Genomic DNA, 144,179 nt, shown 5'->3' with positions numbered 1-144,179 from the left:
TTCTATTAGCAGACAGGAGGCACCTGAGCAAACCCAAACAATGTTCTATAGGGTACAAATTTACAGATTGCAACTGGCATTGAAAACCACTGACTGCTGACATGAGCCTACATGGTAACTGTTGGGTAAAAGCCCAATACAGCTGCTTTCATTATCTGTCTCCTTTATCTGCCTCAAATTTCTGCTAGACTCTTGGCTCTGTATAAGAATGATAACCACCAAGGAGTGAGTTCATGTAACCTATTATATTCACCTTCAAGGCTAGAGGCAAACAGACCATTATATTAAATCAGAAGTTTCTGAATTATAAGAATGAAAAATCCTGAATACAGACCATTTTTTAAGATAGAACAGTTACCTATTATAGAGAGGAATAATTTGTGTGGGAACTGTATTGATTCCCTTGGGCCACAATAATGATGAATGCAATAATAATTTATGTAAGTACCTCGAGGAACCAGACCTGATGCTACGATGGGCAGGGCCATAGATTATTTGTGCATAGATCTTTCGATATTGCTCTCTTTGCTCCAATTCTTCTATTTAAACATAAAGTTCACATTAATACCCCAAAGAGGGAGTTGGGGCAACTGAGCAACTCTCTCTTCCTCTTCTCAACACATTGGAAAGATACATTTTCTTCTCCAGTTTTACCATTATTCATTTCTATATCTTGTATATTAGCCAAGAGTGTAGCTTGTTGGGTCTGCTAGACATAAGCATAATCCAGATTCAGTCAGGAGATTTACAGACGTTATGAGAAGATGTGGTACTTGGATTAATTCATGTACTGGTGGAATATTTCCTCAGGGGAAGGGTGTATGCAGGAAGGTATAAGTTGGTTAAGTAGGAGGAAACAGCTCAGGCAAGGCTCTTTGTCTCTCTCTGTCTCTCTGTCTCTCTGTCTCTCTCTGTCTCTGTCTCTCTCTGTCTCTGTCTCTGTCTCTCTCTGTCTCTCTCTGTCTCTCTCTCTCTCTCTCTGTCTCTCTCTCTCTCTCTCTCTCTCTCTCTCCTTCCCTCCTCCTTCTCTCCTGCCCTCCTTTTCTTCTTCCCTTTCTCCCTCCCTCCATCTTTCCCCTTGGGAAAGGGGTGCTGAAGATCTCTCCCAAACTCATTGTTAATAATCTATAAGACATGCTTATAGTTTGAATGCTTGAGAATAACTTCTTTAAACTTTCATGTTTAAATTTGACCAAAGTACCAATTGTTTAAATTTAGCCGAAGTACCAATGGCTCCCAAATATTCTGTGTGCTTTAGAAACTTTAAGTCTGAGATGAGATACAAAAAATTTAAATAACATAAATAGAACTTGGGGTAGTTTTGGTAGAAGGTAATAATTGGAGAAGAAACTGGATTTTCTAGTTTTCAGAAATTTGAAATAAATTAACTTTTAGTAATCAATATAAGAAATGAAAAAACACGTTTAATAAAAGTTAATAAATCCCTAGACGGCAATATTAACAGATTTGATTTGGTACAATGAGAGTAAAATAAATGTACAATTTGCATGTACTTATTATTAAGTTAAAATATCAAATCTCATAAACTCATGGTGGAATATGATTATATTCAGGAGAATACTAAAAAGTTAAAACTCTGATAGAATTAGATGTGGGCCCTCGTCTAGAAACATTTTGTTCCACCACTGACTCCCAAAAGGGAAATAGGTTTTGCCTACAGCAGCACGGCAGACAAATATGTAATTTGAAGAATGTGCAGACATTGACACAGACACATAGACACACACACTCAGATATTCATACACACACAGACACACACACACATGCATACACAGACATACAAAGACACATAGACACACACACAGAAACACAGAGATACACCTACATACAGGCACATATGCACATGCACACATATACACAGACACACAGAGATACACATACACAGACACACACACAGAGCATGGAACTCTTGGTTCTTCAGAACTTTAGCTTCTTTAAGGAGATGAAATTAAGGAATGTTGCAAGAACTTTTAGCTTCCCACACAACTGTTTTTGAGGCAACTAGCAATCCCATTTGGTCTATTTTATTTTGGAGGCCATATTCTTTAGACAGACAATTTCACAAAGAATAAAATATTAAATATAAGATGTCACAGACTGCTTAAATATGCCCATGAGCCCAAAGTAATGAAAGAAATTTATTCTTGAGAAAGACATGCTTTAATTAGGGGCACAATCCTCCTTTTTTTATGCTACTGAGCTCAGATAATTTGAGTGTTAAGTACTTGAAGGTATTTATGAAGACATTGTGCAAACAGAGGGCTGTGATAGGGTACTCTATGGTGTCCCCTGAAACACTGTCTTGAAGGTTTTGTAGATAAAGCATAACATCAACGTTACTGACCTTAATCAACTGGTATATACCATTCAAGAACAGAAAGTAAAGTAAAAGTACTTCCACACGCATTTCATGGAAATCAAAATTTCAGTGTCAGTTTATGATATAAAGGCAGCATGGGTTTTGTTGTGAAAAACATCAAGTTTGTTTTGTTTGAAGTTAAGAAACCTTGTTGCAGCCAACATAGGCATACTGAAAAAATGATGAAAAATACTAAAATAATTTACATATTCTTTCTACTTGACCCAAAGTCTTCTTTCTTATTAAAAGTCTGCAAAGTTGAGGCCAATTTGTTAGAATTTAGGAACCAATATTAATATGTATAATTTTATTAATGTCTGTGCTCTATATTAGAGGTTATTGTATTTACCACCTATTTGGTGGCTGATACTGATGTATATCCATCATAATAATACAATGTAAAATAGTTCACTCCTCTTAGCAGTTGTTAGGCTTTACCCAGTCCTCTCTGCCTGGATGACTGGAAATGTTTCTGCTGTCTCCACACCATTTGCTTTTTTAAAACCTGAATTTTTAAAGTATGCAGTCTTTTCAGGGGGACTTCATTACCGTGAAGCAGAAGGATGGGGATATTCTTCAGTCACATTAATCTTATCCAGAATGATGACTGCAATGAAATAAATAGGAAATAAATACTGAAGTAAATAGGAGCATAAATCAGTTTCTTTTCCTAGTTCAGCTTGGGTATCTTGGTGGCTAATTTGGCCGATCTGGGACTCTTTCAGATAATACTGCCATTTAAGAAGTTGACATTAACCAACCACTTAATGTAAAGGAATTACCACCATGGTTAATTTATTCTTTAAATAATTTGATGACAAGGTAGGCACAACATACAACTAGTCAAAAAACATTTGACTTTCAAAACACCTTTTTCTACAGGATAAGTAGAATAAATAACCAGTGATAGTCATTAACACTAGAGAAAAATTTTAATACAAATATTATGTTAGAAAAACTTTATACATTTGTTTGCTACATTTAAAAGGAGATGTGTGTGGAAGTTAGTCATTCACATAAAATGCTATCTAAAATATTTCAATAATTTTTCTCTACTGAAAAATTAAGTACTGGTAGGAAACACTATAATTGGAATCAGTCTTTGAAATGGAAAATAATTAAGGATTTCCCAGATCTTCAGAATGACGCTTCAATTAAATATTTCTTGATAATTCCTCAGTTCCTTGGAGTACCTCCCGGAGCCTTCATGTGGCTTCTGGCCATGTACACAGTTTTGGACATACTTAACATATTGTTCCCAAATGATGCACAGTGTGTATATGAGCTGGGATCCTTGGTGCTTCTAGGTTTCCTTCTTCCAGATGTTTTTCAGATATCAACACAGCCAGAAATTGCAGACTTCTGTATTCAATACCTATATTTCTCATCAAAGAATGCTATATTTAACTGGATAGCTTAAAACAAGAACATTTTAATGTCTCTTATGTTTCTTGAGGTTAGCCCTCTGAAACACAGTCTTGCCTTCCATCAGGCCTGCAACGGAGGTCACTTCCTTGCCACTTCCTAGATTCTAAAGTTTTGTCAGTACAGTAGATATTGGCTTACAGCTTCCCTATTCCAATTTCTATCCATATTGGATTAGACAGTCACTCCACTCCATTGTGACCTATTTTCTTAGTTGTGTCTATATTCCTATTTTCAAACAAGGTCACATACTAAGGTACTGAGAAGTAAGATTTGAATGTGTCATTTTGTGTGGGATGCACAATTTAATCCCAAATGGTACTTTTTCTGGGTGTATCAGGCAACTTTCTTCTTGTAGAGGGTGGTTCTTATTCTGTCATTACATTAATTCCAGCATGGTTTTTGTGCCTATCTTAGACATCATATCACATACTCAATACTTGGCTGTAGCCAGCTTGTGTAGATGTTGAAGCCCAAGCAGATTTCTGTACAGACCCTCACTTACGATGTTAATGGTTACAGAAAAAAAACAGAAAGGGCTCTGTTCCATTGGTGATAGAAAGCACATATAATGTGGGAAATATTGGCATTCACTTTCAATATTCATAGAGGAAAACCCTTTACAGAGAAAACATTCAGCAAGTGTAAGCCATACAAAAGAGCCTCTTTCACTGCAGTTGTATAAAGCTGATTCTTGCCTCAGTTAGATTGAATAGTTCTTTTCTTTTATTTGCAAAAATAAAAACAAAACACAACCAATAAAATTATCAAGGGACCTCTAACTTCCAGAGTGGGACAGTTGCCAAGGTGAGGATGTTCTTTATGACACTGATCTAGGGAATTGTATGAGGAAAAACAAGTTTCACAGGGGATAAAATAAGATGGGCTGTCTGCATTTGTTCTCCATTCCCAAACTCTGGACCAGAGGCTCATGAACTCCAAATTAATGACTTTCAGTTACATGTTTCCATTTCTGCATTTGTGAAAACAAGTCCTCATCACATGCATTAAAAATGCATACTTCTTTTTGGTTTATATTTCCCTATGCAATGGTTTTATTTGATGAACTGAAGTTATTAGAAGTAGCCTAGTATAAGGTATATTCTTCTGGTTCTTTATAAACACACGAGGAGAATATGCTACATGTTATTCATGTTTAGACTCAGTCTGCTTTTTACTGTAGATTATCTCCTGAGAAATGCCATCCTTTACTTAGGACATAAAAGCTGCATTCATGAAATCTCAACAGTATTATTGCCTAAAGAAGATCTGAACAATGAGAAAATTTGCTGACAGGCCACTTCGGATGTGAGGCAATCTTACAAGGGTCTACTTCTAGATAAAGAGCTGTAAGCAATTATTGTAAATGAGGGAGAAAGTCACTATACCCCAGGTATGAGCCCTTAAATGGTTATCCAACAGCAAGTAGTCAGCCCTAAAAGATATATATATATATATATATATATATATATATATATATATATATATATATTGATGTGTTTCTGTATATATTCACACACTAAGGTAACCTGCAATGAGACTTTGAAAAGTATATTCAATGAAATTGAAATTGTAACTGGAAGCTTCCACAACAGGTTTGTAAATTTTTGTGTGTATGTGGATTGCGTTATTTAGTTGAGGTCAATCTAAGATTTGTACAGTGTGCTGACAGGTATGTATTATATAACATATAATATATTACATAGTATATAATATAATAGAAACAGACCAATGCATGCACACATACACACACAATTTAAAAAAAAGAATCCCTCAAATTTAAAGAGAGGGCATGAAGAAAGTTGCAGGAAAGAGGATGAAAATAATATAAATACTCATATTTAAATTTCTCAAAGAAGTAAAAATTTTAAAGAGAAAATCAGTTTTTAAATAGAAAATAAAATGCTGATATGTGAGACTATTGGGGTCCCAATTTTGAGTGGAAATCATGAGTCAAGAATTATACGTATTTAGGTATTAATTTTTTGTGGATGACACTCTGAAACATAAATGTTTAGGTGACTCCAGCTGCATATGTAGCAGAGGATGGCCTTGTTGGGCATCAATGGGAGAAGTGGCCCTTGGTCCTGTGAAGGCTTGATGTCTCAATGTAGGGGAATTCAAGAGCAGGGAGGTGGGAGTATGTGGGTGGGTGGGGGAACACCCTCACAGAAGCAGGGGGAGGGGGATGGGATGGGGTTTTGAGGGGACCGGGAAAGTGGATAACATTTGAAATGTAAATAAATAAAATACCCAATTAAAAAACGTAGAAAGTATCATGCTAAGGTAACCTGCAATGAGACTTTGAAAAGTATATTCAATGAAAGTGAAATTGTACCTGGAAGCTTCCACAGCAGGTTTGTAAATTTTTGTGTGTTATGTGGATTGTGTTATTTAGTTGAGGTCAATCTAAGATGTGTTGTACAGTGTGCTGACAGGTATACTGTGCATTCTGCTGTTGAACTGGATATTTTTTATTTCCTTCCGATGTTCTGTTCTGCTCACGTACCTTGGTAACAGCAGGCAACATATTTCTTGCTGTTTATCACACTGTTTAGAGAGAGTCAGGTAAGACCATCTTCCTGCCAGTCTCTACCTATCCTTCTTAATAGTTTAAAACTGGTTACATTGTTGGGATATTTAGGGTACAGAACTTTTGCTTTTGTTTGCAGTAGCAAAACTACTGTTAGTCTGTGGTGTGGTGGTGTGTTTGTGTGTGTGTGTTTGCCTGTGAATGCCAAACAACAAAATTGGGTATCATTTCTCAGGAACTTTGTTTATGCATGTATTAATTATAGACATTTTGAGCTGCCATGTAGTGTCGGCTCCTTAAAGCCAGCAGGTCCAAGCAAGAGGAGAGACAGGTGCCAGTGGTCCTGGAGGGTCTCTCTAAGAGCAAAGCAGGATGGTGAATGTCGGTGGCCCAAAGAAACATACCCAATTGGGAGTCTTATTGAAGCAGAAACTCAACTTTAATGTAACAACCTCTTGTTTATATAAACTTGGAGCATAGGGAGGAGGGGTTTTGGTGGGGTGAGATGGCGTAGGGGCCGGGGAAGGATGACAGACAGTATGAGGTGACTTTCAGGGCCAATTGCAAAGCTCTATATCTGCAACAGCTGAGCACAGATAGGGCCAGACAAGTCCTGTTGAGTCACCCCAACAGGTATGGAATGACTAAGTCAGGTCTCAAACTTGAGGTAGAATTGTCCACAAGGACCAAACCAGAGCCGAAATGGGGTGCAACAATGTAGATGCAAGGAATTGAACCTGGATCCTTTGGAAGAACAAAAAGTGCACTTAACCACTAAACAAAGTGTCCAGACCCACAACCGATGTTTTTCTCTCCTTTCATAAAATATTCTGAGATTATTTTAAAAAGTAATTCATTAAATTAAAAAGGCATCATCTGCAATCACCATATGCAAACACTGTTGTGGATGTCCAGAAGTGCATGCTGACAGGAGCCTGATATACCTGTCTCCTGAGAGGCACTGCCAGAGCCTGACATATACAGAGGCAGATGCTCACAGTTAACCATCAAACTGACCACAGGGTTCCCAGTGGAGGAGTTAGAGATAAAACTGATGGAGTTGAAGGGGCTTGTGGCCCTATGGGGAGAGTGACAACACCAACCAACCAGAGCTCCCTGGGTCTAAACAGCTAGCCTGGGAACACACATGGAGGGACCCATGTCTCTGGCTTTATTTGTAAAGAAGGATTGACTTGTCCATCATCAGTGGGAGAGGAGGGCCTTGGTTCCTTGAAGGCTGGATGCCCCAGTGATGGGAAATTTGAGAGAGAGGAGGTGGGAGTAGGTGGGTGGGGGCACACTTTCATAGAAATAGGAGGAGGGAGGATGGGTTAAGGGGTTTCTGGGGGTGGGGAATGGGGAAAGGGGATAACATCTGAAATGTAGATAAATAAAGTACCCAATAATTAAAAAAAAAAAAGAAAAACAAGCAAACAAACAAATAATGGAACTGGCGATGGTAGTTGAACATTTGAGACTCTTTAGCAACAATTTAACATTACCCATATTACAGGGATTCCTTATAATTGTCAAGGACAAGAGACTGTGGAACAGGCCCATGGAACTTTAAAAAAAATCATAAAATAAAAAAGGGGGAGATATACCCCTGTACACCACAAATTTATTTAAATATTATTCGTTTTATTTTTATTTTAAATTATTTTTATTTTTTTATTCTTTTTTTTGTTTGTGTGTTTTTGGTTTTCGGTTTTTCAAGACAGGGTTTCTCTGTGTAGCCCTGGCTGTTCTGGAACTCACTCTGTAGACCAGGCTGGCCTTGAACTCAGAAATCTGCCTGCCTCTGCTTCCCAAGTGCTGGGATTAAAGGTGTGCGCCACCACTGCCCAGCCTGTTTGTTTTTTTTTTTTTTTTTTTTTTAAATTTGGATGCCAAGGAACTTTCTGCTGAGTGTCCATGGCTCTCTACAACTAGGCATACTCATGCAGAGGTGAAAGGGAAGGATCCACTTACTGGCATAAGGCATGATCCCGATCAGTTATTAAATATGGGGAAGAGGTCATGTTTGTGTTTTTTTTTTTCCTGCAGAATGCTGAAGGAGCATGGTGGCCACCAGAGCAACGGGTGAGACATGCTGATGCCAGGACAAAGAATGAGCTTGCTGAGTGCCCTGACAATGGTAACTGGGAAGCTGTATTGGACAAGAGTTCCCGACTCACCATTGTTTACCTATACCCCTCTGGGACAAGCTGCCTTGCCTCAAGTTCTTAGACCTTGTGGAACAGAGAATCCAAAAGATAAGTTATAATGCCTCTTGTATTGTTATTAAATGTGACCAGTTATTCAGACTCAATCATGGACTGGTCTAGAAATCAATCAAATATTGGAAATAATAGTCTTCATTTGGAAGTCTGGTTCTGGACATTTTCAGAGATATATATGGAAATTAGCTGCAGTTCTCTATGATATTATGTTAGCAAGAGATAAAGTTGGGGCAGGATCTGAATTTCAAACAGCACATGTGTTAAGGCTCTTTGAATTGTCAAGTTAAAATTACTTTTGTTTCTTCTACAGTACTTAATGTAAGTTGTATTGATTGTATACCTTCTAATTGTGTTTGTGTTTTGAAATCTGGCATGTCAGTTACGAAGGTCTATCAACCAGTTTTTGTTTTAGTGACCTGAGTATCACAGAACCTTGGTATTCTAAAAATAGTTTGCAAGTACTGGAAGAAATGAGTCAGGCTTTAAGCAGAAGCAAGTGGGTAGTGGGCTTGATTATTGCTGGTAAAACAGCTTTAATTACATTAATTGCTAGCACCACTGCTTCTGTAATTGCTGTGACACAAGAAGTTAAGACACCTACTTTTGTTAATCATTTAGCAAAAATTGTTACTAATGTGTTGAATATGCAAGATGATTTAGATAGGCATTTGGAAGAACAGATTGATGGTCTTTATCCTATTCAAATTACTGGAAAGAGGTTCAGAATTTAAGGGTAAGAAGCCATCTTGAGTGTCATGCCAAAAACCATTGGATTCATGTTAGTTCTACAATTTACAGTGGTAGTCATTATAATTAGGAAGAAGTTTAATGACACGTGCAGTGTATTTGGCATAATTCTAATATTTCTTGGGATGTTTTAAGGATACCTAGGGAGCTTATGAATTTCAAGAATGCTGCTCTGCTGAGCATTGATGCAGTAGATACTAAAGATAAAATTACCCATGGCCTGAGGTCAGTATTCTTATTTTGTTCAAGCTTCAAAAATGGAATATATATAGCTTGATCATGCTAGCCCTTTTTTGTCCTAGGAATACTTTTATTCCTGCCCATTGTGTTGAAGCTTTTTTTCAACAACATCAACATGTTGGCAGCCAAGTACATGACTTGAACCTGAAAAAGGACCCCCAGACAGAGTTATTAAATTAACAGGTTGGCAAGCCAAGGACAGGTAAGATTCTGCACAGAACCTTACCAACCTAAGACAGAAATGCATTGCTTTTGATAATGCATATTCTATGATGGGTAAGGAAGGCATTCTTGACAGAATGACCTAAGACAGGTTCAGTCTTGTTAATGAAATTAAAAAGGGGGAGAGCCAGAAAGCCTTTGGGGCTGCTTGGCAAGAATCTGATATGGGGCAAGGACAAGGAAATGGGCTACTTGGCAGGAATATGACATTGGCTAAAGACAAGGAAGTAGGCTTCAGGTAAGAATCTGACATTATGCTAGAACAAAGAAATAATTTCCAGTAGAAATCTAAATCTTAGGCCATAACAAAGAAGTAATCTCAGGCAGGAACCTTAATATTAGGCTAGAACAAAGATGGAATTTCAGACAAGAATCCAAATTTTACGCTAGAACAAGGAAGTAGGCTTCAGACATGAAAATGACCTTGGTCTAGGACAGGGAAGTAGGCTCTGATACTTTGGTCATCCTAATAAGCTCTTAGAAACAGTGATCATGGGAGTGTTCACGTAATTGGCTGTAATGCCTTGCTTTTTCTTTGACTATTTGTGTTTATTGTATTGCATGTTCCTTGACTTTTCCCATCTATTGTATTGTTAGTCCCTCATTCTAGAACTGACCTTAATAGATGCATGTAATCAAAATGCAAAATGGTATAAAATCATGAAGGAGGAAGAGGGTGGGATAGAGGGTTCTAGGGAGGGGAAATGGGGAAAGGGGATGGCATATGTATTGTAAATAAATAAAATACCCAATAAAAATAAATAAAAATATAAAGCTAAAAAAATAAAAAAATAAAAAGTCATCATTCATGTTACTGTCATGATTATTGTTCTCTTACTCTAAGAGATTATATGCTCATTCATACAGATTAAGTATCAAAGAATATTGAATGATATTTTATGCTTTTTTATGTTTTCAATAAAACATATTTTATGTTTTATTTTATGTTTTCAATAAAACATGAAAACACCTTAACTTTTAATTTTCATAAAACTTCTGTAAATGCAATTTCATGAAACCTTTGGCTCACCAATATTTAATTTCAAATATTTTGTTCTTATTACATTGGGAAATATTTGATTTAAGTTTTTCAAGGCTTAGTTTTTTTGTCATTTAATATGAGAAATATTTCTGAAAAAAAACCACAAAATATGATTTGCTCTTTTTCTTGAGGTAAAACAATCTGATGATTCAGATTTTAAATTATGTTCAGTCGGCTGCATTTTAATTTGCATCTCAATGACACAGTCTTGTTTTGTGTAGTGAAGTGGTGAATTTGAGTCTTTGCTTTTTTTTGCCAAAAGTTTAATGTGAAATAAAAGCCAACTGGAGATTGTTCTTGTAGACCTACAAAATGTAATAGATACACACATTGCATATCCTCTCAATAATCTTAAGTATAAATAAATAATGTTCAGAGTGTCTTACTGAGAACAATGGAGCTTTTGGGTGTAACGCATGGTATAATGTGAACGTATATATCTCATAAAAAGCTTATGGGAACTCAAGTGGAGTCATAAAATACCTTCATAAATAAAAATGTAAAGTTGAGTACAAAGTTTTCTACATGTGTGCTTTTAAAATTTCCAATAGAGATGCACAAGTACGTAATTGAACCTGATTTTAAAAATGTAAAGTAGATGGGTTCTCTTCTGTGGTCTCAAGGCTCTTATGAGTTGCTCTCCTCTGGACACTCGTGGTACATTTCCAAGAGTCTGTTTTTCCTCTCTGGAAACTGGCTATTGACTACCTACAGTATAAAAACCTTACTCTGGTTTAAATAATTGATACTTGACAGATCAAATGTAGATGTCTGATCCATTGGTAATTTGGTAAGAGTTTGTGTGGTACATGAAAAATAATGGGTGGATCAGAAAAATTAAAGGAGCTTAAATTAAGAGAACTAGCCTTACATATTTTCAGCCTGTTAACTTTTTTTTTCTAGTTCTTACCTTCATCTAATGTAGATAATGAAGGCTACTCTATAGTATGTTCACATGAGCAACAAAATACACTGGTTTTCTCCCATAGAACCTGCTATTAAGTACTCACGGGTAGTCCTGCCCTTGCTATGGAGTCACTGAATATACAGACAAAGTTCTGGAGTAATAATTCTGACCATATTTGTAACCAGCAAAGGATAATAATTTATTTAACATGTCAGAAGTGATTGATCCCCATTGGTGAATAAGCAGGCTACAGAAGGCTCTTGAAGGGCTCTGTTCCATGAATCTATAGCTATGTTCATTTGAAAGGTTGAACAAATATAATCAGCTCAACAGTCTTTTGCATTTCACATTTATTTATGTTCTGATTTCTCTTGTGCATGGAAGACAGTTCTCCGGGGTGTGAGAACAGTGGAACAGCATTTACTCAAGATTGTTTATGGATAGTGACCCAGTTTAGCTGTTCCCAGGCTTGGTAATCTCTCACTGTATCACTGTGAGCACTGATGAGGGCTGGATTCTGTGGAACACAGTGGAGGATGACACACTTCCTAAGCCTCCCTCTTGCTGAACGCAGCCAAAACGCTGCACATGAATCTAAACAGATGTTTCTGTTGTTTAGGCCGATGAAGTTTATAGAGTGAATGTTTATCTTTTAAAAGAGAATGTGGAGAGTTCGTTCAGTCTTGAGATCCAATCTTTCCGGACATTGGACTGCCTAGTAAAGTTGGAACAGAGACTGGGAGAGCACATGAAGTCATTTGGGGGATGTCAGAAATGCTAGTCCTTTCCTCGTGGGTAGGAAAGAAATAAGACACATGGAAGTTGTTTTGGCTCAAAATAGTCGATATTTTAAAAGGTAGAATATGGAAAATAGTTTGCATTTTAATCAATTTAGTGAACCTTCAGTATACTGGGCATGCAGAAATCATTCCCCATGTTGATTCAGTGGATGCACAATAAAGGCATCAGCATTCCCAACACATACTTTTAAATGAAAATGTCCCATATCATTATATGAGTCATCTCTGATTTAAAGTGCTGGCCACAGGAAATGAAGCCTTCACTGGTCCAACTCAGCATTTGCTGTAACAGTTTTAGCAGAGAAGGCACAGTACCATGAATCATGTATACAGAATTTCTCCTAACAGATTTGTCTTTTCTTTACCACCTGTCAGATCACATTCAGATATTAGAAGAATTCAGGAAGAAGTGAGAGTGAGGATCTTTTTCTCTGGGGTAGAGACAGAAAGATAGACTGTCTCTGGGCCCTTCTAAATGTCTGTTTTGCATCTGTCATGGAACATGTCATGCTAGGCCAGCAGTGATCTGCACAGAAAGGGCCCTGCACTTGACCTAGTGCTCTGTACATGTTTTGAGTATTAATGCTCTTTGATAAAAAAGGCTTCATATTTGTTCACTCTCATTAGGATCCTCAAGTTATATTAGAGAAGAGGGCTATGTCATCCTCTTTTGAGAGGGTGGAAGGAACATTGTCATAGGACTATTTGAGAGGAGCTTGTGGTGTCTGGAGCTGAGGTCAGCTGCAGATGCTGCAATTTCTCTGGACTACCAAGGTTGCAGGCAAGCACCAAGACAGCTTACTTATCCCAAGAGCATGTCTTTGTCTTTGTCTTAATTCACCACCTACAGAATACAATTTAATGTTTCGATAGACAATGTAGGCTATGGTAGTCTTTCCAAGGCTTACTGTAATAATCATCACTCACAGAATCTTGAACCGCAGAAATAGATTATCTCATAGTTCTACAGGCCAGAGGTTCAAAGTCACAAGCTGCCAGAACTGACTTCTGGGGACTCTAGAGAATCCAACTCTGGCCTTTCTCTTGGCTTCCCATGCTCGCTGGCAGTGCTTTAGTCTGCAACTTGCAGATATATCACTCTAGTTCCTCCCTAACTGCACATGTACTGGGTGCTTCCCACTGTGCTCTCTGCTCCAAATGCTCTCCTTCTATGAAGATTCCAGTCAAGATAGGGAATATCTTCCCAAGCATGACCACACCTACAACAACCTTGTTTCAAAATAAAGTATTATTCAGGTTTTCATGGATACAATTTTTTAGGGAGACTATTTATCTCACTATACTTACTAATTTTCTTTTATGAAATTATTTTCCCATTTAATATATTTCACTCTTATTGTCCTATTACAACCATGAACCTTGAAGACATGAACTTTTTTTTTTTTTTTTTTTTTGCAGAGATTTGGATTGGCTGGGGTGAGAGGAGGTAATTTCAAAGTTAAATATGACTTGTGTGTTGAACAACATATTTTAATTTTTAAACCATATGTATTGTCTCTCTCTTGCTTGCTCTTCTCTCTCTTTCTCTGTATGTGTGTGTATGTGTTTGCATATATGAACACACATACATGTCATGGTACATAGAAGTTAGAGGGCAACTTGAAGCTGTAGGCTATATCATTCTATCATATGGGTTCTAAGAATTTAACTTAGGTCATCAGGCCAACCCAAATAACAAGCTTTTAATAAAAATAAAAAGGAAGAGTGAATTGATGGTGTCTACATGATGTGTAAAGTCACGGAAGCTGATGGGGGCTAGTGGGTAGCTAGACATTCTCTATATATTTGAGAATTAGCATATTGGGGAGGGTGGAGAAACTCAGGGTTGAAATTAAGGGTTTGAGACACAAAAGACAAAAAGGCTATAAATGGATTGCTAAGGTGGTTTAGTGGGTCACAGCACTTGTCATGAAGCCTGATATTCTGAGTCAGATTCCCCAGAACTCACATGGTAGTAGGAAAGAACTGATTTCCTATAGGTTTTCCTCTGACTTGGACACACATGCTTTGACCACACACACACACACACACACACACACACACTAAGTACTTATAATATTAAAGAATGAATATTTTCTTCCAGCAGTGGCAGTCTTTGGCGACCTTCACAAAAGTGCAACGTGAATACATTTACACTTTTGGATAATCTCTGTGCAAAGGTAAGAAGCTCAGTCCATGTGACGCAATGTTGCAGGAGAGATTAATCTGAGAAACTATGGTATGATCCAGGAGACCTTAAGCCCTTAGGTCACAGCAGTGGTGATGGCATTGCAGGGGTTGATTGGATATAGAATTGATGGGGCAGGTGAGCGTCTAAGAGCAGCAAGTAAGAAAGAGAAATAGGATGCTGTCAAGGTTGGATAGTAGTTCCTTTGTTCTCTGAGAATTAATCAATTAAGCATTGCATTAACCATTTCACAATCATTTCAGGAATTAGTCTTTCCACACAATTCATTCTGCTTGCATCTGGGAACAGAAAAGTCTTTGTTGTGTATATGAAAGGTAATTTCTTATAAATCCAAGTTTTTCAGTAGTTTCTCAGGATCCATGAACCACAACCAAGAATGCCACCCTGCCCCTAGTTGTGATCATTAAAAATAGCTCCAGATAATGCCAAATCTCATTTTCAGACAAAGTTGTCTTTGATTGAGAACAAGAGAGGAATGAAAGGCACAGTTAGTTTAAATATAAGAGAGGTCAGTCTATTACTATAGCATTTAAGCTGTATATTATTATGGTACCCAGAGTTTTAATGCTCAGAGATGTTCACAGAATGGTTGGAAGTAGAAACTGGAAGTTCTCGGAAATAATCTGGGATGGGAACCTTAACTGGAGATTACTGACCTTTTAAGTAATAAGGAGAACTTAAGTAAAAGCAGTCAGTGAAAAGATTCAAAGAAAGAGAAGATCAAGAAGAGACATTTGATACCCTGGACTCCAGTATTCACCATATAAACAGGAAGCAATGAGGTCACCATAGAGACTGACAGTCTTTCTCTTTTGTGACTATTAGTGGATTCATATTAGCATAATCCTTCCCTCAATTATTACACTATCACAGTGAAGAAACAGAATACTAGAGGAACAGCTCAGGGGTTGTTTTTACATTTTTGGTTGTATTTCTATGTTTCTCACAGATTTTGTGTATTAATGTTGAAAGTTAAGCATTCAAGTACATTTAAAAATATTTTTAACCATGTAATAGTAAACAATTGAAAAGAATTAAAATCTCTCAGGAAAATAAACCACATGACCTTAAAAACAATTGCCTGAGAAACTGAACAAGCAGACTCTCAAATGTGGCAAAAGCCCCACTTCTCATTGACTGAACTGGTTTTCATTTTTTATTGTCTTCAAAATCACACAAGTCACGCATGAATAAGTTTTTGTTGTAAAAGATTCAAAGCACACAGAAACATTTAGTGAAGAAAAAAAAATGCTCTCACTCTCTCAGCCACCACTTGCCTCACTTTCCTGTACCCAGACATAACAATTCTCAAATGTTTGGGGTGCAGCCAGTTGCTCCCCTGTGTTGGACACTGAGCAGCTACTCTGAATCTGAGACACAGGTCTACAGCTTTTCAGGACTTAGAAGTATGAAAGAATCATCAGCACCACAGAAACAAACAAACAAACAAACAAAAAATGGTTTCTTTAAATTAAAAGAAAGTGAGTTACTATAATTAAGCCAATCCAACATTTGTCACACAGAATGACAGGAACTGCATGCTGATCATTCAACAAACTGACATACAGTCTTTGAAACCCACCTGCCAGGTATGTTTGGTGACAAGCATGCTGTATTTTGTAGTCTCAGTAGTTACATTTGGTAGCTAGAGAGAAAAATGCTTTCTTTCATGATACAATAAGAGATCTGGAGAATGATAGTGTTCTAATTTGCTAGGATGTATGAAAATTTATCATCATCATCATCATCATCATCATCATCATCATCAAAGGATGTGTTTAGAGGTAGCATGAAATTTTCCTAGACAGAAAGATCTAGGTAGCAAGGGGGAATAATCATTTTCTTTGTAGTAAAACAAAGAATAGTATTTAGTAGAGTTTTTATTCTCATTATTTCTATGTCTTATCCTCTCCAGAAAGAGACTGGCCCATTACCTGCTCACAGACTGAGTTGGCTAAGGGGAAAACCTTGATATTGACCTGAAATTTTTCTTTATTTGCTCTATAATAATAAACTAATCTCTATGTGATAGATGGGTGCAGTGAAGAGCATCTACCAGAAGTAATTTTAGAAATTCCTTAGGTGTACCTCCTTCAGGAGTTTTAAAAGAGCCCTTCATTTTCACTACTGATTTTCACCCTTAAGCTAATGACATCTTAATAATATTGCTTATTATCTTGATATGAACATGGAGTGCTTTGTATTATCAGAGAAAATTTTTGTTTATAGCACAACAAGGAGTGATTCCTAAATTAGGCTTAAAGCTCTTTTACTGTTTACCCTGATTTATCATATAAATTCCAGTAATAAACGGGCTGCATCGTTCCACATTCACGTCTGCTTTTGTATCCTTCTCATCTTATAGCTGGTCAACTTTTTCATTCAGACCATATTACTCACCTCCTGGGACATTAGCATCCTTCTTCTCAGTGACATCAGCAGCTCTTACCTAGTATCTCTTCTTTTTCAAGTCAGTCCTCATCTATGATAGTCTGTGGATAGAAATTCAGGCAGAGTCTCAGTGCCATTCCCTTCTCCTAACACATGACTTCTAGGCCAGCCATTTGTCAGCCTGAGTTGCTTCATCTTTGGAGGCAGGTCAGTATACTGCCTCCTACACTATGTCCTTGTGGATTTTTTGAGGGAGAGAAAGGAGAAAAATCTACTTGAAAGTGTGATTGCCTATGGAAAAATCACAGTGCAGTAGTGTTAGACACAGTTTGCATGCTTGCGATGTGTTTATAAATCCCAACTGAACCTATAGCATCTAATCATTATCAGAATCCTCCAGAAGCTTTATTTTCTAAGACTGATGGGCTTTGGGAGAATTTCCTGACTTAAAATCATGTTCCTGCCCTCTGCTCTTCAATTCCTCTCATATCAGAGATCAGTCAGTACAAAGAGGTCAGGCTCCAGGGACTAATGGTGAACTTTGTGGTTCTTCCACTGTTAACAGAGGTGACAGATACATAGGACAGGAAATGTCCCTAATGAGAGCTAGTTGACCCCCCCCCCCCCAATTGGGACTTTGACTTTTGACACAAAGCAAAGTCTTTTGCTAATAAATCTCTCCTCTTAAAGAAGCCTTTAAGTCACAGCTGTGAAGACTCCCAGCTCACCTGGCTTTACATTCTTAGTTAAGCCAGTTGGGTTCTGTGAAATATATACATGAAAAATAATACTTGTCACATAGGATTTTTCTATATGTTTGCATTAAGTATTAGCTATTAATCTTAATATTGAGTAATACCAAATAGTCTCTAGCATATACAATGATTATTTGGAAATACCAGTTGTAATTTTAGGGGGTTCACTTCATAGAGCTGCAAGACAACAATTAGTCATAAATAGAACTTTCTTAATATAGAACTAACATGTTATAAGTGGTTCATAATTATTTAGTATTATTTGTACTGTTCAAATGTTATAAATGACAGACTGTATGCCCTAGTTTGCTTACTGTTACTGCGCTAAACATGAAGACCAAAAGCCACTGGGAAAGACAAGGGTTTATTTGGTTTATGTGTTCTCAGCCGTGTAGATCCTTGAGTGAAGTCAAGGCAGGAACTCAACTTTGTCAGGAAACTGGAGGCAGGAACTGGAGCAGAGACCAGGAAGGAATGCCACTTATTGGCTTGTTCTCTATGGTTCACATAGCCTGATTTCTTACACAACTCAGGATTATCTACTCAGGTGGGCTGAGTCCTCCCACACTATTCAGTAATCAAGAAAATCCCTTGTAAGCTTGTTTATAGCCCAATTTAATGCAGACATTTTCTTAACTGAGATTCTCTTTTCTCCAAATAACCTCAGCTTGTGTCAAACTGACAAAACACTGACCAGCATGTTATGTTTGTGTAGCAGCATATTTTCCCACAAGTTGGAAGAAGTAAGAAGAGAAAGAGGAGGAGTAAGGAGAGGAAGAGGAGAAGGAAGAGGAGGACCAGAGAGAGAGGGGGGAGCATGGCAGAGGACATGCATGTGTCTCTAGCAGTCTAAACTAGTTGAATTATCTAGCTTAGGTATTGGTTTACATCTCTAATTGTGTGGGCATCTTGTTACTGAGCATTACCAAACATATAAAGCCTTTGGATAATCTAAGCATTAGAGTCTCATTTCTACCAGGTACCATATGGATGGTGGGATGGTCTGGGCTAAGCTAGCCTTGTGCAGACAGATTGAAAGATTGGGTTTCAGGGTCAGTGTTCTGGCCTTCCTGAGCCAGTGGTCTGAGCCTCGGCAGCAGTGAGAACATACTGCTGTGCTTTGACCTCAGGCCTAGCATAGTTGGGAACATGGCGGTTCTGTTACACAAGACAGATAGGGTGCCGCCATTTTAAATATCTCCCTCAACATGTATGCACTATTTTATAGGAGAATTTTTAACATGCCATGTATCAAACATTTCTACTTTACTAAGCAGATGAAAAATGACTACATTTTACTTTGTTTTGTTTTTGCTTTTTGGAGATGAGTCTAATTTTGTGGCCTGAACTTGTGGTCTTTTGGCTTCCTGAGACCTGAGGTTAGACATGTGTACCATGACACCCAGTAAGAATGACTTCCTTTAGGGCAAATGTCTGAATACTATCAACTAATATTCTCTTTATTAATAGATGCTGAGGTTTGCTCAGTTTTTCAATGAGCTATAACGACTTTAGACTCTACTTTTGTGGATACCTTTTTGTCTGCTTATAGAGTGGAAATCTGCTATTGCAATAGTTTAACCATGAAGCATAGCTAACCTTAGTAAATGCTCCTGGAAAGAGAGGAGCTGAAGCTATCATATTTTAAGTCTCTGCCCCCTTGACAGAGTGTTATGTTACTGTTACCACGTGCTGAAATATTTGTCAATAAAATGTTATGAACTTATTTTAAGTTACATTTTATTGACTATTTTTTACTATGAAACATTTGCATATGTTTATTGAACATTTCTAGTTCCTCTTCAGTAAACGCTTGTTTTCTGTCTGCTCTTCTTGCATGTTATTTACATGGTCTGTTTAATGGAGGGTTCTTTTAGAGGCCCAAGAAATATATTCTTTATTTTCTTAGATCCACAATTTTCTGGTTCTGCATGAATGAAAATGAATTCTTCCAGAATAATCAAATAACAGTTATGGTGGGTTCTTAATTATAAACTTAAACAGTGCTTTTCAAAGTGGAATCAAAAGAATCAGCCTCATTGAGATGTTTTTTAAAAATATAACTGAATTAGGTCTAAGGCTATCTCTAAGCTACTTAGCCAGAAACTCAAGCCACAGGTTTAATTAACAAGCTGTGATTAGTTCAGCAAATCCCATGGTAATTAGGTAACTATATTGAACCATTCACAGAAGGAAAAGTTAGCAATTGGTTTGTATTCCTGCACAAAACATCATGACTAAGAATCAAATTGGGGAGGAAAGGGTTCATTCAGCTTACACTTCGATGTTGCTATTCATCACCAAAGGAACTCAGGACAGGAACTCACACAGAGCAGGGACTTGGAGACAGGGGGAGTTGATGCAAAGGTCATGGAGGGGTGATACTTAATAAATTACTTCCCCTGTCTTGCTCAGCTTGCATTGTTGTAGAACCCAGAACTACCAGCCAAGGGATGGCACCATCCACAGTGGGCTGGGCTTCCCCCCTCCCCCTATTTTTCACTAATTGAGAAAATGCCTTACAGCTAGATATCATAGAGGTATTTCCTCAACTGAAGCTCCGTTCTCTATGTGTCAAGTTGACACACAAAACCACCCAGTACACAATTCCAAAATTGTGTTCAGATTTCAGTTAGAAACTGTCTTCAGTTAGTAATTAACACTTACGATTGTATTGGTACATACATCTTGGTTACAAGGACGTTACAGTATGTGCAAAAGGCCATTGTCAAGCATACTCTATAATTTCATTTATGAAGATCTTTGAAATTTACTCAAGATCCTCATATAAGGGAAAACATTGTACTTTTGCGTTTTGGGGTCTGGGTTACTAAACTCATAATAATTTGTAGTTTTATCTATTTACCTGAAAAATTTACTTACTTGTATAGCTGAATAGAATTTTATTATGTGCAGGCTCCATATTTCCATTATTCAGTTTTCAGTAGAAGCACATCTAGACTGCTACCATTTACTACTTACTGTGAATAGAGCAAAAAGGAACATGGCCAAACAACTGTCCACATGAGAGGTCATTGTGTCCTTTGAGAACATGCTAAGGAGTAGTATAGCTGAGCCATTATGGTAAATTTATTTTTAGTTTTTGACCGTCCTCCACATTGGTTTCTATCTCGGTTGCATCAGTTTGCAATCTCAACAATAATGATTAGAAGTTCCACTTTCCCTGCATCCTCTTAAGCATTGGCTATCTATTGTTTTGTTGATCTTTGCTATTCTCACTAGAGTAAGATGAACAACAGAAAGTGAACTCAGATGTGCTACACATACACACATAGAGGCACACACACAGACACAGGCACATACACAGGGTGTTTGGGGACAGAGAGAGTCAGAGAGAGAGAGAGAGAAACTTTAATAATTGTATGTGAAAAAGACATCATTATGAACCCTCAATTATTCAGATTATTCAAACTAAAGGAAGTCAAGGGCGTTACAGGGCTAGAAGGTGAGTGTGGTAAGAAAGAGTTGGGTAGTGAATCCTGCTGCTGCTGGCATAGTTCTGCAATGTACATGATGCTGAGTGTGTTGAACTACACACCAGATAAAACTGCATAGAGCTGAACTTCCACCGGCGAATAAGCACAGGTAAATTGGAGTTTGATTAAAGGAATATATTTGTGCTGATGTTCTGGTTTCAACATTCTACTCTTTGAAAGAGCAATCATTAGGAGAAACCAGTAAGGTTTAAAAGAGAACTCTCTGTGTCACTTGTCGTAACTCAAAGTGAGTCACAAAATTAAAAGTAAAATTAAACAAAACTAGAAACCACGAAAGTTTTAGTAGACTTAGTTCCTCCAGATATTGATAGAAACCTTTTCTACCTGAAATTAGCAAAATGTTCTAGTTCTCTTTATGATAAGCTTAATGACTAGAAAACCATAACATCCAGTTGAAACAACTGGACAAAAGAAAACATTTTCAACTTCATTCTATTCTTTAAGCAGTACAACCTCCCAACCTTCAGCCTTATATCCTACAGTAATTTTTCCTAAGTAATTATATGAGAGAGCTGTAAAATGTTTAAAGAGGAAATCTCATGCATTTTAATTTTGAGAGTTGGGAGTTGAGTCCATTTTTCTTTGAATGCTGATCCTCTCTGGGAAAGTAAAGCTGCAACTGAAAACACACCAAGGTACATTTTTTTTTTTTTTTTCAGAACAAACAGTAGAAGAGTTATGGAACCTCCTGACTGCACAGAGGACTACAGCCTTTTAATAATTACAGAATACCATTGCTCAGTGCTCCCAGCATTAAAGACTTGTACATCTCTACTGGTTATTCCAATGTTCACACTCTAATACATTTTGCCCTATTACCAACCTAAACTGGCCAAGGCTGGAGGTTTTGTTTCATTTGTCCTTAGGGCTTCCCTGAAGGTGGCAGTTATGCTATGATTAGACAAATCTTTACTTCAACTTCTTCCTGGAACCTTGATCCTCAGGTCATCTTTTAACTTATCAGATATCTATTTTAGACACAGAACATCTCTTCCGGGTTTGTGTGGCCAGCATTGTCTAACACTTACCTTTCACATATAAAATATTAAACTTTATGTAAAAATTGACAAGTAAAAGAAAGATTGAACTTTTTATATTCTAGTTTTCTGTAATCCTATAATCTGTAACTCTGTAATTTCTATAATCTATTTCTGAGTTCGTCAGAGAACTTTTCTTTCTACTATATATTTTCTTCTAAGCCTTAAAACCTATCACAAACTCGAGCTATGTCAAACAGTAGAAATTACTATACTTATATTTTAATTATGTTTATTTACTTACCTGTGCGGCAAGGGTACAGTGTGCATGCAGCATTGTATGTGGAGGTCAGAGAGCAGCTCTTGGGAGTCACATCACATGATTCCCAGGGATCAAGAATGATCAGGCTTGGCAGCAAGCATTCTTAGCCACTGAGATATCTTGCTGTCTTCATATTTGTAATCCTTGAACTGTAGTTACTAATTTCAGAAATTGTCTTGTAGTTTATGAAAACTACATATATATATATTCAACATATTGTTTACTTTTGAAAATAGTTTATTCTGCATTGGTTTCATCCCCTCTTTCATGAAAGACGAGTTGGGGTACATTTCATAGATGCTGACGATAAGAGCTGGAGAAGTATATGACTGAATAGTGTTTCCTGTGATGAGTTTCCTTCTTGCTGGATTTTTTTTTTCTTTCACAGATAACTTCTAGAACTTTGTTTCTCTGATGTATAGTTTCTATAAAACTATACTGAAGTGGTCATTTAATAAAGTAATCCCTTATTCTACAAACTTGAAAATGACCTGTTTTTGTTAGTCTTTGTGTTGTCCACTGTGTATATTTTGGAAATCTCTGTTCCTCATAAGCTTAAGTTCCCCTCCATGTGGCTTTGAGCTACTTTTATGGAGATATTTATGTTTGCATAAGAAGGTTTTGCCTGTAGTCTGTGCAGTATATGTGAGCCTGCTGCCCTTAGAGGCCAGAAGAATATACTGGATACCTTGGAAACTTCGTTAGAGATGTTTCAAGTCACTAAGTGGCTGCTGGAAACCAAACCTCTGTCCTCTGTAAGGGCAACAAGTGTTTGTAGTCTCTGGGACTTGTTGAGATACTTTTAAAACCACAGGGAGTGAAGCTTTCTTTGAGTTTCTGTCTACTGAGTCTTGGCCCACCAGTTCACTGTTCAAATGCACACTAGCTCTGCTCTCTGGAAACAGCCTCTAAAAACAGGTCAGGGAAGGGCTCCCAGAACTTTAATTTATGGAGCCTCTGGCAGTGATAAGAAACTTTCTGGACTGAGTTCAGAAACAAGGGTCAGCTGGGATGATGAAGTGAAACAACTTCAGATTGTTTTAGCTGTGGAACTGCTAGGCTGCTGGGAAAGAAATATAAAGATCTACATGGGCATAACTAATCCAGCTTCCTTATTTTTATGTGTTTTTAACAGATAAAACTTCAGTCTTTAAGGAATATGCTTACATATTCACATGTTCTTTCTATATTGTTTAATGAGAGAAAATGATGATAGAAATCCCTCTTGTTGTATATTTGTAATATAAAATATTTTTATTTTTGGTACAACATAGGGGACCCTGACACTTCCTTCCTCTTCCTCTCAGTCAGCCCAGCAGTGGGGTTTCAGTTTCCTGCTCCCTAAATCATGCATTCTACCTGGGCATCAGCTTGCCACTCGGCCCTCTCCTTTGCTTGTTACTCCTTCCAGCCCTCCTTACTTTTCTGTTAATCTGGTCTGTATAATTACGTAAGCCAAAGTTAGACAACAAATTCAAAGGAGAACAGAAAGATAAGCACTTGTTTTAATCACCTAGGACGAGATCTAAGGTTATGTATTTTGAACACCTCTTATAACACTAATAATTAAGTTGAGCAAAAGAAAGAAAGAAGGAAGGAAGGAAGGAAGGAAGGAAGGAAGGAAGGAAGGAAGGAAGGAAGGAAGAAACAAGCAAAGAAGCATGTATTAGGGTTACACCTTCTGGGATGTAAATAAAGCAGGGACTAGACAAGCTGGGTCTTCCTCTGGCCTCTGCCCAGGACAAAGCTTGCTCTACTCCAGTGAGAAGGTACTTGTCCTACTTTAGGGACAGTTTTTCTTCACAGCCCCTTTTTCTTATCTAAACGTCTCTAGAGACTGTCCTTCTATTTCTGTTACTTTATCTAATTTGGAGATAAGCGGAGTCAAAAAAAAAAAAAAAAAAAAAAAAAAAAAAAAAAAAAAAAGAGCTGCCAAAGAAATAATGGGGCCTTTGCCTCTTGTCTGAATTCCTGTTCAGGAAAGTTGTCTCAATTAGAATAGTGAGTCATGCTTTTGTGTCTTTTTTCTAGGTGGCACCTGTTGTCCACCTTTGCAGGAGAAGGCACCTAGGGGAGCAGTGACTCATGCTGCCTGCCCTTAGCAAGGACTCTCTAGGAAGGTCTCTCTAGCTGCCTGTGATTACCAGTAGCAATCCATAGCACTAATTATTTTTTAAGAAAATCTTTACTTTTAATTATGTGTGTGAGTGTATGCACATTCATGTGAGTACCCACATAGGACAGGACCATCTGATCCATTTAGAACTGGAGTTACAAGAGGTTGTGAAGTACCTAATACTAGTACTGGGAAGTGAACTCAGGTCTCACTGAAGAGCATTGTACAGTCTTAGCGGGTTGGATTACCCATCTCTCTCCACCCCCCTGCCCAGACTTGTCTGGGTCCTAGAAGTTTGTAGGCTTCAATAGTCCCTGGGCAAGGAGCTCATCAGACTTGAAATCCTCTGAGTAACTCAGGTATAAGATGCCTACACTAAGTATCTGCAGGAAAAGCCTGGATTTCAGTACACATAAAGCAAATCCCTTTTGATTAGTCAGCAATGGAGAAGGCAGACTCACAAAGCATCATTCATTTCTGTCAGGATGACATTTATGAGCTGCTATTTGTCTTTATCACAGAAGTGTAATGTTATAAATTTATGATTCTATTTTATTTGTTAGAGAAACATCAAGTGCTCTTTGAGAAGACAGGAGTTACTGTTACCTACAGGACCAGGACTGATGTATTATTAACTTAACAATCGTATTTGATCCTTACCTGAGAAGATAGGTACTGTCTTCTCAGGTTTATTTCTCAGAAGAAACTGAGCTATGGGAAGACAAGGCAGTTTATCATCAAATAACTAGAAATAAAGGAATGACTTTATTGAACAAGTTTTCTGTGCTTTACAATACTACTCCAACATAGACACATTTTATTAACTCCAACTGAAATGTAGTGACTGAATGGCTAGAGCCAGCATGCACCCAGCTTTGCTCCTGTGGGTAAATTCATTAATTCATCAAGTATTTATTTACTGAGTGACAGTTTTGCCAGGTGATTTCTTATTTGTCTGAAACTTTCAAATATTTGTCAGTATTCATTATATGAATGCTGAGTTCAGAACATAGCCCTCATTTGCCAAACACAAATCAGCAATTTTATGTATTAGCGGCTGTCAAAACTTACCATAAATGTTTGATACACCTTCTTCTTTCTCACAGGCAGTTATGAAGCTAATGGATTATTTTGAAGAAGATTTCTTTTTAAATTCTTAAGTTCCTAGCTGGTAGTCGGTGCCACAAGACTATTAAATATTTTAAAACTTAACAAAATAGTTACATTCAGTTATGTCAGTTACAGCATGTTCCATTTGACAACTGACAGTTGACACCCCCAAATTAAAGTCTATTTTTTTCAGATTTGTGGAATTATTTTGACTCCTTCTGCCAGGAAAAAAAAAAAAACATTTCGTTACAGAGTTTCTTGGTCTTTGAAATACAATTAATGATATTAGAAAATTCAGATTAAAAACAATTTAATAAACAAAAAATTAAAGAACAAATAAAGGTGGACATAAATAGGTTGGTCAGTGAAACATCTCCCATGGCGAGTTCTTCCCATAGCAGGGATAAATGGGATATATCCATTGTTGCCTCAAAGGACTCACTCGCTTCCAGGTGACCATGAGCCAGCTTGGAGGATGGAATATGGAAAGTTGTAAACATCTCTTGGCTGTTTGGGAACCTCAGTACAATTGTTTACTTATTCATTTGTTGCGGTAAAACTTTTGCCCATAGGGAGTCCAGAGAATAACGACACAAGTCAATAAGTATCAAATGAATGCTGCATGCCTAGATTGGGCAGATTTACCATTAAACTACACTATTCCCCGTCTATGAGAGCTCTTAACAACTTGCGGTTTCCTAGGTCAAGGTCTTCTTAGTCTTCTCTCTCTCCACCAACTGCCCTCTAGCTTCAACCAACTGCCAACTCCCTCCGTGCCGCCTTCTCTCCTCTTTTCTTGGCTCTCCTCGTCTTCTCCTTTTCCTGCCTCTGGCTCCTCCCACTCCTCTTCTACTGCCCAATCACTGGCTGTAGCCTTTATTTAACAAATTTGATTGGACAGAAGGTTTACAAGATTCACTCCTCCTTCGCAGCCCCTCCCAGGAGTGGAGTTACCATGACAACAAGAGGCTAGGGCTATCCACCACATTCCCTAATTCATATTTGTTCGTTTATCTAAAATATACTTATTAAAAGATAAAGGTAATATACTTTTCAGTACAGGGAATTAAAAATAAAGCAATCACACATACCTTTGAATGTTTTATGGGATTTCCAACCTCTCAATAAACAAACAAATTAATTAATACCCAGCCTGCTTTTAAAAAACACTCTCCAACAACTACCTCTGCCTCCCCTAATCAAGTGTCATTTGGTCAGTAGTGAAGACAATGTATAATCCTTGTAATCTACATAAGCAGCCTTAAAGCCAGCAGTATATTGCTCTGTCAGCTCCCTCTTCTCCATCATCACTGTCCTTCAGCTCTGCATCTCATACTCTTCACCTCCTGGAGCTCAGGGGAGATAGGCTCCTGGTCGCTAGCTATCTTTCCCACACTCCTTTTTGCCATTCTGTATACAGTGTAGTCTAGATGATCCTGCTAAAATACAAATGATCACTGCATTGGTGACGATGACCAAATCTTGGGGGAGATGGGGGGGAGGAGAATACATGGAAGATGACATATGCATGGACCTGAACTGCTGTAATTGATCGTGTCTAGTTGATTTCCTGGCATAACAGCCATGAAGGACAGATGAAAGGGCAGAAAGAGCAAAACACTTGGTTTTCTTTTCTTTTTTTTTTAAGTTAGAATTTAGAGCTTAGGAAAGCATGAAAATGCAGCAGAAGGTTAATCTGGTAAATAAAAGTTTTCGTATGTAGTGTAAGTGGTACTTGAGAGCATGATTCTGCATCATTAGTGTATCTTTTGGTCATTAGGTATTTGAACTGTTTCCTTGATTCAATTTTACGGTATTAATTTCTTGGCGAATATTTTAGGACACTTTTAGAAAAGAGTAAAAGCTAAAGAAGCTTTCTTCTTCCACTTTGAAGATTTTATTCTCAGTGCTGTATGGAGCCTTGTGGGAGTAAAACACAAGATAATCCCTACCATGAAAGGAAATCACAAACCTGTTGAGGGTTTATAAGAAGCAAAACAAAAATTTAGAATTTAGTCAATTAAGTAGAAAATTTAGGCTCCAACTACTTCTCTCTTAAAGGTGTACAACCAAAGCATGAAGAACAGGATATTTAATTCGTTTTGCTTAATTTATTAGTTACCTGCTAGAACTGGAGGCCACAAAACACCAAACAAAAAAGAAAGTATTCATGGGAAATATTCAACATGCAAAACATGCCTGCCAAGAAACCAAATAACCCACGGGGAGCCAATAAAGTAAAGACTCTTACTTCATACTCCAAGCGCCTCCCTACTAAAGCTGCATGTGGGGGAGAACATCTCACATCTGTAGAACCCTTGTTTAGGAAAGATCATTTCCAGCAGTCTCAAATTTGTGTAGCACAAATCATTACCTGAAGAATAACACCCAAACTCTTAAAACAATGTTGGTAAAGAGCAAAGATGCTATTTTGAAAAGTCAAGGAAGAGGATGCTCTGTTAAGCAAATGGTTACTTTCCAGCACTGAGAATTTTTACAAGATTGCTTTCATAACTGTGGTCAGAGTTCATGTAGCTGACTTAGAAGGACTAAAATTCAAGAGATCATAGCTTTGGAGCTCAAGCAAATACAGTTTGCATGTTTGGGTTTGAAAACTTTAGCGGCAGCGTCTGTCATTAAAAATAGGAATGGTTGAAAGCACGCTCTTGCTATAAAACTGTAATTATGATACATTCTTATAACTTCTGCTGTGGAACAAAATTTATTAGACAATCCATGTTTCTTGAACTTTATTTTCTCATGTGTGATATTATAGAAGCAACACTTACTGGGTTGAAGATAAATTCCTAGTGTCTTGAGTGTGGTTTTAACAGTTTATTACAGGTTTTGTCTTCCAGTGTTTTTCTCCATATACTTACACATAATTTCTTCCTAACCTCTCTCCAATGCTTACATTATCCTACAGTAGATTTACAAAATGAGAAAGTAGGCAGTATGTAATACAGGGTGTTTGCCATGAAATTAACTTTTATAAAACAATAGATTTACATTTAGAGAAAGTGCATTTGTATGTTAAACGTTCCAAACTGAACTTTGTCAATAAGTAAAACAGTCATAATAGAATAAATTTTATATTCCTTAAATATGGGCTGAGATTGATGACTAATATTGAACCAATATAGGGGGGGGAAAGAACTTTTCAAAAGACTGTCAGACATTGTCTTAACTGATAAAGGTAGCATCATCTGCAATGATGCATGTTTGTATTATGCACTAAGTGACATATGATGAGAAGAATGTTGGCAAACCCAGATGCAATCTTTCCCTGAAGTTTGTACCCTTGGTCTAATTACTTGGCAAACATTGCCCAAACTCCACCTGAGCGAGATTCTACAAAGCACTGAGTATTGCTCCTTAAAACTGCCAGAATCATTGAAAATAAATATTGAGAAACATCACACAAGTTGAGAAGTCTAGAGCTGATGTCTGGATTCTGTTCAGTATTATGGTCTTGACCCTGGAATTAAAAAGAAGCATTAGAAAAAAACAGGTAGAATCTTAACGCCAATGCTAGTTTACTTAATAGAGTGTAGCAATGTTCAACAAAGGGACTATGGCTTAGGTTAGCATTATGAAAAGTATGCATCAAAACTCCCTGTATTATCTAATTTCAAATTTCTAAATCCATTCTTCGCTCCTCAACATCTAAGTTTATGTGCGGGCACACACACACACACACACACGCACACACACACACACCCTCCTCCACCAGGACCTTGTAAATCTTGATATGGATAATGAAACACAGTTTTAGCTTCTGAACCAGTTTTTTAAACATAGACAAAGAAAGTACATAGTTTGATAACTTTCCAGTTTTTTGAGACCTTGAGCTTGTATTTCTTCTGCTGTGGCCTCATTGGTATTGAAATTATATGTGTGTACAAATATTCTCAGCATTTTAAGTTTCTCAGTATTTATGTTTGGATGCAGTACTGGAGCATCTGTAAGAGTTTCGTTGCTCTAGGCTGGCTGTCCCTGGCACAGAACAGATCATCCTATGATGTGATAGTGAATTTGATCTATAAGGGGAAAACATGATGTTTTGCTTATTAAGTGAGACTGTCTAAGCTAGTGTTATACCAGAGACTGGGCAATGTACAAGGAAATGAAATTTATTAGCCATATAGTTCTGAAGGCTGAAAAGTCAAACTCTGAGAGATTGATATCAAACTACGACCTCAGTGATATGTCCACCCAAAATAGAATGCCGGGGTATGAGATAATCAGCTCCATTGTGCATGCTTATCTGTCACTGTCTCAAATTCATACTTAAGGCAGGTCTCTCACAGACTGAATACTTCCCGTGAGAACACACTTCCCCAACCTTATTACCCTAAAGATTAAGTTTATAACACAGGTTTAGAGGAATAGAGTCAAAGCATAGCAGAGGTATAATTCTAATTCTCCAGCTTCACACAGTCAAAACTCATATACCATCATGGAGAAAAAAGGTTTAACTCTCTTAAGTACTCAGACAAGCCCACATTGATTCTGTGAATATGCAGACAGTCTGTAAGCAAAAACCTCTCTTAGTCATTCTAGATATAAGCACCAAGAGCTTTTGGAGGCTCTAATCTAAGAGCTTCAGAGAAATATTTATAGTTGAGAGAAAACAGGACGCATCCTTTAGACTACCTTCTCACTGAGGTTTTTATGGTCCTACTGAAGTCTAATTTATACATCCAAACTCAACTGCCTAGTGGTCTCTCTTTGGATATGTGGTTCCTTTTCTAGATTGCTAAGGCCACCTTTTCAGGTTCTGTCTATCTCTGGCCACACTCTGGACTTGATAATTTCCTGTTACACTTCCCTTTGTCATCTAATTTTATGTTGTTTACCATTATCTTTACTTGATAAGTCCCTGACCTCATATTTTAAAATAATAGGATATATTTGAGAAGGAGGGACATAATGTACTCTGTTCTTTTTTTTTTGTTTGTTTGTGTGTTTGTTTTTTGTTTGTTTGGTTTTTTTTCGAGACAGGGTTTCTCTGTGTAGCCCTGGCTGTCCTGGCACTCACTCTGTAGACCAGGCTGGCCTCGAACTCAGAAATCCGCCTGCCTCTGCCTCCCAAGTGCTGGGATTAAAGGCGTGCACCACCACTGGCCAGAAATGTACTCTGTTCTTTAGTGGATCACAAAATTGTCTGCTTGATGCAAATTCACTCTCTATCGTTGAAATCATGTAAGGTTTTATAATTAAAAGTAATTTCCCATATCACATGAATGAATGCTTTTATACATTACATAAAATGATACATATAGAACATATATTTTTTATAGAACATGGTATGCCTATTAATTATCTCAATTTTAATTGCAATTTAGTTGCCCTCATGTACATTATTTATGAGAACAGAGACTATGAAGATGAAGTGGAAAAGCCATGGAAGAAGCCATTTTAACACCAAACAGATGAGTAGATATATGTCATATGTCTTATAAAGTTTCCAGCCCAAGAAGTAAAGGGCTCTGTGAACCTTCTTCATTTTTGCCAGCAAAAGTGATATCACCCATTGCCTAAATTCAACCGTCAGTTTGAGCATGAAACAGAGCAGCTGTTGGCACCATGTGACTTTGGGCCTGAGGAGGGAACATGAATGGGGCTGAATTGTGATGTGGGAAAACTGAGCCATTTGTGGCTGGGGAGGTGGGCGGGAGCATAATCACTGTGTATGTTTCTGATGACTGCACTTACTACATTGGGAGGTAAAGAAATTACTCGTCCTAACTTATTATACTTACCAGTTTCAACTTACCAGTTTTGAGTCCTTGTAAGATTTTTAGAAAAAATAATAAGTAGCATAGAATTTGGCTAAAAACTTTTAGAAAGAAAAGAAGCAAAAAAAAAAAAAAATCATGATGCAGTAGATGTTTGGTAGCTCTTCATAAGTACCTTCCTCCAGCCCTTCATCCCCAGACATCTGTTCTTTGAGCCTTGCCTTCTAAAGTGCCCTCAGGCAAGGAGGTCCTAGGTAGGGTCTGATGAAAGTTCTGCTTTCTTTCAAGGCAGTAGACAATATTTGTTTCTGAATGTTCTGTGTCTTCAAAACTATTCTCCCAAGTGTCTTCTCTGGGTTTTGGTTCAGTGAGGTTCACATTGGGCTGAAGGAGAAGTTATGCTGTGTTCTAAACAGCTTTTCCTCCTTTTTAGTGGTTCTATGTTGATTTCCAGTATGACCCACTTTGAATTTTTAAGATGAAATCTGGAGAGAATGTTTATTTTCTTTTGCCACAATACTTAGTTGTTATAGCACCACTGATTAAAATGATAGGTCCTTCCCCCAGCCTCCAGATACTACTTGTTTCACAGTGTCTGAAAACCAGCTGTACATTCATGTGCCGAGCTTGGTAATTAATATTATATTCCATTGACCCATTGCTTCTTCATTGATTTTAGTATTCTTTAGTTTTTAATTTTTATTTGCTTGTTCTAAAGTAACAAATATATTCTACTAAAACATGAATTTATAGAAGTTTCAACACAAGCCATACAAAATACAAGCTTTTTATTTTTTCTCCTTTCTATTTTGGGGGTGATGGGGTGAGGGCAGATCAGAGAATCTACACTTGACATCAAAATCAAAATCACTAATAGTGAGGACTTTGATGTTCATTTAATGTAACCATTTTGGTTCAGACTATCAAGCTTGACCATATACAATGCTTAATGTTAGACTTGGCTAAAAAGTGTATTCTAAGGAACTGGTTAGCTGCATTTAACCACTGCAGTTAGATCCTATGAAGAGTGGGGAGGGGGAAGGAGAACACAAAATTAAAACAAAACCACTTCCTCCTCCCAAGATATAAGATAAACACCCCCATAACCTTGTCAGCTAACCCTAACAATTGCCTTCATTCAGAGTGCTTTGTACTGAAACCATGATGGGAAAAAACGAATCAAAAAGCTAGTGCTTTTGAACAGTTCACAACAACCCCAATGATATTTCCAAGTTCTGCTCATGTTTTACAATGAATTAGGACAAGTCGTAGATTTGCTAATGCGCATATAATCCTGGACGACGGAGATGCTCGGGCTTTTATTCTGTAATGTTTCTAAGACCATGTTTGTTAAATGAAAACAAAAGAGGAAGAAGTCTTGATAGAAGAGCAGAAATTATGGACACTTGATGACCTGATTAGCTTCAATATTATTCATGGCATATAGCCTAGACCATATGGTAGCTGCCTCTGTGACTTGGGCTTCCTTGGTCTTCCACTGCTTGGCTACATTATTTGCTAATGGATCATCTGGATTAGAAGCACTTCAGAAAGCCTAGATTGACAGCAGAACCTCATGGGTCTGCAGTACTGGAGACCACTTATCTTTCAAATTATCTAAACATATCCTTCCCAACTTGTCCACATAAGATGATTAGTTTTGATCTTGTGTTCTATTTTACGTACTCTGTTGGGTGTTCTTCTGGAAGGACTGGTTCAATGTTAAAAGTCCCTCCCTCAGACAGGGAGTCCTGGGGGCCAGCAATGACATAATAATAATAATAATAATAATAAATAATTGTTGTAGTAGTAAATAAATATGTGTGGTTCTCATCAATTTCTGCTTTTTAATGACAGGAATGGGCTTTTCCAGAAAATGTTGGGCTTCCTGTACCTTTTGTGAAATTTGATACTCTCCTAGTTAAGGTTGCTATTGCTATGGACAAACACCACACCAAAAGCAAGCTGGGGAGAAAAGGGTTTGTTTAGCTTACATTTTCACATTGGAGTCCATCACTAAAGGAAATCAAGACAGGAAGTCAAGGAGGGCTGCAACCTGGAAGCAGGAACTGATGTCGAGGTCATGGAAGAGTGCTGCTTAATTAATTGCGTGGTCCCCATGACTTACTCTGCCCACTTTCTTATAGCATTGTAAGGCCTAGCTGCCCAGCGATAGCACCCACAATGGGCTGACTCACCTACACCAATCACTAAATGAGAAAATGTAGGGAGGGGCAGCAGGATCTTATGAAGGCATTTTTTCTTCAGCTGAGGTTCCCTCCTCCCAAATGACTCTAGCTTTTGTCAAGGTCACATAAGACTAACCAGGACAGACCTTAAAAGTAAATAACAGATAGAATTTTTTTTTTCATTTTCTATTTGTTTCAGTGTATGAAATCACAATCAATTTAGTTCTAGTAGCATGTTAATAGATTATAAAGGGTTTTCAACACATATATCATACCATTAAATGGATAATGCAATTTATTTTCTTTATTTTTCATAGCCTTACATTTTATTACTTTTTTTTGCATGTGCTCAAAAGTAGAAAATGTTCTCCTGTTTCAACTTTGAGGGAAAATAATGTTTCACCTCAGAGAAGGATGTTAACTAAACTTTTTATATAACATGTTAACTTGTAAAATTCATTTTCTAGTCTGTTAAAAGTGTCAATTGCAGGAGCTAAAGAGATAGATCAGTAGTTAAGAGTCCTTGCTGCTCTTTCAGAGGAATTAAGTTCTCTTCCCAGTACTCACATGGCAGATCACAATGACCGTGACTCCAGTTTCAGGAATGTGATGCTTTCTTCTGGTCTCCATGGGTCTATGTACACAAGTAGTGCAGATGTACTCAAAACAGCATAGACATATACACATAAAAGAAAGGGGCTATATCCTTAAAGATATTAACCACAGACATGTGAGGAATTTCATCCTGTGACTTTCCTGTATCTTTAATCATAAGCTTCATTTTCTTCTTTAATATGTATGAATTGGAAAACTATGTACATTGAAACTTGCATAGTGGAAGCATAGTGCACTCAATAGCTATTTCGTTGTTTCCTAATTCTTGTTGTATTTGATGTACAATCGTTTTGTTAAGGATTTTGCAAAGGTGTTTATGAGAAGTAATTTATGGTTTATTATCCTTCTAGTAACTTTGCCTACTTTTTGTATGAGAATACTCCAGTGTCCTACAGATAGCGGAGATAGGGAATGTTTCTTTCTCTGTTTACTATTTGTAACTAACTTGGAGTGAAATTTGCATTATTTCTTTCTGAAATAGATGATACAGTTCATCAAGGAAGCTTCTGAAACTAGCTTAATCAATGTGAATGATTTCCAATTAAAATTTAATTTTGTTAACAAATAATCTTTCGTTTATTTTTTAGAAACTTGCTTGTTTGCATGTGTTAGTGGTGGTAATATGTGCCTTTAAAGGAACATGTGCATTTTTTCTAATGTGTCAAGTAGCATAGAGAGTGTCAAATGGATCTACCTGTCTCTATCCTTGTTTTTCTGAAACCATTTCTGTTCTCTGTATTTTTATTAAATCTTGAGGTTACTTAGTCAGTTTATTAGGCTTTTCAAAGTAATCTTTAATTTTGTATTTTCTCTGTCATTTATGCTTTTCAATATCAGTGCACAAATACGTTAGTAAGATGGAGCCGGGATATACGTAATCCACCTGTCTTTTTAAAGGGAACATAATTTTTATTGTTAAACTGGACTTGCATCCCACAGTAGGACTCTAGTTCCTTAAATACAGCAATTAAAGTTCACAGGCTAGTCATGATTTGTATGTTTTTCTCTGAGTTTGGAACTTTTTAAAATCCTCATTTTCTACTGCTCCAGGGCATAGTTGGTTCTTTTCATAGATTTGTGAATAGAGAATAGATGCTTTTCTCTCTGCCAAGCCTCTTGCTTCTACTTTTCAATTATGATTATATCCAAAAGCTTTCTCTTTCCCTAAGCATCGCTTTTACGCACATTATAATATTTTGTTTTTTTTTTTCAGCTCAAAGCATTATTCTCTTAGTTCATATACTTCTCCTAATCTCTAGTGGCTTCCTTTTCAAATGTTTTGGAAATTTTCAAATCTATATAGCTTATGATTACTTTATTTCAACTTTAACAATGGCCTAAAGGTTACACTCTCTATAATTTTGAAAAAAAAATACATTTGGAGCTTATTTGCTGAGCCTTTGCAAGACTTACTATCGGTATTTTAAATTTCATTCCAAATAAAATATATTAATATTTCTAATGTTGCATAATGTAGTTAGCTCAGGTATATGACCAAGACTGAAATATTTATGTGGATATGTGTTCAGGGTTGATGTGCCTTTCTTGACGGATTCTGTTTTGGTGACTAGGACTCAGTAGACTTTGTTTTTGTTTATAGTCAGCTTGACAGGCTGACAATCTCTCTATTGGTTGCCATTTTAGACCATTTACATTTAATATACTTATTGGAATCATGTAGTCTAAATATACACAAGGGTTTCATTTTATTTATTCATTAATTTTACATTTTAAAAGTCATTTTATTTTGAGATGAAATTTATATACAGTGTTATTAACAAGTCTTAAGTATCAAAATGTATGAGTTTCAAAATGAAATGTCTTTGTAAACATCCTCTCCAAGCTATATAACATTTTCATTCAATTAGTCTACTAATTGAATGGAAATTCACTTCAGTCTACTTCTCTTTCTCTATTAGTTAACGCTTCCTGACTTGAAGCCTTTAAAAAGGAATTTTAAAATTATTATAATTTCACTTTTGTTGTTTGATAGTTTTATACATATACACTCACATCCATATGCACATCCATATGCACTGCATATTAGTGATTTTCAATCCCCCATTTCCTTAGCTCAGTTTCTACTCTCTCAATAGAACCTTCTTTCTCAGCAAGACCCCTCTTCCTTTCTTTCATGTCTTCTTGCTTGTTGCCTTGACTGTACTGCAGTTACCTGCCTGAGCATGGATGGGATGTTGTTCACTGAAACATTTGTTGTCTTATTTGAAATAAAAAATTGAGGGCAGCCCTACAGGTGCTCACAGCAGGGAAATGAACCACAAAGAAGTGAGAAAACCAGTTCAGACTGACTTCATCAACCTGGATGAAGATCCAGGGAGTCTGATGCTAGGTGGCTTATTATATTTAAATAGTATGATTTAAGTTTCTTCATCTTGCCTTTCCTTATTTTGGTTGGGTTGGATAACCTTTTATTTATTCAATTCAAGGTTTTGTTTTATCTCCTCTATTACTATTTTATCTGCATGTGTATGTGTGAGTGTGTCTGATTGATGGCTACCATAGATTGAAATTTATTACAATATATCTTCAAATAACTGTATAAATTGTTACAAGTTTTCACAAATCCTATGACAGTATTACTTTTGTATTATAAGCCATTGTTATTTATACATTTATTATGCTATAACTCTCAGTTATATTATTACTATGATTTATATAGTGAAAGTTTCTCAAAGATTAGCTGACACAGAACAAGAAAATATTATAAAGGAAGATTTTTATATTTTGCTTATTATAATCCTTTATATCTAGTACCCATCATTTCTTCCCCCAAAAGTACTGCTGTTTTTACTACTAAAGATATTGTTTTGTTGAATACATGGCACTATGCTAATTTTTTCTTTTAGTGCGCTGAAGGTATACTTTTCCTGTGTATTTTCTTCAGTGAGAAAAGAGTCATCTCATTGCTGTTGGTGCTCTTGATTATGTAAATACATCTTTATTCAGACCGCTTAATTCATTTCAGCTTTTGTGATGCTGGAGACTGAATCCAGGTCCTTCTGCATGCTGGCTGGTTGAATCTGCTGGCCCTTCCACAGCCCTCTCAGAGTTCTAAGACCTTCCTTTTTTTTTTTCCTGATATATCTCTGGACTATTGCTTTCTTAAGTTTGGGGAACTTTTGATCTATTATTTTTCAAATAATAGATCAAATTTTGTTTTCTCTTTTTAATTATTCTGCAGCTACTGTGTGTGTGGTGTGTGTGTGTGGTGTGTATGTGTGTATATGTATTCTTTACTGATGTACAGATATTACCTCTCTCACACCTCCCTCTTCCCTTATCCCACTTTCGCTCCTCTTCTCTGTTTTAAGACAAGGTTTCAGGGTTTGACATGGTTAAGTCCAGGCTGGTAATGCACTTGCATTATATTTGAAGATGGTCTTGAACTTCTGATTCTTCCTACCTATACCTTCTCTATGCTATGACTGTAGGTATGTGCCACCACACCAGATTTACAAAGTGCTGGGGATTGAACTCAAGGTTTTACACACAAGGCAAGCTCTACACCAAAAGAGCTATGTCCTCAGGCTCCTTCTTCTCTTTCTTCCACCCATCCACTTTATGGTAGAGTTTGGGTGTACTCTATTGTCTTAGCATCAGTGAATCGAACTGTTCTTGTACTGAGTTATTTAAAAGTCAATAAAGAGTTCTTCATTTCTGGTAATATATTTTACATTTCTATCATTTCCTTTTAGTTCTTCATCAAAGTTGAGATTGCTCAAATTTTCTCTCCATACCTGTTGCAACTTTTTGTTGATAGAGATATTTAAAATGGTGGCACCAGATCTGTCCTGTGATAAGGGGCTGCCATGATCCCAACTAGGCTAGGCCTGAGGCCATGAGCTGTGGTGGTATATTCTCCACTGCTGGGCCCAGGCCACAGGCTCAGACCTCCAGCTCAGGTGGCCAGAGACACCACCCCTGTCACCCACAAGACACCAGCATGGGAAATGGCTCTGTCAGTTTTCCACATTGTCTCCACAAGGCTGTGGCTGAACCCAGACCATCCCCACATCCACGTGGTATCAGGTGGAAAATGAGACTCTAATGCTTAATGATTAACCAAAGGCTCAATAAACAAGATGCTCACACAATTAGAGGTGTTTCCCAATTAACTAACCTAGATATAAGTTGTTACCCAGGACTGCTCTTGGTACATACATGGTCATCCATGGCTCTTTCACCTCTCTGCACTCAGCTCCTCTTTCTTCTCTTCTTCCTCTCCTTATTCCTCCCACCTTAGCTCCTACCACCTTGTGGGGGGAAATATGCTGCTACAACTTTCTACTAGAGCATTTCATATATATTGTAGTTCTTTTCTGATAATCCTACCATTTGCAACATAGCATGATTCCAGAGATATCTTTGTGTTTTATAGCAATGCCATGAATTTTCAGATAATAGCAATTCTTCCTCTGCAGCATATAGCTCAGGTGCAGGCTTGCTGTGACACTGATGGGCTTTGGCATTATAGGTGTTCTGTCTATTCTACTTTGTCTTTAGCTTTGAGAGTGTAACCACACTGCATCAAGTGAAGGCTATAATGGCAAGGAGAGATTTCACATCTTTTCTCATCTCAGAATAGTCACATTGAACTATTCTTATAGCATTTATTGTATCACATGTGGAGACTTATGAGATGGTTGAGGAGCAGGCAGATGTTTTTTGGCTGGCTTTTTGTGAACCTATAATTTCTTCTGTCAGTCTATTCATGGCTATTTGAATGTTTCTGAAATTTTAGCTAGTTTATTTGTTTTGTTGGCAATTTATTTCTTCTTTTACTGTTCTGGAAATCAGAGAAGCTGAGCCTCTTCTTCCCTATGAATGACATCCTCTTCCTTGGGATTGTGTTTGACTACACTTCTTCACCATTTCAACTGGCTGGTGGTTTAAGAATGAAGGCAATCTAAAGTTTCTTCTATTAGTTTGGCTGTCATGCCAAAGCAAAAGTCACTTTTAATTCCAGTTTCAAAGAACAAGAAAACAACTTCCCAAATATTTTAAAAGCAAGTCTGTTGTGCCTGTAATCTAGAAAAATAAAGGGTATGCATACTTGCTTTCTTCACCTTAGGGAAAGCAGTTGCATAAGATGAAAAAGCAGATGAGCTTAAGGGAAGGGCTCATCCAAAAGGGAGACAGTGCCTTCAGTCCATATCAGAATACACATTTATTCATTACTAAGGTTCATTTTGCCTAATAATTTATTTTGTAAATATTTATTGAATTATTTTACTGATTGGGGAATTTTGTTGAGGAGAGCATTGTGTTGAAGAAAGAGAAAGATGTCAGGGAGTGTATTTGCATATGTGCACAAATGGCATACCCAGAAGACAGCAGGTAGCATCTTTGTTGTGTTTTTGTTGTTTAAGTACTAAGATCTCTGCTAAGCTTAAGAATGAGTACATCATGATCTGGCTGACAAACACTGACCAGGAACTCTATAGCTCCATTTTTTACTGTACCTTGAATTGAGCTGGTGCTAATTGAACATGTACAGTGTTTGGGGAATTAGCTTAAATGGATACTCTGGCTATGGAGACAGAGATGAACTATGCCGTGGATGGAGATGGAACTCAGAGATGCTATATCACATATACAGAAGAATCAAGCCAAGCAAAGAACATTGTGAGTGAGAACTTAAGAGACAATTTCAAGTTTCACAATGATAAAGCACTGAGACAGCTAGATAAGGCAATATGGGACTATAAACACTGTGGTTTTTTATAGGGTTTATCCTTTGAAAATGGCAGGTTTTGTGAAATTAGTATTTCTAAAGACTTGTCCCAGGAAATACATGTTTAGCAGCCTTTGGAGCCAGTGATTTACCTAAACTTCTTAATTATATTGTTTTTTTCAAAACAATACATTTTATAATTAAATTTAAATAAGAAATAGTAATCATATAGCAATGCCCAACCTCCACTAGACACTCATGTTGAAATAAATAATACAAAACTCTTGCTTTTAGGAATCCTACAAACTAGCAGAAGAAATCATATGAACTAATAATAAATACATTAATGTTAGCATGGCTAAGTTCTCTTGGTGTGGACAATCTAATCTAATAGTTGAAATGACTCTATGTAATAATCACAATTTGATCCTATCATTAATAAACTATTTAGTAAGGTTATTATTTTAATGACCAGTTATTCAATAGTTTTATGTTTTTCTAAAAAGGTATGGGAATCACCCTAGAACTTTAATTTGAATATTTTCACACTTTTAACCTTCTGTTTCTCCTTTTGGGGTAAGAGCAAGGTAATCATTTGGAGGAGTGCTGTCATCTATTTTCAAACAATAATTTTTTTCAGAACAATTGAATAAGTTGAGCATTCACGGAATCTATTCATAGTACTCTAATTTTGACGAGTGTAAACTAGCCATTTTCACTTGATTATTCAAGATTAAAAATTAAAATAATACCAAGACCTAAAGGGGGCAAAATAGAAAATAGATATTAAATCCAGCATCTTTTCCTCAGTGTTGGTACTGGGTATGCCTCGGCTCACATCAACCCACTGAAACTCTTCCATATCTCTCATGCAAAAGCTATCACCTGTATCAGTTACAGCATCCAACCTAAGTTTAATTTAATTTATTTGGTGAAATGGATTATTCATGACCTACAAAATCTACATTATGTGCCTGGTATAAATTGCCTCTTTCATCAGAAAATTTAAAATGATTGCTGTCCCACATTAGTTTTATTTTTACTAGCGGATCATGGGAATTAGAATTAATTTCACAGTGAATTTATGCTAAGATTAGAGTTAAAATATCTTCTCAGGCAGGTGAAAAGAGATTTAATGTAAGCTAGAGACAGAAAATGATAAAAAGTTCTGAGCAATGCATAGATTGCTGAATTTAGAAAAGAAGCCAGTGACTTAAGCTTCACTAGCAAACAAGAGAGAAATACACACCTACTCTTCTGACTAAAGATGGGAGAACACAGAAAAACCCAATAATACGTTACTTTTTTATTGCATAATAACATCAAACCTGAATAATAGATGAGAGAGAGAGAGAGAGAGAGAGAGAGAGAGAGAGAGAGAGAGAAGAGGTTGGAGAAACTATCTTTCAGAGAGCACTTCCTGGGATTCTAGGGCAACCTGAAAAGGCCAGAGATGTTCATTTGATGCGAGTGTAAAGTAATAGGCAACATCTCTAATTTTGAGATTAAATAGACACTGAGTCAAGGACTGCAGATAAATACACAGAGGTCTCTGCTTTAGAAAGACACTTTCCCAGGGTCTAAGCTACCAGTCTGGGAGCACATAGGAAGGGACCCATGGCTCCACCTGTATATGTAGGGGAGGAGGGCCTTGTTGGGCATAGGTGGGAGAGAAGGTCCTTGGTCCCATGAAGGCTGGATGCCCCAGTGTGGGGGAATTTAAGGGTGGGGAGGTGGGAGTGGGCAGGTGGTTGGGGGTACATCCTCATAGAAGTAGGAAGAGGGGGAATGAGCTAGGGGGTTTCTGGGTGGGGGGTAATGGGAAAGAGAATCACATAAAAATGTAAATAAAATATCCAATTAAAAAAATTTAAAAATTAAAAAAAGAAAGACAATTTTGTAGAATGTGGAAAGGGTATCAGGAGAAAACAATCTCACCCAATGTTTTTTTATTTAGTTAAATTGACATATAACTAAAATATGTATAGTAGTGTATGATACATAAGACAATTATGCATAATCTCTTCTAATTATATTATAGACTGTACACGATCTCTATTGTTTAGATTTTATTAGACATTAAATGTACTTTTTAAAAATTAATTAGAATATTTTAAAAAGACTTTCTAAAAGTTTACTTTCTACTATTTCTAACAGATAATTACTAATGGAACTTTTCACCCCTAAATCTTAATAGCTGCATTAAAATCCATGGATACACCATCTACTTCTGTCTAAAACTAAATCAAACTGACTTTCATGTGTTTAGAGGCTATTACATCTCACAAAAGATAATCTCTATGAATCTGGCTTTTGTAATTGTCTAAGTAAGAGTGGAAGGTTTCTAGGGATTAATAATTAGACATGTCAGGGTCTTTAGAGTAGGAGAAATCATTTAAATAAATATTTAAATGTACAGTAGATAACAAATGCTTTGCAGGTCCACAGTCCAAGGGAACAGTTAAATCTAAACTGCAGATGTGAGCCCCAGGCTCCTACCAAGCAGGTTCAGTTCCTTTCCCTCCAATTTCACTAAAATATGAGAAAGTTGTTCCAGTTCAAATAGCAAAGGACATTACCAATAGAAGTGAGGTTTACATTTTGAATTATTGATAAAAGACATAATTTTACAAGTAGATAATCCCAGATTAGAGAAAGCCAGGAAGGGCAAGTATGGTTAAAGCAGGTTTCTGAGATATGATGCAAAAGACTCCAGTTTCAGAAAAGAGGGAAAAGGAGACAGGCGGAAAGGAAGTTTGTACAGTAGTAATCAGAATCATTACTTGGTCTGTGAGCTAAAAGGATCAGTCTGGCTCCCTAGAGCCTTGCCACTGGTGAAAGGTAGCAATTGGGGTTTAGTCCCTTGCTCAAAACAAAGATTGTTTTTGTAAAGTTATTAAGTAGAGGACACAAATTGGGCTAGCATAGTGATTGTGACATTAGTCACTTGAGAGAGCAGATCTTTCTTCCAGGCATGTCGAGGCTCTATGCTTACACAGGAACACTTAAAAAGAAATAATTCACAAATTAGGGGGAAAAACATGAAAAACCATTTCCTGAGTAATATTGTTGACCTTTGAGCGGTCTGCCCACTTCCTCCCGAGCCGTACATCCTAAGTGATTCCTAACGGCTGCTTATTTCCTGACAAAGATGAATTGCTTGGCAAAACTTTAGTTAGCTTTAAACCTTCTTATGGACTCATCTGTGATTTCCTTGTAAAACCCACAGTATATTGAAGTCATTTTAACAGAGCGTCCTCTTCTCCATATCTGATCAATATGGACATCTCTGATCCCCTCCGCCCCAGCTCTCACATGGTCATTTCCAGGTATTTTCAGCAAGAGTCCTGTTAGGTTTGTTTAGCCAGCAGCCATCTTTTCCTGCTACCATTCTTTCTTTTAGAATTTTCTATTCCATAATCACTACCCTGTTCCTTAGCTACATTGTCTTGCCTTAAACAGTGAACCTATGTTAACTGCATCCTCCCAGGGCTCAGAGATCATTGCGGAAGAAGGAGAAGAAAGGTTGTAAGCACCAGAGGTAGTAGATTTCCAAAATGAAACTGTTTTCCACATACTGCAGGCCAGTGGAACATGTGTGAACTCTCAGTAGTTGTGACAGCACATACAAGACCTTCATGAAACATGTCAAGCCAGACAAAAACCCAGCATAGAGGGAAGAAGTAGGCATGAAGTCCCACCCCAATTTAAGGAGCTATTGGGAACTGGTAGATTCTGGCAGAGGGAGTTTTCTTTATGGATAAGGATTCCAGTAGGTTGGTGATGCTCCAGTGAAAGTCACATATCCATATATGGGCAGCACTTAAAACTGTACTTGGTAGTTTTGTTTTGATATTTTAAAGGCACAGAGTTGGTGGGTAAAGAAGAGAAATGGATGTGAAAGGAGTGGTGGTAGAGTATAAGTATTAATGCGTTGAACAGTATTCTTAAGGAACTTATAAAAAGATAAAAATCAAATCAAAACAAAAGTACAACAACAACAACCATATATGCTAAAAGTAAAGACAAAAATTGATCACACACATTCTCAAAGAGATTAGGTTGCACATTGGTTATCTTAAAAACAAGTAAACAAACCTTAAATGACAACTACTTAATAACCAAGCAAGCTTTTGTCCAATAAAGATCTTTTCTGAAAGCAACTGAAATGAAATATTGATAAATTGTTTATATACTATATTAATGAAATGTTGTTGAATATAAAATAAACTTATAAAACATAAAATAAGAATTTGAGAAAAATGAGTCTTATATGATAATTAATAGAAAAGCCAATTAAGTAACTCTGATATTTTCATAGTTCTTGAAATAATGTAGACAAAAGAAAACAGAGGTGATTTAATACTTAAAAAAATGAAAATTCCTATTAATCAAAGAAAGGCAGAAGGCTTTAGATGTATAGAGCCAAGAAATTGCTAAAATTTGGAACTCAAATACAGTCAGAGAATTGCAAATGCTTCCAGGATGAAATGAAAACAAGCTAGTAACAAGTGCTAATTAATGATTTAGCAATAATAAGCAAAATAAGAAAGGCAGTGGTTCTTGACTCTAATGCTTGAGAGGAAAAAAATTCTGTAAACAAAATATTGCAATAAATCAGACAAAGACTAGCTTAAGTAAAAATGCTTCTAGCACCACAGGAAGCCAGGCATGTGCTCTCCTGCAGAGGCACACTCACTCCTAGACTAAGGCTGCTAGAGCTCTGTGCATGTTAGTCAAGTACTCTCACCACCGAGCCATACTGCTAGCCCTCACCTGCTAACACACTGAAATGGAAATAAGTACTGACCATAGGGACTTAGGAAATTCTTCACAGATGTGCTGGAGCTCTCTAACCCTTCTGTTGGCTCAGTAATAGCTGTTTGTCCGATATGTCAGGAAAATCAGTGACAGCCAGGTATAGTATCACATGCCTAGGACTCAAAGCATTTGGGAGACCGAGGCAGGAGGATCATAATTTGAGGCTAACTGAGAAACATAGTGAGTTTGGAAACATTATTCAGTACACAGTGACATCTTGGCTCTAAATAAATAAAGAAAAAAAAATGAAAGCAAAACAAAACAAACATACAAACAAAAAAAAAACCACCCTAAATATGGTAAGCTATTCATTTACACATTGCAGTTAACCCAAGATCTTCCCTTTCTTAGTTATTGTTTAAGTTTGTTTATAGTTTCTTCCCATTATTTTATTTGTTCCAAGCGAGCACTTTCCACTCTGAGAGACATCCAACTGCCTGCAGTTCACAGATCATTGAATGTGACTAAACAGATAAATATATTTAGCTTCTCAGCAAAAGAGAAAAACACAGTAGCTTGCATGTTTTTCAGATAACCAAATAAAAATAATGCACTCTGCCAACTTGTATATGACAGGCTAGTCACTTCTGAGCAAATCTTGTAGTCTATAATTTTAATGATTTAATTGCTTGGATAGAAGAATGCTATTTATTGAGAAATATGATCAACAGAGACCTCATAAAAATGAAACCTTTGCTACTTTAAGTTTTCTATAAATGACCAAAGAAAAATGATAAGCAGAGATTAAAATGGCACCTTATGGGAAGGATGAAGGAATAAGGACATCACAGACAATTACAGCAGCTTCACTTGCCAGTTGAGTGTTCCTAAGGTAAAGCAGGGGAATAGATTTGGAAGCACCATGCTGAGCCTCTCTGTTTCATTCTCAGGTCCATGGATGGACACAGACTATTTTTAGAGGAAGATGCTTTAGACCAATGACACAAAGCAGTGAGTCAGGAATCAGATGAGCAAGCCTGACAGAGCACACTGTGCCGCAGAACTCCTTGCAGGGTATTTTAGGGATGGTGGTGTCAGGATCCGAGCTGATGACAACCTCAAGGAGTAGTAAACAAGTGAGAGAATTTCCAAAATGGAGCTGCTTTCCACATTCTGTTTCCATACCTTCCTCTCAAATTCTTCTTATCCTATGATTTAAAAAGTTGTGCTATGGTTTAAAACTACAATTTGCATTTGGGTCAGGAAAAGTCATTTTTAAATACTGATTATTCTTTATATATGTATGTTGAGATGCAAAATTTGGAGTGAAATAGGTTATTTGTGGTCTTCTGCTTTTTGACTCGGTCTTGTTAAAACGGAGTATTATGGTCTTTCTCTTTAGTGGCATAAAATTGGCTGTGACCATTCAAAAAAGAGACCTGGGAATTGGCTATTGGGTAAAGTGCTCACCTCACAAGCATAGCAATGGGAGTTCTAATCCCAGAACCCCTGTGAAGCCTGGCACCACTGCTTGTATCTTTAGCCCCAGTGCTACTAAGGTGAGAGGAAAACTGGAGACAGAAGCCTGGGAAGCTTGTATGCTGGCCATTGGCAGATTCAGTGGTGAGCAATTGGGACCTTGTCCCAAACAAAGTAGAAGGTGTGGGTTGATGTCTGGAGATTTTCTCTGACCTCCACATAATATGCACATATCTGGTCTTTCTCTCTGTCTTTGTCTGTTGCTGTCTGTCCATCTGTCTGTGTCTCTATGTGTGTCAGTATGTGTGTCAGTATCTCCCTCTCCCTGTCCCTCTCCCTCTCCCTTTCCCTCTCTTCTTCCCCCCCCACATCTTCATTATCTATATACATAAAGAAAAATAAAGCAGTCACAGAAGTACATTGCATAGCCAACCTTTATTCTGGAAGTGAGGAATACCATCTTGAAACCTTGACCATAAAGAAATCTGAAATATTCCCAGAGGCTATTTTCATTGTATTTAAGAATAACAACACTAACAACAACCACCATCACAACAACAAAATTAACAAATACCCAGGGTGGTGAGTTAGAATGATGGTAAAAAGTTTACATAAAATATTTGGTTGTGAGAAACGACCATGCTTAAAATAGTTCTCAAACTGATCAAATAACTTAGCAGGTTTTTGTTTGTTTGTTTTATTTAATCATCATTTAAATAAACCTGACCATTTATAAGTTAGTAGAGCCAGCTGTGTTGTGGCAGAGTTAGTACATTTTCTAGAGAGAGATATAAAGGCCAATAGGAAGCTTGAGAGAAAAGACTGATCACCGTCATGTGGCTTATGTGGGAGATAAACTTGCTGATAAATTCAATGTGCAGTGGTGTCTGAACAGAGCAGAGAGGTAGTGGGCTAGACAGGAAGTCTCTCCCAATCATCTAGTGGTAATGGGCTGGACAGGAAAGCATACCAAGAGGTGGAGTAGTATCCACACCCACAGAAAAGGTACAGTGGCTGCTGGCTAGACCAATGGCCTTTTATAATTTTCACTGTACCAAATTCTTGTAGGGAAGAGGTCTTAAAGGTTAGACTAAATAAGAAATGACATCATTAGCTCAGCTTGCCTTATTCTTAGAAAACCAACACTTGAAGTAATAAAATATAAGACTTGGCATCTGTGCAGGAAGCAGGTTATCTTTGAGATAACACTAGTTTGCCCAAATTCCCAGTATACATGGGAGGGAGTCCATGGCTCTCCAGATAGCCTTTATCTATCATTCTGGTTGTATGTTTTCAATTGTCCTCTTAATTTGGCAAGCTTCTTGGGAATGGAAAGGAGAGGTGTGGGTTTCAGAGACATAATTTAAATGTCTTAAGATTTTTTATTTCACATATGTATATGTGTCCACAAATATGTGTGTACACAAGGTACATGCAGGTACCTATAGAGACCAGAAGAAGACATCAGACTGCCTGGAAGAATTGTGAGCTGTGCGATGTGGGTGATACCTGAGTCCTCTTGAAGCATCCTCAACAGCTAAGCCACCTCACCGAGTCCTCTACATTTCCTTGTTTTCTTAGGTATCATACAAGGTTGTAATTTGTCTAATTCTTTGAAAAGGTAGTCTAATCTTTCTACTTAGAGCACTAAGCAAATATTACCTTTTATAAAAAGTAATTGGACCATTTCTACCAACAGTCAGATGCACTCTGCTTTCCTGGTCCTCTGCTGTCTTTTGTCACAATCTCCTTTCTGAATACAAGGAGGCCACCAACCTTCATGGTCTCCAAGCCACTTCCACCTTACTGGCTCAAAGACTTTCCAGTTACATTTCACTTTTACTTTTATTTTGCCCATGACACTCATATTTACTAACCTTTTGAAATGTTATGCATTATTCATTGCTCTGCATTTGCACAGCTGTCTAAATGCTTATACATGTAATTGTGTCCTTACTGTCTAAATACTAATATACCTGGGACAGCCAGGACCAAGTCTTCTTTGATCCTTCTGCTCAGTCTACTGAAACATATGTCAAAGGAAAAAAAAAAAAAAAAAAACCTCATAGCTATGCTCATAGTATGGTATCATTTCCAAGTTCAGACAGCCTTAATGGCTCATGACTGTCTGATGGGGAGTCACTGGTAGAAAGCAAGAATAGATTCTGAAGAACGAGAGACAGTTATTTCAAACTGGGATTATTATTTTTTTTAGAATTTACAGTGTTTTGAATGTTTTACCCAAATATGCCAAAGTAGAGGAAGGAGGGTGTAAATTTTCTACTTACTAATGTATTCTGAATTTATGTCATTTGCTGTTTTTCCAAGGCGTCTGAAATTTTCCAGTAGTAGAGCCACTCATCAGCACCTGAGGAGACAAATGTGCTTTAAGAAAAAGAAGACGACTGTATGGTTTTTCTCCACTAATTCTCAAAGCAAAGGGGGTTGTGGCCTGCAGAGAATACCCAGAACTGAGGACACATCCATTCATATTTTGTGAAAGCAAGAGAATGTAGCATTGGCTTTGAAAGTATAAATTGTTTGAGGGGCTGTGACTGTTCTTGAAATAGCCTTAAAGCCCCTGAGTTGCTCTATGCTCAAAGGATTACACTGTGGTTGCTGGGCTAAAAATTAGATGAGAAAAAATTATGTAAGAAGGGACTACCTTCCTTCTCAGTTGTACGATTCTGGCTCCTCACTAAGTAAATATGACCTCATCAGTACCAGATTAATAATGTAACTATGACCATGCTAAAGAGACATTCATAAGAAAGGTAACTGCCACCTCATTTGAAGGCTAATTCCAAAGCCTAACTCTTGCTGGTGGCATCTAGGTAGTTAGTTATCATCAATTGCATCAAAATTGGGCAGTATTTTATTATTCTCTGTATGGACTATTTCCAGTCTAGGATGTCTATCAGTCACTTGACAATTACAGACCCTTAAAGTATCTTTTATTTCTACCTATCTCAATGGGATTATCTCTCTACCAGTCAATCTGTAAATGTCCTGTGAACATAGCATGGTATATTGACTTGGTATTCAGAATAAATCCCTGGCTTGAAAGGATGTGTAATTCATGCGATATAAATGATAGATGGGGGAAATGACAAATTCCATCACCATCTCTACAATGACATAATTTGGTATACCATTTTTCCCACTAGAATGTTCTTACAAATTATATCCTGGAGTGCCTTCTCTGTATTTTTGTTTTTTCAGGGTTTTGATCATTCAAATTTCTAACAAAACCTATCAGAGAGTCATTCACAGGAATAAACTAGTTAATCCTAATTGTAAGGCTTCAATTGCCATCTCAATGAAACAGCTGAATTAAAAATGGGCAAGATTTAAGATTTACCTATTTGAGATAAACACATATTCCATTGCTGATCAGCACAATCACTTTTATATCTAAAATATGAATATAATATTAATTATTTAGTTAATTTAATTCATTAAATATAATAGTAATCTCAGCTTCCAGCATTTTGAAGGTCAGTACCTTTGTTTCTTCCCTCTGACCATAGGGCAAGATTCTTCAAAGGAAGCCAACTATTGATTGGGATTTTTTGCATTAGTAATCTCAGTTTGACTGGATCAGTAATGAACTATTTGTAGAAGCAATATGTTATCTCCCCTTTGAGTGCTTTATTAATATAACATTGAAACCTTCATTAAAAACAAGTAATCACCAGCTCACAATGTGTGCCTTGACTACACATTCAAGATTTGGTTTACATTTCAGCATTCTTCCTGCTCCATTTACTTTATGCTTAGACATGCGTGGGTTTTTTTCATAATACGCTTCTCCTATTATATGGCTATACAAACTTTCAACCAACTGAGAACGAGAATAAACCTGGCCAGATTTTTTTTTTTTTTTTTTTTTGGTTCGGAATGGAAAAAACAATGAATAGGATTTTTTTTTTTTTTTTTTTTTTTTTTAAAAAAAGAGATTTAGTTTCAAAAGCAGAAGGAAAGTGAGTGGGTTGGTCCTCATCATGACCAAATGATGCAAGATTCTTCAAAGGAAGCCAACTATTGATTGGGATTTTTTTTTTTGAAAGATGAAATTATTCTAAACTGTTTTTTTTGTAAAAGACATTTGTGTGCTAAGTTTAATGTTAAGAACAGATAGTTTCATTTAATACTTAGAACAGATACCTTCTGGAATGTAGGACAGAGCCTTTAAGAAGTCATACTAATAGTTGGAGAAAGTTTAGAAGTTTCACATTCTGTTCTACTGTTAAAATCAATTAACTTTGGCAGACCACAACTTGCTTTTTTTTTCTTCACCTATTTAATACCAAGGACCAGGACCAGAAGGTTCCTGTGCTGCTATAGCACATGGCCTATGAGTAGGGCACTAGGATGTGTTTTGCAGCTCATAGTGAAGCTCTGCCATCAGACTTTTTCAGGGGCTTCACTTTTAATAGACAACTCTTCTCCAGGCTCTCACAATCTCCACTACTTTGTAAAATAAGGGTCAGGCTAGAGACTGACTTTTAGGGAATTACTGGAATAATTTATTTTATAGTGTATCCCTACATTTACCATATTTTACCACTGCGATTCTAAACTTTGCAGAAAACAGACAGACAAACAAATAAATGCAATTGTTTTCACAGGTTGGTACACAAGACCTATCAATGTTTAATGAATGATTTCTGCTTTCCTGGCCTTTATTGACATAAGTATTAATTCTGACCAATCTTGGTTTTTTTCTTCCACTTAGGCTTATAAACGTCAAGTTTCATAGTAATATAGTGGACCACTGCTTTCCTATCGAACAATCATATTAAAGTCTTTATAATTACATAAAAATGATGAATTTTAAATGGTGTTTTAAAATGATTTAATTTTGTTTTGAGTGCATTCTTAGCATTTTGCTTGCATGTATGGCTGTGTGAGGGTGTTGGATCCCCTGCAAGTGGAGTTACAGACAGTTGTGAGCTGCCAAGTGGGTGCTAGGCATTGAACCCACATCCTATGGAAGAACAGCCAGTGCTCTTTCTGTTGATACTTTATCTCTCCAGTCTTAAAAGTGCCCTACCATTATGGTCTGACCCAGGGCATTAGAAGGGAAGGAGACAAAACACAGACATCATTTGATAACTGACCGAAGAGAGTACGGCGTGAAGATGTCTACTGTTTACTGGACTTGAACCATGGGAACCAGAGCTACTCTTGAGAATCTAGGTCTACTTTGATATGTGTTAAATTTGAGACAAACTTCATATATTCACAGGGATATGGTTCTTGAGCTTATTGGGAAAATGCTGGATAACAAAAATTATTTAGATAGTATTTCAGGTGAATAGTATTCCTCACAGAATGAGTGTAGTGTGAGAAAAGGATGATGGGATGCCAGGCTTCCTGTTCTCTTCACATGCAGTCAGAGAATCCTGCTACTTCTTTCTAGATACATGCAGCATCTGATTTTCTCTACTTCTACAATAAATTGTCTGAGGTAAAAACATTAGCACAAATGGACAGTTTTCTCTATTGCCTGAATTTCTTTCCATCATCATTATTATCAGTAATCAAGTATAATACTATAATTTACGTGTGACACATAATGTTGAAAACATGTATATGCCACAAAATAAACATGTTGAATCATTCAATGTGGTTGCTGGGTGATATGAACATACACAATGTATTCTTTCTAACATTGTCTTTTTATTGTTTTGGATTAAACATACATAGATTTATGCAGAGTTTTTATTTCTGTGCCTAACATGTTTCATCTAATGCAATGCTATTGTAAAGGGCAGGATTTCTGGTTTTTTTTTTTTTTATGTGTTTCAGTGTTTTTGAGACAGATTTTCACAATGCCTAATATCCTAGTTTGTTGTTTGTTTCCTATTCTGTTTTGTATCTATTGCTGTGATGAAGACCATGGCCCAAAGCCACAATCCATTTAAAGAGAATGCAGAAAAAGAAACTAAGACAGGAACTTGGATGCAGAAACTGAAGCTGAAGCCATGGAGGAAGGCAGCTTACTAGCTTGTTCTCCATGACTTGCTCAGGTTGCTTTTTCATACAACCCAATACTACTTGTCCAGGGTAGAACTATCCACAGTGAGCTGAGCCTGCCATATTTATCATCAATGCAAAAAGGGGCCCTATGGACTTGCCTAAAGGCCAGTTTTATGAAGGCATTTTCTCAATTTAAGATTCCTTTTCTGACATGACCCTGGTTTATGTCAAACTGATCAAAAGTAATTAGCACAAACTGCCTTTCAACTTCTGATATTCCATCCTCTACCACCCTAGTCTAATACTGAGATGATAGGAGTGCCTTTCTCAGTTGGATTCATCCCTTTTCCCTTCTCCCTGTCCTGCACCTTCCTTCTTTCCCTTCTTCCCTCTCTCCTTCTCCTCTCTTTTTTCTCCCTCCCTCCTTTCCCTTCCTCCCCCTCCCTGCCTTCCTCCCTCCTTCCCTCCTTCCCTCCTTCCCTCCTTCCCTCCTTCCCTCCTTCCCCCTTCTCTCTCTCTCTCTCTCTGTCTCTCTCTCTCTCTGGAATGGTGTTACACAGTGTACATGTACCATTTTTGTTTTTACTCTACCCATCTATCATTGGACTGGATATCATGAACAGTGCTGTGGTAAACGTGAAACTGAAATCATCTCATTGATATAGTGAATTTTTCTTTTGTATATGTACCTAGGAGAAGGGTTATTAAACCACAAGGTAGTTCTACTTTTAATTTTTAATTGTAATGAATACTGGCATTACTAATTCACAATCTCATCAGCATTGCACAATGATTTAGTTTTCTTTTATACTTTTTCCAAAATTTCCTATTTGACTCCTTTCTACCATTTTTGACAGGCATTCCTAGCAGGTATAAGGTGATATGCCATCATTATTTGAATATACATTTTCCTAATGACTAGGAATGTGCAGTATTTTGAACATATCTATTGATCATTAGGACATTTACGAAGAATATTTACCCAATCCTATGCTATTAGTTTTTCTCCACCTGCCTTTCTCTCTCATTCTTTCTTGCTGTAAAGATGAGTCCTTACATTTTGGACATTAACTCTTCAGATATAGTTTGGAAATATTTTGCCTTATTCTTTAAATTATATGATTTTGTTTTTTAAATATTTTACCATCATATATTAGTGGTACAAAATAATGTACTTCCTTACATTTTCACAATTGTATATAAATAATCTTGATTATATCCACTGTGTTCCTATTCTTCTTTTTGAATGTTTCTATTGCTCTACAAAAGCATTTTTGTCTCACACAATTCCACTTGTCTAATTTTGACTTTTATAAGTACTTTTAGTGTCAATTCCAAATCCTTATTGGCAAGACCAATGTCATGGTTCTTTTCCATGTGTTTTCTCCATAGTTTCACAGCATCAAGTCTTAGGTATAAGAAAACTCCTACTTTGTATTTTAGTCAAGGCAAAGAAATAGGGTGTAACCTTATGTAATATGAAGGTAATATTTACAAAAAGGGCAAATAGCAGAAGAACTTACAATGTGAATGATGTTTGTTTCTATGTATATGTCTTAGTTAGCGCTTCTATTGCTGCAATGAAACACCATAACAAAAAGTAAACAAGTTTGAGAAAAATGGTTTTGTGGCTTTCATTTCTACATGGCAGTTCACCATTGAAGGAAGTCACAACAGGAACTCAAACAGGACAGGAAAGTGGAGGCAGAGGACATGAAAGGGTGCTGCTTACTGGTTTGCTCTCCCATGGCTTGGTCATCTTTTTAATAAAAACCAGGACCACAAATCTAGGTGTGACACCACCTACAATGGTCTTTCCCAAGTGCTTACCTATCCATGCTCCCACACCCTTGAACTTTTTCCACAGCCTACCTACTGAGTTTGTGTCACAGGCCTGAATCTGCTTGGACAAACTCATTTTCTGTTACCATGATCTTATGCCACTGCTGCCAGGTTTCTTATTCTAGTCCCAGCCAAATGTTTTTATGATAATGCAAAAATGTGTTTTTCTCTACCTACACAACCTGCCAAAGTTACTTAAGATTTTCTTTCCTATCCTGTCTTGATAGATTTCTATTATTGCTGTTAAATTCTATTCAGTTACAACTAATCCATATAGCTCTCAATCTTGTCAGAAGTTTGCTAATTATTAAAATTATGACAGAGAGAAACTATTGTGTTGAATTTATGGTATGATTAGAAAATGGCAGAACCTTCAGGACATGGGGACTAGTGAAGTGAAGTGAGGTCACGTGCAGCATGCTATTTAGGATGCTATTGGAACTTGTCCCACTGCTGTCTCTATCTTTGCTTCCTGGCTGCTTTGTGGAGAACAGGTTATTTTGTCTACCATTTGGTCTTTATGTAGTATGTGGCAAGATGTCTAAGGGCATATGGAGGATTATGTGACCATAAGTTAGTTGGATCTTCTGCTCTATGGATTCAAATGAGCCTTCATTCTTGTAAAATTTAGTTTATCTAAGGTATTCTGTCATAATAACTGAAAGCTAACACAAAGGATTTGATAATCCCCAATAAACATTAGTTTCAGTTGCCTGACTGAGACAGAAATAAGATTATGTTGGGAGGACAAATGGAAGCAAGCAAGCTTTGAGGAAAAAGTTGTTCTACTAATCTAAAGAAATAATTGAAAAATTTTGAGGAAATAAAATAAAATATGTTTTCTTGTTTCATCTAATCGGTGAAGGTATAAAACATTGTTTGTGCTGGTGGTACAGACATAAAATTGAAGATAGTTGGAGTGTAACCAAGAGAAAGAACAGTTTACCTGTGAACCTCAAGGATCATGTTTGACAGGCTGCAGTTTGCTTTACAGACAAAGGTCTTTTAATCTTTAACTTCCAGATAAGCATGGTGACTGGAAAGACAGTGTTGGCAAGGTGACATATTTTATCAGTTTACAAACCTAGACATTCTACTGACATGTAACTGCTTCAGTAAGGCATTCCTCTCTGAAAAATGTTATGAAAGACCCCAGAGAGCCAATCATGTATAGCTTAATGTATAAACAGGATTGCAGTGCTAAGACCAATGAGTTCAAAAACATGTTGTGCAATGGGGTAAATGAGAGTTGTTCAAATAAGTTACTTCACCTCGCTGTTTTCCTGTCATCAGCCTTTCCAACAGAAAAGCCAGCCTTTCTGGCCCATGGAAAGATGTTTCTTTGTTATCCAGCTGGACATATAGCACTGAACCTGCCTATTTATTTTTTACATGTATAAAACCCACTTTGCTCACATTCCAGCCTTCTTTATAAACTAGAAAGATAGAACAGGGAAAGATGGATTGATCTTGCAACAGAGCAGAGCTGCTGGACAAAGACTTGAGAAGGAACCAGAGAAGTAGATGAGGAGTTTTAGAATACGTGACCAAGGAAATAGCACTTCACTCAAGCTGATTTTTACCTACCTTTTCATCTTGAACGGGCATTTTATTTTTAAATCAGTAGATAGACTCCTAGTGTCTCCAAAGAATCTGACTGTACCTACTTTCCCTCAAGCAGTAGGCCTCAAATGTTTGCTGAAAGAGGGAATAAATGTGCGTCTCAGCATAAAAACGGACCTGCTCACATACAAACATGCCAGGGACAAAAGTACTTTTGTCTTTCACTACAGATACTCAATGTGTAAAATTTCTATGGCTGTAGTTGTGTAGGTAATTTCCACACTAGTCAGTTTTCCAACACAAGGTGAAGTGGATGTTCAATAATGAAATTCAGACAGAACATTGTCTACCTGGAGTTAAAATGGGCTCCCTCAGGGGAAGGGTTCAGCCCCACAAAACTCTCCCTGACTTCAGATTCAGGCATTGAGTGCTTCTGATTAACTGACTATAAATCAGAGTGTCCCACTCCCCCTCTTAGCACTATAATGACTCATGGAATTTGGGAAAACACTCAGCTTGCTATGGTATAGTAGCTATGGATACTTACAAGGATTCTAGTGAATTGCTAGAGTAAAAAGGGGAATACAGGAACTTCTATCACAGTGGAGCTGTGATGTGTGTGCCATTGTAACATGAGGACTGTGGCTGGTTTTGCGTGTCAACTTGACACAGGCTGGAGTTAGCACAGAGAAAGAAGCTTCAGTTGAAGAAATGCCTCCAAGAGATCCAGCTGTAAGGCATTTTATCAATTAGTGATCAAGGGGGAAAGGGCCCATTGTGGGTGGTGCCATCCCTCGCCTGGTAGTCTTGGGTTCTATGAGAAAGCAAGCTGAGCAAGCCATGGGAAGCAAGCCAGTGAGTAACATCCTTCCATGGCCTCTGCATCAGCTCCTGCTTCCATACATGCTTGTGTTTCAGTCCTGACTTCCTTTGGTGATGAACAGCAATCTGGAGTATAAGCTGAATAAACCCTTTCATCCCCAACTTTCTTCTTGGTTATGATGTTTGTGCAGAAATAGAAACCCTGATATGACAAGGACTCTCCAAATTCTATTATACTGGGTTTCTATGGAGGCTTCATTATGTTGCTATGCTTAATTAAATTATTGACCACTGACTTCACCTCCCTCTCTTTCTCTCTCTTAGAAGTAAGAAAATGAGGATTGAAGTTCCAACACTTCAACCAAATGGCTATTTCCCTTGACAACACAAGCCCCTATCTCTAGGTTGCCATGGGGTCCTAAGCCATCCTTCTCATTTCATAAAACACTTAGCAGTTGCAGGGTTCCAACGATCTCAGGTAACGTGTGTCAGGAACTGGCTTCATAAAGCAAACATGTGATTCCATCATGTCACATCAGGTTAATTCTGAGCAATTCCAGTCTACTATTTTTCTATTAGTCAAAATCTGCCAGAAAATAACTTGCTTATAATTCTATTCATTCTAATACTTGGACAAACTCATGGGCAATAATACTCAGAAATAAAGCTAATTCTTTTTAAAACAAGAAATAAAATGTGTTTACTAGGAACAAAAATATACTTTGGGGGACATTTGGTTTATTTCTTTTTAAATGTCTAAAGGTGATTAAGTCAGTTAGTATACATTTATTAATTTCCTCTTAGGTGCAAGGCATTATGATGTAAATGATCTCAAAATACCATAACCATTTTATGATCAGTAATTAGAATTGTTTGGTATTTAATAGTTCTCACTTTTCTCAATCTTGACTCTAATAATAGCATTCTTTCTCTTATATTCACTATTTATTTTATCATTTAACTGTTTTACTGTAGATACATGGTTACTAAACTATGGAATGAATGAGTATATAGCTCTGCAGATTAAAATAGATTTTTCAATAAACTAATACCTATTCGCTTGCTTTTTATTATTTTATTTATTTACATTCCAGCTGTTGCCGTCTCCCAGTCCCCTGTCCCACAGTTCCTTATCCCATTCTTCCTCCCCCTTGCCTCCAAGAGTGTCCTCCCCTATCACCACCAAGCCTCCGCCTTTCCTGAGGCCTCATGTCTCTTAAGGATTAGGCTCATCTTCTCCCACTGAGGCCAGACCAGGCAGTCCTTTGCTATATATGTGCCAGGGGTCTCTAGTCAGTCTGTGTATGCTGCCTGTTTGGTGGCTCAGTCTCTGGGAGCTCCCTAGGGTCCAGGTTAGTTGAGACTGCTGGTCTTACTATGGTGTTGCCCTCCACTTTAGTTTCTTCAGTACTTTCCCTAATTCAACTGTAGGGACCCCCAACTTCAGGCCAATGGTCTAGTGTAAGTTTCTGTGTCTGTCTCAGTCAGCTGCTGGTAAGGCATCTCAGAGGACAGCCATGCCAGACTCCTGTCTGTAAGCCCATCATAGCATCAGTAATAGTGTCAGTCCTTGGTGCCTCCCATGAGATGGATCCCAAGTTGGACCTGTCATTAGATAGCCTTTCCTGAAGTCTCTTCTTTATTTTTGTCCCTGCAGTTCTTTTCAACAGGAACAATTCTGGGTCTGAAATTTTGACTGTGTGTTAGTAATCTAGTCCCTCCACTTGAGGCCCTGTCTATCTACTGGAGGTAGACTCTTCAAGTTTCCTCTGCCAGTTGTTGGGCATTTTGGCTAAGGTCACCCCCATTGGGTCCTGAAAGTCTCTTATCTATCAGGTCTCTGAAACTTTCTAGAGGGTCCCCACACACACACTTTCCACCCCCAAGGCTGCATATATTCTTTCATTCTCCTGGCCCTCTTGGCTTTTATTCTGAGACTTATTTTCCAATGATTAAGTTTAATTTCAGAGTAAGGACTTTAATGTTGGGATGAAGAGTAGGTCACATTGATAATTATGGCATGTAACGTGTGACAAAACACTTCATGTATTTAATGACTGTATAGTCTTAAGAGGTGGGCAACTGAGCAGATAGATTCCAATGTCATTTCTTAGGACTGGAAATGGAGGTTTGATTTGTAGCTTGGAAAGCTTTGAATCTCAATTGAATAATTTTAATGTTTCTGTATAATATGAGGAATGGCCTAATGCCCTTGAATTCGTGTTCTGGGAAGCTTAATGTAGTAGTAGTTTGCCTGTTTAAGAGGGTGTGAGGTGCAGTTAGGAATCTAACTAGGCTGATTTTCATTATTAAGTCAATGGATCAACACTGTGTCTGAAAGGACAAAGGCTGTTGAGTGACTGGAACCAGACAAAATTTAGGACTAAGTGTGTGAGGATAAAAGAAAAAAAATTTTTTCAAGAGATTTAAAGTTGGATGACTGGAAAAACAATCTGATGTTAGACAGCCTTCAGAACTTCTTACTGGAGAAGCAGCACATTCAGCTTCAACTCAAATGGGCAGAGTTCCTGATGTTCACTAGATAGGATAGGCAATAGGCAGCACACGGGGAATGTAATAAGAGTTCAGGGGATAGAGGCCATGGATTTTGAAAGCTTTGTATAAAGATCAAAAAACTATGTGAAGATCAGAATTATGAGGAAAGTACAAAGCTCAAATAAATTAAATGTTCAATTGCATTATTTCCTTTTACAGTTGTGAAAATTAACATCATATGTGAGGTTGATTATCAGGAAAGCTGATCCTACAAATGGGTGGAGTCCTTAGAAATGTCCAGAAAATTTGGCAACTATATAATTGTGTTAAGAGAACTGATTGCAAGTAGACCACTTGGGAAATTGGGATCAAAGACAGCAGTTGCTTTAAAGGATACTTAGTATAAATAATTATAAAATTATAAAATTGAGTGTAAGTTGCAGGCTATGAGATATACTCAGTATAAAATGGCTTGTTAAGACATGAAAAGAAACAGGTTTCTTAGAAATGGAACAGCTGGGAAACAGATGTGATTAGCTTTGGGTGAATAAAAACCTCATTACAAAAGAGAAATGTTTCATCTTACATGTATTCCATTTGACTTGCTGGGTTTATGGTGAAATCTAGAACATCATTCAGCATCTAAATACACTTGTACTTTGTAGTAAAATTTAAAAGTGATACATTATGCTTTGATAGAAATGATGATATAGTCATACTGTGAATTATTTTCATTAGAATTTCTATTATCAATGTCAACTTATATTTCTAAAGTACAGTTCTTACAATCCTGTATCTTCTATCTATGCCCTGACTCTCAATGTACCCATAACCTTCCAGAAGAGGTCCACCAGAAAGGCCCATGTGGTCAAACTTATGAGATAGGAAGTACATTTAACATCCAAAGTAAAACAGATACAAAACATTTAAATGTATTACTTCTGGGCCTCTTAAGGGTAATACTATGTAGATTTTCTAAAGTATCCTCTATGTTAGCTTTTCTGTAGGCTCCACCATCTTTGTTTTATTCATGATCTACTTACCAAGTATCACGTTATACTTGAGTGCATCCATTTTATGTATTTATCTATCTATCTATCTATCTATCTATCTATCTATCTATCTATCTATCTATCTGTCTATCTACATTCAAATACTATGGTAGTTACCTGGAATTCTCATTTTAAGCTTTGTGTGTCTCTTGTACCAGAGACAAAATGAAGTGCAAATATCTGTTTACTCGTTGCTGATAGGAAGATGGGAGTGACAGCATACGGAGAGAGATAACAATGAGCAGAAGCTCTGTTGAGCTGGGAATTTCAGGTGTTTCACAAAACTCATATATTTATATAAATATGCTTTTAATTGGACACCATTCTATATTTTGTTAATTGGGACTTTTCAGAACTGATTTTCACATATAGCTGAAGAAGGTATAGAAGAATAAACTTTAGTGATTAATAACAGAAATCCATCTTTAGCTAGCAAGGTAGCTCAACAGGTGAAGGCATTTGCTGCCATGCCTGATGACCTGTGTGTGATCTCAGGACTTCCCTGCATCCTCCACATGATCACACATAGTAGAAGAGGACTAACTCTAACAAGTTGTCATTAACCGCAACCTACATGCTGTGGTAAACCTGTATCCACATACATGGGTATATTTGCTCACAAGCACACGTGTGTATGTCCATGATTCCTCAGGAACAGTCAACAGATGTCTGTGTCCAGAGTGTTTAAGTTTGATACTACCTTGACCAACTGTTTTCATTCAAGGCCCTTATTTTATTTATTGTTTATTGAGATTTACAAAGTTATACTGTGCTTGTATTTATATCTGTCCCCGAAAATCATTTTGTGATAGTGTTATTTAAAAACCTTTGTGTTTTAAAAACATCTAATTAGTGAGAATGAATTATACTGTTGATAACTATGCATGGCAATTTTGGCCACATTAAATATTCAAGCTAAAAACAGGAGAGAACCTTACACAATTTTTGTACATAAAGAAAACATAGTCTTTTTTGCCTTTGCCATGATAGAGAAGAAAAATTGCTTAAAATAGAGAGTGCTTTCCTATTTGTATTATCCTGTAACCGTTTTAACTTAAAACTTTAGATCTGAAAATTATTTATTTCAATCCTTATGGCTAGAGAAATAAAACTTTCAGACTCATGTGAATTTTTTTTTCTTCTGGATTTCTTTGTTCAGCTCAATGACTGATCTTTATGATATAACACTATCAGAGCTATATTATTTTATTAACTGTTTAATGTCTTATTCTTTTCTTTTTTAATTAAAGATTTTTTCCTTTGTTTTTGTTTCTTCTTTGTAAATTCTGTTGTACAGAAAATACAAAACCATAGAAATAAGATGTTAGATGTCTATTATAAGAGCAATAATCTTCTCGGGGAAAGCTGTCAAGAAGTGTGTTTGAGGTCAAAGCATGTGTGTCTGGGGAAACATTTGGAAAATGCACTATTTCTGAGTGCATAATATTAGAAGTGTCTGCTGAAAGTGTGATACAAACTTAGCCTGGCCAGGAAACTGTGTTTTCAGTCTGTCATGCCGCCTCTGACTCACGTCACTGTTGGACTTAAGTCATATTGTTTTGGCATGGACTAAGTGACCTTCTTTAAAATATTCATTCTGTTCTTGTCTTCTGGGTCATCGTGTTCCTATTCACATGCAAATACATTGTTTATTAATTGTATAATGTGTTTTAGTAGAGCCTTTGATGCACAAACGAAATTCATGATTATTAGGCAGTCTTTCCCAGAAGAACCAGAAAAGAGTTAGCTGAATTCCCTCAGCTAATTAATGCCTGGGAGAGCCTGTTAAGACTCCAGAGTAGATCATATGAGGATGTGCTAAGTCTCGTTGGCCCTTGGAGACGTGGTGCTGGGGAGGTACACATCAGAATTAATTCTTGGCACTAGAGAAGGTTCTGCTTGAAAGCAATAGTACATAATGATCTAAAGAGAGGTTAGAATCAGAGTTAAACGTGAAAAAGTATGCTAATTTTTCATAAGTATAGGGGACATTAAGTAACAATCTAAAATACAATGAGTTTTGTTTTGTTTTAGAGCATTTGACAATAAGATAGTGTTGGGATTTTTTTTATTGAAGGAAGGGGAAGAGAAATGGGTAAGGAGAAAAGAAAGCTTGAGAGGTAAGGATCTATACTGTCATTGAGGTGGGAGGACAGAGTTCAGAGGCTGGAAGCCTGGATACAAAGTGGAACTAGTGTTGAGCAAGGGGTGAAAATCAACAAGGAGGATGCCAAGAAGATGGAGCTAAGGAGATAATGAGCAATTAGGCAAGACCCACAGAACAACATGTGGTTTGAAGTCATGTGACATATGAACCTTCTATTGATGTTTTCAGTTACAAAAGATATGATTAAATTAGTTCTGGAGCAAGATGAATCTCATCCCAGGCAGGGATGAAGCATATGGAGGAAGAAGCTTCATAAACGCAGAGAGTCAATTTACAAAGTGGATCTTTCCTTTGATAAAACCTATAATTGCTAATATATCATAAGAAACTTTTAGAGAAACACATGAAAAATTTATACAAGATCACAACAGAGGGTGCAGACAACCTAAATAGAGCAGAACATTTGTTGATGGCAACATAAACTGAAAGTCAGTAGTAAGGCCTGTGCTTCAGTGTGCTTTTCAATTTTAATTTTTTTATTGGTGTGTGTGTATACATGCAAACACAAGTGTGTGCAAGTGTGTGCCTGTGCACATGATACATGCATGTGTGCCTATAAATGTGTAATTCCACTCTTCTGTGGAGATATTTCTGGAGCCTGGCTTTTATAGTGGGATATATTCTTCCATTGCTTCTCATATTATTTCTTGATCAAGAATGTTTTGATGTGTATATCTGGCAAGTTCTTGACCAATTATGCTATGTTATGTGACTTTTTTCTTTTATTTGAAATATTTTTATATACTGTATTCTGATCATGGTCTCTCCTCCTTCCATCCAGATCCACACCACGTCTGTGTCTCTTCAGAAAAAAAGACTAGTATTTAAAAAACAATGATAAAATACAATAATATAAAGCAAAAACAGACAAAGCAGAGTAGGAGAAAACAAGGAAACAGAAGCAAAAGAACAAAAGAAATGTCTCAAGAAACATATAGAAGCGCGCGCACGCACACACACACACACACCACTGGCACACACAGGAATCCCATAAAAATACAAAACTTGAAGCCACAGTATATATGAAAAGGATTTGTAAGACAAAAAATAAAAATACCAAAATGAACAAACAAACATCAAAACTCTGGTACAACAGAAACAAAGAACCTCTAAGGATGTCATTGAAAAAAAAAATATGTCATTGAGTTTAACTTGTCTTGTTCATCTACAGCTAGGCAGGCAGTCTACCCTTAAGAGTGGTTTGTTTCTCTAAGACTCCTGCGGAGAAAACTAATTTTTCATTTGCACGTGGTTATCAATTGAAGCTAACTTCAGCTGTTAGGGATGGGGGCTCTTTATCCACTGTTCCTCTCAGCTCTAGGACCCCATCTGGTACAAACCTATTGCAGGCCCTGTGCATGACACCAAAATCTCCGTGAGTTTAAATGTGCATCAGTCCTGCTGATCAGAAAGTCTTGTTTCCTTGATGTCCTTCTATCTCCTCTGGCTCTTAAACTTCTTACACAGTAACACTCATTCGATCTCCTGTTCTGTGGAGTTCCCTGAGCCCTGAGAGGAGGGATTTGATGGAAAAGTCTTACTCAGGGCTGAATGTTTCAAGGTCTGTCACTCTCTTCACATTGTCCTGCTCTGGGTCTGTTTTTGTTCCCATCTGCTGCAGGAAGGAGAGTCTCTGATGATGATTGAGTAAGACACTGGTCCATGTGTATAGCAGAATGTAGTTAAGAGTCATTTTATGGCTAAGTTTCTTTATGGTATTCTTTGGTTTTCCCCTCAATCTCTGACCAATCTACTCTCAGGTTCGTGGATACCCAAGCTATGTCAAGTATGGATTCTATCTCATGAACTGAGCCTTAAAATGAATTAGATATTGGTTGGTTACAATCATGATTGCACAAGCATATATTGCAGGCATATCAGTGCTATACTTGTAGCTGGATTGGTATTTACCTTTCCCTTTGGGTAGTGTATAGAGTATTTTCCAGTATCATGAACATTAGGCAGTAGGGGTGAAGACTCTAGGTAGGTACTATCCCAACTGTTCATTGCTCAGTGAGTTGTGGGGGTGTTATCTTTAACTATTGGGCCTTGCTCTCAGTTTGTAGAGAATAACATATAGTCTTGGCAATGGCCTAGGTTTCTTGGGAGTTTCTACAGGACTCTGAGAACTCTGTTGACTAACAGATTAGATGTAACCAATTCACCGAACTGGAAGCTTCATTTGGTGAAGTCCAGTTGGGGGTCTATCCTCATATTACTTGGCAATTTCATTGCACAGTTATTTTTTTCTCTTGTGATTTATATTGTGTTACATATCTTATGACCTGATAAATAAACAGAGTTATTTTCCTCCTCTTCTTAATTCCCAGGATTTCAAGTGTGTCAGCCCACTTTGTCAGGTAGAGTCAGAACACAAAATATAAAAGTAGTAATGCAGATAGAGGACTTTTTCTTGCTCTTGTATTTTATGTGACTATCTCCAGTCTTCTTAATGATCACACACATGAAGTAGGCCAGTTAAACCAAATAGAAAGCACAGATAAATATATGTACCTTTGGAAAACTGAACTTGGACAATGTTTGCAAAAGTACACAATGGACGAAGGATTGTCACAACAATCTATGGTGCTGCTAAGATTGTCTATCTGCCAGTAAAAGAATGATTTAGAATCTTATCTAATCATGAAAAAATATATATTAAAAGTGAACTAAACTCTAAGACAATGTCCAGAAGGTCTATAGCACTCAGATAAACAGGGAGAAAGCTTCATAGTTCTAATCAGGGCAATGGCTGTGATACTGTGGTAGACAAGCACAAACATAACAAAAGCAATAGTAGTCAAGTAGCTTCTACACAGCCAAGGAAATAAAAAGCAGAGAGAAAGGCAACCCAGGGAATGGAAGAAAACATTTGCCATCATGCATCAGAAAAAGAGGCTTTATAAAAATATAATAGTACCCAAGAAGACTTTTCTCTAAAGAAGACATCTAAATAGACAATGTGTACATAAAACATTCATTGTTGCTTGCGCCAGAAAAATGCAGCTAAAGCTCCAATGTGACATCATCGTAAACCTGTAATAGTTTATATTATCCCAGAAAGACGTGTTGAAGATGAGGGGGACCTTGGTCCACTATAGATATAAATTAAAGGTAATATTTAAGATAGAAGTATCATCACATTCATAAAACCCACTCCTTGATATATGGCACATGAAATGAAGTGAAATTAAGAGCCTGATATTCATTACAATAGTCAAACCACAACCAACATGGAATCCCACGAACATACTGAAGGGTAAAGGAAAAGTGAGTGGTGCGTCGCACACTCACAATGAGATGCTTCAGAGATAAGTGAGGTAAAGTTAAGGTGGGCCTCATCTTTTCCACTTTGAGGTTCAAATGTATAATAATTAGGTAACTCCTTCTTCTCCCAAAAGCTAAGTTAGATTAAAATAATTTTCTGTGCTTTTTTTTCTTATCAGTGAATGTCCTCAAATATAGTGAATATTACTTTATTACACTTACTATACGTATCTCCATCTCACTGAAAAAAGAATAGACTTTCCACTAAATAAAACTGGTACTTTAAAATGTTTTCAGAGTTGACTAAGTGTTTGATCAACTCCACTGGTTTAATGTTTTTATTTCTAAGATTCTTCTTGAATGCACTGGACACTATACTGTGGCTTCCACATTCACTATTTATTTGTGTTTTTTCATGAGGTATTTTTCTAATCTTGCTTTGTTAGGGTTATTTTCTTTGATTTTGGTTAAGTGTATGGTCTTCCGAGTTCTGTCTTTACTTCTTGCATGCTTTAGCCTTATACTTTCCTTCTATTAGTTATTTTATAAGGTCCTTTTATATTTAGTTCTAAACTGTGTTGTTAATTTTGGTGTCTACTTCTCTGCTTTTACATGTGCTCTTATGTGGAATTATATATTTAATACTACTGAATCCATTTTCCTGGTGAGTTTTTCTTATTTGTGGGTATAGTACTTTGGACATTGAGTGTCTTCTTTACATTATCCATCATTTAGACGTTCCAGTTATTTGCATCTTAATGGAACTATACCCAGGTCTTCTGCAAGAGAATAAAGTACCCATGGCTTCTGGAACATCTCTTCAGCCCTAAATTCACTGCTTTTTAAATGAAAATTTAAAATACTTATCTTTAAGAAACTGGCATATATTCATATTTCAGTGTTAGTATATACTGTATAAAGAATTCAAGAAGTTAGACACCAACAATCCATATAACACAATTAAAAATGGGGTGTAGAACTAAATATTCACAACAAAGGAATTACTAGTAGCTGAGAAGCACTTAAAGAAATGTTCAAATCCTTAGTAGTCAAGGAAATGTAAATCAAAATGGCTGAGATTCCATCTTACACCGATCAAAATAGCTAAGATTAAAAACTCATGTGGTAGCAATTCTGGCAAAGATGTGGAGCTGTTGGGAGTGCTTGAACAACTTTGGAAATCAATTTAGAGATTTCCCAGAAAACCTAAAATAGTTCTATCTCAAGAGCCAACTATACCACTGAGCATATACCCAAAAGATGCCCCACTGTACCTAACGGACACTTGCTCAACTGTGTTCATAGCAGCTTTATTTGTAATAGCCAGAAACTGGAAACAACCTAAATATCCCTCAACTGAGTAATTGATAAGGAAAACATGGTACAACTACACGGTGGAATACTATTCACCTTTAAAACAAAGACCACAATTTTGTAGGCAAATGGGGTGGAACCTGAGAATATCATCCTGAGTGAGGTAATGTGGACTCAAAAAAAACTTGCATGTTGTGTACTCACTTATAAGGATATAGTAGCCATAAAATACAGTATACCCACACTACACTCCACAGACCCAAAGAAGCTAAACAAGAAGGCTCTAGCGAGGATGCTTGATTCTCACTTAGAATGGGGAATAAAATATAAGGCATATAAGGCAGATGGAGGGAGGGACTTGAGTGGGAAAGAAATGGAGAAGAGAATGGGGAGGTTTCAGTAAGAGGGTGTAGAGAGACAGGGGAATGAACAGATGGCCATAAAAATGAATGGAAATCTGCAGCTGGAGGAGTAGGAAGGGTTAGAGGCATCTTGAATATGTTACAGAGACCTGTGATAGGTGAAGCTCCCAAGAATCAATGGGGGTGACATTAGCTGTGACTCACAATAGTGGGGATATGGAACCTAAAGAGGGAACTTCCTATAGCCAAGCAGGAACCCCAGTGGAATTATAAGAACACCAACCTACCCACAAAACTTTCGACCCAGAATTTATCCTGCCTACAAGAATTCCAGAGATGGGGGATAGATCAGATACTGCGGGAAAGGCCAAACAGTAACTGACCCAACTAGAGACCTATACTATGGACAAGCACCAATTTCTGACTCTATTGATACTCTTTTGTGCTTGCAGATAGGAGCATAGCATAGCCATCATCTGAGAGGATCCACCCAGCAGCTGACTCAGATAGATGCAGAGACCCACAGCTAAACATTGTATGAAGCTTCTGGATTCTTGTGGAAGAGCTGAGAAAGAATTGAGGATCTCCAAGGGGATAGAAACTCTACAGGAAAAATAACAGAGTCAACTTACCTGGACCCTTGGGAGTTCTCAAAGACTGAAACACCAACCAAAGAGCTTACACGAGCTGGACCTACCCCCTCTTCATGTAGCAGATAATCAGCTAGGTCTTCATGTGGGTGTTGAACATGGAGGGGGCTATCACCAAAGCTGTTGCCTGTCTGTGAAATCCATTCCCCTAACATAGCTATCTTGTCTGACCTCAGTGGGAGATGAAGTGCCTAGCCCTGCACAGGGTCAGGGATACTAGACTGGGATGGCGTCCACTCTCTCCGAGGAGAAGCAGATAGGGGATGGAATAAGGACTGTGGGAGAAGGTACTGAAAGGACAGAGTTTGGGAAGTAAAGTGAATAAACAAACAAACAAATAAATAAATAAAATAATTTTGATGTCTAATTTAGAAAACAAATATTATTTGCAGTTTGAGTCATCCTGTAAATATATGGAAAACTAAAAAGTCTCTTCATTGTGATGAAATATTGACAATAGTTTTTTATTAAATCTTTACTGAGATGAAATAATTGAAAAAAGTTGGAGGGGTATAAACAGAACTGATTCTCCCTTCTGGTATTCATTGGACAATGTCATATAAGAACTATTTTAGCTTCATGAGGTCCCGTTCATTAATTATCAATTGTTGGTCTTCATATATGTGCTATCAGAGTCCTGTTAATAAAGTCCTTTTCTATGCCAATAAATGAAAGCCTGTCCCCCACGTTATCTTCTATTATACTCATATTATCTGCTATTATGTTATCTGCTATCAATGAAGTCATTGATCTATTTGTAGCAAGTATTATTCAGACTGCTGTATATGTATCTGTTTTTGTTCTTCTCTGTGCAGTTGTCAAGTTTGACCAGCACCATGTGTAAAAGATGCTGTGTTTTTCTCCAGGGTGTATTTTTTGGATTATTTGCTAAAAGTCAGGCATCTGTAGCTGTGTGGTATCATGGCATTCCATTGATAAATTTTTTTATGCAACGTCACTGAGTTTTAAAGCCTGCAACTCACAACAGCAACTTGTGTGAAAAATATCCTAGTGTAAGAGCAGTACTAATGGTATGAGGGTAACCCCTCTACACCACTTTTCTATTGGATTTATGATCCACTCTGTGCAATAGAAGCCATGCCCGATACTACAAAAAAGGCCAAATCTGAGACCAGGTAGGTTGTGGGGCTTTGGAAGAAAATGTACTAATGTCATTTGGCTAATGGAACACAGCAATCAAGTGACTATTAATGAGATGGTGATACACTCAGAGATCTGAACAACACTCAACCTTCATCAAAGAATTTGTTCTTACAGAACAGAGAATTTGTTCTTACACAACAGCACAGAAAGTCATGATTGAAAACTGTGCAGAGTTCAACTATAGAGTACTCAGCCTCTAATAGGATGTGTTAATCAAGCCCCTCTTCTCCAGGCTCAGGCATCTATTAGAAAAAAAAGAGATTAAAATATTGTAAAAAGTAGAGTGAACAAGAGACTCAAAAGAGACAGTAGCTTTAAGACACAACAATATGGATTTCCATCTGGAGACCAACCCAGCCACAAAAAAATGACCTATAATCTGTTATGCCTGAAAGATGTACTGGGGCAATGGTGGCACAGTACTTAGGAGAGTGGCCAACTAATGTTTGATTTAACTTGAGGGACAATCTATGAGAAGTTGCCATGGCTGATACTTCCTTGAGAGCCAGGAACAGGAGTCCTAGTGTAGAATTAATCATGATGGTCAAACAATAACAACAACAACTAAAACCATAACAACAAACAAACAAAGAAAACCTAATGATATTCTGTCATACCTATAGATAGGTACCTTGACAAATAATCATTGGATAGACTTCCTCCAGAAGCAGAAATGGAAGAGGATCTAGAGCCCCATCCCCATGTGAAAGACATGTGGAGAGTCTTTTCTACATCATTTATGTGGAGAGTCTACATTAGTGATTTCCATAGGGTTCCTCACCTTGGAGCTCAAGAATCCTGCAGAAGAGGGGAAGAAAGATTGTAGGAGTCAGAGGGGATGGAGAACACCAGGAGAACATAGGTCATTGAATGAATTAAACAGGGCATATATAGGATCACAGAGGCTAATACTGGAAGAACAGGACCTACTGGGGTCTACATCAGGTCCTCTGCATATATGCTGTGGCTGTTAGCTTGCGGACTTTGTGGAACTCCTAACTGTGGAGGAAGGTGTGTTTCTGACACCTTTGCCTGCTCCTGGGATTCTTTTACTCCACTGGGCATTCTTGTCCAGGTTTAATGGGAGGGTTTTTCCTTGTTTTACTGTATTTTGTTTTGTTGCTTTGGCTGTTACCTCTTGGAGATCTGATCTTTTCTGAAGTGAGAAAGGGAGAGTGGATCTGGGCAAGATGGGAGAAGTAGGAGGGAAGTTGAAAGGAGTGGAGGGAGAGGAAACTGATCAGAATGTATTGGATGAGAGAATACTTTGTTTTCAATAATGAAAAAAGAAAGAGAAAATGAAGACTTCTATTAAACAGTTAAAATATTCACCAAGGAAAATAGAGAAATTTCCTGCTTCTTCCTTCTTCCTTACTCTTAGCATTTCTCTGTGACTTTAATTTTTTTCAACCTTATTTTTAATGATAGTGCTTAAATGCTTTAACCCCCCTTGTAGCCCACCACCCACCAGAGCTAGTGGGAAAGAAAGGATATGAGGGAAGTGGACATCTTTAGAAAGGTTTAGATGGAGGAACTCCTATCTGTGTTGTCTGGAAATTGGCAGTTCAGTTCACAGTTTAGCAGAAGCAGTGCGATTCATTTGTAAACATTTCATGGATAAACTAGCAGTCCAGTTCGGTAGAGTCGGGATAGCAGTGGCATTACCTAGCAAAGACAGTCAGGCTTCTGCCTTGGCACGAATCATCAGGGGGACCAGTAGGAATACCAGGAGAAGTTCTTGGCTGTTCCTTTCTCAGGGAAGGGAAGATCAGTGATGTGAGACCTACATGCATTGCATAGCTACCTCTATAAGCAAGCCACGCTCAACCTCCATTACTGTCTATTGAGGTCTATTTATACTGTCCAAATATCATGTGTCCTCCATGGATCTTGCCTTGGCTTGTGTCTTGCCTCAGCATATGTGTCTGTCTCAGCTGAAATCACTCTGCCAAGCAACTAGAGTCTGGGGAAGTGGCAAGAAACTGCAGCACACCACCAAAAGTTTATTTTCTTTTTTGTTTTTTTTTTTTCTTGGCACATTTCTTTCTATGGAGTCCCAACAAATAAATGCAACTCAATTACGCAGTGTAAGGTGGACCAATACATTTGTGTTGTTAGCAAAGACTCAATCATTTATTATATGTCCTCACGTGTTTGCTTTAGCAGAACATCCTCTCTCTTGTGTCTACTTCAACAAAACATTCCTTCATGTGTTTGCCCCAGAAAATCACTATCCAACTGACTTTCCAAAGAACACTTAAGTTTCCACTTCATTCTTCCCTTAATACTTGTTTTACTTCTAATAAACTACTAACAAATGAATCATCTGCTACAGAGAAGCCCAAAGCCCTTCTCATTTAAATCAAGATTTTATTCTTACTCTAAAATTATGGAGATGGAAAACCAGGAGCTGGAGTTACTGGAAGCAGTTTTCTTACAACTATCATATCTGCTTCACAATGTGTCACGTTTTTAGCATTATATTTGGTACAATTTTGGTTTCGCATTTGTTTCTTAGTTCCATAAAGTAAAATACATATTATAAAATATTTTCAGACATATTAACTTTATTTCTTTCCAAAGCTCTGAAAAATTCTATTTAAACAGTATTATTGAGATTTTCTTTGATAGAATTGATACTATAAATTCAATTAATAAAACTAAAGTCATTTTAAATACCTCTTTAAACCCTTTCAGCAGCATTGGGAAGTTGTGCATGTCAAAATGGCTCATTAATAAGGTATGAAACAGATGACAGTAACCTATTGATGAACTACTTTGCTAAAGCCCCGGCCTCTGGTCAAAAGGGTAACACGTGTCCCTGTTCGCTTGGCTGTATATAATTCTTTCTTACTTTACATTTTATACTCATTTTCTATCCTTTCTCAAAGACAAACACTGCTAAATTTGCCTTTTTTATTTCTTTATTTTTTATATCTGTATTTGATTGTTAAAAAGACGATGGTGGTTTCTAGAAAGAAAATGGAATCAGCAAGCTTGTGTCAGACACTGTCAGAAGGAAGATCTACAAGAATCAAGTTATGACTACTACAGAATAAGAGAATAAAAGATATTCAAATCCCCATGAAAGAGATGTTGGACTATTTTTTGTATCAGCCCAGATGATTTAGATGAAGGAAATTGACCTTTTCTTTTTCCTAACGAGTAAAGAACAATCAGTGTCAATATTGAACATGATAATATCAATAACCAAATAGTAAAAGCAACAATATTAACATTGGGCCCAACTTTTCAGGGTGTTATTCATATATAAAATGTAAACTTGCTGCAAATATATTTGTCTCCACTTTGAGTTTCCATGAGATTTCAGAAAAGAAAACCAAAGCACAAACCCCACTTGTTAGTAAGCTCTGTTGATTCCCCAACTCTTGGAACTGAGAAAGTGCAAATGACCAAACATTTACTTCATACAGTTGTTTTGATTATTGGGATAACAATTATAAAACTTCTTTGGATTCGCTAGGGGTTTTCACAGCTGTTAAATATTAGTTGACAATATCTCATTTGGAATTAATAATGTTTTTAATCATGATATACGTATTTTTGTCATTTGAATTCTTTGCATTTTAAAATATACATGCATATTTCATGAAGATAGTTTTCACAGAGAAACCATTTCTTTAGTTATGACATTCACTGAGACTTGTTAATTCTGCCTGACCTTTGAGTTGCCTAATCTCAAATACTCACTTGGTTGAGTGCTAACTGCATTGCATTTGGTATCCAGCCTGTCCTCTCTGAGACCTCCAACTATTGAAAAATGAAAATGATGTTAAGACAGATTTGTTGTTGCTTGTGGATAAACTGATGTAAGAAGACTGGTTGGTAAAGAACTAGTGTGTTAGCCCCAAACACATTCAAGCCATTTCTCATCCCCCCCTACAAGAAAAATAAGTGCCGACGACTTCTTAGAGGCTGGAACTATTTCCATCTTTAGCATCCTTGCCTCTGTGTCCATTTATTACACCCCATCTAGAAAAATCATGTCCCATGATAATGATTGCTTAGTACTTTTTTTTTTCTCACCCAAGTACAGTCTGATGAATTCTAGTGGAATTACATAATTTCTCAGACCGGACTTATAAAATTTATGATCTCAACTTGAGTGGAGTTCAGTGTCTAAGATTTGCTCATCAACTTCCTCTCCGGCTGTGCACCAGCACCGCAAACATCTGTAGTCTTCAACAACTCCCCTGCTTCATTTCAACTCTCACACCCAGTGCATGGAATGGAGAAGCTTTTTCATAACCAACCAAACAAAAAAACAACATCTTTCCTGTTTCTTCCATTCAAACTGGTCCTGTACACAAACCACAGCTCTCTTTGTCCAGTCTCTTCTTGGTGAATAAAGAAACCCCTTTCCCCATAAAACTCATCTTTTCTTTATAGATTTAAGACCAAATCTGTCCTGTATAATTGCAATGGGATATAAATTTTTTATTTGACTTTTAATTGACAAACGTGTATATATCTAGTAGCTACCATTGGATGTATTGATATAACTATGCATGTTGAATAGATAGTTCAGACTAATCTACTGTATGTATTATACTTTTGTGATTAGGACACTTAAAATCATCTTTCCAGGATTTTTAATTATGCAATGTTTTATTATTAAATAAATGTTATATTTATTCTTCTTGTCTACCTTTTTTTTCTGTCTTTGGACCAACTATACGTTTCCTCTAGTCTAGCCTCTACACCCACCCTCTGTGAAGCAGAGTTCTGCATTCTTTCTATGAGTTTGACTATTCTAGATTTCATGTACAGGTGAGATCATGTGTTATTTGTCTTTTTCTGTGTCTACCTTATTTCATTTACATGGTATCCACTATACTCATCCATATAATGGCAGCAGTTGTGGATATTTTAGAACTGAATAGTATTATATTTCTTTGTAATAAAAGATATTTAGAACATGTATAGTGCTTGGTCCAACTTGTTCCTGGGCAGCGCCATTTTCCCATGCTTCAACTCTGGACTGTGGCTCCAGCTATCTAGAAACAGTGGTCCTGGCACCCACGACACTCCATTGTGGTGGCTGGCTCTGCCAACTCACCAGACTGCCCCCCCCTCCAAAGCTTGAGTGAGTCCCTGATAATACCAGCCATCCTTGTGGTACCCAGTAGATAAAAGGCTTAATGATTATCTAAAAGATTTATTTATTTAGAAATGCTCAATTATCAAGATGCCCACACAATTAGAGTTGTTACACAATATCTAACATTTTGATAAAAGTTGTTACCCAGGAGAGCTTTCAACCCATCCGTGGTTTTCCATGGCTGCTCCCTCTCTCCTTTCTCCTCCCCTTCCTCTCCTTCTCTCCTTCCAACTCCTCACTCTACCTACCTTTTATACTGCCCAATCACTGAGCTCCACTGCATATACAATGTAGCAGTAGCAGGAAATTATTCTGCTACATTTCTTATATAGCACATTTGTTTATGTCATTACTCTATTTATGCTTATTTGTTTTGTTTAAGCGCCCTGGCTTCCATGAATAATACTGTAATGAAAATGAGAGTGCTGCTATTCCTTCAGCATTTTGGCTTTGTATTCTTTCAAGATGTTTTCAAAAGTTAGTGCTTGGGTTCTTTTGCCTTTTCCCTTTCCAGGAGAGAGGGAGGGACCACTGCTCCAGGAATAATTTTAACCAAAACCAGGATCCTGTTAAACTCCAGTTGATGTGGTAATGCTTTTATTGGGTTGACTTATAAGACAGAGTAAGGGACTAACACAGATAAAGAGATACTGACTGTATAAGGGGTTGCATGGATTTTTTCCTCTCCTCTACACAAGCATACATACATGTGCCCACAGAAACACGCAGACACAATTACAAACATGGACATACTTGTATATACTAACAAACATATTCACACATGTACATATATATGTAATATATTATATATGTAAACAAAAGTAATCTTAAAATATCAAAACTGGCAATAATAGAAAGCAAGTCTGTAATGTATTAGTTACCTGCCTCAAGTGACATTGCTTGCTTAAGCCTGATGCCATATACTGTAAAAACCAAAAAAATGGCTTTTAGATTTACAAGTTGTTAAAATAAAACAAAGTTGACTGATTCCTTCCTGAGTCTAGGATTTCTCAAACTGTATTCTCACTGAATGTTTTAAAGGAAACTGCTCAAAGTTAAATGCTTTTCATTATGTAAATATTTTTAAATTATGAGCCTAGAGAGAAAAGTGAGAATCAGAAAGCCCTGAGCTGTTATAATGACTACATACATTATAGTTAATCTCAAAATAAGTCCTAGATGTGTGTGGCATAGTATTTTATGAATGGTTGGCAAAGAGTTCCCATTTACTATTCCAGTGGGAATGGTAAAACCAAAAGCAGTTTTGTACCTTGTGGCTTCCTATGAATAAAGTGCCACATTGTTATTGTTCAGAATGAGCCAGAGATTGCTGTGGAGAGAGTAGCTAACAGGCTCTGACCTCTGTGATACAGAAAACTAGCTGCCTGGCTGGCTTGATGATGAATTCTTCTAAGCAAATTAAACATTCATAAATATCCAGAGGAGGTCTGTGTTAATGGTTTAAGAACACTCTCATTAAACATCGGGAGCATGATTCTTCTGTGTAGCATTTTCTAATTATATTGTCAAAGCATTATTGCTGCATGCATTTTACTGGCCTCTAACTTTACAAAAGCTTTTATACTTTTTAACGCATTTATCTCCTCAGCAACCTAAGGAGGTGGGTTAGGAGGCAGCTCTTAGATGAAATGGAACAATGTATGCAAGTTATTTGTTAACTACAAGACTACATTAATGATACCATTAGAATTCCTGTTTGATGCATAAGAAATGAGTCCAGAGATGACATACAAATGAGGCTGGAGATGACATACTATCGACCTCAGGTCAAGAATCACTGGGATAAGTGGAGCTCGAGTTAACTGACTCATGCTCAAACCATTCGTCATTTTTTGTTTTGTTTTATTTTAGTTTTTGTTTGTTTGATTTCTTTTGACACATCATTCACTGGTTAGAATATAACAAGGCTTTATAGATAGCAATGACCAAGCCGTAGGCTATAGTGCTCTGAAAATCATAGTTTCACCCATAGTAGCACACATACACACATATATGTATGAATGCATGTATGTATGTACATATGTATATATGTATTTTTCATTTCTAAAAATGAATTTTGGGCTGTCCTGTCTAATAACCATGAAATGCAAAGTGCCTCTGGCCCTGTGGTTAAAATCATTTGGATGTAAACATGAAGTAATTTATAGGGGATGTTTATGTAATTCATTAGTAATTTTGGCTAACCTTCTACTCATTAATCTGGTTTCAAGTAACTTCTGTATTTATGTCCATTAATCATTTGCCCTTCCTTGTTTTCACGGGGCTTTCTAATTGTAATAGATGACTTGAATACACAGGAAGGGATTGGAGTGTGACTCTATTTCTACTATTTAAATACCAAGACACCTTCCATTCCTGTGTGTTCAAATTTTTGACAAGCAGTTCTAATGAGAATTCTGGAGAAGAGAAAGAACTAATGTTTCTGGTATTGTGTTTTAAATGTTGCTTACCTAACTTGTGTTTGCCCTTCTCCCTGCTTACATCAGTTCAGAACACAGGATTAAAAGGGTACACGGAAGAAACATAATGATGGTTAGTAATTACAAAATAGTAACCCCATTGTACTTAGTGCTTTCTGGACACTTATTTGTCATTCTTCACAGGCTTTGTTGAGAGATTTATGTGCATAGCCTCATAGGGAGATGTTAAGTAATTAGACTGAAGTTAGTTTTACACTCCATGGTAGTGGTGCAAGGACTTGAGCTCACATTTGTTCAGACCCATGCTATTAAGTGTTATGTTCTTTATTCATCTGGCAACTCTGAAACTCAAGATGGTCAGGATGAATGTGTGAATATTGTGAGACTCAACTGGCAGTTGTGTCCAGAAAATTCTGATTTTAATAGCTACAATTTATTTACAAAACTAACCAACCAAGCAAATAACAAACCAATCAAAACAACAACAAAACAACAACAAAAATAACCAACCACCAGCCATCCAACAATGCAAAGGCCTAGTTCTTTCTATAGTGTAAAAGAAAACAAGCCAAAGATGAAGGTAGACAACTGCCTACTGCGATGTTATTGCAGAGAGATCTATAATTGTCACTATGAGAGAAATGTCAGAGGAGTCAGTAACATCACCATGTTATGATTAATTATTGGATACTTTGTTCTGTCACATTATGTGATTGTTGAGTCTCAATTTCTTTAAATGTGTAAGATAGTATTAATACCAAATTCATAGAAAATTAAACACACATCATTAGTGTCTAGTGTATCCTTTAAGCTTAGGGTAAATTTCTAAACACTGAGTTTTTGTATCTGGATACACCACTGACCTGTTCTTCTAGAAGATGCAGGAAGTGTCGGCAGCAGTAGAACAAACCCTGACAAACAAGCCAAAAGGAAACTTTTGACAGAGGAAGATTGTAGTCTGACTGGAATTTGTATCCCTTAAGCCTGTCTCAATTTGGAGTACATCAAGTTAGCACATTTAAATCATCAAAGCAATAAGATTAAACTCATTTGGTTGAAAAGCACCCATAAAATGGGTATTTGTCAATCAAGGTGGTAATATTTTCAGCCAGCATTTATAATTCACAACATTACAAGCAGACATGCCAAGGTAAGAAACCTAGGCAATCTTAGATTTGTAGTACCAGCCACAAGGAAGGTTTAGCGTCTAATGAAATTGCTGAGTATCTTGAATCTTTGAACACCCTTTGTGTTTAGGGGTAATCAGTCCTAAAGTATATTGGGATGTTAAGTGGGCATGTTTTGCTGCAGCACAATAAAATGCAAAGCTGTGAGATAGGTTGATACTTGTGTTTTAGTCTGGAACTACTCCAGAGCCTAAAATGGGTTGTAGAAGCCTCTGATGTCTTTAGAAACTGAGGGAGATTCTTTCCTCCTCTTTTGCTCAGACAGGCCAGCTGGGTTACCATTGGCTTGACTATCATCCTTCCTTGGTTAAATGCTATAACAAATGTCCCCTAGACCTGTATATTTATTGAGGCAGCAGAAACATATTAGAAGTATTTAGTGTAATTTTTGTAAAATCTCAGGTAATAAGTTAAAAATTGAGTCATTCTTCCCCTTTTTAAGGATTAGAAATGAAAAAGTTAGTTTCTTGATTGCTCTAAATAGATGTATTTAAGTCATCCAGATAAAACCATCCAAGTTATCATTTAAACCAAAGCAGTAAAACTTCAGAAATATTTTGTATGACTTTCCCAAATATCTAAATAACCAGAAAAACAAATAAAGGAAGACCATGCTCTTTTGGGCACTTCCTGTTTCTATTTCCCAATTCTCATATCTGTATTCAGTTGTTCATTCTTGAAATTGCTATTTTTCAGGGCATGGAATACATTATAACTTTTAGCATTCTCCAGAACAATAATTTTTAAGGATGAAAAATTGAGGATCTGAGTTCATTAAACACTTTTAAGACCCATAAAGGAGTAATAAATATTGGCAAAGGCTGTATAATCTCTTCTAGAATAGGCTGTCTGTCCATAAAGAACAGAAACTTGGTCTAACTAACTCCAATGAAATTTGAATCTTGCTACACCAGTGAGATGTCTTACTTGGTGAAGCACTCACCATGTAAGACTGAGGACCTAACTTAGATCTACACGGCCAATGTAAAGGTAGAAGGAGAGAGCCAGTTCCATGAAGTTTAGCTCTGACCTCCACAAATATGTTGTGGTATGCAAGCATCCACATTCACATCATGAACACGCACTTTAACATCAACAACAACAGGATCAAAAAAAGTAGTAATTCAAGCCCTATCATAAACTTATGTGAAATATCCAAAACCTCTAGCAATAATTGTGTGTTGGTGTAGGGAAAAAATAAGGCTGGGGATCCCAGGGTTCCTCCCGCCATGCTGTGGGTAGTCTGCTGGGAACACTCTGGGTTCCTCCAGCTAGAAGTTGGGCCGGGCTGCTCATTAACTAAAAGCCTCTCCCGGCTCCTCACGGTTCCTCATGGCATTGTGGCCCCAACACATGAGGAAGTCCTTGGGTTTCCAAAACTGGTTTATTCACATGGCGGATGGTGGATGGATCTGATGCATACCCCCATAAACCCAGGATCGACCTGAGTTAAAAAGGGGAGGGGAGAATGGGGAAGGGGCTGGGAGGAATGTTTAAATGGCTCCACCTCATTAGTATGTAAATCTCTCTAGGGCCTGTTCAAGCCCTCCACCTGTGTATGTGACTGAAGGGTGAAGGTGGAATGGAGATTAGACCTCATGTTAGGCCCAACATGTTGGACCTTGGAATATCAAGAGTCAGAGGTGTTCTGATGGGTACAGGAGCATATTATGACCTTCTTATTTTCTGAGGAACCCTTGGTGAAATGATCTATGATTTGGGCATGAAAGGGGGACCTAGATCAATCACATTCAAGACAGCAAAGTTTAATACATCAAAATAAAGTTAAGACATTTCAATAAACAGCAAAAATATAGAAGCAGAACTGATATTGGAAATGGTGGTGATCATAACAACTAGACCATTGGAATTTTAATGACATGCTTTGTAAAATTGTATATTACTTTTCTGATCTTTCCTATGTTGTCTGGTGAGCCTAAAAAAAATTAACTTCCTATGGTTAAGTATCTAACTTGAACATATAAATAAAACTACTCGTCATCTCACAAAGCAATTTTTTTTAACTGGGATAAATTGAGGAAGTGAGTGCTCAAAATCTTTGCCAAATGCTGTCAAAATACAAAGCTAGTCAAATTTATTTTCTTGTGCTGGAATTTGAACTTGGACTTAAAAACCATTTTCAATCATTCTCTCTAACTTATATTAATAATTATTACAATCTTGTATTTCAACTTTTTTGTTTATAAGATGAAATCATAATTATTACACAAAAGTAATTTCCATTTATTAGTGAGTTTAATGCATTATCTTTAGCACTGATATTATACCTGTCTCAGTAAAAAAAATGTATCTTTAGATTTATTTAAAAGTAATTTTAATTTATAACACTTTATACCTATGAACTGAAGGTGTGTACACAAGCAGAATTTCAGTATGGTTTCTGAAAAGACACAAACCTAACATACTTGAACTTATATTTTAAAATTTAGTGTAAATGTTTTGGCTAGTTAATTATTTAAATTATTAAATTTATTAAATATTAATATTAAAATTATTAAATATTTTTAAAAATTATTAAATTATTAAAATATTTTTGGCATCAGCAATAGTGTCTGGGTTTGGTGGTTGCATATGGGATAGTTCCCTAGGTGGGGCAGTCTCTGGTTGGCCTTTCCTTCAGAATCTGCTCCACTTTTGTGTCTGCATTTTCTTTTGACAGGAGGAATTCTGGATTATTATTTTTGAGGTGTGTTGGAGGCCCGATCCCTAAACCATGCCTATTCACTAGATATGGTCTCTATAGGTTCTATCTCAACTTTGTTTGGCATTTCAGCCAATGTCCTTTCTGTTGGGTCCTGGAAATCTTTTGGGTCCCTGGCATCTAAGACTTTCTAGTGGCTACCCAGACATTATTGCTGATACCAAGAAGTACTTGCTGACAGGAGCCTGGTATTGCTGTTCCTTGAGAGGCTCTACCAGAGCCTGACCAATACTGATGTGGATACACACAGCCAAACATTGGATTGAGGGCAGGGTCTCCAATGGAAGAATTAGGGCAAAAACAAAAGGAGCTGAAGGGGTTTGCAACCTCATAGGGAGAACAACAGTATCAACCAAACAGACCCCCCCAGAGCTCCCAGGGACTAAACCACCAACCAAAGAGTACACATGGGAGGATTCATGGTTGCAGCTGGATATGTAGCAGAGAATTGCCTTATTGGAATTAATGGAACAGGAGACTCTTGGTTCTGTGGAGGCTCAATGATCCCGTATAGGAGAATGCTAGGGGGCTGTGGCATGAGTGGGTGGGCAGGTAAGATAGAGGCGGGCAGAGGTGGGAGGGGATAGGGGATTTGTAAAGGGGAAATTGGGAAGGGAATAAAATTTGAAATTTAAATAAATAAAATAGCCAGTAAAAATAAATAGATTTAAAATGAGATTTTTAAGTTAAATTTTGTTTTTTAAAGAGTTAGCATGAATAATAGTTTCATTATGAATTTTCATATAAATATTGCTTTTATAACTCCCATCCTCTGTCCTTCTTTCTGTCCCTCAACTCCATCTCCATTCTCAACTGAGTAGATCCCCTCAGTGTGTGTGTGTGTGTGTGTGTGTGTGTGTGCCCAAGAGATCAACCCTGGATCAAGAGATTGACACTAGATGTCTTCCTCTATCTCTTTCTGTCTTATGTTTTGAAATAGCGGTCTCTCACTGAAACCAGAGCTCACTGCTTGGCTAGGCTTGGGAAATAAGATCCAGTCCTTGCAGGTTCTGGGGTTAAGAACATGAGTCACAGCACCTGGCCTTGTCCTTTGGCAAGTGTTAAGGAGTTTGATTTGAGAGCCTCATGCTTGTATTTACTGACGTCATCTTCCAAGAGTCCCATTCACCTACATGTGACGTATATTCTAATATCTTCCCCCACATTTGTGACTCACCATCTAGATTGTGACCTATATGTATATTTCCCATATATTAGAAAATTAATATGTACCTTTAATATGTATTTTTCTTTCTTAGCATAGGCTACCTTGAACATTTTTAGCCATCTGGTTTTTTTTTTTTCAATTTTTATTATTTTATTTATTTACATCTAGGTCATTGTCTCATCTCTGCTTATTATTTAGGTTAGGAAATGAAATTATCCTAGATATCCATCAATAGATGGATACATTTAAAAATATGGTATATTTACAGAGTGAAATTTTATTCATCCATTAAATTAACAGGGAAACATGACATTTTCAGAAAGGGGAATGAGAGAGTCTTAAAATTTTATGTATTTTATGATTCTGCACTTTAATTTTCATGTGCAATAGAATTAGTGAATAGTAAAAAATAGTGGACAGCTACTTTTTTCTGCAATAAAATATATTTACTATGCTGGGCCTTTATGTATTCAGCTGTGAATATTGAGTATATTTCATTGTTTAATAAAAATCTCTGTAACTTGAAATATAATTTAGGGCACAAGAAGACACCATTGAAATTGATGCTTAACTGAAAGAAATTTTTTCTGTCATAAGAGGCGTAAAGTACTCTAGATTAAAAACTTGATTCTTAGAAGGAAGCAACACATGACTTAACCACTGAAACCCACACATTTAAAACTCCATTTCTCTATCCACAAAATGAAACAAAAGCATTCTTATTCCACCTAAATGTTTGTTCACAAAAGTATTAAAAATAAGTAAAGTAGCCAAATTAATTAGCACAAGAAGATTCACAAAATGATATATTTAAATTATGTGATATAGCATATTGAATGAGATGAAAACAAACAATAAAATAAACAAAGCTGAATAAACAAAATAATTAAGATTTTTTTTAGAGTATAAAAAGCTGTTGTTATTCCTGAGCTACAAATTTTAATTACTTATCATGATTCTATTTTGATGTTTAAAATGAGACTCTTGAAATTACCTTTGGGCAAAAGTCCTTGAATTGAAAATAGTTGCTAAAATATGTAAAACCTAAATCACAAAGGCATTTCAGTGCTGAGAACATGCTGCCACTGAATGAGCAATCTGAAATCCATCAAACCAAGTCCATCTGAAAATCACAATGTGGTAAATTATGTACTGGCCACTGTTTATAGAACATTAGTAATCTGGTATTTAAAAGAGAAGGAACATGTGAATCCCAGTAGATGGCAGCTAGAAGGCCTAAGCATTGTATATGATAACTGACCTTCCATATGGAGTAAGATGCTTGCAGAATTGAGCATGAGAGGACTGAAGTCAAAGTTATCTAATCCTGGCCCAACGTTTCTATCTTGCCTTAACTATTTAAGTTCCAAGATGAAAGAATTATTACTTACTATGTTTCATCTGGGCTGCTCTTAACTCCAGTTGAGCAGCCCTTGGGGCCATGTTCTCTTGATTGCTAACCCATGGTGGCTTCTCTTTCCCCCTCCTGCACTCCTTCTCTTTGATATTCCTCTCTGACCCCAAGCCTGAGAACTCCAAACCCCACCTATGTCTCTACTGCCCAACTATTAGCTGTTGGCATCTTTATTTACCAATCAGAAATAACCTGGGGACAGGGTCACTTAGTACCTATATGCAGACTCTCTTGTCTCTGGGGCAACCAATCTGGAGTGCCTAAAATTAATATTACAATATAAGCAGCATTAGGCAACCCACTATAAGGGCAATGCCACTAGAGTTATCAGACCTGATGACCAGCTTATGGATATACTTAGTAAGAAGCAGCTTATTTAATGATATATTATCATTCCTTGCCAAGTATGGTGGTGTATATCTCTAATTACAGCATTTAGGAGGTAGAAACAGAAGGATCTCTGTTTAAATGGATTTTTAAATCTCTGAGTTTAAGATCAGCATGTCTACATAGCAGGTTCTAGGTTATACATATAGAACATCAATTTTCCTCAAAGGAACAACCTTTATTTCAGGAAGACACTGGACTTCTTATTTTTGAATAATCTTGAACTGTTCTCTTATTGAGCAATAAAAACACAGAAAACATCTTGAAATACCCAAATGGAGATGAACACACATTCTGATGCCTAGGGCTGATGACCTTGTCCTCTGGTTAGCCAGAAGCCCATGTCCTTTCCCTGCAATTCAACTTCTTCCATAGCCAACATGTTGAAGGCTTGGAGAAAAGTGGCTTCCAAAGATGATGTACTTGACCTTTGACCTGAAAACAAATTTTCAGATCAAGGTTAATACATACATAAATATATTCTAAATAAATACATTTTTTTTGGAAACAAGGTGTATGTGTATGTGTTTATGTGTGCACGAATATGTGTGTGTATATGTGGTCTGCATTTCATTTCACCACAGACTTGTTTCTTCATTATTCCATATCTCTTATACTTGAGATTTCCTAGTAGAGAACATAGAAATGTTTGAACAAAGCTTATTAGAGATGTTGATAATGAAGATGAGCAGAAATAACCTTAGTAATATCGTCATTTTATTATAAAATGTAAGAATTCATTTAAACACTTACTACACCCAAAGAGATTAAAAGTGTGAAGAAATTAATATAAAGAATGTAAAATTATCTGCTTCTGGGCATTATTATGAATAAAAAGGAAGTCAGAAGGTAATGTAAAGTGTCATGTGAGGTATAGGTGGTGTTTAAAACCCAGCAGATCTAAATACATCTCACCAGCTAGGACACTGAGGGTAGAGCATAAAACACACTTCAGTGGACAGAACACTACAGAGAATAGTCCATCCCTTTTGCTGGCAACTCTCAGGACTTGTTTGGCTGTGATGTGAGATCAAAACTTCTGGCTTAATGTACTTGAAAATGTTGATTTTTCAGATTCCTGTGAGTTCAGGACCTGCAGAAATAGCCAATGCTTACTGTTGAAGCCCAGTGTTTCTGTCTTCTATTTTGACAGTCCAGAGGTCTCTCTCATAAAACACCCTTTCAAGAACAACTGGAGATGTCTCACTCTCATGAGAAAAATAGCCAGAGTCAACCTACATGTTGTTCTACTTGTAAAATACAGGGACAGAACCAGCGTAGGATGGGGTGTGTAGAGAATTTGAGGAACACATTTTGATGTCTTCAATCACATAGGATGGTGGTGCTTGGCCTTGGTTTAGAGAGAACCATTCCTATCCTATGTGTCTGAGGTTTTTGTTGTTGTTGTTTGTTTGTGTGATAAATGCAAAAGGGACTTTGGGAAAAAATGTTTAGAAGTACATTGTGGTATTTCTAAGTCATCAGTTCTCAGGATACAATTTTTTTTTTTTAAAGTAGTGGGCCCTAATAAGCTAAAACTACTGTGGCTGGTGTGAAGCTAGTAGAAGTTCATCATTTGGGGCCTGATTCCAGCTCACTGTGCGTGAGCTCCCCTATACAACTGGTAAGAAATGCTTTATGACAGACAAGAATGCTTCTGGATATGACAGCGAGAGTCACCCTTTACAAAATAGCAGTTGTGTGGTAGACACTTGTAATAGGAAATTTTCTTGTAGAAATGAGGACAAAGGACTTAAGATTATGAGATGTCAGGTTGAATCAGGGGTGATTTAGGGACAGGGATCACAATTAGCAGCAAGTTCTTAGGGGCAGCCTGAGAGATTTCAGAGAATACCATGTTCCTAGGTATAAAATAAATGGACAGTCAACAAGGGGGTCACTCAGCTTATAAATTATATAAAAACAAAGAAAGGAAGATTTACTGGAAGGTCACCCCAATTAAAAATGTTATGATACTCTGTCCAACTTTCAAAGTTTATTTTCAGACCCGGAGCCACTTTCTTAAAGAAAGATGGGCCACTCATGAGGAAGCATCTCATAATACTATTGCAGATTTTTGTAATGTTCTCCCTAAAGCAATCTATACTTTTCTGTAAGTGGGGAGACTTAAGTTATGTGAGGGCTATTGGAAATGGGTTTAAGTGGAGATTTGATACCTTGGAATCTAAGATACATTTTAGTGGAGGAAGAAGCATGTGGATTAAACTAAACATAGAATCAGCTCTCTGAGTCTAAGTCAGTGGTTCTCAACCTTCCTAATGCCATAAACTCTTAATACAGTTTCTCATATTTTCGTGACCCCCAAAACATAAAATCATTTTTGTTGCTACTGCATAACAGTAATTTTGCTACTGTTATTAATCATAATGTCATGTAAATATAGGGTATGCAGGATATCTGATATGCAAACCCTGTGAAATTTTCACTTGATTCCCATAGGGGTCATGACCCACAGGTTGAGAACTACTGGTCTAAGCCACTATTTTGTAGTTACTTTACGTGTCCAAGTACCCCATGCCCTCCAAATAGAAATGGACACATCTGGTAGTTGGAAAAATAATTTAGTTCGTTGCCATTATATTTGGCCCAGGTGTTGAAGGCTTAGTCACCAGCTCATGACATTAAGTTGAGGTAGTAGAGACATTAAAAGGTGATGCCCAGTAGAAGCTCACTGAAAGGGCATCTCATTTCAAATGGTGTGGCTACAGTCCTTTTGTTCTTTCAGAATTGTTTGAGCCAGAGGTTGAGCAACATTTATCTTCAATGTGCCTCCATCATGATACACTAACCAAAGACCCAATAGCACTGGTACTGACCAAACTTGGAACACTATAAGCCAGAATAAGCCATTTATCTGCAAAAGTTCATTATCTCAGGTATATGCTACAGAAATGGAAAACAGATTGGTACATTACATCCTGAGACCTAATAGTCACCATAGTAAGAAAAATTAAGTGGAGGCTCTGCAATAGGTAAATTCATTGTCTCTCATGTTCGCCCATAGCCTACATAGTAATAATAATTATTTTAATGTCTCAAATATAAGCTCTGAGAATAGTACTCTGAAATTCTTCACCATGCTTTGCTAGTTCTAAAAAATTTCAGGGAACCATCTGAAAGGTAAACAATCACATCACCTACATATTCAAAACAGGTTCCATTCTATTAATCAACACCAGTGTGATCCAATGAGCAAGCAATGGAAAAGGGATGGCTAGAGCCATTTGATATATCAAAGGTAGAAGATAAGCTGAAAATTCTGTCTCCTCTGTAAACCTGGATTAGCCATCTGTTTTCTGGGAAATTAGGAAGCATACAATAAAAATAGACATTTATTCTCTGGCTTTGGTGAACAGCTTGGCTATTTTTAAGATCCTAAAAAAATAAACTTTGGAAAATAAGGGACCAGGTAGCACAGGGAATAAACACATGGAGGTGCACCAATGATATCTTTTTTGTACTTTATATTTTTAAACACAGAGGGCTTGCTGGCCTTAAAGGAGCATTTTCGTAAAGATAGCTCATACTAAGAGATGACAAAGGACTTACTTAGAAACTTTCATATGCAAGCCCAACTACCCAGAGTCCATATCCAGCTACAATTTTTATGAAGCTCTTACCACTCTTTTTGTATTTGGAAGTTCAAGAAGTAACCCATTTTTTTTTCATCAAGCTACAATGGATGATTAGCAGTTGATATGAACCATATAAACAGCAATAGCCCCCATCTGGTATAGTAGAATATACAATCATTCTCCAAAGCTAAAGTCTAACCCACTAAATTTACCTCACGTATCCTGCTGCATATAAATCATGTGAATAGCTTGTGGCATAGTTGCCTCCTCCCTTTCTTCCTTCTGACTGATCTCAGCACTTCCTTGAGTGAACCTCTGTGGCATCTTATGTGTCTATTTCTCTTGGAAACTGTGAGTATAGTCAGTGGCAAATATCTGTCCATCTCTTGGACTCTTTATTCCCGAACAATAATATCTACACTTAGAGTTATGTCATAAAATGAGTGCATCTAACCCCTCATATTTATGTATTAAAATTTTGACCTTCAGTGTGACATTGCTGTGAAGAGAGGCCTCTGAAAGATGAGTAAGACATGAAGAAAGAATCCCAAGTATGGGATTTGCACCCTTAAAAAAGTGACTCTGTAGAGCTTTTTCACCTCTTATTCTATGTGGGGACACATTAAGAAAATGGTGATCTTTGAACTTGGATTATGTGACTATGTCCTTAGCAGATATTAAATATGTTGTTACATAAGCACAAAAAAATATCCACAGGCAAGCAGTATCCAAGGAGACAGAATGACTCAGCTCTCAAATGATACTCAGGTAACATCATCTTTGATAAATTTAATCCTAGCTCAATAAACTCACATGCACATTAATCACAATGAAGAGTGTCAAAGTGAATATGTGTCCAACATACCCTGCTCAACTACGACTGATCTAGGCACCACACATGATGACATTCAGCCTTCTAGAAACAGAGGCCAAATACTCAGCTCCCAGTATGCTATAACACCTTGATGAAAGTATGTTGGAAAGAGAAGACATTCTGTATTCTATCAACACATTTTCTAGGTTTACCCCTCATTTCCCTACCTGTGATGACTGAGCCATTGCTATTATACAAGAGATTTTACACTGAACTGACCAATCAGACACATTATATAATACTACCTTAGACTGAAGTAAGGGAAGGAAACCTTAGGTTTCTCCTCCTGTATTATCCCATAAACACCTTCTAGAAGCTATGAATACACTACATAGATTGAACACATTTTTGAAAGTACAGCTAAGGTGGCAGATTGCAGATAAAATCTTAGGAAGATGACATACCATTTTCAGGAAAGCAATATGTAACACAAACAAGGGCATTATATGATGTGTGATAGATTATATGTTCAAAGAGCCAATAAGCAAGCCCATTTACTTCCTTTCTGGTGATCTGCTTGGACGTTCCTCACACTTATGAGTTCAGATGTCTTAATTTCCATTGAGAATGTTTGCACCAAATGGCAAAATAATAGTCCCCTTACCTTTGAGAATAGTTGCTGCCTCAGCATTCTGGATTGCAGTAAATAAGCTGGTAAGAAGAAAGGTCATCACTTTATCAAAGGAAGTTGGCTCTGATCAAGCGTAGTAGCATAGCACTAAGATAATTCACTCTTAAATATCTTCCCATCAATGTTTTTTTTTCTTCTGATAAATGGCAAAGAAGAGAAAATGAGAAGGGGTCTACATTCACTGGGCATGAGGCTTTAGATCAGTAGTTCTAAAACTTCCTAATACTCCTCATGTTTTGGTGACCCCCCAACCATAAATTATATCTTTGCTTCTTCATAACTGTAATTTTTCTATTGTTATGCATCATAATGTAAATCCCTGATATTCAAGATATCTAATATGTAATCCCAAAATGAGTCTTGACCCACAGGTTGAGAACCACCATTTTAGGTGCTACCCCTTAAGAAATTGTAAACCCACACCTGTGTGAAGAACAGATGAGAATGATACAGAATGGTCAGAAAAGGATGAACAGCTGTGTCTGAGTATGGTAATAGCATTGGAATTCTATAGCTCATGCCTAAGCCTCTGAGCCTCTTCTCAATGACTTCAGGAATGGGAGCAGCCAGAAGTTAAGCACTGCTATGATGTATGAATTACTGAAAAGCAGACTGTGCAAGATGCATGCATATGCCAGTTAAGGCCACTGGAGTCATCCATTAAGCTGCAGAGAGTGGTGGCTGCTGTGCTTCTAACTAAATGGGAATTTCTTTAGACTAAATTTTCAATCTTTCAATGGTTACATCTGCTTTCTGGCTAGAGTCCTACATCTAATGACTGGTCACAATAAGGGAAAATGACTTTTTCATTTAACTTAGTTTGGAAAAAATTACTAAGATCTATTCAAACTCTCAATGTGAACAATTTTACTTACTTTTCTTTGCCTTATCGTACCAGTAAACTTTCTTACCAATTGACTTAAGCTACTCACTCCCTACCCCACCTCAGCCCTATCACAAGCTTAAGAAGCTTTAACAGTGTAAACATACACGTTCTCTGAACATACTGTCTGAGCTGCATGAACTTATTCCTCTGTCTGTACCTTATCTTTAATTCCATACACTTCCTTCAATGTTTTCATTTATGGGAATATCTTTCCCCCTTTCTTAATATGTCCCCTGATAACAAACATATACTATGGTTGATATATTTGTATATATATTGGTATATCCTTCCTCAGATATACCTTCATCCTGACATTCCAATTTACTCTTCAAATTCTTTTTAACTCACAAAGAAGTCAATCACAATTTTGTATAAGAGTGCTGTTATAATTCGTGATAACTTGTGCCATCAAAACTCACTTCTTAGTCACAATTGACACCAACACCTCTTAATTATTTATTTTACTGATTTTATCAACACCCCATAGTTCTTTACCTTTACTTTTAATCCTCTGTGGGTTTCCCGGTTGGAGCACCTGACCTCACTTTCTACAGACTTATTCTTCCATGCCCTCCTTTTGCCAATTTTTTCAAGAGTTGTTGGTCCTCCCTGACTCTTGAGGAACTACAATCCTCTTCTTTTTACTTGTATAAGGCCTAGGTATGTAGCAATCATTCTTAATCTTATCCTCATTTACAAAAATTAAAAAAAATAAAATGATCACTGATTTTTAAAATGCTCTGAACATTACAAGTCCCTGTATAAATATTCCCACAGGGGCATGAGATGGAAGGAACTGAATCGTTTGACTACATTTCATTAAACAACTTAAAGTCTTCTTGGGAATTCTTGTTCCCTATTAATAGACATCTGAAATATGGGAAAAATGCAAAACCAAAAACAGCTTTAGAATTAAATATGCAACTGTTAGCCAAATTACTTCATAAAATAACTAAAACAATGCACTCAAAATGATTTTAAGATCCAACTTTGGGTTCTTGGTCCATAGAGAAACCAAACTGAGTGACAAGGAATATAGGGCAGCAGTTGTAATGTTTGCATGAAATGAATGAAGCCATAGATGTACTTCCTACCATCACACAAACTAAGTAGGCTGGTGCCTGCCTATCATATCAGCAGTCAGGAGAGGTAGAGACATGAGATCAATGCCATCAATGGATACATAGTGAATTTGAGATTAAGGATCAAGAATGGAAACTGCTAACAAAAAAAAAAAGCCACAAAAATGACCATGCAGAGGTAAATTATGGTATTTTCATAATCTTATTTTCCCTTTGTTTTAACATGAAAAGTGAGTCTCACTGATTATTGTGACTTTTGCATTTACTCCAAGATATTTTTTTAAAAAATGGAAAAGTAATTTACAGAAACCTTTACAGAGAAATGTCATACTGATAATTACATTTTCAAAGCCCTTTTTTTTTTTTTCATTTGATCTTTAAAATGATGACATGGGATGATTTTCATCAAGATTTCTTGATTACCCATTTTTTGCCTCATGTCTTTAATTAAAATCTTAGACATTGAGATTTTGTAGTTCTCCAGTTTTGTTTCACATTTAACTTGAGATCTAATGTTACCTGGTTTTCATCTTTGTTATTCCAATGCCAAACAAATTTTCCAAATGTTTTCCTGCATTTTTGGATATATTTAGTATATTATTTCCAGAAATAGCAAAACAAAACCAAAAGGGGGTGGCAAGGACAAAAGAAAAAACTAAAGCAAAAATCCTCAGTTAAATTTAAATACCAGATAATAAAGAATATCTTAAAGCATAAGCATATCCCAATTAATTCTCTTTTCAAAATTCAAATGTAGCCAGAATTACTTGATTTTATCTGGGAAGCTCATTTATTGAAATGTGAAGTAGACTTGAGAAGCAAAGCTGTAGTTTTGTAGAAAGGCAAGTATACGCAAAAGGGCAATTGTTTGTGGCACAAAGTTGAAGAGTATGGGGTTACTGGGTTAGGTTTGACAAGGGGGAAAGTGTCAAATCCCTGATGAGGATGAAATGTTTATGTTGACAAACTGATCATTCTTTTAGTCTTGTTGAAATTGGTATGGTGTACATTGTAAATAATATGAACCCAATCCCTCTAGCTGCCATTGTAGGTACTGTCTTCAACTTAGCCAGAAGCTATGTCTGGAAAATCTGTATACTTATTGAGTTTGGATAAAATGAATAAAACATCTCAGCACATAAATGAGTGAATATATGATTGAAATGTATTACTCTTGAATTCTCAGGCTCATAGGTGCTTCTACTTCTTTGTGATCATGTTGTTAATTTCCTTACATTTATTTTTCTATCTGACCCATAATTAATGGGAGAGTTTCTATTACCTGGTCTCACTTTTAAGACTCCAGGTTCCTAGATACTTTATTTTGTTCAGTGCCTGGGTAAGCAAAAGAGACATGTTAATCCTGGGAACTCAACTTTTCCTTCACGTTAGAATCCCCTGGAGAGTTTCTAAAATATCCACTTCCCAGTTCTGTCTCTGGAGACTGAATCAGGTTTGCAAAATAGAGTCTAGAATCTGACATTTAAAAACGTCATCAAGTGACTTTTGTGTGTGGTCACAATGGCACATTAGTTTATCACACCAGTGGTTGTAGTATTTGTGGGCAGCAGGGTAAAAAGAAATTATTTGGTGGTATCAAAAAAGAAAGGCTCAGTTGAGGCATCCTCCAATCAAGAACATTAAGACCCTTCTGTCCTACTGTACAACTACTAACTTTCTTTAAATCATTTTTGTAACTATTATTAAATAGACTCTTTAACTTCATGCATGTACGTAATGCATTCTAATCACCCACATGCTCCACACTTTCTGACCTTCTTCTCACCCCTGTCAACACACAAGTCCTTCCTACACGCTCCTTTCCCTCATGCCTCTATTTCTGTTAATTTTCTCACCCACTGACTATGACCAGTGATCCTCTGTAAAGCCATAGATTTGAAACTATCCATTAGAATTTATTAAGCCTAACAATGGTCACACAGGGAAAACGTTTACTGTCTTTTCAGCCAGAATACTTCCAGAGGCAAGGAAGTTCACCAAGGAGAGTTAGGGATCTTGAAGGCTATCCTTGATCCATGATGGACAACTGAGAAGCCCAATCTTGTGCATACCTAGTGCAGACTATGCAGCTAATATGAGAAAATGACGACTATGAAAAACACTTGTCAACTCTTCTTCTTGTCTCTTGTCTCTTATACTCATTCTATCAGCCCTTTCACAGTGTTTCCTGAGCTTGAGAGGAATTCTTTCTTCTTTAACAAGTATGCACACATGTGTTTAACAAAATCTCAATCATTTGATTTGATTAAACGAAGACTCAGGTGCCAGATGTTGGGGTGCAATCCTGCCAGCTCAGAGAGGAGTAGAAAGCACCCAGTTGACCTTCCTCAAGAGATGATGTCCCAAGAGGAAAAGGAAGGTCTCCTTCTCCACACTGTCAAAGACCCCTCAAACTGAATGCCCCTCCTTTTTACTTCCTATACATCTCTTTATCCATCCTTCTGACTTCCTCTTATTCTCTGTGTTGTTTTTCCTATGTTCACTCCCTGAACATAGGAAAACAACTGGTTTCTTGTTCCATTTCTTGACCAGTGATTGCCTTTATTTAATCTTGTTTACAAGAAACAGAAAGTTCTTGGATTAAAGGTGTATGCTAGAATGGAGTCACAACTACAGACAGGCTTTTCAAGTAAATATCATAATCTTGGGGTTCACAGTATGACCAAATATCCTATAATATTTCTCCCTTTTTGTGTAAATAAAAAGGAAAAAACTTAACAAAGTAAAACTATTTACAATAATGAAGCTATTTCTGCTGAGCTTTCCAAAATGTTCAGCTTGGTTGTATTTGGCAGTTTCAGGATTAAGTATTTTTGAGTTTAAATTCTGTAAAATGTTTGTTTTGTCTCCTATGAACTCAGCAATTTAAATTTCCTAACAGTTTGGAGTCCAAAGCTGACCTTTGATTCATGTTTGGCAGGTTAGTGGCAATTCTATGAGGTAGAACACAGCAGTCTCTCAAATTTATCCACTGTTTGTGCAGAACCTGATGGCAGAAGAGGCATGGGGCCATGTTTCCAAATCCTTAGCATTACCACAATCCAGGTGGATTCATCATTGCAGGGCCCCATTGTCTTCTTGGAAACCTCAAAGGTTACTGTTAGGAATGGCAGAAAACTTAAGCAAGTTAAATGCCATACTCAGCAGATCTCAGAAAGATTTGAGGAGCACAGTCTATTAAGTACATCAGAGCTACACAAAAATTGTTTCTTGTTATCTACTTCAACTTAGACCTGAAGTCAAGTACAAGCAGCTAGATGAAGCTTCTTTCTAGAATTAGTACTCTGTGACCACAAGTAGCACAGCAGAAAGTTCACACACACACACACACACACACACACACACACACACACACACCAACGTATGTATGTATGTATGTATGTATGTATGTATGTATGTATATATGTATGTATATGTATTTATGTATGTATGTTGAGGCCTGCTCCTTTTAACATACTGCAGCCATTTTGTACTCAGTCTCCATTTTACTCATAAGGTGAATTAAGCTCAGGTTCTCAGACTCCACTTCCCATAATTATCCATAGCTGACTTTGAAAAGTTCTCCTAAAATGTCATAATGCAATGGTTGTAATAGTTGTGCTCTGTTATCTCCATGTTCTGAAACTCCCCTGTTCACCACCCATACACCACTGATCTTATTTAGGGTCAATTACCTTAAAGGTTAGCTGATAACACTTTGCCTAGTTAGTCAAATGTAGTACTGCCTCTACCCTTGACTTCTGAAATTCTAAACTTGTTTTTGTTTTCCCATAAAAGGCCTGCCCTGAGAACAGGTGAGGACCCTTTCCCTTTATTTATAAATTCAAGGTTTAAGAGTATTTTTAGATGACAAAGGACCTTAACTCTAAATTTCAGCCTGCCTTTTGCAAGTAGTTTTTAAATTTAAATCACTGTAATTGTTATGTGTCTGACTTTACCTCTAAAGGGTTGGGATTAAAGGTGTGTGCCTACCAAGTAGTAGAATTAAAGGTATGACCCACCTTCTGGATATGGATTCTTTATAACAGTTATTCTTTCAGGGTTGCCCTGGTTTAATTTAGGACTTCATTTTCCTTTATTTTTCAGTGTTAGGTATAAACTTTCAAGTGTTTCGAATGTGTAATCGATCATTTATTACTGATTTATTCTGAATTTGTTCCCTGGAAAAATTTAATATTTTTGTTTAATTAAACATAATGCCAATTTGTCTACTAAGTCATTAATTTCAGACATTTTGTCTTCTTGCCTGTACAAGCTAGATTAAATTTGATGTCTTAGTTTTGTTAGGTATTTTCATTAATGCCTCCCCTGACTTGATGTTTTTTGCCATTTACCTGCCAGTTATGGTTTTCTATTTTGATGATCATATAGCTATAGCATCATACACCATGAACTGAAGGAGATAGATATTTTCCTTTTGCTTTCATGGTTGTGTGTCTTAATGCTATGCTGATTTTGGGTTCCTTCCTCAGTATTGGCCATTCCATCCCTTGGTTTATAAGCTGCTACCTTCTATGAATTTTGGTTCCATCAGTAGTTGAAGAACCATCAGTAAACCATGCTTTAGCCAAATGTGACATTCCATTGGTCCCCACAGTTCAACAAGTGCTTCTTTTGGGGGAGGAGTGAATGGTTTAGAGATGGGATTTTAGGCAACTGAGCTCTTTCCTCAGTGAAGGAAGGCACAGACCTCTTTGCTACCTCATCCTGGTTATGGAGGAATTCTGATCGGTGCCAGTTCCACTGTAATACCTTTTCTTCCATGGGTAAGCCTGCAATGGCTCTGCATGAGAACAGATTCAGTCCACCATTGTAAGGGGCAGACTTTTGACCATAGGGTGGTTGGTAATGACTGAGTACAAGATTCTCCATGCTTCATGGCATGTCTAGATTTGTTCCTCAAAGAGGGAATATTTATTCTCTGTATATAAAATGAATTTACAATAAAACCCACAGGCAAATGTTGGTAGACTCCTTTTTGCTTTATGAAGAGTCCCTAGTTACCAATTCACTAATAAATGTGATATGCACAAATGGAGTATTGTCTGGTTCAATACTGGTCAGGGTTGCATGAACCTAAAAGCAAACTTAAAAGCTGTTCTTTGTTTCTGTCCCCATTGGAACTTAACTTCCTTTCTATTAACCCTGTAGAGGATTTCTATAATAATCTGTAAATATAGTACATGATTTTTCTATTGTGCAATATACCAATTAGGAGCTGTATTTGAGTTTTGTCCCTGGGTATGAGATTAAAGGCAGGTGTTACTTGCTCAAATATTTTATCTTAGCTCCAAATCACTCCAACTGATACTCGGAAACAAGACTGAACTGTAGGAATCCTTTGAATTTACTTAAAACATTTTAAACCCTTAACTGTGGTTTTCATATCAACCAATGAAAATACCCTTTACATTCAAGAAGAAAACTCAAAGGCTGATGTCAAAGATTATGTGGGCCATGTGGCAATCTACAATCTAACATTCTAAGGTGAAATTAAGGCATGTGGTTTAAGAAAACTCATCTTACATTACATGCCAGTAAGGCAAGTGTACCTTTGGTAAGTTATCATTTGGTAATAATATTTAAAAATATTATTATTATATTTATTTTTTCATTAGTCTTTATAAGTTAGTTTGGACTAAATGACCAAGCTGTTTGATGAAGCATCATCTCTCTTTATTCATGAGTTCTCTCCTGTTTAAATCTAATCTTTATCAATTTTGATGGTATCCACAGTTTTTCTTCCCCTGTGGAAACAAAGAAAACACCTCTTTCCTAACATAATACAGGTCTTAGTTTCCATTCTGATGTCAACACATCTTTGAAATAAACAGGATATTTTGTTCCACAGTTTCCCTCTAATAGCCAATGTCTATTCACAGCTGTTGTTCCTTTCTAATTAGCACCTCAAATATTTAAAGTTAATAAAGCACTATGTAATCTGGGAGTCTTTATTATCTTTTCTGCTTATTAAACATATCTTTTAAAGTATTTTTCTATTATTGCTTGTCATTTACGATTGTGTGGTATACCTGTACTATGGTAGGTTGTAATATGCAAAAGACTGTTTCATTTTACTAGAGATATATGCTAGAACATTGTCACTCTTAGTTTGTACAAGTATCCTCATAAGACTTCTAATCAATGAGTATTTACAGAATCGGGCTTTTAAGAACTTGAAGCAGTTGCCCATTGAAATCCTGAATAGATATCTATGGTATGGTACACATACATTAATTTTCTAAACCCTGAAAAAGGAAAAATATCTACTTGACCAATTTCAATTCTTTGGCTACTTTGTGGTTACTTGCTACAGGTAGTGGTGATTTGTTACATAAAAAACTGAGTAGGACATTTCCTCAAGTGATTGAAAAATGTTAAACATTTCTTGTGGTAACACTTTCCAAATATATATATGAAAACTATTATTATAAGTAATTACTAAGGAAGAAAATCTTTTCCTATTATGCTCATACAAAGGTATTTTGGAAAAGCAATGTTTTAAATCAATTATTATAATAGGCCATGATTTACATAATAAAGAATGCAACGAGATTCCGGGCTATAAAGAGCCCATTGGCTAAATTATCTTATTTATGGCTCTTAAATCTGTTAACATTTTCTATTTTCCTGATATCTTTCTTATAACACACACAAAGGAATTCCATGCACTGGAGGATTCTTCAATGTCAGTTAGCTGCCAAGGTATGATCATCAAATTCAAGCTGCCTTCATAACTCAGCATATTGACCTTGATCTAGCAACTGATCTTGGGAAATATTAATAACTCTAACCTTATTTCATTGTTCTATGGCCCCAGCTTCCTCTTTCCAGCATGTTCACCATGTAACTGAGGCCCGCCTTCCAATGCTGCTGTTATCAAATCTCTCTAGCCTTGGCTGGTAATTTTGTTCTGAGCTGTCCATTAATTTAATGTCTGCTTCAGATAGGGTGAATGCATACCATATGAAATGATTGCTTTCTTCAGTACCCTCAAATCTAATATCTTTAGGATTCCATTTACTTTCTTCATAATATTATTGGGAATAGTTATCACCTGTTAGTAGGTCTTGAATAGTAAGTGAATAAACTAAGGTTTGTTCTTTAACCCTCTTCAGTCCAGTTTCATTATGCAATGGTGTGGTAGATTCTTGTCTAAATTCTGCTGTCCATGTCTGAGAATTTTTCTTAGGTTCATTTATAAGTTTTTCTAAGGCTTGTATCTTATCAGTCCAATTTTCATATATTTTTGCTGCAACTTTAAAGCTTTTTTCTTTGAAAGTATATAGAAAACCACTATGGCTACTAAAGATAAAATATAAAATACCAAAGTGATAATAATCACAATATATATTGAGACAATTTCAGTGACATAATTTAGCTTTTCATTTTCTGATTTTATTTGAGCCATTTAAAGGAGCACTATACAGGGTCCCAGGGCCTTGTATTATTGTATTTCCCATCACTAACTCTCTCCTTGAGGATTTCAAGGGGATGTAACAAATCTGATGGCTTCTTAGTTTGCTCACAACTAGAATGATTTTTCTGTTCTTGTGGCCATGCCATGAATTGGAGTGTCAAATGTTATTTTTTAACAAAATCCCAAATATTCCATTTACCAATAAAGACTCAGGAGCCAGGTGCTAGGGTGCAATACTGTTAGTTCAGAGAAACAGAGAAAACACTCAGCTGATCTTTGTCTTCTGCCTACATCCTAAAAGAAAACAAAGTTCTCCTATTCTATACCATCTCAAAAATCCCTCAAACCGAAAGCCCTTTCTTTCTACTTTCCATGTGTCTCTCTATGAGTCCTCCTGACTTCTTACTCTCTATGCTTTTTTCCTATGGTAATTTCCTGTAAACTGGTTGCTTGCTCTGCCTCTTCACCCATGGTTGACTTTATTTAATCCTGTTTACAATAAACAGGAAGCTCTCAGATTAAAGGTGTGTGCTAGGGCTGAGCCATACCACAACTAGAAATGGGTTTTTTGTTTGTTTGTTTGTTTCAGTAAATAACATAATCTTGGGATTCATAGTGTGATTAAGTATCCTGCAACAGGTATACCCAGGAAACCACTACTGAGAGGGACCTTTCTGCCTAAGTGTGCTCTGAAAGACCCTTTTTCTAAGTGAAAAACTCAGAGCTTGCTTAGTTCACACTAGTTCATATTTTAATTTAAAAAATAATAGTCTTATTCATTGTCTTATGTATATATAATATGTTTAACTATATTCACCTCCCTTCTTTGATCTTCTAGATCCAACTCCACTTCCTTACCCACTTAACTTTATGTTTACTTACTATCTCTTTTTTAAACTATCGAGTCTAAGTTGTACTCTTGGACAAGAAGATTACTCTGGAAAGTAGTCAACTTACCAGGAGTCACACACTTAAAGAAAACTGAGTCTCACTCTCTCACTGTTGTCTCCTGAACCGACCAGCAGACAGAAGACAATGGACACAGGATCTCCTTCCCAACATGGTTTATTCAGGAACCTTGAAGTACTGCAAAAAGCCCCCAAGCTCTAGCTCCCAGCCCTTAAATCTCTGTGTCCTCTCCAATCAGAACCTGCCACACAGTCATTCTTGATTGGTGCTGGGCACATAAGTCACATGGCCCGATCTTACATAACGAACAAGCAGAATGCATGTGCAGTAAAGCCTAGCCTACATGCCACCCAGGCTTTCTGAAATGGTGAACCAACATGCCAAGGGTGTCTGGCACCCAGCCAGGTGCCATCTTGAGTTCTGCTCCCCACATCTCACAAACTATCAATTGCCTATAGCTAATCATTTATTAGTGAGAATTCATACTGACCATCCTTTCATCTGAGGTTTTGGTGGTTTGAGCTGGTACAGGTCTTGTACATGTTCTACAAACACCAAGAGTTTTATATGCAACTGCCATGTTGCATCTGGAAAACATTACAGGGTACTGCCATTATTTGTAGTTACCTTCTTGACCTTAGTAAGATAATTAAGGAACATGCAACATGAGGAAATTGAACATTTACTGCTCTAGATACACCTCTTACTCCCTTTCTTTCATATTGTTGGAGGTACTTTGTATAGTACTGGAAGAGTAAAGGAATTGTAAGGCCCCCATGAATGGAGGACCTCACCCAAGCCTCGGGAATTCATGGCCACCCATTAACTGTAAGACACCAAACTTGATGTAATCAGCAAGAGGCATATTTTAATCAGTATACTGAGGTCAAGACCTGTAGACCACACAAGGGCAATGGGGTCTGACCCTGGGGCTTTGGAGACAGAGAGAATTTAAAGCCCAAAACCACAACTCAGTGGGGGAACCACAACCCAGGGGGAGTAAGGGAGGGCTATTGGAGAGCACCTGTGGAAAGTCCCAGCCCAATATTCAGTTTGTGACAGGGTACAAGGAACAAGCTGTTCTCTAAGAGCTTATACGTAATCAGTCAAGTTCCTGGTATCCAGGGTGCACAGGCACGCTAACTTGAACTCCCAGCTCAAACCCTATTCAATCTATCTTATGGTCAGTTTTTAGTTCCTGGTACCCGTAGCACTTGGTCACGCTGTCCTGAACTCCCAGCTCTGAACTCCTAGCTTATCTATTTTGTCTTGTGGATAGCTCGTTTCCTAGGACCCACAGCGCAGAACAAGCTGATCTGCACTCTTGACTCCATCTGGGGAAGGTTTAAAAATTTTTAACTCTTTCAGAATCAGTAGCTTTACCAAGCCATTATAACAATTACCCAAGATATGAGCATTGCTGGAATAGTGGCATAAATGTTTTCTGATTGGTGTTTAGGCCAAGTCTACTCAATGAAACCCCTGCCTGACACAGTTATTAGAGCAAAGAATCTGTAGTTACACTGTAGAATGGAAGAACTTACTACTACCATTCTACTAAATGAATAAAAATATTAAACAGACACCTAATATTAACAGACTTCTCACTATCTCCAGAGAGAACTTCATCCATCCCTCAGTATTTATCAGAGAAATATTTTGCTTTGGTAAACAGCAGTTAACACAGAGAGCCATAATTGGTCATAAAATAAGTGACTGCTGAATGCTCAGCCCTAAGTGGAACATGTATGTCCTACCTTAGTCCCATGCCTCAGGGATCAGTATGGCAAAGAAGGAAAGACTGTAAGAGCCAGAAGGAATGGGTGAATACAAGAAAGCAGTGCTTGTTGGACAGCTTGTTTATGTGTGTATCTTTAGGAAACTGAAGACTAAAGATGAGTATTAATGGATTCTTTCTGTAAATGTCATCTCTCAGATAGTGTGTGTATTCTATCTCATTGAATGACTCCTTAGTGGATAGAAAAAGATTTTGGGGAGATATTGACAACAATGAGTACAAAGATAGATTAAAAGCTTTCAAATTTCTATAAATAATTTGGCATGGTGTGGGCAGATTAGTCTTATTGGATTTTTTTTTATCACAAATCACACAGTTTACAAAGTGACTTGCTTCAAATCACATGAGTGTTTATATATACACATACACATAAAATGCAAATACACATATACAAACATATATACATCATATATATTTACAAATATATCAAACATTTATATATGTTTCTTATGGCTTTACATGCTTATTTGTAATTAATGAAGATGATTGTCGTGTGCTTTCTGGGTTAATGACTGTGGTTCTAAAGGGTAAATTTACTGGTGTCTTTGTTATCAATATTTAATAGTTTTTGAAGTTGGAATATACAATTTTCTCATGAGAGATAGGCATACAGATACAAATAGATAGATAGATAGATAGATAGATAGATAGATAGATAGATTTAGAGTAATATGAAGTAAATTAAATTAATATATCTTATATATTTCAGAAAGGAATATATAATGTGATATGTGCAAATTTCACTTAACAGATTATTTTCCTTATTGTTTTAATGGCAAGGCATGTTAATGAAATAAAATGCAAAATACAGTACATTATAAAAAAACAAATTCAAGATAAAAAATTTGCCATAATAGCAGTAAACACACTAGACCCCTTTTCCAACATATTCAACCTATTTCATTGTTATTAGAATATTACTGTGTAGTTTTCATATGCTTATAAACCTATATTATTATAATTAATCACTTCTTGGTATTCTTTGATTACCCATATATTTTAAAATGCCTTAAAATACACTGTAAAGTTAAAGATTATTTCCTCTGGTATTTTATTATTATAAGTAACAAGATATTGATTACCTCTGAAGTAGTACCATATATTAAATAGTTTTTGAAATAAACTTGGTTATATTTTTATCATGGAACCAGATTTTTTTAAGTACTTGCTTATGAAAGCATGCCCTATTGACTACAAACCCATTATTTTTCATCATAAACTGATGCAAATTTGTAAATCTCAGGTTTGGACATGTGATGGTTTCAATATGCTTGGCCCAGGGAGTGGCACTGTAGAGTGAAAAATCCATTTTATAAAATATATACAGGCTTTTTCTTTACCCCTAGACCTGAGCAAAAGAATGCAGGTTCACTAGTTCCAGAAAGTGGAACTAAATGTAAGATTTCAGGACTTCACTGCCTGGGGATACATTCCAGGAGGAGTACATTATCCCTGAGTCAGAGGACACTTGCTGGATTAACATTCCTCAAGCCTCAGGGGAGAGAACCAACCTGTGGGTGGGGAAGGTCCAAAGCAGGAAGACACATTCCTGACCACAAAGAAAGATGCAAGTCATCTGGGTGGTCCCAGGAACTGGCTGACCACAAGATGAATGGTTGGGCGAGGTTACATCTTTACAAAAGATAAGTGTACTTTCTACTGTTTTTATGTTATGTTTCCTTGGTAACACCCTCACCCCCTTGGTTTGTGGTTCCACCCTTTATAAGCCCTCCACTCCCAGCCGACTGGGTCAACACTCCTCTACCTCTGCGTGGGTCACAAGTCTCAGCCTCAGTCGACTGATCCCGAAATATACCTCATGCTGTTGCATCAAGAATAGTGTCTTGTGAGTTATTGGGGTGGCTGAGAATTTCTGAGGCTTGAGGGAGGTCTGCCCTTCATGGGGGGGGGGGGGGTGGTTCTTACAGCACTATTAGGAGGTGTGGCCTCTTGGAGTAGGTGTGGTCTTGTTGGAGGAAGTATGTCATTGTGGTGGTGAGCTTTGAGAACTTCCTTCTAGCTACCTGAGGATACCAGTCTTCACTTGTTTGCCTTTGGAACAAGATGTAGAACTCTTAGCTCCTCCTGCATCATGCCTGTGTGGACACTGCCATGCTCCCACCTTGATAATGGACTGAACCTCAGAACCTGTAAGGCAGTCCAAATTAAATGTTGTCATTTATAAGAATTGCCTTGGTCATGGTGTCTGTTCACAGTAATAATACCCTAAGATAGTACAGAACTACAAAATTTTGGTAATATGACCAAATTATTACCATTTAGAGTCAAGTTAGTAAAGCATTGTCTTCCTGGTCACTGAGAGGACCTGACTGGTGACTGAGAAGCCAATCCAGTCAGGTTTCAATTCCCAGTGAAGGAAGAATACTTTCCAATTCTGTTTAGACATTAGAATTACTTGGGCAGTTCTGGAGAAAAGTTGATATTTAATTACACCTCAGAGATTTTTCAAACAGATCTTCTGGGAGCAGTGTTTTTATTTGTCTTTTCACATGATTCTAATGAACAGTCAAGGTTCACAAACTCAGATGAACCAATAGAAGAAATGGAAATAGTTAACATATGATTGAATATGAGTTTTCTCAGCCATCTGTGAAAAGCTGAAATGTTCAGTGTCAATTGGCTCCAAATTATACTGTTGTAAAGACAGTGAAGAGAGGAAATAAGGGTTCCCTCACAGTGTTTGGAGCTTGAAGTAATTAGTTTAATGGAATTTCCAGTAGAGGAATTATACTCTGCAGGTCTTAGAGCTGAGTGTAAAACACAATCACATGGCTACTGTGTATATTTGTTTTGTGGTTGAAAGGAAGACATGCAGTTTGAAGGGACTGAAACTACTTAAGTCTTTACCAGATAAGTTGGGCAAAAGTAAAGCATTCAAATGGTTTCATTTTCTGGAAGTAATGTGCTTAATTTTATTTGTACTGATTGGCATTTCAAGGTCTTTAGAATTAATTAGATTATTTGGAAGGCAAAATATTTGCTAATGATTTCAATTTAATTACAATAAAATAACTGGATGCATCACTTTACCTCAAGCCATTGACTTTTCAACACCATTTTAATAGGATTTAGACTCCAATGCTGGCAAGTCCTTCAGTTTCTGCTCGCTTTGGCCTTGGTTCACAATAAGGCCATGAGAAGTGTCTAAAGTGTTATATTATTTACAACAACAAAAATATATTTTTTGGTCATACCAAGATGAGGAAGATTTTAAAACGTTGATCTTGATATTATCAGTAAAATGTGTTTTATTTTGAAAATAAAATGTTTTTCATACAATGCAGTTTGATTGTAATTTTCCGTTTCCCAACTCTTCTCAGATCTTCTCTCTCTCTCTCTCTCTCTCTCTCTCTCTCTCTCTCTCTCTCTCTCTCATTAGAAAAGAAACTGGCATCTAATATAAAATAAAATAAGAAAAATAAACCAGAGTAAGAAAGACCAACAGAAAAATAAAAGACCCAAAGAAAAAGCACAAGAAACAAATACAAAGACACACGCATGTTCACATATAGAGGAAAACCCATAAAAATTAGAAATATATATATATATATATATATATATATATATATATATATATATATATGTGTGTGTGTGTGTGTGTGTGTGTGTGTGTGTGTGTATTCATGTGTATATGTACGCAAAATATCTATAAAATTCTGGACAAAGCATTGTGAGGCAAAAACAAAACAAAAGAAAAAACAAAAAGCTTTTAATTAACATTAAAAAATTGTATAAAAGCAAAAAGGAGAAGGGGGGATGGAATAGGGGTTTTCTATGGAGGGGAAATGGGGAAAGGGGATGGCATCTGAAATGTAAATAAAATATCCAATAAAAAATAAATTAAAAAAAAGATAAATTTATAAAAGCCCTTTAAATATCTGCTAAGCCCATTTGATTTATGGCCTACATTGAGCTCCAGCATTTTTCTGTTTAGACTTTGTCTAGATGACCTGTCTATTGGCAAGAGTATATTACTGAAGTCACCCACTATCATTATCTGAGGTTCAGTATAGGATTTTTAGCTGTAGTGGTGTTTCTTGTACGAACTTGGGTATCCCTGTATTTGGTGCATACATGTTAAGAATTACAGTGCCCTTATGGTAGATTTTCCTTTTGATGAGTATGTAGTATCTTTCATTATTTCTTTTGATTATTTTAAGTTTGAAGTCTATTTTGTCAGATATTAAAATGACTACATGAACTTATCTGCGTGGGTCCATTTGCTTGGAGTATCTTTTTTCTCCCCCCATCCTTTTACCATGAGGTAATGTCTATCTTAATACTAATATGTGATTAATATGTAATTAATGTTTCTTAGATGCAAAGGATGGATCTTGCTTGCAAATCCACTCTACTAATTTTTTTTGAGGAATTGACACCATTGATGTTGAGTGTTAAGAAAGAGTAGTTTATTTTTGTTGTTGTTTTTATTCCTGTTATGGTGTGTTTTTTCTTTATATTTTGATTTACTGGTCTGGAATTATTTATTTGTTATGTTTTTAAAATGTGGATAACCTCGTCATGTTGAAATTTATCTTCTAGAGTTTTCTGTAGAACTGGTTTAATAGATAAATGCTGCTTAAATTAGAGTTTATCACAGAATGATTTTATTTCTTGATATATTATGATAAAAAGTTTTGCTGGGTATAATAGTCTAGGCTGGTATATTAGTCTCTCTAGGCCTTGGCTTTTAGAGTCGCCACTGAGAAATCAGGTGTAATCCAAACAAGTCTACCATTATTACTTGGTGCTTAACCACTGCAGCTTTTAATATTCTTTTTTTTTTTGTTCTGCAAGTTTGGTGTTTTGATCATTATGTAACATGGGAATTTGTTCTCTAATATACTCTATTTGCTGTTGTATATGATTTTGTACCTTGATAGGCACTTTCTCTTTATGTTAGGGAAATATTAGTCCATGATTTCTTGAAAATAATTTTGTACCTTTGACCTCAGTTTCTTCTCCTTCCTCTTTGTTCTTTTTACTGTCAGATTTAGTATTTTCATAATGTCCCAAATTTGCTGTATGTTTTATGCCTGGAATTTTTTATAATTAACATTTTATTTGACTGAGGTATCTGTATCTTTTATCTTGTCTTCAATCCCTGAGATTCGCTCTTTCATCTCTTATACTGCATCGGTGAGGCTAACTTCTACAGTTTTGTTTAACTCTCTAAACATTTCAGTGGTGCTTTCTTCATCCATGTCTTTTATGGAACTGTCTTCATTTATTTTTTTCACTGTTTGTGGTCTTACATAATTCATTAAGGGATTTATTTGTATTTTCCTGAATATATTCAAAATAGCTATTTTGAAGTCTTTTTCTTGTGTTTCAGCCATGTTGCATTTCTCAGTGCCTACTGCAGTAGAATTGGTGGGTCTAGGTGGAGAAATACTGTCTTGGCTGTAATGATTATAGCTTTACCCTAGTGTCTACAGATCTGGTATTGGGAGGACTGAAATTCCAGGTGATATCTAGTCTGATATTTATTGGTTGTATGGTCCTTTCCTTGGTTTCCTTTACCATTTTTGGATCTTAGGAGAGTGTGGTGATTATAGCTTGCCTGGTAGGAACTGCTTCTGAGTTCCCACTAGGTGTGGCCACTAGGAGTCCTGGGCAGAACTTGCATCTAAGTCTTGGGAGCTGACATGAAGGAATGGGGATGGGCTAGAAGTAGAGGTTGAGAATGCCTAAGGGAAGGAGGAAACTGGATCTTCCACAGGTTCTTCAGAGTCTCCAGAGAGCAAATGCCAAGAGGGAGGACAAATCTCCCAAAATTGTCTGCTACAGGGCTGAATAAGAGATTGTAAAATATATTTTTAAATTATATTTGATTTAGTTATTTGTTTTATTTTAAGATTTATTTTTGCTTACTTATTTGTGTGTGTGTGTGTGTGTGTGTGTGTGTGTGTGTGTATGCACCATCAAGGCCAGAAGAAGATGTTGGATTCTCTCCGGTTAGATTACAAGCAGTTGTGAGCCACTCTAGAATAGCAGAAAGCAATGTTCAAGGCTGAACCACCTTTCCAGTCCCATTTATTTAATTTTAATGTAGCTTTTAAAGATAAAAGTTAGTGTCTTGCAAAAGTGTGTACACTTGCATACATGTGTAATAGACATCCATTTGTGTACAATGTTATTATTTTAAGTACCGAATTGTAGTCTTCAATCTTAACACTTATTTAATTTTTATTAACCGATTTATTTGGCATTTGTTTGAGAAGGATATATATTCAACTTGTGATCTCTGTAATTTCATAATGTTATGTTACCAATAACAAGTTTCATTAAATTATACATTTTCTTATGTAATTATGAAAATCAGTAGCTACATGCCCAGTTATTTTAAATTATAAATCTGTACAAAACTATATTTACCATCTACAGAGAACTTATTTAGCCTATGAAAACTTAAGAAGTTATTCAGAAATTGTTCTTAATCCAAGATTCATTGTTGTAGATTGAATATGCACATTCCTTCCAAGGGGCCTGAACCTTGAAATATTTTTAACTTGGAATACACTGTTCTTAATCATCACTTTGAATCTATGTTGAAGCATACCCCTCCCTCATTTTTTTTGTACAATGTTTCACTATAATGCCGATTGTTCTGGAAGTTGTTATATAGATAAAGCTGATCCAAAACTCACAATAATGTACCTAACACTGCATCCCAAGTGTTGAGATTAAATGTTTATGCTTTATTACTGGCTCTAGTTACATTTTAAACATCAATTTCTCTAAATTATTAGCCAATTTTTGCCATAGTTTTATAGGTTATATTTAAAGGACTTAATGCTCCCTGTGGGCTTTCTTTTTGCCTCAGTGGGTTTTTTTTTCACTATATCTTCCAATTGCACAAGAAACAAAAAATGATCTTAGGTCTCTCCTCTAAAGACACCAATCCCACTCTTAGTAGCTTCACCCCTATGATTGAGCCATCTCTCTTATGTTCCAATTGCTTTTATAATTGATTACCTTGGCTGTTGAGATTTTAATAGAATTTGAAGAGAAAACCATGTCAACTGCCTTTGATTATTATTTTTTTATAATATTATGAGAAGAACAAGCAAGTTCAAAAGATTCTTCTGGGCTGTCAGAAATTTCCTATGTATTTGCCAGGATTTGAACTGATAGCACTTTCCAAGAAAGCATGCATTCCCCCCAAATCTTTGGAATTAAGCAATTAAAAAGAGTCTTTCACTGTTGTTTTCATAAATAGTACTATAGGCTTTAAAATGTTTTCAAAATCATGGGAAAATGACAAAATCTTCATTGAGTGAGATGACAAAATATGATTAGATAATTCAACTGAACCCAGTTTATTCAAGGCTAGTGATGTGTTCAAAAGAATGTAATGTTTCACCAAGAAAATGGAGTCATTTTAGAACAAGAATTTCATGGGTTTGCAAGGAAATTTGAGCTTACCACTCTATTTTAGTGAGGAGTTCTATTCTTTAAAAACAAACAGCTGTACAAACTAAAATTGAAGACCTGTGTGTTTCCATGTCTAAATCCGTGAATCTTTTTCCTATTGTTTTATTTTAATGCTAGTTTTTAATCTACCATATCCTTTAGTTTGTCAAGAAGTTATCCTTGTGAGAACAGAGGAATAAACATCAAAATGTGTTTTTCATCTTCCCCCAATTACACTCCCCATTGCTTTTCTCTGCATATTTTAATTTTATTCTTCCTTTTTCAAAAAATAGGAATAGTGTCAGACAATAGGCAACACCAGTCTCTGCTTCTCTTTGTAAAGTCAGGTGACTGTTAACATGTCATTCATCCATTACAGAGATGGGTTGGAACTCCATAAATCTAGAAATCTTGAGCATGTTCATGAAAAGATCAAATGCGCTCAGCCATCTCTCCTTTTTTTTTTTTTCTCTCTCACAGTTTGGAGGTTAATTTTAAAATTTTAAGTTTATTTTTTAATCTGACCCCCTCTTTTGATAATAGGCACCCTGTTGTTTTTAGTTTCATCTGGTTTAATACTCTAAATAAGTTTTCTTGGGGTTCTCTTATATTACAGAAATATGTTAACTGATAATTGGTGTATTAGCTACTATTAAAATGACAACTATGGAGTCCAGGCTATCTATCTATCTATCTATCTATCTATCTATCTATCTATCTATATTGCTTTGTACCTAATAAAGATATAATTACATCAACCCCTCTCTTCCATCCAGCCACTCCCATGTCATTCACACCAGCCCCTGTCAAATTTATGTCCATTTTTTCCTTAATTATTATTTTACATGTATAAGTTATATATGTGAAAAGTATATAAATGCAACCCAGTGAGTTGGTTTAGTGTTACTTGTTCATATATGATGTCAGGGATGGCCATTTAGTATTTATTGGGTAATCACTTAGGATGCTTACCCTGTGGAAGCCTGACACTCCTTCTCTCAGAAATCATTCATTTCCTGTAGCTCTTGATCTGTTCCTGAAGCCTTATATGATTTATTCTATTTATATTAGCATGCCAGCTGGTGTTGTCACTGTTTAGGTATTAAGTGGTCAGAGAGTTGAGGTTTTGAGAAAGTAATTTTCCTGTCATAGCTAGAAGACACGATCCCAAATTGGAGTTCCTGGCCCTTCAGCTATTACAATCTTTCCACATGTTCTTTTATGATGTTCCCTAAGCTTTAGGTCTATGAGCTGTGTTGTTGATGTATCAATAAGAATTTCACACTCCACAGTCAAGTGTATTCTGAATTTTGATCAGCTGTAACTTTCTGTAATATTCCTTATATGCTGGAAATTATAGCTTCTTTGATGAAGGGAAAGCTATGCTTATCTTTGAGTATATGAATTAATATTTACAATGAAATTAGGAATTATACTGGTTTAGGATAGTGACATGAGTAAGTTTTCCACTAAGGTCTATAACCTTAATAAGAATGGGTAGTTTGCTAGGTTCAATGCCAGGCATAATTTACCTCTTGTTGAGCAGGCCTCAAATTAATTAGACAGCTATTGGCTACCGTCAAGACTTAAGTGCCACGACTGAACTTTTAAAGATAACTTGCCATGATAGTTCATAGATGTCACAGCTGAGTAGGACTACTAATCGCTTTTCTCCCTTAGCAGCTTGCATATCACCTTAATCTCCATTTTTTTTGTTAATTCCTGAATGGTAGCTCCCATCTTTTATGGAACTGAAAAATGATTTAGTTGTCTGAATCCCCAAAAGGCCTCACAAAGCAGTCTCTATCATTTAACAACAAAGCGTTACCTACAGATGGTGAGTGGTAGGGAAGCAGATATGTAGTGACGCTGCTTTACCAACCTTGTAAACAAGCTGCATTAGTTTCTTTTGTGTTACTGTCCAAATAGCTAACAACAACCTAAAGAGGGAATTATGTAGCTCATGGTTTCTAGACTTAAGTCCACCATTTCTTGACCCTGTTATTGAGCAAACCATTATGATGGTGGAAGGGAGCAGCCGATAGAGAATGTGCAAGAATGGGGACAGTGTTTAACCCTCAAAATCCCACTTTGAATGTCTTATTTCTTTCACCTAGACTCCATAGCTCATAGACTCCACAACTACAAAGTAGTCCCTCCAGCTGGGACAAGTGTTCTAAGCACAAATGTGGAAGGGACATTGAAGATTTCAATCATAACACAGACTTTTTAGGCTGAAATCCCGACACCATATTCAGGATAGCTTTGTGATTCATGGACAAATTACTTTGTCTATTAAAAGCTCTAATTATCCTGGCTGTGCAAGGAGAGTGCTAATAAGACTGACTTTACAAGGCTGTTTTGAGAATTAAATGAATAATTCATGAGTGAACATGTAAGCTGCATGCGTGTGTTAAACTCTCATCATAAAAAAAGGTTTCTGGAATGTAGAGAAGCGTTAATCTATTGAAAGACAATAGATTAGAATTTGTAGGAGTTACACCTCTTCTCATATCATATATACTTTCCATAGCAAAGGCAGAGAGGTCATGAGGCATGGCTAGCTTGCCAAAGCAATGATCTTCAAGCTTCAGTGTAGCTTATCTTAGTAAATAGTTTCTGAAGAGAGAGACTGTTTGCAATGCTACTCAAAGGTAGGAGGAACATTGGTTATTCTGTGTGACACAGAAGAAACTTATAATTTTATGACTAATCTGAGAGAGATACGATATAAATGTGGGCATAATAGGATGTGCCTGGAGAAGGAAGCAGTTTTATAAAGGAATGAATCATTTGGATCCATTTCAGTACATGCTGAAAGTCTCTGCAATTTAGATCAATCAGCTCTCTGATTCTCTTGAACACCTCATTTCTATATTATGGAAAGGTTGGAGAGGCCAGAGCAATGACTGCAGAAAGCAGTTCTCTGGAGCCCAGGTGGCTCCTGTCAGTTGGTGGAGGCATCTGGAGTGGCCTTCCTACCACTTTTCAGGCTTCTCTCAGAAATCAAGAAATAACATCATGCCTTTTCAATGATATTTGCTTTGAGTAAAGGGATAGTATCTACATATGTACAAACAAAACTGTGTCTTTGGTATCAAATATAGATTGAACATCCCTTATGGAAAATGCTTTGACAGGGCATTTCAGCTATCAGATGATTATCTGTGTGTGTTTTGTTTGTTTGTTGTTATTGGTTTTGTTTTGACTTATTACATAATGTTGGGTGTGCAGTTTGCTACTTGGCATAATGTAAAGCATTTTGAAATCTTTAGATTTTGGAAGGTTTTAGATTTTGGGTTTTATCTTTTTAAAAGTGATAACTCCTGCATTCATTAATGTTATACAGATTGGTGGGTATGATTTAGAATCTCTGTTCTCAAGATAACTTATCCAGAACAATTGCCAAGCATATCTTCCTTGATTGTGAGAATGAGCAAAATAACAAAGACTCTAGACACAGAATTCAGGGACTACTACTTACTCGTACTCTATATAGGCATGAGATTCCTGTGTTTGAAAATCTATAGATGTCAATAATCACCTGCCTTGGTGAACCAGAGGTCTTTAATAGATTTAGTATTTTCCTCAAGAAAGGAAAAATTCATATGGCCTATGTTCAATGGCTATGCTGTGGCAATATTCTCCCCCTTTCTAAACCCATCACACAGGTAGTAAGGATCTACTAAAAGCATCTAACCAGAGTGCTCTGGCCATTATACTGGTGAGTATTTTGTTTTGCAGAATGACAAGAAGCATGGATGATGTGTTATGGTGAATTGTGTAATCTGAAGAACAATTATTTGCAGAATATCTCAGAGAACAAGTATATTGGTAGGATTTAAAAGATAAAGAAAAGATAAAGACTATATCTTTAACTTCTCTGAGCATGTCACAACAGGCAAAGATGAACAATTATGAATTGTCTACTGGTATGGGAAGTCCTCACGTGTACGATTATATTAGCTGGGCATTGCTGTACAGAGAATGATAAATGAGAGGATCAAATTTCTAGTAAAATAGAGAAAATGATGTAAAGAAAGGAACAGGAAGGCAGCAAGTATCATGGCAACAGATACAGAACACATCAGAACTAACTTTGCTGAAAATATTTAACAAAGGACCTGAAATTAATTTTTAGGGTCTCTTGACTTCTAATCTGGAGAGAGAGAGAGAGAAAGAGAGAGAGAGAGAGAGAGAGAGAGAGAGAGAGAGAGAGAGAGAGAGAGAGAGAGAATATGTCTTCCCTTTGGCTAATTTTAAAGTCTCTCTTCTTCCTCAAACATGTCTGTTGGTTCCTTCTCTCAGGAAATATTCTCCTTTCTTACCATCTCTGGTATATTTCCACTCATCTTCTCTGAGTTATGCCCTTCATGAACGCCACAATAAGCTGCATTGCTGTATCTGAAAGGATACCCCTCCTCTGCACTGCATTGATTATTTTTGGACATCTAAACAATATTTGTCTGCATGTGTCCTTATGTGAACTGAAAGGGCCTTGGGGATGGCTGAGCTTTATTCACTTTTGTTCTGCCTCCCTTCATCTACCCAGTCCCCTGGCATCTATGCTTAATGCAGTGCTCACCATGTAATTGTTGAACTTCTGAGGAATTATAAACAATAGTTCATGCTGACTGAGCACTGCCAAATTCTTTTAATTGCCTTCTCCAGTTTGGGTTGTACTAGCTGACTTTTGGGTCCTCTCCTTCCTTCTCCGTATCTAGGAGGATCTTTTCTGGATGGAGTTAAAGCTATTTTTTTTTCTTTTCTACTCTCTTATTCCATCTTTTGTCTGCTACTTTCTTCCTTTCTTTCTTGATTCCAACAACAACAAAAACAAACACCCAATTTCTATGTGCCAGCTATATCCTAGACCCACCCCTAAAAATAGAGATAAGTCTGACACAATGCTGGTACACTTAAGATAGTACTTAAAATGATAAAAAAAAAAAAAAAAAAAGCACAAAACTTGGTTCTACATGGAGACAGATCAGGTTAACTACAGGATTGGAATAGATGCAGTAGAATCCAAGAATGAGTTCACAGAGGAAATAATGATTGAAGCTGCTGAGAAATAAAAATGCCATTATAGACTAAAAGGATAATAACAATAACATAACTGTAACTAGAAGGACATAACCCACAAAAATAAGGAGAGTGGAGAGAGTATGTCTCATTCCAGGAAATAAAAAGCTTGCAGATTGAACAGTGCAAGTTTCCCATGGAGAGGAATGACGGATAAGGCAGGAACACAGGCTAATAGATCCACTGTGCTAATAAGTCCTCCTATCTTTCATTGTGAACATTTTGTGAGAATGCACAAGATCTTGAGTATCATATTTGCGTCTGGGTAGATGTGACATAGAAACATATGAGAGGCAGGAGGATGAGTTAGGATACTCTGCAATGACCAAAGGAAGATAATCTGGATGTACTAAAGCGACAAGAGATTGTAGAAAAGTAGACTGGCTTATAGAGTTATTCAAATGTGTGTTCAACAAACTGGAGACAGCCAATGGAGAGTTCTTTAAGAGAGTTAAATTTAGAAAAGCCAAAGGCATTCTACTAGGGAGGTGAAGAAATTAAAAGCAAGGATTTCCACAATTCTGAAAAATGTCTTGCTAAGACTGGAGTTATAAGTGGCCCTTAACATTTTTTTGTTTCATTTCTTCTAGCTTCTGATAGTCATGTGCTTCTTTGAGTTTCTTATATTAGAAGGCGTTATTTACGCTACTGGAGTGGAGAAAGCATTAGGAATTTTACCCAGCTGTGAACACTACAAGACACAATAAAAACTTTCCAGACAAGAAGTATCTATTCATGCAATAGTGGCAAAACTGTTTGTACCAACCATTCCTTGCTTGGATATAAGGACTGATTCAAAGGAGGAAATTTATTCCTAGGACTGTGAAGTTGATAAAAATGCATGTTCACAGTATCTAAAAGGTATTTACTACTGTTATCTTTTTAAATCAACATTCATCCAACTAATTTTTAAGTATTTATTCAAATACTTATAGAAAAATGCTGCTCTGGGTCTAAATCAAAAAACATTCTGCAGTGAATAGCAATGAACACAGAAACTCATAGCCATTCTAGGTATTGAAAATAAGAAATTTTCTAGGACTGAATATTCAGCCATAAAGAGGACATTTCGACCATTCTTTTTGAAGTTCAGGTAAGATTATTAAAGATGTGATGAAAAGAATATAATAGAAGAAAATACAGGGAAGAGCTGCAAATGTCTCCTGAGCTTTACACAACCAGTGCAATCACGAACTCATAGCAGCTACAGTTGTTTGTACTGATCCTCACAATTTTGGGACTGTTAATAGTAATACATGGAAGAAAGAGATCATCGGGGCCTACCAATGCCTGGTAAAATCTTGAGTATTGATAATATCCCAGATAAGAAAAAGTCGTGGTCTTCAGTTGTATAGTTCCTGGTGAATCCACAACGTTCCATAGAGACAAAGTCAAGGTAGCTCTGATTTGGACCACAAAACATAACAAAAAGACATGGACATGGGAATGGGACTTGTAAGGAGAGTAGGAAGCTGCAAGGATATGTTGCTTGTTTTCTGTTAACTTGGCACAAGCTAGAGTCATCTGAAAAGAGGGAACCTCAATGGGAAAAAAAAAAAAAAACCACCCTGTCATCATTTATTGCACTGTAGGCAAGCCAATAGGGCATTTTCTTTATTGATGAATAAGGGCCCAACTATTATGGGTGGAGCTGCCTTTAAGCAGGTGGTCCTGAGGTGTATAAGAAAGCAAATAGAGCAAGTGAAGTGTTAGGGTGTAAGCCAGGAAGATGCACTCCTCCATGTCTTCTGCATCAGGTCCTGCCTCTGGGTTCCTGAACTGATTTCCCTTCATGATGAACTGAAAGATATAGCATTAAATAAACCCTTTCCTTTCCAAGTTTTATTTGGTCATGATATTTAGCACAGTAATAGAAACGTTAAGACACAGAGATATTATAAGGCCGGTGTGGGAGGAACCAACTGCGTTACACACTTGTATAAAGTTGTCAAAGAAAAAATTAATTAGTTAAAAATGAAAACCAAAGATTCAAAGATCCTGACCATCAGACAGCTGAGGTTCTCTTATTCTTAGATCACTTTTCATTTCCTGTCATCCTCATCAAATAAAACATGGGTAAAACAAGCAGGATGTTTTCTGTTTGTTTCAGCTCTCAGATTTGACCCCCAACCCCTTCTGCAATTCTCCATTGGATTCTGACGCATGAAAGATTTTTTTTTCACAGAATTACTGCTGCATTGATTTTCTTCCTTCTTTGAAAATCAGTCTAAATTTCATTGATGAAATACCCTTTCCTTCATCTGTCTTACAGTTATCATATTTCTACGCAGGTGCATCAAATATAGTTGCAGCAGGTCAGACAAACCCAGATAAAATTGAGCATGGATTTTATTCCTAATTGCACTGAAACTAGATGGCCACAGCTATTTAACTAGTTTCACATATCTTTGTGTATCTATTCATTCAGTCCTACACAATGTGAATGAGTCATTCCTTCAAGGGCTGCTTTGATCATCTCCTTTTCTGAACCCTGCAGGATGTCTGAGTTTCTGCTTACGTCAAATCAAACTGATCATGAGTCACTCTTTATCTAACTGTCCTCTACTTTCATCATAGGCTGATTGTTCTGCTTAATTCAAGCTGGCTGTTTCTTATTCAGGCTCACACATGATGTTTCACTTCTGGCCATCAGCAGAGCCTTCTGCCCACCTGGTGTGTTTCACTCCTCCGGGTTCTGCTAATCCGCTGGATGTTTGCTGCAGTACATAGTATTTTGTCTCTTTCTCTCTCTCCCCAAAGGGCTCTCAGCTCTGACCAGGGTAATCATCATCATTCAGAAAAACCTCTTCCTGCTACTTTTTTTCCTATTTCTTTTATTTTCCTATTTTTTATTGCTATTATTGAGTGCCTTTATTAGCGCATGCAGTCACATGTTGATGAATATGTTTATTTATAAACATATGCTTTTCAAGTCTCTCCTAGACTTGGCAAAAAACTGGAGCTTCTTTGAGGAACTTAGACCCCATCTGTACCTGATACTATCAAAGTCCACTTGCATCTTCAGACTCCAGGGACATTTTTATTTTTTTTTGAGTTTTGTATGAGGATAAAACTCACATATGTGTACTTATTACCACTTCAGAATTAGTATTTGTCTTTGGAAACTAAGACCGTTGTTGGGACTTGGAATGGATGTAGGTCAGAGAGAACTAAAAGTATGTGTGCATGTTTGTGTGTGCATGTGTGTGTAGTGTGTGTGTGCATGCACATGTGTGTAAACATGCATGCATGCATATTCTCAGATCTGTTTGGAATTGACTGATTTATGCAATCATTGAATAATTATAATTTGATATAAAGAACAGGAAATGAAATTGACAAATTACAAAAAAATAGAATTTCCTAAGTGGCCATTTTATCTTAGTTAAAAGTAAACTAACTGGCTGCACATCAACCTGTCTTTGGACAATGATCTCATAGATATTTTTTGCTGAACTGCAGAACAATGAATTGTATTAGAATGCTTCTGAAACTTAGCACTTCATCAGTAGGTCTTGCTCCTCGACCCGCACTGTCAGTAGGTGCTTGTGCATATGGGTAAATGCAAGCAGTATGTTTCCTTATTTATGGCTTCTGTAGTACCTGACATCAGTTCATAAATGTAATCTGAATAATTTGTTTGAACTGCTGACCCATCCTTATACTTGCTGTTTGATTACACACTTATACAATCTACAGTATCAATTATTATTCCCATGTTTATTATAACTAAGGACAAGCTACCATACTATATAGATGCAGAGACTGAACGTGTAACTGGCAGAAGACACATGCCAACAGTCCCTATGGGCTTCTGATCAATCTACTATGGAGTCAAGTACTTTTGCTTGCATGTCTCAATAATGTTTTTTTATGGCCGTTACCCATACAATAAAGAATAAAACCAATTGTGAAATAAAAAGCAAACCACACTGAATATCCAAAGATGTCAAAACCAGGTTTGAAATGAAAAGCACACATACACACACTATATATAGTCTTTATATATGGTGGTTTGAATAGGTACAGTCCCCATAAATTCATGTGTTTCAATCCTTGGCCACAGTTAGTGGATTAGAGAAGGTGTGGCTTTGTTGGAGGAATTATGCCATTGTGGAGGTGGGCTTTGAGGTCGTATATCCTCAACCTACATCCAGTGTGGCATCCAGTCTCCTTCTGCTACCTGCAGATCATGATGTAGAACCATATCTCCAGAACCACATCTGCCTGGACACTTCTACGCTTTCCAACACGATGATAATGGACTAAGACTCTGAAACTGTAAGCCAGCCCCAGTTAAATTTTTACTTTATAAGAGTTGCCTTTATTATGTATGGTGTCTCTTCATAGGAATAAAACCTCAAATAAGACAGAGGTTGGTACCAGGGATTGAGGTATTGCTGTGATAGACATAGAAAAATGTGGACTTGGGGACTTTGGATTATGAAAATAGTGGAATGTTTTAAATGGGATTTAATGGACCATCCTATAAGAAATTTTGGATGACAGTTGTTTAAAAATGTCTATTTGAGGCTAAGATAAATAGGGTTAGATTAATTGTATTGGCAAGGGAAATCTCAAGACAGCCTATCACAGACTGTCCTGTGATTCACTCTAATGAGGACTGTTCATAGCAAGCTGAGACAGGAAAAATACAAAATGTATATTTCGAGGGTTAAATGAGCACCAGGAAATGGGATGGAGCTAAATCCTGTGTTCATGGAGATGAATAGATTAAAGGTATTAAATGGAATTAAGGGGAAAAAGCTTAGGACCAGAGTGGGTGATATAATACCAGCACTCAGTAGTCAGAGGCCGACAGATCTCTGAGTTCAAGGCCACCCTGGTCTACAAAGCAAGTTTCATGACAGCTAAGATTAGGTAATGAAGGAAACCATAGGAGCAAAGAGAGCTGGTGAAGACATAATTGAACAAAAGGATCATGTTCCATTCCCAGCAAGCAGCAGAACTGTGAAGATTTAGCCATATGGTTCTGGCTTTAGAGTCAATGATAAAAGAGGGTTATAAAATCTCACTCTGTAGCTAAGGAAAGTTGTTGAGGCCAAGGATGTGTGTCAGGAGTGCTCTTTCATGGAGGCCCAGAGGGTCCATTGTGTGAAGCTGTGAAAAGCTGTAGTGCAAAGTTGTAAAGGTAAAGTCTGTTTTGCTAGAAATCTCCTAACAAAGAGTGGAAACAGCCCAAAAGAAAGAAGTGTGTTGCAGTCAACAAAGCTAAAAGGAGTTGGAGATCTAAAAAGCAATTTGATGTCAGACATGAAGATGCAAAGTTTGGAGTTTGCCCCATTGGTTTTCAGTTTTTCTTTGGTCCAGGATTTCCTCACTGTGCTCCCTTCCCTATATTTTGCAATGTTAATATCTATCCTGTACCATGATATGTTGGATGGGTGTGATCTGCTTCTTGCGTTTGATTTTATAGGGGATTACAGCTAAGAAATTGCATGAGTCTCAGAAAAGACTTTAAACTTTAGAACGGTGTTGAGACTGAAATCAACTATGGGGACTTTTGAAGTTAGATTAAATACATTTTTGTATTATGTTATTGCTACAAGCCTATGGGGAAAGCAAGTGGAATGTGGTGCTTTAAATAGGTATGACCCCCATAGATTCATGTGTTTGAATGTTTGACCACAAAGAGTGGTTTAGGAGGTATGGTCTTGTAAGAGTGGGCATGAACTTGCCAGAGAACACGTGACAATATGGAGGAGGGCTTTGAGGTCAAATATGCTTAATTTATACCCAGTGTGGCACACAGTCTTCTTCTGTTGCCTGCATATGAAGATATAAAACTCTTAAGCTCCATCTCCAGCACCACATCTGCCTGGACACTGCCATGCTTCCCAATGATGATAATGGACTAAGCCTCTAAAACTGTAAGCCAGCCTTAATTAAATATTTTCATTTATAAGAGTTGCCTTTTATCATGGGGTCTTTTCACAGCAAGAAAATCATAACTAAGTATATATATATATATATATATATATATATATAGGAAGGCTGTGTCATCTTTCCATTTGTGTATGCTTATATAAGAAATCCCCTCTTAACTGTGGCAGGTTAAAGGCAGCAAGAGCTTGTATTAGACTCAGTTAACTATGAACATCCCAGAAAAAAAAATGCTAGATCCACAGGAAGAATATGTATCTCAGGGCCAAGTTATGGCCGTAGTGACCATTACTCTTACTGTTAATTGAGGTTTAACAAGTAAGCAAAGGAAAGATAATGAGCTGTGTCATTTAGGGCTCCTTACGTACAGAGCAATCAATATTAGAACAGTCTTGAATAACACAGCATGATGTTAACAACAGGGATACACATAAGGGAAAACCCAAATTTGTGCCAACTCCATTTTGGTGGTTTGGAACACAACACAGATTATTGTAGGATGTTAATCTGAAAACTTGACTCTAGGCATGGAACAAGGCAAGTCCATGTTTCCATAATTGAGTCCTAATACTTGGGGGTCAGTTGTAAACCTCACATTAAGATTCACGTTTTGCTTACTTTACAAATGGCCAGTGTTTATTCATTAACAGGAAATGTAACTTGATGCTAGGCCCAGTGTTTTGGTCTTAAGTTCCCCAACTCTCTGTTGCTCTAATTAAGAGCTGAGATCTGAGCATGTATTTGTTTCGTGCTTTTCTACGGAAAAAGAAAACATGCATAGCCAGAGTTGAGGAGAATAATTTCAGAGGCTAAGCTAAATCTTGCTTGCAACTTCTCACATTCCAGCAACAAATGCTAATGCCCTGCAGAGGCATCCACTGCATCCTGGAGAAGGATTGCCTATTATTCACCAATACTCTTAACTCTCTCACTCCTGTTAAAGATTTTGATCAAGTAATTGTCCATATGAAAAGTTCTCTTGATTCATAAGTTCAAATCTTATCTCTTTCTTTGAGACTTGGATTTATCTCTTCCCATCAAAAATAGAAAAAAATAATCTTAATTTGCTGATTCCTATAGTCGCTTTCTGTTTCATTGCTCCTATATTCATACACAATACATTCATAAAAACATGTTGGGAAATGGAAGGTACTAGAATTCGAATAACAGTCTGAAGTGTCTAGCTCAATGTGTCAGCTATGTTATAAATGGTAAAAGTCTAAATAGTCTAAGCCATTTTTCTGAGTTGACCTAAGTAACATTCTCCAGACATGCCTGTCTTCTTCTCAATGCCTAAGTATTTGATCTATTGTCTTAATTTTGTAAGACATTTTCTTTCAACATGCTATGCTCTTCCTGGATATTGTTGATTTCATTAAAGGTGAGACCAATCATTTTAAATTTGGTTTCTATTTATTCTTGACAATTACTATGAAATAATAATTTGTCACTTCTAATGAAAGTCATCATCACTTATAATTAGAGATGCGACAAATCCTTCCACTTGTTAGGTGATCTCTGGAAATACCGTTTCTTGGCCTGGAAATCTGAATTCTAGGCACTGTATAATATATGGAAGTTAAAAAAAAAGTAGTTTGAAAAGATGATGGATACATGAAAATTAAGACCTTCTTTCATTTAATGTATAACATGTATTTTAGTTTTACATTTGAAATGATATTTGAAAGATATATCCTGACACCCGATGAGGTGGTACAGATGTTTCATGTCATTCTTGAATGGATGCCTTATCTCCTTTGCCAGATTTTGAATTCTGTGAATCCGTTATAATACTTAGCTTGATTACCTGTGGGAAGCAGTCACATTTACATCGGCAATGGGCTAAATTATTCTACAAATATACTTTTAGGAGCATGATCTTCTTATAAGTTAAAAACAATGCAGAGGTCTACACAAAAAGCCCAGGTATATTCTAAGTGTGCATAAATCCTTGGTGAGAACCCATGTTTTTGAAATTGTAAACTGAAGAAGACAGAGGAAGAGGAAAGGTCATTTTCCTATGTATGTGAACTAATAAGTAGGAAGCTATGACCTACAATCAAACTTTCAATATTTTGCATTATAGAGAGCTTTTGTGGTATTTCACTGAAGGGATACCTATGAGTCTATAAGCACTTCCTGTGGCACGTCCAAACTGAAGTTGAGTTAACAACTTTTAAAAGGATATTGGGTACCATTTTATATCTCTCTCCCATGAAATAATTCTCAGGATTCTCAGAGTCCATTTAGAAATGCAAAACCAGGTTAAGGATTTGCTGCCAGAATCTTTGAATTCATGCAAAAAGGAAGATGATTGATTTAGAACAATAGAGAGAAGTAGTCTGTGCAAGAGTGGTCATAGCACATGCTTAAACATAAATTCATGATGGTAACTAAGCAAGAAACAGAGCCATATCCACATCAGTTAGTATTGAATGGTGGGAATTTAGCATGGAACAAAGTGAACTGAGCAGGTTAGAAATCTAACACTTTTTCAAGAGGAGTGGGGGTAGGGAACAGTCACTAAACCTTACTGCTGGAAAACTCCAAGATTGTAACATTGGTCATATGCAGATTCTTTTGTCATTTCTGCTTGTTATCTGGAAGGAGTTTAATCTCCTTTTTGGTTTTCATGGAGTTTTTGAAAAAAGAACTATAGCCTCCAAAAAAATCACTGGGTATCTATACAGTGATAAATGGGTCCCGGAACTATTTGCTTTTCTGTGTGTATTGAGAAGAAGCCATGGGAACTGATGCCAAAATATGTGAGTCTTGATAGGGGGACAAAAGCTTCTAGGATCTCTCAAATTTCTCCCTTGTGAAAGTCTGTACTGAAGTAAGCACAGATACTCTCAGATATATTTATTTCTCCCAAACATGGATCTGTTCCAAGACCCATGATTGTAGCCAGTATTTTACTCAGGGTCTTTATTGTAGTTTATTCCAGTAAAGTAAATATTTATCAATATCCTAATAAACCATGTGTTGATATATCTGCTTGTAGTGGTATCTACATGAAGGATAAATGCATTTACTTAAGCTACAGAGGTTGGTCTTGACAGCTTATTGATATCAAATGCATATGTATATATTCTATATTTTTTCTCTTTGAACTTACTTGTAGTACAGGCTACTCTTTAAATACACTACATATTCTAAGCTGGGTTTGAGCTCTTGGTAATGATTTTGCTTCAGATCTCCAATGTTGAAATTAAACATCTGAGTTACCGCATCCTATATTAAGTATTAATTTTTAATAGTTTTCTTCTTATAATCAGAGACTTTTGTCTTTAATACATTCAGAGTTTGACCTAATTTTAGAAAAAATGGAATCATAACCATTCCTGAAATAGAAATATGTCAGCATTAACTGCTCCAGTTAAAAGAAATTAAAGGAAAATAAGTTCAAGAGCCTATTTTAGGAATCAGTAGTTCAGAACAACTGCTGCTCACCTCAACAACTCAAGTTTGGTTCCAAACACGCAAAGGAAGTAGCTCACAACTGCCTGTAACTCCAGCTCCTATGGATTCAACTCTCCCTTCTAGCCTCCAAGGATAACTATATACACAAAAATAAAGGACCAAAAGAAAGAAAGAAAGAAAGAAAGAAAGAAAGAAAGAAAGAAAGAAAAAAAAGAAGGAAGGAAGGAAGGAAGAAAGGAAGGAAGGAAAGAAGGAAGGAAAGAAAGAAGGAAGAAAGCCCGAATTTAGATGCTTTCAGACACAAAAGATTATACATGGTATGTATGCACTGTTAAGTGGCTATTAGCCCAAAAGCTCAGAATACCCACAATACAACCTACAAACCATATGGAGCTTAAGAAGATGGGAGACCAAAGTGTGTATGCTTCAGTCCTACATAGAAGGGGGAACAAAATAATCACAGGAGGTAGAGGGAGTGAAGGACCTGGGAGGGAGAGAGGAGGAGGAGAAAAAAAAGCAGGGTAGGATCAGGTATGGAAGGGATAGGAGAGAAGTACAGAGGGTCAGGAAGTTGAATAGAAGTATGTAGCAGTGGTGGATAGGAAACTAGGGGTAGCCAGTAGAAAGTTCCAGACACCAGGACCCATCAGGGATGACATTAGCTGAAATACCCAATAAAAGGGAGATAGAACCTGTAGAGAGAACATCTCCAGTAGATAGGCTCAACCCCGCAACTGAGGGATGCCCCCCCCCCCCACGCATCTTAAAATTGTCCTTTTCCAAAGGAAAGAGAGGGACAAACATTGAACAGAGATTGAAGGAAAGGCCATCCAGAGACTACCCCAACTAGGGATCTATCACATCTGCAGACACAAAACGTAGACACTATTGCTGATGCCAAGAAGCACTTGATGACAGGAGTTTCATATGGCTGTTCCCTGAAAGGTTCTACCAGCACCCAATCAATACAGATGCAGATACTCACAGCCAACCATTGAGTGAGCCCGGGGATCCCAATGGAGGGACTAGGGGAAGGACTGAAGGAGCTGAAAGGGATTGAACCTTCATAGGAAGAACAATATCAATTAACCAGACCACCCAGAGCTCCCAGAGACTAAACCAGCAACCAAAGTGGAGGCACTTACATGGGGGCATTCATGGCTCCAGATACAAATGTAGCAGAGGATGGCCCTATCAGACATCAATGGGAGGGGAGACCTCTGGTCCTGTGGAGGCTTGATGGTCCAGCGAAGGGGAATGCTAGGACAGTGAGGTGGGAGTAGGTGAATGGGTGAAGGAGCAACCTCACAGAGTCAAAGGGGAGGAAAGAGGGGATATGATATGGGGGATGGTGGAGGGGTAACTGGAAACGGGTATATCATTTGAAATGTAAATGAATAAAGTGATTAATAAAAAATAAAAGGAAAAGAAAATATTTGGCTACTGAAGGCTCAGTGGGAAAATGTGACCAAATTTGTTAGCAAGCCAAGGAAACACCTCCCTTAGGAGGGAATAAGAATCAGTGTTGCTTACTAATCATGATGGCTAGAGGAATTCTGGGTTCACTTTTATCTTGAAAGTAAGTATATGCCTCAAATACCTTTATAAAAGAAGCTTCATTTCCAGGCATAGAGGATTTTCTCCCTTCTAGTTGTTACTGTGGGTCTCCCTTAGTTGAGACCAATAGAACTCCTTGAAAAAATATGTGATTCAGAGAACTACACTGGCTTCCCTTATCTTATCTTTCCTCTCCTCTCTTGCTGGAGACCAGTTGTAAATAAGGTTTTCAAAACAGCTTTTATCCTGCAAGACTAGCTCATTGTGCAGCAAGAAAATCCTCCATATAAGAGCATATTACAGTTACCATAGAGACAGTAAACATCCTGTAACAGCTCGCTTCCAATGTAAAGAAATTTTAAAATCAAAACCACAATGACCTTATGAATGTAAGCCTAGTCTCTGATGAAATGTACTAAATCACTAGCCATAGTACAGATGGATTGGGTTCTTTCTGGTTTTTGGTGCCTGTGATTTCTTGATGAGAATATTGTATGTAAATACCTGTCCTAAAATATGTAAATATCTTTAGCTTGACCTACAATCTATTTAGTTTTAAATTGAAATAGAACAGGGAATGAATAATTGAAAGATACATGGGCAATACTATTGATTCAAACATACTCATTGATCTCACTCATTTGAGAATTATTTGCTCAGTCAGTGCAGCATGTGTTATCCTCGAAACAAATTTATGGCTTCTTCTGAGAGAGTGAAATCTAGCCCATAATAAATCTACACTGTTGTCTTTCATAGTCCCTGACAGCAACAATAAACAAGAAATTACTATAGGCTGAATACTTTCATGTTTTTAATATGAATTTCTGAGTTTTGTTTCACCATAGATTGATTTTGGAAAGCCCCTCTCTGTTTCTTAGAATGTGGCTTGCCAGATCTACATTAAAACCACATTTGTCTGCTCAGTTTACATGCTTTGCTGTTCTACTACCCAATAGTTTGCCAGGGAAATTAAGCAAATTACTTGACAAAAATGGATAAGTGGGGTTGGGTAGGGTATCCAGGAACTGGGTGGGGAGAGGCAGCTGGGTGGGGATTTGATTGCAATTTGGGATCTACTCTGCTCTATCTCCTACTGGCACAGTGTGATAGAATATTAGAGCTGGGTGTGTTGTGTGTTTACTGCATTATCTTGAAGCAAAGTGAAATGAAGTCAGCATATTATTTGCTTTCGTGCTGATTATTCAAACACTCTCAAGTTTTCAGTGATTTCCAGGGACTACAGCAGATGACTTTGCAAGGATCTGCCATTCAGTATTGACTCACCCTACTGCCCGGAAAACTTTCTAATTTAACTTGAAAAGTAAATGTCAAGATTAACAAACAAAAGGAAACATTTTACTCATGTCTGGCCAAATTCCCTACAACTAACATACTCACTTCTTACAGATAAAGTGAAAGACCCATTCATTGATGGTTTCCTTAAAATAGCTCTTCCTATCCAAAGCATGGCTATGCAACAATTCAAGAGATCCACTGGATTTTTTTCTTCAGATATATATATATATATATATATATATATATATATATATATATATATATATATGTTGAACATCCATAATCTAAATATCCAAAACCTAAATGATCTAAAATATGAAATATTCTCAGTTCCACATGACATTGTAAGTGACATATCTAAACATTAGTAGGTCAAAATTTAGGCTCATTAAAGACATGTATAAAACAACACAGCATCAGTTTAGATAAGATCCCATCCCCAAGAGATCACATTATGTATATTCAAACATTATAAAATCCTAAATGCATGTGAAATATGATAGAATTCTAGTTTCAAGAGCTTTAGATAAGATACTCAATTTATACCTATACTACATTTATTTCTTTAATAAATTTGTTACATTCCCTGAAAAATTAAGCATATTTATAGTCTAATTTTGGTGTCAATTGGCTTTTATTGCTTATGATACAATTTGATAATTATCTTATTTTAAATGCTCATGTAAGAAGAAAACCACTTTTAAACATTTTGTTTCTTAGCATTGGCAACTTGGTCTTCTGACTAATGACATGAGTTTAAAAATGTTTACCTTTTCTTTGTCTCAGTTAAATTATTCATTATTTTTACCTTAAAACAATTTCTTTACCTACAAGAGTAAACTTTGAAGAATATTCTCTTGTTTCTTGGACACAAACATGTAAATACAGAAATATAAAGTAAAGGATCAATCCAGTGTAAGACTTTGTTGATATTGACAATGGATATAATTATTTAGTCAGCAAGTACATAATTTGTGTTCACTGAGACATACAAATTGCTCCCAGAGTACTGTGTAGATAATTATAAAATCTAAAATAAACTAATATGTGATTTAGCTATTCCATTACTAAATGTATATACAAAAGAAGTGTGGTTCACATATAAAGAGATGCCTGCACTTACATGTTGCTATTGCTGCACTGCTTATAATAGCAGAGATACATCTGCCAAAGTGTTCACAGAATAAACATGAATGAAGAGTATCTATGATATGAAAACAAAGAATTTAACCCCCAACCCCCACACAGAATAATGAAATTCTGTCTTTTGCGACAACATGAATAGAAACAGAAACTCTTATATTAAATGAAATAAGACAGGCAGAGAATGACAAACACCTAGTTCTTACTCCAGTGGAAGTTGAACAAGTTGTTTATAGACCTAGAGTTCATGAACCTGAAAAAGCAATTCCTAGAAGTTAACAAGAGTAGCAGAATGGGAGTTGGAGGGAGAGTCACGATCACATACTAAAAGTAAGTTTCAATATTCTACAGCACAGGAGAAAGAGTTTAATACACAAGAGTATGCTATATATTTGTAATGAAATAGAAATAAGGAAATTGATTATCCCAAATCAAACAAAAAATATATATATATGGATATATACATTTATATATATATATTCTTGTTTCGATCAGCACACATTGTGCATATGTATGGACTTACCACACAATGATATACCTGTGCCTAAATATGCATCAATTAATATAAAAAATAAGTATTGTCAAAATTCTGTAAGTTCAGCTTCTCATTGGGAAAGTAAATTTAATTATAAGGAAATTTTTTTTTATTTTTTGATAGACATACAATGTATAGTAATTTGGAGGTAAATACAATTTTTCTCATGTATTTATAGAATAATGAACGACTCAGAAATATGTGTCTTATCTATTCATCCAATTTCTTGTTGGTAAGTACACTCAAAATCTTCCCTTCTGACTATTTTAAGATCTAAACATTATTTCCATGACCTATATTCATTCTAAACACATTAGAGCACAGAAATCAAGCTCCCTATTTAATATCTAATTTTGAGATAGCAGCCATTGTCCAATCCCTCTCCTTATCTTCTCTTGACCTTTGTCTTTAGTCTTCGAAAATATTATTCTAATCTCAGTTTATGTAGGATCAATAGTTTTAGATTTCACATAAAAGCAAGTTCATGTGATACTGTCTTTGTATATCTGAATTTATGTATATGTAATTTATACCTGTGGTCACAAATGATGATATTATAGTCTTTTATATCTGAATAGCATTTGATTGTCTAAATAAACCACATGTTGTTTAGTCATTTGTTTGTTGCTGAATATTTACTTTGATTCCATGTCATGACCATTGTGTACTGCAAAAAGATGAGCATACTAATTTTTTCCACATGTTTATTTTATTTTCGTTGGAAATACACCAACAAGTGAGATTCCTTGATCATAAGATAATTCTACTTCTAGGATTTGAGGGAATTTCATACTGTTTTTTAATAATGGCTGTGCTAATTTTTGTTCCAAGCAAGTATTTAAGACATTGTCATCTCTGGAAAGATTTACAGCTTACCTACCCTGGGATTTTCCTTTTAATTTCTAATAAAACTGCCCTGTTTGAATAAATATTGGCTTTGCTTGACTTAAAAAAACACTTTATTTTTCTGTACAACTTCATTAATATTTGCTATACTTTTAAAATTTAAACTGTGGTGAGGTATTATCATGACTAATCTTGATTACCAAATTGATGGGATTTAGAACTATAAAAATCAGTTGGATGTATTTTTGGCAAGTTTTCTAGACTAGCTTAATTTAGTGGGAAGAGTGAGCACAGAGAGATAGCACTGCTTTGTGGTCTGAGAGCTTGGACTGAATAAAAACAGAGAGAACGTGATCTAAGCACCAGAATTATTTTCTTCTGCTTCCTAAATGCAGCTGCAAACAGTGAGCTGCCTCACTCTTCACCATGCTTCAGCTGTCATGATGGACTATATTTTCAGCCAAAATTAACCCTTCCTTTTAAAATTGCTTTTCTTATTCTATAACCTTCCACCTTTGTCTTATATGTTTATGGACATCTCATAATGAAAGATTTAGTTCAACTTCAATAATATCTATGGTGTTGAATAGTTATAAGCCTACTCAAAAGTTAAATGCAGACAGAGTCTCTTAATGATGGGCCCTTACAATTTATACACAAGTTACATAGTTAAAATTAAAATGACACAAAGTATCATTTTCATTAAGGGATGAATTGAACATACCAAGGAAAGATCAGACCAAAGTAAAACCTAGGACCAGGACAAACAACAAGTAATACTAAATCTGACATTTATATGTCTGGCATCTGAGAATTTTGATAGAATCATCTGGGTTTCAAAGGGCTTGGATGTTACCATACATTTAGGTTTGTTAGCTACAGCATGTGAAACCTTTTCTTAGTCTACCTCATCACTTCCTGAAGCCAGGATTCACCAGGCAATCCCCTCCACCACAGGAGGTTCTGATATTATGCCCTGGAATTTACTGCATTTCCTGCCAAAGAAGGTGGATCTGCTTGGACCAGTGAAAGTTCCTGCAAATGATGAGCTGATCTTGAGTCTGGCTGCCTCATAGATGAGTTTTCAGGGATACATATATACATATACATCATATACATATTCATCATATATATACATATCATATACATCTACATCATATACATACACATCATATATATATATACACATCATATACATACACATCATATACATACACATCATATATATATACACATCATATACATACACATCATATACACACATCATATACATATACACATCATATACATACACATCATATACATACACATCATATACATACACATCATATACATACACATCATATACATACACATCATATACATACACATCATATACATGCACATCATATACATACTCATCATATACATACACATCATATACATACACATCATATACATACACATCATATACACACATCATATACATATACACATCATATACATATACATCATATACATACACATCATATACATACACATCATATACATACACATCATATACATACACATCATATACATACACATCATATACATACACATCATATACATGCACATCATATACATACTCATCATATACATACACATCATATACATACTCATCATATACATACACATCATATACACACATCATATACATATACACATCATATACATATACATCATATACATACACATCATATACATACACATCATATACATACACATCATATACATACACATCATATACATACACATCATATACATACACATCATATACATACACATCATATACATACTCATCATATACATACACATCATATACATACTCATATACATACACATCATATACATACACATCATATACATACATATAAATACACACGCACATATTCTATGGTATTGAATCATCTATGGTATTGACTTATCCTTCAATTTGAGTTTGAAAACTATTTGGAAACCAGATGATCAAACAGTAAATAAAGATTTGCCATACTGATATAAAACAAAACAAAATTCAGTTTCCACGTGTATGTGGGCTTTCCATTGTTTTTGTCATTATTGAAGACCAGCCTTAGTCTCTGGTGATCTGATAGGATGCAAGGGATTATTTCAATCTTTTTGTATCTGTTGAGGCCTGTTTTGTGACAATTATATCGTCAATTTTGGAGAAGGTACCATGAGGTGCTGAGAAAAAGGTATATTCTTTTGTTTTAGGATGAAATGTTCTATAGATATCTGTTAAATCCATTTGGTTCATAACTTCTGTTAATTTCATTGTGTCTCGGTTTAGTTTCTGTTTCCATGATCTGTCCATTGCTGAGAGTGAGGTGTTGAAATCTCCCACAATTATTGTGTGAGGTGCCACTTTTTTTTATTACTTTTGGTTGAAAGTCGATTTTACTTGATATTAGAATGGCTACTCCAGCTTGTTTCTTGGGACCACTTGCTTGGAAAATTGTTTTCTATCCTTTTACTCTGAGGTAGTTTCTATCTTTGTCACTGAGGTGCATTTGTGTATGCAGCAAAATTCTGGGTCCTGCTTATGTATCCAGTCTGAGGACACAGCTATGTCACTCCTGGGCATATACCCAGAAGATGCTCCAACACATAACAAGGACATATGCTCCACTATGTGCATAGCCTTATTTATAATAGCCAGAAGCTGGAAACAACCCAGATGTCCTTCAACAGAGGAATGGATACAGAAAATGTGGTACATTTACACAATGGAATATTACTCAGCTATTAAAAACAACGAATTTGGGAAATTCTTAGGTAAATGGATGGAACTAGAAAATATCATCCTAAGTGAGGTAACCCAATCACAAAAGAACACACATGGTATGTACTCACTGATAATTTGATATTAGCCCAAAAGCTGGCAATATCCAAGACCACATGAAGCTCATAAACAAGGAAGACAAAAGTGTGGGTGCTTTGGCCCTTCTTAGAAGGGGTAACAAAATACTCATGGGAGCAAATATGGAGACAAAGTATGCATCATAAACTGAAAAAAAAAGGGGGGGCCTTCCACAGACTGCTACACCTGGGTATTCATCCCATGTGCAGTCACCAAAAGCAGAAGCTGATATATACTCCAGGAAGTGCAGGCTGACAGGAGCCTGATATACCTGTCTTCTTAGAGGTCTGCAGAGCCTGACATATACAGAGGGATGCTCACAGCTAACTATTGAGCTGATCATGGGGTTCCCAATGGAGGAGTTAGAGAGAAGACTGAAGGAGCTGAAAGGGTTTGTGGCCCCATGAGGAGAACAACAATACCAACCAACCAGAGCTCCCCAGGGTCTAAACCACCAGCTTGGGAGCACATAGGGAGGGGCCCATGGCTCCATCTGAATATGTATGGGAGGATGACAGTGTCAGGCATAGGTGGGTGAGGAAGTCTTTGGTTCAGTGAAGGCTGGATGCCCCAGTGTGGAGAAAACTGTGGGTGGGGAGGTGAGAGTTGGGGGGTAGGTGGGAGGCATATCCTCATAGAAGCATGAGTAGGGTGGATGGGATAGGAGTTCCTGGGTAGGGGGAAAAGGGGCTTACATCTGAAATGTAAATAAAATAGCCAATAAAAATATTGCTACTGTTCTCTAGCAAAAGAAGAAAGAAAGAAAGAAAGAAAGAAAGAAAGAAAGAAAGAAAGAAAAAAGAAACAAAGAAAGAAAGAAAAGAAAAATATCTAGAAAGTGTTGCTGAAGTTGTTCACAGGCAAGTCACAAAAGTGTAACCCTATAAAAGTGCTCTGAGGTCATCAGGACTCTGGTGCTGTTTGCTCTGACTGCCTGCAAGATAAATGTTCCATTTCTTCAAGAAATTCAAATTAGTGTGTACAGTTACTTGATTTCAAGGAAAAAAATAACAATAGCCTTATTCTTAAATTTGTAGAGGAGGCCACAAGTGAGCAAGAAAAGGTGAGCTTTTTGAATAAGCAGAGATGGTAATTTGGGGAAGTGTATTGAAGTAATGCTGTCCAACTTTTTACATTGCCTTGCATATCTAGGGACACGGCATGCCCAGCAACAGTTACCAGAATCCTACATCACCTTTTAAAATTAGCTCAGAAAAAGCAAACACCTCATATTTCATCCCAGGGAAAGACAAGTAATGCCCTTCATTTCATAAGAAAGTGCACCTTAATGTTTTTTAAAAGAGAGGTCTGAATTCTCAAGGTTCTAGGAAACTTTCTGAAGTGACATGACAATTACTTTGATTGAAAACCAGAGGTGCAGTTCCTTCACAGGGAAACCCTGTTGCAGACACAGACACTGAATGCTTGGCCTTTAGCTTCCAAGGTGGTTTATTCCACATAAAACCTGTCTGTGGGTCAAGGCAATTGCTGCTTTAGTGCTTCAAGTCAAACAAACTCTGGGACTTAGAGAGGAGAAAATAAATATTTGAAAATAGTGGTTGAAATGGGGAGACTGTTCACTCTGGTTTTCTTTGAGAATTTTCACATCTACTCTATTACTATTTCTGAATCCATCCTAAAAAAAAAAAAAGCCACCTTTTTCACCAAAAGGGGGCTTTAAAAAAAGTTTTTATCCAGCTCTATGAATGTTGATAAGAATAAAAGGGAAAAAATCCTAAGGAGGTCTTTCTTGGGCTCTGTATGTTCAGTGTGCAAACCATTTGCAATCAGCTGTCAGACACCAGAAGACTATTGCTTATATCATCATGCAGAGAAGGCTTGCTACAAAACAGAAAAGCCACTTAGCGTTCTTAGTAAAACTCACACTATTTCTATTGCAAAGGTTGTATTGCCCAGGATTTGGCTAAAACGTAAGTTTATATAAATTAAAGCTATGTGATGTTTTAATTCTCCTACTAATGTGATTATATGATTTTATTTGATTCATTATGCCTCTTGTATTATTTTTATTGGATTTTTAAAATTTTTTACATTAATATACAACAACTGAGACAAGCACACACACACACACACACACACACACACACACACACACACACACGAACTCACACACACACATGCAGACACACTTTCCCACTCATTTATTGTAGGCAGATTACTTTGTGCTATTTCTTCTCTTTTTTTTTCCCCCAAAAGTTTAATTGAAAGGTAAGAATACACAAAAATACTTCACAATCTGGGTTCGGAGAAGAAATAGGAAACTAAAGCATTAGTCACTTTAGCTCAGAATACTGAAGAGCCTACATTTTACAACACTGAAAATGAGACAAGGACTACCTAAACTAGAAGTATTTTTCTTTCAGAAGACACACATGACAGAGCATGTGCTAGGCATGCATAAGATACTCAGTTCCATTAGCAGGATTTGAAAACAACGTTATGTTTCAAACTATGATAGTATAGCTTGGATATCAAATGTTTCCCAAATACTGTGATCTAGATAAAGGGCTGGCTATCATCCTGTAACATATTACTGGTAGATTATGGAACCTTTAAAAGGTAATTATTAGTACAAAGGAATTAGGATAGCGATAGAGGAGATAACATGAAGGAATGTTGGGATCCAGGCTCTTCCTCCTCTTTCTGCTTCCTTCCCTGCACTTTTTGGTCTAATGTGAATTTCCTACCTAAAAAAAATTGTCAAAGAATTATAGACTAAACCTTCTGAAGCCATGAAAATAAATAAATCTTTACCCATTTAAAGCTGAATATCTTTGTGATAAAGCAACAAAACTCACTAATATGTGTGACTTACTCTCAAGAAACAGAATGAGCTCAATGTATAAACAGTGACCTTAGGGAAGGTCTTTCATTCAGTTTAAGAAATTCCTATTATGTTTTGTTCATATTACTTACAGTACAACAGACATATGGAAGGAACCTTCTCTTCCCTCTGTGTATATATATATATATATATATATATATATATATATATATATATATATATATATAGAGAGAGAGAGAGAGAGAGATGTGTAGTAAGTAATAACTCATGCAGATTGAGTATCAAAGAAGTTAAATCTCTGGACTTTTAAGGGCTAAAATCACAAAATCATGATCAACACTACACCTTCTTAACTAGGTTCAACTTAAAACAGTGTATCCTACTCTGTTGGGTGTGCCTCTGGTAGGCTCCACTCTGAAGTCTGTGTCTTAAGGCTGGACCCTATTCTGCAGGCTATGTTCTAGTCAGATCCAGCTGGGGTGGTGGTCGGATCTGATTAGGATGGGTGGTCTCGAAGGGTTCCAAATTGTTTAGTTTTGGATTCCACGAAGGTTTGCATGGGGAAGCAGGGCTCTCTTGGGGTCCTCTATGGCTCCTCTGAACCAAGGGAAAAGGTCATATTTAGTCAATCCAGATATTTCTTTGTAATTCTGATTTCTTTACTCTGTCTGTGAAGTCTTTACTGGCACTCTATCACCTGTCACATTAAGCTAGCTTATAATTTTCAAAGGAGAGCATCTCTGAGACAAACATCGCCACAGATACTACCTGATGCCACAGTATCTTAGTTAGCCATTTTGTTCTGCTTTGTCTACCCCAGGGTATATTCTATTGCCTTTAAATAGTTTCTTTTACTTTTTCAGCTTTTTAGTATTTATTGAACTTATAATGTGGCACTGTGAGTCAACTGGTATAGAGATAGTTAAGTTAGCCCTTCACTTACAGAACTTCTTTACTTGGGGAGGATTGCTGAATTCTATTTTCTTAAAAGAATTAAGAACATTTTAATTGTAATTTGTAATCAGTACAGCTGTTGTGGTAATAAAGTAGAATATGTTCTTCCTTTAATTAATATCTTGTTTATTGGGCCAACACAAGAGGGAAATGAATTGTTCCATCACTTAGCACATAACTGTAGAACAAGGAGGTATTTCTCTATCTCTCTTCTCTATGATGACCACCACTCCAATGAATGCACATGCATATAAACTTTTTCCTGGATTAGTACTATCACAATGGTTTAGAAGTTATATATTGAGTTATAGCACCAAAGAGATATACGTAAATTAAATACATATCTGTGTTATGTCAAAGCTTATTAGTTTGGCCTAGTTAGTGACTAATAAGAAGTACTTCCTTTATTGACAAAAATCCTAAAACTAAAAGTTGTAGAGGGCAATGCTGTTATCTCAAAGTGGGGGCTCAGTCACAAGCACCCCTATAATATCACTCCACTCTTTTAAACATAACGTTGCGGAGATGTGGAAAAATAGATATAGTGGTATACTAGGCAGCATCAATCATGCACTTGGAAGACAACAGATATCTATCCCAGGGAACCTCATGTTCTAGGCCCAAACTAAAGGCCATATCTCAATGCATGCATTCTGCTTTCTTGATCATACCAATCATTTCTTTATTATTTTCTTTGCATAAATGCCATTTCTTCCTACTGAACAATTTAAGCACTTTGTACCCTCTTGAGCCATTCTGAGGTAAAAGGAAGAATCACTGTATCTTATTGGATTATGATTAAGAACTTTCAGGTCCTTCGATATCCTTTTTGTATAAAAGAATAATTTAAATGAACATTTTATGGTGGAACATTTTAGTTTTTCTAAAAACTGCACTGTAGCAAACCCATGATCATGTTTATATTTATTTCAATTATTATGCTAACCAGTCCACTTGTCTTCATAATTATTTGATGCTGTTTTAAAATATATAAATGTTTGGGATTTTATGTAATTTATTTATTATTTTATCCTTTTAGTCTCACTTTCCTATGTAAGTCCTTAAAGGATTATTTTGTTTTCTTTTGTTTTCTTAAAATATAATTGCATTCTTCTCCCTTTACCTTTCCTCCTTACTACCCTTCCAGGTGCCAGGAATTACCCTTATTCCTTCTCAAACTGGTTGCACTTTCTTCATTGTTATTATTGTTATTATTATTTGCATAAACATACATATATAATATGCAAAGATACACAGACATACAAAAATATACATATATAATGCAGACACAACACATACACACATAGTGTGTGTATATATATATGTATATACACACATATATATATATATATATACATATATACACACACAACACACACACATATATATATATATATAACATGCTGAGTTTGTTTAGTGTGACTTGAGTGTGTATCATTTCATGGCTGATCATTTTGTGTTGAATAATCAATTAGGGGTCTCATCACTTGAAGAGTCTAATTATTCCTCTCTCAACCGTAATTAGATGCCAGTAGTCCTTTGTCTAGGAATGTGATTTCTCTGAGATTTCCTCTTTCCATATTAGCAGATATATTTGTGTTGTATTTGTTCAGGCCTTATCTAGGCAGACATAGTTTTGTAACTTCCCTGTCATTTTTAGAAAACAAAATTTCACAGTAGACTTTTTCTTCCTCTTCAGAAAATTTCCATGAGCCTTAGGTGCAGGTATTGTGCTGTGAATATATCTATCCATTAGGGCTTCGATCCTCATGGCCCAATGATCTCTATGTTATAATCTGTTTGGTTTCCTGTGATGGTCTCTGTTTGGTATAAAGAGGGCTTCTTTGAAGAAGGATGAGAACCACACTTCCCCTTAGAATGTAAGAGCCTGGTGATCTGGAGGCATGCTGTGAAATGTAAACATCTGGACTTCACAAGACTCTACCACTGTCTTTTTTTGGGTGGGGGGTAATTTCAAGAAAGAGTTTCTCTGTATAGCCCTGGCTGTCCTGGAACTCACTCTATAGACATGGTTGGCCTCGAACTCAGAAATCTGCCTGCCTTTGCCTCCAAAGTGCTGGGATTAAAGGCATGCACCACCAACTGCCTGGCAGATTGTACCATTCTTAACTTATGCCAGTTGTGATTAACTGCATAATACCTGAGCAAGATCAATCTACACAAAATTCTGACATAGATGTGGGAAAGGTTTTTAAGCATCATCCATCACTGGGGAGTTATTGGCACTTGATAGCTGCTTGGAGAAAAATTATTATGATTATTTTTTAATTTGAAGCTACTGGTAGATTTCTTAAGCTTCTATGAATGGTCCCACACCACATACATGAACAGTAGTAGTAGTTAGACTTATTGGATTATTTAAAGAAAAAAAAGGAAAAAAAGGAGAATGTGAAGTTGGAAGGGAGTAAGATTAGGAGAAAGTTAAGGAAAGTTGGAGGAGAAAACTGGGTTGGATATTATGTTTCACTGCGTGCACAAAATTCTCAAGAATAAAGAAAAAGTGTAATAAGTCATTGGTTCTCTGATTATCTTACATCTATAATCCCTTTTGCTATAACTTCTTTGGACCTAATTTTACCCTCTAGAGTGAGGTAGAAGTGTAAATTTATTTTCAGTAGCTCTCATTTATTCAGAACTTTTGACATCATTCTAAGAGTAACCTGGAACACTGTTTTTGTTTTTTTTTTTTCAAATCATGCTTTTAATGATGGTTCTTAAACACTTTAAACTTTCTTCTAGCCCGCCACCCACCAGAAGGATACAGGGGAAATGGACTTGTTTAAAATGGTTCTTTGGAGCAAATCCCATCTGTGTTGCCAGTAAATCAGGCACAGTTCACAGGTCAGCAGCAGCTTGATCCACATGTAAGCACTTCACAGATATACCAGCAGTTTAGTTCAGCAGTGTCAGGATAGCAGTAGTCATGGCAAGACCTAGTAGGAACAGTCAGCTGAATCAGCAGGAGTCAGCAGGAGAGATCAGGCCCAACAGGCACATCAGGAAAAGTTCTAGACATGAAACCGAAAAGCATTGCACAGCTAGCTCTATAAGCAAGCCAAGCTCTGCCTCTGTCACTGTTTGTCAAGTCCTTTTTAAACTTTCTCTAACCATTATGTGTCCTCCACAGGTCTTGTTTTAGCACGTGCATCTGTCTCAGCTGACAGCACTCTGTCAATTGGCCCCAGTCCATGGAACCAGCAAGAAGCTGTAGCATATCACCACATGTTTTTGGTATATTTCTCTCTATGGAGTCCTGACCAATGGAGCTCAACTACACAAAGTAAGGCAGACCAATGCATGTGAGTTGTTACCAAAGAATACTTTACCACGTGTCTGTTCATGTGTTTGTTTTAGCAGAACATCTTTTCATCTGTGTCTGCTTCAGCATAAAGTTCTTTCACAAGTCTGCCTTTGTTTTTCACCTGTGTCTGCTTCAGAAAAAAGCTCCTTCATGTGTGTGTTTTGGTAAATCATCTTTTCACTTGTGTCTGGTTCAGACAGACACATCTTCACATGGATGCTGCAGCAAACCACCATCCAATGCAATTGACTTTCTCCCAAACCCTTCAGTTTCCACTTTAGTGGAAGCCATTCCTCCGAGGCACGGGGTGAGGATAGCTGACTACTCCCATTATGAGCAACAACAGAGTTCATCTCAGCTTCTAGACTGGGGTCACACTCTTCTTGGAATGAGTGGCCAATGATGCCCAAGGTCATTTTCTTATCCACTGGAAGGTCCCCCCTGTGAGACATAGGCTGCCGCACTGTGTTATACATATCTACAGGGGCATTGTTCTGGCTGCTTCCTCACATGGCAGCTCCTCCTCCACCTACCTTCTAGTACACTTCTTCAATTAGTGCTATCTCCTGAATCCTCCATCGCTAATATTTCCTTCTCAGAGGATACAAGCAGCACTCTCCATGTTGCCAATTATTTCCACATCCCTAATTAACAATAACTTATGTAAAAAAGATTTATATAACTCTTTCAGGGTTTTATGGCAATGATCTGTAGGTATACTATTATTGTGTCAGTAAGTCTTCAGTGAATGAACACAATAAAAATTGAAGACATGTTATTCGAAAAGGCTTAAGGCAAGAAATATTTAAAATTCCGTAGTTTTTCAGAATTTGAAATATTGAAAGGTTCATAACAAGAAAGGAGAAAAGTATCTCATCTATATGTAAAATTTATTGTAAAAATAAATTATAAATTATAGGTAATTTATAAATTTTTTAAGGGTAAGAAACAGTTTTAAAGCATGGACTTTCCTCCTGGTGGGAGTACATTGGTGTTCAGTTTTAGATTTTAGAACATTTTGGGTTTTGAATTTTTGGAATAGGGTTATTATATCTACCTTGGTATATTTATTTATTGCATACATACATTCACACATATATAGACATTTATGTAGGTGTGTGTGTGTGTGTGTGTGTGTGTGTGTGTGTGCATTTTAGAGATTGAGCACAGTTTGACCTTAGGAACATTTTAAAAAATATTTTCACACTACCTATTTTTCTTTAAATAACTTCAAACTCAAGCAAGCATTTTAAAAATAGTTTTGAGGTTTTTTTTTTCTATTGAGGAAAAATGTTGGACATTCATTTCCTTACTAATGCAAACTTTTTGTTTATTCTTGTTAAAGCAAGTTGATCATTGCACACTCATGTGTTTTTCCTAAATATCTGTTAGCAAAGTTTAATCCTTATGTCTTTTGCATTGTTTATAGATACATAACCTTATGAATGGTTTATTTCAATGATAGAAAATATTAAGTTTTTACTAAATTATTTTATTTATTTACATTCTGGAAATATTAATTTTTTATTAATTTGTTGCTGCTGAACTTTCTAAAGAATTTCATGTTTGTTTGTTTGTTTGTATCCTTAGGTTTTCCATGTAGTGAAGGTCTGTATCATTTGCAAATATTATTAGCTAAAGGAAACCAATAAAAATAGTCACCAACCTTCTACATTGTGCTGGTAGTAGATTGCAGGAAGCAATAATGACCAAGAACTGCACATGCAGAAGTCCCTGGGAGAATGTCCTTAGATTAAGCAGGATCTGGCAAGGGGAAAAGGGTTGGAGATACAGTACAATGGCTTTAAGAAGAAAGTGACAGAAGATAACCTCAGATGGCGTTCAGGAGATACATATGAGAGGAACATTCTATAGTAGAAAGAAACAGGAGAGCCGGGCAGTGGTGGCACACGCCTTTAATCCCAGCACTTGGGAGGCAGAGGCTGGTGGATTTCTGAGTTTGAGGCCAGCCTGGTGTACAGAGTGAGTTCCAGGACAGCCAGGACACAGAGAAACCCTGTCTCGAAAAACCAAAGCCACAAGAAGAAGAAGGAGAAGGAGAAGAAGGAGAAGGAGAAGGAGAAGGAGAAGGAGAAGGAGAAGGAGAAGGAGAAGGAGAAGGAGAGGAAGAGGAAGAGGAAGAGGAAGAGGAAGAGGAAGAGGAAGAGGAAGAGGAAGAGGAAGAGGAAGAGGAAGAGGAAGAGGAAGAGGAGGAAGAGGAGGAGGAGGAGGAGGAGGAGGAGGAGGAGGAGGAGGAGGAGGAAGAGGAAGATGGAGGAGGAGGAGGAGGAAGAGGAGGAGGAAGAAGAGGAGGTTTGAAACTGCTATTTGCTCATGTACAAATAAACTGTCTGTAGGCTCTGAACAAACTAAAGGGGTTGTGAGCAAGCTCAAGGAACTGCTACCTGGCACCTAGAACCAATAATCTAGCAAGTCCTGACTGAGGTCACAGTGTCTCTTCTCAAGCTCTGCTAGCTAAGAGTGTCCCCTCCTTCATTTCTGGTTCCCCAAATAAACCAAAGTTGTCCCTTGATACAGTGCTTCTCTAACACCTAGTCACACTTGGCACACTCTTCTTAACTGGTACGACTGACTTTCTCTACACATAAGGCTTTCAACAATTTATCTGAAGTGCCACCTCCATTGCTCCCTACCCCTCACCTTCTTTTATTGATTTTGAAGCTGCATAAGTAAAAATTACATTCCTCTGTATCCCTTGACTACCTTGTTCACTACAGTACATGTTCAACAAATTCAAAGTCAGTGTGATTTCTTCACTGTGAAATCTCTACCATCCCACCACAGGGCACATGATGGCACTGGAGACAATTGTATCAATTCATTCAACAAACAAACAAACAAACAAACAAAGGGCAGAAAATTGTCCTGAACAAAAGGACAGCCAACTTCTCCTGTAATTCTAAGAAGTCTTTTGCTTAACAATTGGCATATGCATGGCTAGGGACTAGCTCAGTTGATGGAGTTCACACCAAGTGTATATGAAGCCCTGGGTTCCATCTCTAGCACTGTATCAATCAGCATGGTCAAGGAGACCTGCAACTTAGGACTGCCCAGAGTTGGGGGAAAGAAAAGTTGAAGCTGCACAGAGACTGAGGGTAACCTAAGTTATGAATCTGTGTCTCTAACAACAACAGCAATGACAAAAACAACAACTAAAAGATACCTATTCAGTAATATTTAGTTTTCAGAACTTGAGACAGGGGTATGTAGACCTTGAGTTCTAGGCCAGCTGCTATTATACAATGAGATCCTCTCTCAACAACAAGAAAACAGAACAATATTATATTATTATTAAATGAGATTTGGTCTATATGCACAACATGTGCTTTTTTAATTTTTTGATTTTTAATATCATAAATTATTTGAGTATATTCTCATATATTAAATCAACAATTCATATTGAGAAATAACAATACATAGTCACACAATATTAACTTTAAAAATTCTATTTTCAGTGCAATTTACCAGAACTGTGTTTTACTTTAAATTTCTCATCTATATTCATGAGCCTATTGAATTGTAATTTAAATATTATCCTGTCTTTACTAAACCAGTGCTATTTTAGCTACAAAATATATTGCTAAGCTTCCCATCGTGTTTAATACTTTTAAAATAGGGCTTTAAAACTGCATTTTGTCAAAGTAATATAAATGCAAGGACACAAATTTAAATTATAAGAAAGGACTTTAAAAAAGAAAAAAAGCCCTCTTCTTTCCCAGTCTTCATTCTGCCTTGGTTCCCAGAGGTATCTTCATCTATTTTATTTAGTTTTCTTTCAGAGTTTCTGTAAGTTTCACTCATATTTATACTAATTTTGCATTTATTAATTCAGATGTTATTTATTGACTTGTTATATACCATTTCATGTTTATATCCCTCAATTTCCAGGCATCCTCTTCTCCTGGTGTACTCCTATGCTCACTTGGTTCCAGAGCACATATACATTTTAAAATCAGTCTGCTTCTTATTTTATTAACTAGGACCAGCATCTACAGGCTCAACCCGTACACAATGGGTATTAGACATTTAAAGATGCAAGATTAAGAAACAGTACAGAAGGCATTCTGTACCTTTTACCTGGGCTTGTCTATGATTGCCAGCATTTTGAGGCTTTAGTTCTTATTGGGGGATCCACATATTTCATACATATACCCTTGTACTACTGAGTGAATAGAGTGTACTTTGTTCATACTCACTCCTCTGTTCTTATTCATATTTCCTACTCCCCATTTACCTTACCTTCCAGATATTAAGTAGAAACTTTTGTACTTTCATGTCTTCTGAGACTCAACATATCAGAAAAGTACATGACTCTTGTTTTTGTTGATCTGGCTTATTTAAATTAAGACAATCCTCTCTCTCTCTCTCTCTTTGTTTTTTTTTTTTTTTTTTTTTTTTTTTTTTTTTTTTTTTTTTTTTTTTTGAGACAGGGTTTCTCTGTGTAGTTCTGGCTGTCCTGGACTCACTCTGTAGACCTGGCTGGCCTCGAACTCAGAAATCCACCTGCCTCTGCCTCCCAAGTGCTGGGATTAAAGGCGTGCACCACCACCGCCCGGCAAGACAATAGTCTCTATTCACAATGGCCATGTGCTTAAATCAACCCAATGAACATCAAAAGATGAATGGATAAAGAAAATGGAACATTCTGGTGTGGATGTGGAGCATGGGGAACACTCCTCTATTGCTGTGGGAGTGCAAACTTGTACAGCCACTCTGGAAATCAATTTGGAGGTTTCTCAGAAAACTGGAAATAGTTCTACCTGAAGACCCAGCTACCCTACTTCTGGACATATATCCAGAAGATTCTCTACCTTGCCACAAGGACACATGTTTTATTATGTTCACAGCAGCTTTATTTGTAATAGCCAGAAGCTGGAAGCAACTTAGATATCCCTTAACCGAAGGATGGATACAGAAAATGTGGTTTGTTTACACAAAGGGATACTACTCTATGTTATAACAAGGACAATATGGATTTTGCAAGCAAATGGTTGGAGCTAGAAAATATCATCTTGAGTGAGGCAGCTCAGACCCAAAAGACATGCATGGTATGTACTCCCTTATAGGAGGATATTAGCCTTAAACTACAAAATACCCAGGATATACTCCACAGTCCCAAAGAAGATAACAAAAAGGACATCTCAAGCAAGAATGTTTGAATGTCACTTAAAAGGGAAAATAAAACAGTCATAGGGGTGAATGTAGGGCGGGAACTTGGTGGAAGAACAGATGGGAATCAGATAAGTGTGGAGAGAAAGGAGAGAGGGCCAGAAGGTCAGGAGAATGAATGGAAATCTGCAGCTTGCAGGGAAGAGGGTTGGGGGATATCTCTAGGACATGCTAGAGCTAAGGTAGGGGAGGCTCCCAGGAGTCAATGCAGGTGACCTTAGCTGAGACTCCTAGCAGAAGGAATATGGAACCTGATTAGGTCACCTCCTGTAGCCAGGCATTACCCCCAGTGGAGGCATAAGAACACCAACCCACCCACAAAACTTTTGACCCAAAATTTTTCCTGTCTACAAGAAATGAAGGAAAAAGGATGTAGCAGAGACTGAGGGAATGGATAACTAATAATCTGCCAAACTTGAGACTTATCTCATAAGCAAGCACTAATCCCTGACACTGTTAATGGTACTCCATTATGCTTATAGACAGCAGCCTAGCATAACTGTCCTCTGAGAGGCTCCATCAAGCAGTTTAATGAAACAGATGAAAAAATTTACTGTCAAACATTGGACAGAGTTCAGGGACTCTTATGGAACAGTTGGAGGAAGAACTGAGGACCCCAAAAGGGATACAAACTCCACAAGAAGACCAATAGAGTCAACCATCCTGGACCTTTCAGGGCTCTCAGAGTCTGAACCCCAACCAAAGGACATCCATAGGCTGGATGGTGGCTCCCAGAACATATGTAACAGGTACAGAGATTAGTCTTCATTTAAACCTCCAAACAAATGAAGCAGGGACTGTCCCCAAAGCTGTTGAATGTTTGTGGAATCCATTCCTATAACTGGGCTGTCTTGTTTGGCCTCAGTGGGAGAGGATGCACTTAACCCTGCAAAGACTTGATGTGCCAGGGCAGAGGGATACCTGGACTGTACGAAGCCGCTGTTAGCGGTGGTATAATTCGCCATTCCAACATGGCGTGGACATCGTGTCCTCTCCACTAGTAAACAATTAACTGCGCAGCTGCAAAGGCAGAAAGCCCACCAAAGTCACTTGCCAATCCCG

General features: G+C 36.8%; 1 pseudogene; it reads right to left on the bottom strand.

Moving 5' to 3' along the window:
- Positions 1-33,053: 33,053 nt before the first annotated feature.
- Positions 33,054-95,483, bottom strand: LOC117693626 (ubiquitin-conjugating enzyme E2 N-like; annotated as a pseudogene).
- Positions 95,484-144,179: the final 48,696 nt, after the last annotated feature.

The sequence above is a fragment of the Arvicanthis niloticus genome, chromosome 21, assembly GCF_011762505.2.
Source record: "Arvicanthis niloticus isolate mArvNil1 chromosome 21, mArvNil1.pat.X, whole genome shotgun sequence".
Taxonomy (NCBI): Eukaryota; Metazoa; Chordata; class Mammalia; order Rodentia; family Muridae; genus Arvicanthis; species Arvicanthis niloticus.
This window is presented reverse-complemented; position numbering and strand designations above follow the sequence as displayed.